We start from the raw sequence: 121,896 nt of genomic DNA on the forward strand, positions 1-121,896 counted from the left end.
GAATTTCAAAGGGTTTTAAATTTTAATACCTAACTGTAACCGCTAACCTTTGAGAGTGGGTGTGTGAATGGCTGTACGGGTCTGTGAGTGGTGTATGGGTTGGTGAGTGGTTGTCTGATTGGCTGTATTGGTTTGTTAGTAGATGTCTGATCAGCTGTATGGGTGTGTGAATGGTTTTGTGGGTGTGTTAGTGTCTGTATGGGCGTGTGAGTGGGTCAGAGAGTGGGTGTGTGAGTGGTGTTGTGGGTGTGTGAGTAGGTGTCTGAGTGGCTGTATGGGTGTGTGAATGGGTGTTTAAGTGTCTTTATGGATGTATGAGTGGGTGTGTGGAAACTCATGACACACTCAAAAACAAAACTCTCTACTGGCTATCTGATAACTGTAATTTTCCAGAGGTGGGAGCTAATCAGATTATACTAACACAAAGGGTGGGTTGGGTGGGCCCCCTCAGGAAAAAGTTCGAGGGGGACTGCATAATTATACATTTCTGATCCCCCCCATTTGGCAAAGAGTACTCTTGCCAATGCCCAACCTCCATCAGCCTGGGAGTTTAACATGACCCTCCTGCCTTTAGGATATTTTTACAGACATTTACTGGACCCCAAACATCATACCAGTAATAATATTATTACCAGTAGAACAACAGCACTATCTATGCCTCGTTCCTGCTACACAATTCCAACATTTAATAGATTCCAGGCATTCGATTCTTTAGAGGACAATGATTGACTTACACCGTCCAAAGGCATGATACAAGCAAAATCTCCCATATGGTTACAACAGAAAGATCTAGACGAATTAGGCAATGAGCCATCGGCTAACCACCTACAGCTAGACACAGTAGTAACAGAATTGTACAGATCCACTGACCACACTAAGAATAAGGACGAGCTATCCATCAAACCAAAGAAGTCACTAATCACCCTAACGCAAACAAATTCAGAAGTGCCTATAACCCCTTAGTTAGGAAAATCTGCTCTACCCCAAGGTGATCGAGTAATTGCTAATTCAGGGCCAGAACCGGGATATAGCCTAGTTACCTGGAATATAGCAGGCCTCAAAAGAAAGCTGGATACACCATTCTGGAGGGACTTTATTACTGCAGGTTATGACATCATTTGTCTCCAGGAGACATGGTGTACGGAGCCCATTTTTATAGAGGGTTATACCTTACACTGGTTAAATGCTGTTAATTCTGCAGCTGGAAGAGCAAAAGGTGGTCAACTCCTGCTAATATCTAATAAACTAGTTACCTGTAAAATTAGAAGCTATACCGCAGTAGACACAAATAGCCAGGTGTTACGACTAAAATTCAGCAAAGGTAAAAATGTAATATTGATGAACTATTATAATAATATTTTTGATATCAATAGAAGGAAAATTCTTTACCCAATAGAGAATTAAATTAATAAGGCTCTTGCAGTGTCTCGAAAACAGGCCATTATCCTCTAGGCAGGTGACTTTAACATCAAACCCTGCCCACTGGCCATGGGCAATTCATGTGGCCTTAGGAAGGAGACTGGTTATCGAGAGGTCGGTGACGACTTACATTTTCCACACTGCAAATATGGTACAGCCTTAAATAAATTATTAGCTAAGTTCAACCTGGATATGTTGAGCTGCACTAAGAATAAGGACAATATTAATTGCCCTACCTTTACAGGCAGGAATGCAAACACTAGCATTGATCATATCTTGCTCTCTTAGCAACACTGAATACTCCAACCTTTGGGTTATGGAGCAGCCTCTAAGCGACCATAATAGCATGTCCATATCATTATTGTGCTGGGGAAAGAAACAATCTAATAATAACAACTGTATTAACAATGTTGTAGCCTCCAGACCAAATGGCATGAGGATCAAATGGGCCGGCTTTGACCTTCAAAACAAGCATATGGAGGTGGTGAAGAAATGTCTCATAGAGATAGAGTATTGCCTTAGGGACAAAGTCAATTCTACCATTCTGTTTCATAGCTTTGTAAAGATAAATGAAATCATAGAAGGCATTTTCACTAAAAGAACTAGTGGGAAAAGGGCAGCGAACTCAGGTTGGTTTGACGAAAATTGTACCCGGGCTTTACAAGAATTAAAAGAAGCGTTGAGTACCAAACCCCGTAATAATGTAACTATTAAAATGTTACGCATTGATTATAAAATAACTATTTTTAATAGGAAAAGAGTTTTACAAGATGAGGCTTGAACTAATCTTAACCTAGCGGCAGACACAAATTATAGTAAACTTTATTGGGAGACTATAAACAGTCCTTTCCTAAAGAATGATAATGTGCCTGAAATAACTTCTTATGTAGAATGTAACGTATGGATTGAACATTTCACGAAGATTTTTAACCCAGATAGGTCTAATTTAGATTCAACTATTTGTAATGCTTCCATCTGGCATCCATTACCACTATCAATAAGTTTAGATGAGGTATATGAGGACTTAACCAATAGTAAAGGAGGCAAAGCACCGGGCCCGGACCGGGTCCCTGTAGATCTATATAAAACAGAAATGGACCTCTGGGCCCCCATTTTAGTAAGGTTTTTTAATGTGGCAGCGGAGGGCCTAAACCGATATTGTGGGGTCAATCTCTAATTATCCCCCTTTTTAAGAAAGGGTCTAAATCTGAGGCGTGTAATTATCACCCCATTTCTCTGCTAGACGCCTCTATCAAGATAATGAGCAGAATTATGTTAAAGAGCCTGGAAACATGGGCAGAAGAGAATGATATTTTATCTAAAGCAAAATATGGTTTCAGAAAAGTTTTAGGAACCTTAGAACAGTGTGTTAATCTCGACCTTTTGATTAATAAATACACTGTTGCTAAGGAAGGAAATTTGTTCCTCTGCTTCGCGAACTTGAGCAGCGCCTTTGATCTCGTAGATCATACCATGACCGTGATTATGGCAAACTTTACTTGACCTGGGTGCTCCCAAGGAAATAGTAAATGTTTTAGCGAGGCTCTATGAGAGGTTATCTTGAAAAGTACGCTATGGCTCAGCTGGTGAGTGTACCCCATTTTTCAAGGTTACAAGAGGCATACTCCAGGGTTGTGTCTTGGCACCGCTTTTATTTTCATTATTTATTAACCAAATAGACTCAACCCTAGGTCAGATCTCAGCAGATGCCCCGCTTATAGATGGGGAAGCGGTCCCAATCTTATTACATGCGGACGACGCTGTTTTAATATCGCACACCCAAATTGGACTACAGCCTCTCATAGATAACTTTACAACATTCATAAAGAGCAGGAAACTTAAAATTAACAAAACTAAGACTTTTGTCATGACATGCGGGAAGAAAACCAAGCCAGTTAGTTCATTTTTTATAGAAAAGGACAAGATGCAATCAGTTAAAACTTTCTGTTATATTGAAATAACATTTGCCGGTGATGGAAAATGGATAAATGAGCATGATAATATACGTCTGAAAATGAGCAGGAATACTAATAGCATATTCAGTTTTTCTAGCAAATTGGGGGCCAGAAGAATTAAAGACATGATAACCATTTACAACGCTAGATGTGTGTCATCTGCGTTATATGGGGAAGGAATATGGGGCCATCAATGTGGGAAATCGCTACAACATGATGAAAACAAGTTCCTTAAGAAATTGTTGTGCGTCCCTCCCTCAGCATCAACCAAACTTGTGCATGAGGAAGTAGGTATAAATTACCTCTCGGATTTAGCAGTATTACGCCCTTTGACACTCAATTTATATGGTCGAAAACTGAAACGCTATTTACACAAAAAATTATCAGAGACTGCTTGAGCCTCGATCACTTTTCCCATATCTTGTGGCTTAAATATATTCATTACTTGTACAACCTCTTATTCAATTGTAATATCCTTTCTGCACATGAGTTTGCAGCTTCAATCACTAAGAAGGAACTAAAAGAAAGGTTTTTATCATATAAGAAGGAGGTTAGAGAAAGGCAGTCCAGGAAGCTACCCACTGTTGTTTTTTATTTGGGACTATATTTAAACAAAGGCTTCCAGGCTTACCTATCCATAGTCACACGCAATTCTCATCGGTTTGTTTTAACTCGTCTCAGGCTAGGAATTGTGCATCATTTGGTGGCATGTCTGCACATGAAAGCTAGTACAAACTCTGTATGCCCTTGCGATCACACCTCAAGACAAAGCTGCTGTCACTTTTTACTGTTTTGTAAATGTTATCATTTTTTAAAGAAATATTGCCTAAAACCTATCTTTTTAAAACATAATGTTCATTCCACAAAATCAGCTATGAAATTAATGTTGTCCTTAGAAAGCCCAGACATTTGCTTCTTCGTTGCAACGTACATAATGAAATGTATAGCCGCAAGGAAATCTATAATTCTTTGATGTAACCATCTGGTTAATTACACAAAGTTATAAGTTGAGACCTATTTCATCTTGTCTGTACATGTACAAATACTGGAGAATCAAGCACTTTTTATACTGTTGCACTTTAATTAATTCTCGTAGAATTTGCATAGCATTTTTCTAACTATTAATTTATTGCTAAATTTGCACATGAGGGGCATGGTATGGTACATATGTATAGTATCAAGGAGGGATGTATAGCATATTAATGATAATTATTCCTTAGTACCTAGGTTGTTTTCTATCATGAGTTGTAATTGAGAATTTCTAACTTTGATGTTTTTTAACTCTATATTAATGTTTTGTTATGGATGTATGTTTTATTTTTCTGCTTATATGGTTGTGTTTTGACAAACCGAATAAAAGCATTTTGAACTGAACTGAGTGGGTGTGTGAGTAGTTTTGAGGGTGTGTGAGTGGCTGTGTGTGAGTAGCTATGTGGGTGTGTCAGTGGTTTTGTGAGTGCCTATGTGGGTGTGTGAGTGGGTTTGTGAGTGGCTGTATGGGTCTGTGAGTAGATGTGTGAGTGGTTTTGTGTACTTGTGAGAAGGTATGTGAGTGACTGTATGGGTGTGTGAGTGAATGTGTGAGTGGTTGTGTGGGTCTGTGAGTAGATGTGAATGTGGAAGAATGGGTGTCTGAGTATCTGTGTGGGTGTGTGAGTGGTTCTCTGGGTCTCTGAGTGGATGTATGAGTGACTACATAGGTGTATGAGTGTCCGTATGGGTCTGTGAGTAGTTATGTGGCTGTCTGGGTGGGTGTGTAAGTGGCTGTATGGGGTTCGTATGGGGGGGTGTGAGTGGTTTTGTGGGTGTATGAGTAGGTGTATGAGTGACTGTATGGATGTGCAAGTGAGTGTGTGAGTGGCTGTGTGTGTCTGTGAGTGTATGTGAGAGTGGCTGAATGGGTGTGTGAGTGGGTGTCTGAGTGTCAGTGTGGGTGTGTTAGTAGCTGTGTGAGTGAATGGGCCAGAACGGAACCTCACCTGCCACTTTATCCAACAAGAGTCCACAGTTTTGCTCAAAATGTCGACCCAACTGGAGAACTTTGTATTGGATAAGTAGTAAGTACTACCTCACTGGACAAATGTCTAGTGCATAATCTACACTACAGATGCAAAATGGATCACAAGGAAATGCCTCCAGTGAACTTGGGTTATGTAATTTCAAAAATGTGTTTGTTCCTCGAGGTCTTGATCCACAAACCTGTGATAACATGAATCCTTTCTAGAGAAGACGATGGGACTACAAAGAGGGAAATCTCCCTTAAACAAGGGTACTTCCTCTTAACTTTACAAAGTAAGTGCTTCTTTGTTTTGCAGAGATGTCCTCGTATTCCTCTGTATCAAGAACGTGTCACCAAAACCACCCGCAAACACACTCGAGGGCCTTTTGGTAAGCTGTCCATCAATGTGAAGGCGGCAAGACCTTTGCATACTACTAAGGAAAATAGGATGGGGCCAAATGAGTGAAGCTGGCAGATGATTTTAAGCATTTGCATACGCAATCAATCAATCAATCAATCAGAGTACTTGTAAAGCGCGCTACTTACCGGTGAGGGTCTCAAGGCGCTGAAGGGAGGGGGGTGCCGCTACTGTTTGAAGAGCCAGGTCTTGAGGAGTCTTCTGAAGGCGAGTAGGTCTTGGGTCTGTCGTAGGTGGGTAGGGAGGGAGTAATTAATAGTGAGAATCAATGTTCCCTCTAATTTTTAGGTCGAGCAGACCTACTCTCAATGCGTGAGCATTGAGAGTGTCTGCTTCAGACCTTTTGTGGCCCGTATTTAGGAATGTAGACAGCTACCAGACGCGCGCTTTGACGAGGTCAGATTTCACCTCGGGAGCGAGCGTCTGGTAGCTGCGCATGCGCGAATCAAATCCCTTGCTCACACACACACACAGGCAGCCCCCACCCCTCTGCATGCACGCACGCACACACACACAGGCACGCGCATGCACACGCAGGCATACGGCACACATACAGGCACCCATACAGGCACACTATCCCCTACCTCGCATTCTCTCTCAATCACACGGTCACGCATGCGCACACACATTCCCTCGCGCACACACGCACACACGCGCGCACACACTCCCCCCCCCCTCCCCATCCCCCCCCAGGCATACACACAGGCACGCACGCACGCACTTCACATCAGCCCTGGGCCCCACTCACCGACTGTGCTCTTCCGGCGGGGCTCCTCACGGCGCGGCGCGTCTCCTCATATAAATCGGGGCTCCCTCAGGTCAGAGGAGCCCCGCAACAGGCGCCACACTCCTCCTTCTCCCCGGCCCCCTCCTGAGGACCCGGGCTACCCCGCACGGCAGGGCGCTCCATGCGCCGGTAGCTCGCGGACCTCGGGAGGCGGGACTTCCGGCCGGCCGCGAGCGGATTGGCCGGCCGGCCAAGAGCTTCCGGGTCGCTGCGGGCAGCGCGGCGGCGCCCTGTAATTTGTTGCTGGCTTGTCCTTAAATGCTGTTTCACCAACTCCTGGGGCGTATACACCTATGTACTGTCAGCGCTAATGCACGCCCCCCTCCTGTGGCACAGTCCTGCTATGCTATTTGCATTTTTATTTTCTGGATGTCTGTATCCTTGCACCCTACTCCTCGGGTGCACTAAAATGCTCCACTGCCTACAGACACATATTGTTGCACAGGCTATCGGAATGTTTGATGGCCCCCCATGGCCGCTCCTCCCCCTTCTAGCAGGCTTCTTTAAGTTTCAGGACGTGCCTCTCCTCCCTAAATAGCTCGAGCTTGGCTTCTCGCGGCCGGGCTTCCTTCCCCCTGGACGTTCAGAAATCCCCTCCAGCGGGTTTCCGCTCTTACGCACATTTACAAAGAAACTCAGACAGAGGCACAAAGATTTCCCCAAACTGTGACCCACTCTGACATTCTCTCATACAACACTCCCTCTGCTGCGACCCTCTCGCACACACTCTGTCTCTCACATGCCCCCAATGTCGGAGCCCCATCCCTGTGAGTGCTGGCCCTACTAGCCCACGCCACGATGCCCGCTCCGCTGCACGTGCGGTGACCGCACAGGCTGCCTCATCCCCGCTGCCTTCTCGAGTTCCTCTGCGCCCGCCGGTCCCTCCCACCTACAGCCTCGTGTGTCTGGCTGTCAGTGCCGCGGGTACAGCGTTTCTTTCAACAACCGCTTCTAAAACTCCCACGTCACTTGTTGCCACTTTGTTGCACTTGCGGCACTTAAAGCACAAGCAGCCCGCGATGCTGTGGTGCCGACCCTGTGCCGGGAGGAGCCCCTGTTCGCATCTGAATCTCTCATCACCGCTGGAGGACCGCCTGTAGCGTCTGCTTGTGTTTCACGGAGGATTAAAATGTAGTTACGGGAGCTCCGGGTCCGTGTGTATCGCGTCTGCTGCTTCAGCTGCAGGGCGCAGCGGGCAGAGGGACTGGCAGAGGGGCTTTACTATTTTATTTTCCCGGACTCCTTCTGGGCTGGATCTGAGAGCACGGCATGGGAGGCTACTGCCCGCGACCCCACAGTTCTTTTTCACTCCCCCTTTTATGCCCGTGAATGCAGCAGGTGAGGGGAGCGCGGTGCCTTCTGCAGCCTGGGGTCAAAGGTCACCTGTTGCTTGCAGGGGTGACCAGATCGGGATACTGTGAACGCATGAACTGCCCTGTCGGTGGGCGTGGCGGAGGCACAGGGGTGGACGGCGGCCGGCTGCCGGCGAAGACGAAATTCTACCCCTGGTGTTAAATATTTCTGCTGATGGACCGGCAGGGCGGGGTGGAACCCCGTTTTAAGATGCTGTGGCTGAAGTTATGATCTTTTTGTGACTTTTCGGATCCCCAAGTGGCAGCAGGTGAGTGGAGCTTTCTTAAAAGTGAAAATAATGTTAATAACTCATTGAATTAGATCGTAAACAGGGTTCAATCGCCATGACTGGGCCAAGTATGGTCCCCCCCCCATTTTTTAAAAAAAATTTTTTCACCTCCACTGTTACGCAGCTTAATCCATTACCCCCTTGCTTTGGTGCTCGCTGCTGCCGCAGCTCCACGCACTAGACACCCTTTGCTACTGGTGAACTGGAACTTTAATGCTTAAAACTGCAAGTCCCACAGTGCAACTAACGTGAGCTAATCACACCTGATGTGGGGCGTCTCGGTATTTCTGGCAATGTAATTCCAGCTGTAAAAAGCAACAGAGAAGTAATACAACACATATTGCATTACCAATGCTATAGGTGTCACATTTGCGAAAGTTAAAAGTACTGTCTTTGTAAATGACAAAGCTATTAATTTCGCTATTTTCAAAACCAACACATAAATAAAAATTTGTCATTTACAATACCAACAGCTCAAACTTTCCTAATGCGAGACCTATTGCATTGCAAATGCTTGTTTTCCTCTGTGTGCGGCAGTGGAGGGTCTCTGTGCGCTGCAACCATGGCTTTGTGCGCCAGGAACCAAACCTCGCTTGTCTGCGGCGCCAAATGCCACTCATTTATGGTGCTCTCCTGCCCTCTGTCCCACTCCTTTTTGGTGCCCTCCTGCCCTCTGTCCCACTCGTTTTTGGTGCCCTTCTGCCCTCTGTCCCACTCGTTTTTTGTGCCCTAATGCCCTCTGTCCCACTCGTTTTTTGTGCCCTTCTGCCCTCTGTCCCATCGTTTTTGGTGCCCTTCTGCTCTCTGCCCCACTCGTTTTTAGTGCCCTTCTGACCTCTGTCCCACTCGTTTTTGGTGCCCTTCTGCCCTCTGTCCCACTCGTTGTTGTGCCTTTATGCCCTCTTGCCCTCTGTCCTATCGTTTTTGGTGCCCTTCTGCCCTCTGCCCCACTCGTTTTTGGTGCCTTTCTGCTCCCTGCTCCCTGGTGTCCGTCCCTCCTCCCTGGTGTCCGTCCCTGCTCCACTGTGTCTGTCCCTGCTCCACGGTGTCTGTCCCTTCTCCACGGTGTCCGTCCCTGCTCCCCGGTGTCTGTCCCTGCTCCCTGATGTCTGTCCCTGCTCCCCGGTGTCTGTCCCTGCTCGCCGTTGTCTGTTCCTGCTCCCTGATGTCTGTCCCTGCTCCCTGATGTCTGTCCCTGCTCCACGGTGTCTGTCCCTGCTCCCTGGTGTCCGTCCCTCCTTCCTGGTGTCCGTCCCTGCTCCACTGTGTTAGTCCCTGCTCCCCGGTGTATGTATGTCCCTGCTCGCTGGTGTCTGTCCCTGCTCCCCAGTGTCTGTCCCTGCTCGCTGGTGTCTGTCCCTGCTCCACAGTGTCTGTCCCTGCTCCCCGGTGTCTGTCCCTGCTCCCTGGTGTCCGTCCCTGATGTCTGTCCCTGCTCCCCGGTGTCTGTCCCTGCTCCCCGGTGTGTGTCCCTGCTCCACGGTGTCTGTCCCTGCTCCCCGGTGTCCGTCCCTGCTCCCCGGTGTCTGTCCCTGCTCCCTGATGTCTGTCCCTGCTCCCTGATGTCTGTCCCTGCTCCCCGGTGTCTGTCCCTGCTCCCCGTTGTCTGTTCCTGCTCCCTGATGTCTGACCCTGCTCCCTGATGTCTGACCCTGCTCCACGGTGTCTGTCCCTGCTCCCTGGTGTCCGTCCCTCCTCCCTGGTGTCCGTCCCTGCTCCACTGTGTCTGTCCTTGCTCCCCGGTGTATGTATGTCCCTGCTCGCTGGTGTCTGTCCCTGCTCCCCGGTGCCTGTCCCTGCTCGCTGGTGTCCGTCCCTGCTCCACTGTGTCTGTCCCTGGTCCCCGGTGTATGTATGTCCCTGCTCGCTGGTGTCTGTCCCTGCTCCCCGGTGTCTGTCCCTGCTCCCCGGTGTATGTATGTCCCTGCTCGCTGGTGTCTGTCCCTGCTCCCCGGTGTCTGTCCCTGCTCGCTGGTGTCCGTCCCTGCTCCACTGTGTCTGTCCCTGCTCCCCGGTGTATGTATGTCCCTGCTCGCTGGTGTCTGTCCCTGCTCCCCGGTGTCTGTCCCTGCTCGCTGGTGTCTGTCCCTGCTCCACAGTGTCTGTCCCTGCTCCCCGGTGTCTGTCCCTGCTCCCTGGTGTCCGTCCCTGATGACTGTCCCTGCTCCCCGGTGTCTGTCCCTGCTCCCCGGTGTCTGTCCCTGCTCCACGGTGTCTGTCCCTGCTCACCGGTGTCCGTCCCTGCTCCCCGGTGTCTGTCCCTGCTCCCTGATGCCTGTCCCTGCTCGCTGGTGTCCGTCTCTGCTCCACTGTGTCTGTCCCTGGTCCCCGGTGTATGTATGTCCCTGCTCGCTGGTGTCTGTCCCTGCTCCCCGGTGTCTGTCCCTGCTCCCCGGTGTATGTATGTCCCTGCTCGCTGGTGTCTGTCCCTGCTCCCCGGTGTCTGTCCCTGCTCGCTGGTGTCCGTCCCTGCTCCACTGTGTCTGTCCCTGCTCCCCGGTGTATGTATGTCCCTGCTCGCTGGTGTCTGTCCCTGCTCCCCGGTGTCTGTCCCTGCTCGCTGGTGTCGGTCCCTGCTCCACAGTGTCTGTCCCTGCTCCCCGGTGTCTGTCCCTGCTCCCTGGTGTCCGTCCCTGATGTCTGTCCCTGCTCCCCGGTGTCTGTCCCTGCTCCCCGGTGTCTGTCCCTGCTCCCCGGTGTCTGTCCCTGCTCCCTGGTGTCTGTCCCTGCTCCCTGATATCTGTTCCTGCTCCCTGATGTCTGTTCCTGCCCTGGTGTCTGTCCCTGCTCCCTGTTGTCCGTCCCTGGTGTCTGTCCCTACTCCCCGGTGTCTGTCCCTGCTCCCCGGTGTCCGTCCCTGGTGTCTGTCCCTACTCCCTGTTGTCTGTCCCTGCTCCCTGGTGTCTGTCCCTGTCCCTGGTGTCTGTCCCTGCTCCCTGGTATCTGTTCCTGTCCTGGGTGTGTGTCCCTGATCCCTGGTGTCTGTCCCTGCTCCCCGGTGTCTGTCCCTGCTCCCCGGTGTCTGTCCCTGCTCCCTGGTGTCTGTCCCTGCTCCCTGGTGTCTGTTCCTGCTCCCTGATTTCTGTCCCCGCCCTGGTGTCTGTCCCTGCTCCCTGGTGTCCATCCCTGGTGTCCGTCCCTGCTCCCTGGTGTCTGTCCCTGCTCCCTGATGTCTGTCCCTACTCCCTGGTTTCTGTCCCTGCTCCCTGGTGTCTGTCCCTGCTCCCGGGTGTCTGTCCCTGCTCCACTGTGTCTGTCCCTCCTCCCTGGTGTCCGTCCCTGCTCCACTGTGTCTGTCCCTGCTTCCTGGTGTCTGTCCCTGCTCCCTGGTGTCTGTCCCTGCTCCCTGGTGTCTGTCCCTGCTCCCTGGTGTCTGTCCCTGCTCGCTGGTGTCTGTCCCTGCTCCCCGGTGTCTGTCCCTGCTCCACAGTGTCTGTCCCTGCTCCCCGGTGTCTGTCCCTGCTCCCTGGTGTCCGTCCCTGATGTCTGTCCCTGCTCCCCGGTGTCTGTCCCTGCTCCCCGGTGTCTGTCCCTGCTCCCTGGTGTCTGTCCCTGCTCCCTGATATCTGTTTCTGCTCCCTGATGTCTGTTCCCGCCCTGGTGTCTGTCCCTGCTCCCCGGTGTCCGTCCCTGGTGTCTGTCCCTACTCCCTGGTGTCTGTCCCTGCTCCCCGGTGTCCGTCCCTGGTGTCTGTCCCTACTCCCTGTTGTCTGTCCCTGCTCCCTGGTGTCTGTCCCTGTCCCTGGTGTCTGTCCCTGCTCCCTGGTGTCTGTTCCTGTCCTTGGTGTCTGTCCCTGATCCCTGGTGTCTGTCCCTGATCCCTGGTGTCTGTCCCTGCTCCCCGGTGTCTGTCCCTGCTCCCTGGTGTCTGTCCCTGCTCCCTGGTGTCTCTTCCTGCTCCCTGATTTCTGTCCCCGCCCTGGTGTCTGTCCCTGCTCCCTGGTGTCCGTCCCTGGTGTCCGTCCCTGCTCCCTGGTGTCTGTCCCTGCTCCCTGATGTCTGTCCCTGCTCCCTGGTTTCTGTCCCTGCTCCCTGGTGTCTGTCCCTGCTCCCGGGTGTCTGTCCCTGCTCCACGGTGTCTGTCCCTCCTCCCTGGTGTCTGTCCCTGCTCCCCGGTGTCTGTCCCTGATCGCTGGTGTCTGTCCCTGCTCCACAGTGTCTGTCCCTGCTCCCCGGTGTCTGTCCCTGCTCGCTGGTGTCTGTCCCTGCTCCACAGTGTCTGTCCCTGCTCCCCGGTGTCTGTCCCTGCTCCCCGGTGTCTGTCCCTGCTCCCCGGTGTCTGTCCCTGCTCCCTGGTGTCTGTCCCTGCTCCCTGATATCTGTTCCTGCTCCCGCTCCCTGATGTCTGTTCCCACCCTGGTGTCTGTCCCTGCTCCCCGGTGTCCGTCCCTGGTGTCTGTCCCTACTCCCCGGTGTCTGTCCCTGCTCCCCGGTGTCCGTCCCTGGTATCTGTCCCTACTCCCTGTTGTCTGTCCTTGCTCCCTGGTGTCTGTCCCTGTCCCTGGTGTCTGTCCCTGATCCCTGGTGTCTGTCCCTGATCCCTGGTGTCTGTCCTGCTCCTCGGTGTCTGTCCCTGCTCCCTGGTGTCTGTCCCTGCTCCCTGGTGTCTGTCCCTGGTTTTAGTTCGGTTGTTAACCGAGGCCTTTCCATTTTTACTAAAATTATATATATATATATATATATACTATTTTTATAAGGACTTTCAACCTGCTCTCTTCACAATGGCCTGTTATGTTTGTCATTCGCATTTTATTACGCACACTATCGTATAAAACATGGATCAATGTGGGTCAGCACGTTTTACCATTTCAAAAATATTTTTGAAGGCCCAGGTGTTTCTCCAGCAATAACTTTTTGAAAAATCTTGTTAATTTTTTCTGTCCGTGTGAGCTACATTCAGTCGTCTGTGTTAAGTCTATACTAATGGTCTTGATGATCGTTCGTCTTTCCCTTACAGGACAGGAGAGCTGGAGGAAGGCAACGCAACACAAAGGATCACAAACAGCCCCTCAGTAGTGCACAATGACGATTCTTACAGGGCACAGATGCGGGGCTGATTGTAGGTCCTTTGAATTAGTATTCGTGTTAATTGCAGCGCACCGGGGGGGGGGGGGGGCTACAATTAACATGAAGACTAAAGGTTCACAATCAGCCCCGCAGCTGTGCGGTGTAAGAAAAGGAATTCAGAGTGTCAAACACAGCGTGTGCTAAAGCACACGCTGTGTTTGAGACTGCTTTTTTTCTCAATCTCCCGCAACGAGGAAATGGCACTTTTTCGCGCCGCTCGCATTTTAAAAGCGGCGGCGCGAATGGTGTTGCTGGAGTGCGCGCTAAATTCAGCAACCTGCGCGCATAGGGTGACTTCTCTGCGCGCGCGCTCACCCGCGCAGCTTGTTGGGAACAGTGGTGAGAATCCATTGACTGCTTTCGCCAGGAGACGACAAGAAAGAACCAACTTGTCACAGTCACCACAGATCAGATTGTGCTTGAATAGATCAACGATGCATTCACCTCTGTTAAGGATTTGAAGTTGAGGGGCCGGGCAGCCCCATCTTTGTGCCAATTTTGGCCATGGGGACCCCACCCCGGGTCCCGGTCTCTTGATGCTGGGTGCCCTGGAGCCCACCCAGAGTGCAGCACTGAGGACCCAGGGAGGAGCCTCAATGCCCCCTGGTTCCTGCCGGCTCCCTGTCTCCAGCAGGAGTCAGAATTGTTCCCGCATGCAGGGATCAGCCAAAAACGCTGCTCCATGCATGTGGAAGCAATTTTTTATCTGTTTTCCTGTTTGATTGACAGGGAGCAGGAAGACAGATGAAAACTCAGCTCCCAGTAAGCGGGAGCAGTGTTCCGGCTCTTACCCACTGGGAGCTGAGTTACTGTTTGTTCTCCCTTGGTGGAAGCTGATGAAGCTCCCGCCAAGCAAAAACAAACTGCTATCTTCTGAGGGTGGACACCTCAGGAGATGGGAAGCCGGCCCTGGGGTGTGACGGTCCCCAGGGCCATAAATGGCTCCACAGAGGGGGCAGCATGGCACCCCTCCTTCATTGTGCACACAGCCAACCCTGGGGAGAATGTGGTCCCTGGGCCAAAAGCGGTCCAGGAGGGAGGCTGTGCAGCACCCCCTCCCACTTTTATATCGCCCAAGGTGGAGGTGGTAGTCCCCGGGGATAAATATCACCCAGGAGGGGGCCACGCGGTCCCCTCCACCTTTCTTAAAGTATTGTGCCCTAGGGAGGTGGAATTCCATGGGGCAATCTCAAAATCAGGAGGGGTGTGTGGAGTTCTGCATTATAGAATGTACACTTGTTGCTAGATTAGAATGTTATTAGAATGTTAGTGTGGAAGTAGCCAGAGACAGAGCTGTGAAGCTGGTGGAGGAAGGAGCTGGAGGTACCTGCTGTTAACTTCTCTTCTCATTTGGAGTGGATCTGCATCTTTACACTGGCGACAAGGTGAACCCAATCTGCACAGGGGGCAGACAACAAGTGTACCTCCACCCCTGGATTATATATATATATATATTTACACAAGATGACTTCCTCATCGTGAGTACACTAGACTGCTTATTTAAAACTCCAGTACGTTACAATTTCGTACCTTATATTGGATTTGTTGGCTGCGATCTTGTGCTGGAGGGAGAACGTGTCTTATGTGGAGATATACAAAGAACGTGCTGATGGGCTGTTGATGAACGTGTACTACACTGGGTCAAAGAAAGTGAGAGGCTCATTCTGTGCTACATGGCCATTTACCTCTTCTTGATCAATGGACTTATTTACTACAGTATTCATCAGGTTGAGGTGACTGAGAAGCTCATTCTACATTGCGCGATATATACCGGATCAAGGAATCTCAGAGTGGCCTACTGACAGAACTGTGAGTAAATACAAAGATTAATAGCCAAGCGATTCCCTTTTCTTTGATGAAAGTGAGCTGCAGAAAGTTTGATGGATTAGCAAGTGGCACTGGTTTTCGATTCGATTCGGAGAAAAAATTGCTTAATTTGTAATTACAAACCGTTCAACTCAAAAATAAACCTTTAGTCAACGTATGATTCGGAACCTTACCACTATTTGAGAGACGCGCTGCCCTGTCTCCTAACTCTGATCTCTTCGCGTCATATTAACTTCTACTTCCTTTAGAAAACTGCTGTTGACGACGGGACGTGGTGGCCATTTTCAAGAGTTGGGAAAATCTTCATAGGAAAACACTGAATTCACGACGTTCTTTATTAAAGAGTACCACAAAGGAGGATTTTCTTTCATAAACTCTGAATCCATGATGTTCTTTACTACGAAGGAGAATTTTCTTCATCCACGTTATATTAACACTTACTGTGAATGAAGCGCTGCTGAAGGGAAACGTTCTCACAAGGTTTTCATTTTAATTTCATTTTTTAGATTGTTTTATATGACTAACATTATTTTTATTGCAGAGGTGGACTGTAATATATGAAAGAGAGTCGTTCATTAATGTTGTAATTGGAAGCCATACAATTGTCTCTTCATTTGAAATTCCACAAAGTACTTTAGTGCTTATACCTCAAGTATTGTTTAATGGCTGATCAAGGTTTGAGTGCACCTCCTTCTTTCCTTCCAACCCCTGGGGAGCCTGTTATTCCATGGAAAGAATGGAAAAAATAGTTTCTAACATATATTTGAGCTACAGGTGCAGACAAATATGGGCCGGTGTGCAAACCAGCCATTTTACTCCATAATTTGTGAGTGGAGGGGCGTCGCTTATATGAGAATCTTCCCGAAGTTTCACTTGGGGTAGGTGATGGTCAGCCTAGCAATGTGTATGATATGAGCATGCAAATGTTGGATTCAAGATTCACTACTAAGGTAAATGTAGTTCTTGAGAGACATAAATTCTTCTGTAGAACCCAGAGAGTAGATGAAACATTGCAACTTTTGTTGCTTCTTTGAGAGGACTATCCCTAACTTGCCAGTTTGAAAAATTTGCGGATTCTCTCATACAAGATCAAATAGTAAGATGTACTAAAAACAAGAGGGGTCGTGAGAAATTACTCATAAAAGATTCGACCTTAGAGGAAGCTATACAAATAGCTAAAGGACTTGAGCATACTGATTTGTGGATAAAAGAGATGGACAAGTGCACCAACTCGATTATAGCTAAATACTCTGAGTCTAAAGCAACGTTGTCTAAGGGATCTGAGATTCAAGCATGTATTGGTGAAACCAAAACCACAAAACCAGTTGGTAAATCACAATCTAAACCCCTTAACAAAAACCCTGATAAAGGGAATGAATCTTCTCACACCACTAATCCGGTCCCTAATTTTGGAGCATGTGCTATTAGATGTTATTGTTGTAGTGCACCAGGTCACATTACTTCTAGCACTAAATGTATGGGTAGAAATGCAATCTGTAGAGTGTGTGGGAAGAGAGGCCATCTTGTAAACGCATGCAGGACAAAAATGACTCTTGTACAATAAGTTGATGATTGTTGTGAAAGCATTCATGAATTAATACCATGTGTTGATAAAATTGATGATTCTCAAATAGATTGTTGCAACATTATGGGAAATAGCGACATCATCGCAGAAAGTACTGATAACCTCATTGTGTCATCATTAATCTGGATTTAATTGGGGTAAGAATGTTAATTGATTCAGGAAGTCTATACACGTTACTTTCAAAGGAAATGTATCTAAAAACATGGGGAGGGATGAGTAATATAGAATCTTGGGATTTTCCTGATATTAAGGCTGTGGGATATGGAGGCAAGACAATTGACATTTTAGGCCTTTAATGGATGGTAATTGGCTTTGAAGGTAAAAAGGTTTACGGGCGTGTATATCTAACAAAACAAGGGTCCAACATATTGGGATGGCGCCACCAGAAAGACCTAGGTATCACATTGAATCCCAATGTCACTGAACCTGTGAAATCAATTATCGTGAATAATGTTAACAGTTATGTTTCAGAAACAATGGAGAAATATTCAGATGTTTTCTCCAATGAATTGGGAAAGCTCAAGAATTTTTCTCACAAAATTATACTTAAGAGCAATGCGACACCAGTTGTACATAAAGTAAGGTGTGTACCGCATCTGATGAATGAAAAGTTGTTGAAGTTGAAAATAATTGAGCCTATTGAGGCTTCAGAGTGGTTGGCGCCCATTGTTGTCACACCAAAGGATGGTGGGAAGAAGATTTGTTTGTGTGTAGATTTGCTAAATAGAAATATATGGGTTGACCGTCAACCTCTATCCAACATTTCTGAAATGTTGACTGCTATGGGTGGTAGGGCTGTGTTCAGGGTAATTGATATGTCTGCAGTCTACCATCAGATTGATCTCAGTGAAGAATCAAGACACCTTACCTCATTTGTAATGCCGCTGGGTGCATTTCACTACCGTAGGATGCCATTTGGACTAGCATCTGCCTCAGCTGTGTTTCAAAGAGTTATGCAAAAGGTACTCCTTGGAATAAAGAATGTTCTGTGTTTTCAGGATGATGTGTTGATTGTAGGGAAGGACCATGAACACCATGACAGGGTAATGAATGAGGTATTGACTCGTATGCAAGAACATGGATTGACCATAAAGAAAGAGAAGTGTCAGTTAAGGAAAGATTGTGTCAATTATCTGGGTCACAAGATATCTAAAGAAAGGGATTAGACCAAAGAAAATAATTGTGTCTGCTATCAGAAATGCCCCTACCCCCATGAATAAAGCTCAGCTGAACTCATTCTTGGGGCTGGCAGAGTACTGCTCCAAATTTGTGAAAGGTTTTACTGAAATTGTGGAACCGTTACGTACATTGATGAAAGGTGGTGTGAATTTTGAGTGGAGTGAAGTATGTGACAAGGCATTTGATAGAGTAAAGGAGGATATTTTGCATGCACCCTCGCTTGGGCATTTTGATGTCAAAGCTATAACTTTCGTTACAAAGGATGCTAGTGCTGTAGGAATTGGTGCTGTTTTGACGAAAGTTCTAGCTTTGACATCAAAGCACCCACGCTTGGGCATTTTGATGTCAAAGCTAGAACTTTCGTTACAACAGATGCTAGTGCTGAAGGAATTGGTGCTGTTCTGACGCAAGTGAATGGTGGTGAAGAGAAGATCAAAGGATTTACATCCAGGAGACTCCAGGGTGCAGAGACATCGTATTTTGTGATAGAAAAGTAGGCTCTAGCGTGCGACTGGGGGATTAAGCACTTTAAATATTTTGTTTGGGGTTTGCCATTTAAGCTTCGAACTGATCACAAGCCTCTTGTCCATCTATTTAAAGGAGGCAGGGGGCTCGAAGGGAGTGTACCTCCAAGGATTTCAAGATGGATTTGGTCTGTGCTAGAATATAATTTTGAAGTCGCATACATGAAGGGGCTAAAGAATGTGCTAGCAGACAGTTTGTCCAGGATGCCTATAATGATTAGTGGAGCGGAATCAGAAATTGAGGTTGATGCAATTAGATATATTAAGGAACAAGCTTTTGTCAAGGAGGAATGGGACACTGCCATGTTTAAATGATGATGTATTACAGAGGGTCATGCATGGTGTATCTGACGGACGGGGCGGAGATCTTGTGCATGATGTGCGTTTTAAAGGATATGACCATGGTGAGTCGGAGTTGAGTGTGAGAGAGAAGAAATAATGGAGAAGAAACAAGTTAGTACCACCAGAAGCACTTAGAACAAAGATTGTCAACATTGCCCATGAAGTTCATTTGGGCAGGAACATGACAAAAAGACGAGTTCGTCAGTCATTCTGGTGACCTGGGATGGATAGAAATATTGAAGAAGTTGTCAAGGAATGTTATGCGTGTGCGACAAGTGATAAGACCAAGATTGTGCGACAACCCACTCTTGCTTGTGTGAAATTCCCTTTGCGTCCTTGGGAAAAGGTAGCGATTGATTTTCTTGGTCCTATTCTAGACTTGGTTCGCGTTGCAAGTTTGTGATGTCCTGATAGATTACCATTCCAAGTGGTTTGTTGTTGTTAACTGAGAAAGTGATTAGTTTTCTGGAGAAGGTTTTTATGAAAGAGGTAATTCCTAAGGTACTTGTATCAGACAATGGAATTCAGTTAGTGTCAAGAAAAATGCAAGAATTTCTTTGCAAGATGGGGGTGAAGCATGAAAGAGTTGCCATGTTCAGGCCTCAGGCAAATGGTCTGGTGGAAAGGACCATCCGGTTGATCATGGAAAATATACAAATTTCGATTTCCAATGGGTTGTCATGGTCAGACGAGCTTAAAAAATGTATGTGGTCTTATAGAGTGACGCCATATTCTGTGACTGGAGTGTCTCCCTTCGTTTCACTTAAAAGGCGTGAACCAGGAGTAAAAGAAGTTCCTGGATGGTTAAAAGACAGGGATTGTATGTGGGTTGATCGAGAGAAGATTGAGCAGGATGTCACCGAACAGCAAACCGCTGCTGCAAGTCATTACAATTGTAAGAAAGGAGTCAAATTTCCTCACATAAAAGGTGGTGACTGGGTGGTGGTAAAGAGCGGTGGAATTGATGCTAAAGGTGACAGTAAATACTCTAAACCCATCCAGGTGAGGAGTGTAAAGAAGAACGTTGTCATATTGATTGATGGATCAATCCGGAGCTTTGGTAATATTTCTAAATGTTGTGCTCCTCAGTCATTACTGAATGATTCATTTTTTGTGATTGTCCTCATATCATAATTTTGAATTGTTATATATTTTTTAATATTATTGTATGTAAAGAGGGAGATGTGTGGAGTTCTACATTATAGAATGTACACTTGTTGCTAGGTTAGAATGTTATTAGAATGTTAGTGCTGAGGTAGCCAGAGACAGAGCTGTGAAGCTGGTGGAGGAAGGAGCTGGAGGTACCTGCTGTTAACTTATAATTAAGAACGTTTCTTCTCATTTGGAGTGGATATGCATCTTTACAGGGGGTCCATGTGGCCCCCCTCCTATTAGCAGGGCAAGCCCCGTGGAGGTGGTGGCCCCTGGGGCCTTTAAAGGCCTGCAGAGGAGGGCCGCCTGGCCCCTCTACTCACAATATTAGTAACAAAGCCCCGAGGGGAGGTGGCAGTCCCTGGGGCACAAACAAGGCCTTAGGAAGTTGGGCCACATGTGCACCCCCATCTGTTTGATATTTAATTATGCCCCAGGACCTGGCCCACCCGGGGGCTGAAAAAGATACAAGCGCGGGAGACTGCGCTTGTTTATTTTATTTTTTTGCAGTGAATTTGCGGACCCACCTGCTATTTTGCAGCACATTTTTTAATACAAATTCTTTTTGCCCTTGGTGGGGTCCCTTGAGGGCCCCAGCACCAGGTCTAGGGGGTCAGAGTATTCCTACCCTGCCCCCTTTTCTTTATTTTTAACTCCCACTGCTGCTGAAGATGCCAGGAGACAACACAACAAAACAAGCAGACACTCCTGCATGATGTATGTATATATATATATCTCTATAGGGTATGTAGATATATTCACATACATACAAAGACAGTTTTAAACGGTACACAGACAAAATATCGATTTTTAAATATCAATATGCAAAAATATCGAAGTTTAAATATCGATATACAAAAATATCGAAGGTAAGTAATATCGACAGTCTAAATATCGATATTGGTATGATATCAGTAATATCGAAGTTGTAAATATCAATGTTAATAATATCGAAATTAATAACTTTGATGTTACTAATATCAATTTTTAAATAAATTTAGTGTATATTATATTGTATTTATTATGTTTTATTATTTATTTTTAATGTTATTTTATTAAATATTGTCTTTTACTACTGTAGCGGGTTGTGGGTTTATAGGGGAATAGGGTGGGAAGTAATTTAATTATGTTAAATTAATTATTAATTATTAGGAATTATTAATTAATTGAGAATTAATTTTAAATTATTTTTAATTAATGTATTAATTGATAAATATGTTCTGTAGCGGGTTATGGGTTTATAGGGGAATAGGGTGGGAAGTAATTTAATAATAATTAATTAATTGATATATGTTTGTACATATTTTAATTAATAATTAATTGGTAATTAATTTCTATTAATTACTTAATTAATTATTATAATTGTTTTCATATTTATAATGATTAATTAGTTGGTAATTAATTATTATTAATTATGTAATAAATTAATTATAGTAATTTTTATATATAATTTATTGTTATTCTTAATTAATTAATTGTGCAAAATAATATTAATTTTTAAATTAAATTAATTACAGCAAATGTGCTAATATATTTACTTTATTGTTATTGTTAATTAATAATTAATTGGTAATTAAATAATATTAATTAATTTTGGGTACAGGGGTATTTTTAGGGTTCAGGGTCAGTTTTCAGTTCATGGGTACAGGGGTATTTTTAGGGTTCAGGGTCAGTTTTCAGTTCATGGGTAAAGGGGTATTTTTAGGGTTCAGGGTCAGTTTTCAGTTCATGAGTAAAGGGGTATTTTTAGGGTTCAGGGTCAGTTTTCAGTTTTTGGGTAAAAGGGTATTTTTAGGGTTCAGGGTCAGTTTTCAGTTCATGGGTACAGGGGTATTTTTAGGGTTCAGGGTCAGTTTTCAGTTCATGGGTAAAGGGGTATTTTTAGGGTTCAGGGTCAGTTTTCAGTTCATGGGTAAAGGGGTATTTTTAGGGTTCAGGGTCAGTTTTCAGTTTTTGGGTAAAGGGGTATTTTTAGGGTTCAGGGTCAGTTTTCAGTTTTTGGCTAAAGGGGTATTTTTAGGGTTCAGGGTCAGTTTTCAGTTTTTGGGTAAAGGGGTATTTTTAGGGTTCAGGGTCAGTTTTCAGTTTTCGGGTAAAGGGGTATTTTTAGGGTTCTGGGTCAGTTTTGGGTTTTTGGGGTACAGTCGTACAGGGTAAAAATTAAATAAATTTAAATTAAATCAATTAAATGAAATTACAAAATATAAAATTACATTAAATTATTACGTTTTTAATTTATTTTAAATGTATATGTATTAGTTTTAATTTTTTAATTATGTTTTAATATTTGTATTTAATATTTGTAACATTATATGTATTTTATAATTATTTTAACATTATTATTAATACATTTAAAAAACCGATATTTTTAATTTCGATATTTTTGTACTACGATATTATTTTTTCGATATTTTTGTACTTACCTTATTAGGGATAGGATTCCGATATTTTTGACTTCGATATTTTTGTCCCGATATTTTTGTATGTCGATATTTTTGATTTCGATATTTAGTCAGACATTCGTTTTAAACATTTTAAGCAAGCAACACTGCTTTGAAGTGACAAGCAGTTAGACAAATGACATCATGTGGCAAAGTGTACTGTGTTTGTTTTTCTGTGCCAGAGTCAACACTGTCACCTGCAGGCAGGCACTGAGTCCTCCCAGATCCAGTTGCGGAAGTGGTCACCCGAGGCTGTGAGAACAGGCAGCTATGGAATTTCACAGGCAGCCACAAGTGGCACGCAGCCAGTTTTCCTGGGGTTTACAGGCATGCCAGGCACACTCTGTGGGGGAAGGCACTGATGGAGAAGAACTAGATTCCCACCAACACTGTAGATAAGGTGCATGTAACGACTGCTGGTGTGCATACGTGGAATCCAGAGAGACTGTGAGTAGCTCATCCTTTGAAGCGACACCTGCTGCAGTTTGTACCCCTGGGGGCTTTGAGTGACATGGCCTATCCACCAAAAAGAGTTGGATTTCTCTTGTGGCCCTGGCTCCTTCACATGCAGGGTGTCTTTCTGCCCAGGACAGGCCCCTCACTGATCGCTCACAGCCCGGATGGCCCAGACCTGGGCATGGGAGAGCCTAGGTGGTAAGGCCCATGGGAGGCCCAGCCAGGGTAGTCACTGTGATTCATTTCCCAGGTTTGTGCTGGGTGAGCATGGGTTTCATCCTCAGTGGGCTTTCTTTCACTTCAGGCTTGCAGGCCAGGGTTCCCAGTCACACGCCTCTGCCAGCAGACAGCTCCGCCGAGCTTGCCTAGGTGGTCCTGGAACAAGAGCCTTGGTCCATGCATGTGCCCCTGCCCGTCACATGTTCATTGGGTCCTCATGGTAGGGAAGCCAGCGCCCCCGCCAGTCCTCACCAAGCACCCTGCAGCCGTGAACTATGGGGAAGATAGTGCATGAGAGGAGGGCTTTGGTTTTGTCTGGGAATCTTCTGAGGTTTGGCCTGGTGCAGTCAGTTTATAAGGATGCTCCAGTATTAATGATCCATTCATCTACAAATATTGTTATGACTTTTACTTCCTCTAGCTAGTGAAGTTTGATTGTCTTCTCTGCAGACCACCAAGGCCAAGCCGACCCCATCAGGGCCGATCCTCAGACCTCACAAAACCATCGTCAACGACAGCCCGTGTTTACAAAGGGCAGGGACACAATCAATGCAACGTATGACCCACACTTACAAAGAATTCCGTGTTCATAGGAAATAATTGCAATCCCTATCACAAATGGGATTAAGACAGTTACGTACATCTCTCAGTGAAGGACAGACGCACACATTTAGTGTAGCGTTTGTGCAGCCCCAGACATCTAAGTGCATAACAGATATGTTAGGGATCAATCCTGTGTAAAGAAATGTCACTTGTCCTTCTAATGAGTTCAAAGTGGACCACTTGGGGTCACGAAACTAGTAAGCATGGAAAAGTCTTATGCATTATCAGTATGAACTTAATACCTCGCTCAACAAACAGCCATGCACCACCACCTACAAAATCAAGAAAGAGCCATCAATCTGCCAATCCTTTCTGTGTCCGGGCTGGGTGATGTTTCCTGTGCAGAGTCAAATTAGGCTGCAGGATCCACGCCTGGTGGTTCCCATCCACCGATTCCTTTACCTTTCAGCTTTGCAACAATGCTCCCTTCTGAACCCAAAGACTTTGGTTTCCTGCAAGCTGCTCAGTAGGTCATGGAAAAGATGCTGCTGGATCTCATATGGTTATCTGTTTCTGATCGTCTTCGAACCTCCAACTCTCATTCTTTTTTTTAAAACTTCTTTTTATTGAACAAGTGTCAGCTTGCGTATACATTTGCGTAAACACAGATCATAATTTAGGTTTCTCATCAACATTCAGATTTTACGGCTTATACACATATAGGGCCAGCTGTAACCCCTTTGAGCTCTACCTGTATGACCTCAACCACCCACCATTCCCTCCCCTCCTATCTATCGGATGCCCCCCAATCCCCATAAAAACTTCCCAGTGGTGCCATACTTTCTCCCATTTTTTGGGGCAGCCCCGGCTCTCATAAATTGTCTTTTCTGCCTCACAGCACCAGTCCACATCTTTCTTCCATTTGGACACTGTTGTCGGTTGACTCACCCTCCACGCCCGGCCACATTTTTCTTAGCCACTATAGCAGCCACATGGAGCCAGTCCAACTCTCAATCTCGATTAATGAGAACACTGTTGGCAAATGCTTTCAGTCTGGTTCATTTTACACCAGTCCAATAATTTTACCTTCAGCAGCACAATACGAATACCCACAACCATTCCTGTTAATCACTGCCTAAGTTCTGAAAACCTTCCATGGATGTGCCAGCCATCTCTCAGGCTCACCATGGTCAACCTGGTAGACAGCAAAAGTTGATAGTGCGGACATTGAGTGTATGGTCAGTGTCACAGGGCATGCAATCAGCCTGAAGGTCTCTAGAATCACCACAGAGGCATGACCCGGATTGGTCTTTATCCGATAAATGTGTATATCCCGGGAGGTCAGCGCTTGTTGGTTTATATTATTTCTAGAAGTATCAGTTATCCAAATAACAGACAGTGAAATCAAAGGACCCATAACTGATTTAATTAGTACATCAAAGTTTCACTGTAGCGGCTGTGTCCATGCATAGCTTAAGCTTTTAATCAAGCATATTGTGAGGAGGAGATGGATGTACAGTCAGGTACACCTACATTGGACACGTTGGAACATTTTCCCCATTACCTCTCCCCGTCTTCTCTCATGTTCTTTCAGAGCTGGACCGGGGACCACTGGCCCTTTAAGGAGTCTGGCTTTCCGGAGGAGGCGTACAGGTCACGTGAGGCGGAGTCCTTCAAATGGGGTGCCGCTGAAAGAGGAAGTCGTTCGGCAGGACCAACGGTCGAAGTACGCCAGGAAAGAACGCTTGCCAGGACCTACTCGGTGTTGCCTCAGGACAGCGCGGGAAGTTTACACTCGGAAGAAGCAGATGCAGAAGAAGACGACAGCCGGAGCGGTAAAAGACCCGAGGACAGAAGAGACGGGCAGCCAGACCCTAACTGGCAACGCGACAACTCGAGCCACGGCCCTGGAGGGACGTGGCTCCACAAGGTACGAGGGCGCATTTCCTCTGTTTGGGGTCGAGGGTTGGAGGGAGCGAAGGGAGGGGAAGCTTCAGTATAACAGGCCAGTCTTTAGTAGCACACGCGTGACTCACTGGTGACGGTTAAGGGTGAAAGCTCCCCACACTTCCCTCATCCCGTATTAAACCCTATGGTCTCTGAACAAACCCCTTACAGATTTCTTTTGTGTTTCTTTCCTTTTTGGTATCGGTGACTGACGGCCATCCACCCTGACACAAGACACCTGAAGTAAAGAGGAGGTTGAAACCGACTACAAGTCCCAGAAGGCTTTGCACCGGGAAATGCTTTATCTTGTTTGAAAAGACTGTAAAGACTTTACAACCATCCTGTTTTCTCCCAGAAAGCTTGTCTTATAATAAACCCACTAAACTAGACACCTTGACTCCTAGTCTACTTTTCCACCACTCCACACATATACTACTGGCAGCATCAACCAGGTTGCCTCACCTGCTGGAAATGGAGGAGGAACTGCATGTCCATCCCAGACCAACTTTTGCACCCCTTGTGCACCCCGCAGGGCCTCTGCTGCCTGGAGGGGCAATTAGAGGGGAACCATACAGGCAACGGTCTGTTCTGTGTCAATAGAAGGGAGAGGCAGGCCGAGGCACAACCTGAGTGAGACATAGGAGTTCTGGCCTCAACATCAATGTGGGTGGTGGGGACATTCCACCAAACAGTTGTTCTGAGCTGCTGTGAAAATGCACTGGGTGAAGAAGGGCAACAACATGGCATACAAGACTCAGACTGCTATGCAGCATTCAGGGGCTGGCACCCCCGATCCCATCTCCTCTAGTAAGACCACTAGGGGGCAGGCTGCCAGGCAGCTCACCTCTTACTCTGCTGGGTGGGAAGACCCCAAAAGGCAAACGCCATTGAGTAGCCCAGGCAGGAGGGAAGCTTTTTGCTTGAAACAGCAGCCCAGGCTGGCTAAACAATCTCTTCACTAAATGGACCACATACACCCAATCATTCAGAGTATGATGCTAACGAGACATTCACCAAGGAGGCTAGTCTGCCCAGGATATCTTCTTCACCTCCCTGACTGCTCTCGGGGAAGGCAGGCTCACAGAAGGGCCTCTGCAACAGGGCTGGGAGGTGGCCGAGTACCTGGAGACCTTGGAGCCTGGAGTGGGTTCGTCGTGCCCACCAGCTTTTTTTGTACTCTGCACATATTGGGTGACAGGGAGGAACATTCAAGCAGATGTGTATGACCTTGTGGAGCCCAAACTGGCATTGAAGCTTCAAGTGAACTCTCATCTAGGCTTTCCAGGGAAGCGTTGCAATATCGTTGCACCATGCATTTCTATGGCTCTGGGGGATCAGCTTGCTGCACTCGGAAGATGGCCATTTAAGGGCCCCAGCTAGACATGGAGGCCTCCCTTTACTCTGACCTAGGGCTGGGTCAGAGCTTTCCAGCCCTGGAACATAGGAAGGCCCTCGCATGGCCTGCGGAACCCCATCGTGGCCACTTTCTGACACGGTAGCCAGGCAGACAGATGGAGCCAAGACCCATGTGGCCCGGCGCTTCATGACTGCTGGAGTCCATGCCCTTGGGTACCATGCCCCTTGCCTGGCTTGAGCTCTGACCAGGACGCAGTGAGAGCTTTCCACCAAGGCAAAGCAGGGAAGCCCTCCGGGGGCCTAGAGAATTCTGTTCTGGGCATTTATGACACAGTGTCATGGGTGGGAGGCCCAGGCCCAGGGACTGCACCGCTGCCTGAGCAGTGGAGATCTGTCTCAAGTCCCATTCAGAACGTTCTGCACCCGACAAGCGGGAGATCCCTCCAAGGGTCTGTGGACCCTCTCCTGGGCACTTTGCAACAGGGAGGCCCAGCAGCTGAAGCCCAAGCATGGACTGTACCCCATGCATGCTGGAGTTCCCAATCAGAGCTTTCCACGTTGATGAAGCAGAGAGACTCGCCCAGCACCATTGGAATTCCATCTTGTGAACTTTATGAGATGGCGGCCCAGTAGGTGGGATCCATGGGACCCATACCACCCGATCCAGAATCACAGACTGACCATCTGGTTGCTTGCACAGGCTTTTTAATGCTCTTGCATTGTCGAGGGAGAACTGCCAGGTGAAAAGCATGCTCTGTCCCTACTAATCCGGAGGAAGGACGCTAGCCTTTATTGTAATCTGTGTACACTGGAAGGCAGAGGGTGCCATTCATGCTAATGTACGGGCCTTTGAGGATTTTTGGCTGGGCTTGAATCTTCAAATGAGCTCATTCTTGGAGAATGGCTATCTAGGGCCATTGGTCAGGCATAGTACCAATGCTTGCTCTGATCAGGGGCCCATAGGAGCTTTCACCTCACAGAAGCAAAGAAGCTTATCAGGGCGTTATGTGCCTGGGTTAGGCACATGTAGAAAAGTGGCTCATTTCTTAGATTGTCCTATTTTTCACAATAACATTTCTGCCGTGACATTATGCACATATTTGCGTGAGCAGAAATGTTGGATTTGTTTCTCTGAAACTTCTTCATTTACACATCTGGCTTTGCACAACTTTCTCAGGATGCCTCGAACATCTTGTATAGAGCCCTTCAATGCAATATGTACAAATGTTGTTCTATCTTCATCCACGGGGCGACAGAGCTATCTACTTATCCATAGCATCGCTAATCTATATGCACATTGCAAGGCTGATTTCAATCATAAATAATGAGCAGCCCAAAAGATTAGCAGAGGAGGTACTGCAGCAGACACCAAGGGTCCCTGTGTGCTGAAAATTCACCATGCAGTGGTCTGACATCTCGTGAGGGGTGTCCAGTTAACCGCTTCCGTGCGGCACCGATTCCGCCCCTGTGCTGGACATTCCAGAACAGGGTGCGGTCGTGACTGAACCGTTCCGTCATTAGCACAGCTCAGCCGTGACTGATGACGGAACGGTTCCGTCACAAGCATCGAAGGAGTTAATGAGCAAGACGGGCTCCTACATTCTCTCCCACCAGGTAATGGGTTTGGATTGTCTCGTAGGGGGATTCTGCTGTCACACCTACACACACTCTAGGTACACTCAGAGTAGGGTTTGCATAGTAGGAGAATTCCTAATTACTGCCTTGCTGATATGCCTGCATATATGCACTGTTTAGCACCATGGTAGAACTGCATCTACTATGTACGCTTTGGTGCTTATAATCACTTTAATCTACTTCTGTTTACTTATTATCGCAGCACATGTGTTCTATACAATAACAATGTTCGTTCAATAAATATATTGAAAATGTCCCACTGTGTACTCTGTATATTTCTCTGAGCACAAGTAAGCATGAGTGACTGAGTGAAAGGTTCTGATCTGTTTTTACAGTCCGTGGGGGGTCAGGGTTATCATGTTCACTGGTTCTCAGAAACCATTTGCTCCCTGGTTAGATTAGGAGGGCTTATGGTGGCACTGTGAGCTAGCTGGTCTCTGGGCCAACATATCCTGTGGGGGTGCCCGGAATCAGTCTAGGCACCTCACCCAAAGTTTATGTTGTCTGACAAACGCAGCAAAACCCTATGGATTAGTGAGAACTACACAACATGGCGCCGCCAACGTTGGTTGGGTTCTTATTTAACGGTCCATATGAGTAGTTCAGTTGTGTTTTTCTCAGAAACCCCTACTCCCCTCCAAATCGGAGACGTCCATTGTGGAAAGGGAAATCAACCTTAACTCGGTAGGTCTTACCTATGTATAGGGTGTGGGTTATTCAGGCTTGTAGGATAAATATTTTTCCCAAATTGTATAAACCTTATCTCCATACATTCATTTACTTAACTCCTTTTTCCATTTAACAATGACTGAACAAGGTGAGGACACTAAAGAACAAGCAGTTATACTAAATATTACAGAAAATTGCAGACATGCAGGCACTATGAACGTATTACATCACGGCCTTCCAGCAACGGGTGGAGACGGTACCTCCGTGGTCAAGGCACACGATGCGTTCAGAACAGAGGTATTCTATTCTTCGATTAAGTTACCGGCTGCAGATGCACGTACACATTGAACATGAAACTAGAGGAATACTTTCCATATGTGGACACAGAAATTGTGTTAACTTACCAAGAACACATAAATTGGTTTAAAGGCACACTCCCCCATACAGCAGAAAATGTGAGACTCTGCCTGCACAGTCAAGAAGGAGCGACTTGGCCGGTCCCAACTGCTTATACACCACATTCTAATATTGATGATGTAGATACAGCAGAAATAACAACCCTATACAAAGATCTACTAAAATTTTACATAAACCTCAAGCAATACATTATGGGAACACTCACAGCTAACCCTGCGCGGACAGCTCATGTTACACAACCACAACTGGCTGCTACGGGTATCAGCCCTCTAACGCGGAATGCCGTTATGGGAAAGGTTCCCACCAGTTGGGAGCAAATTCCATTCTGGATAGCACAGAAAACAAACCAGCTGTTTGTCCCCAGACAGGACTGCAGGACAAACACAGAATATTAACAATTTGCTTGCCAATGGGGATGCTCCCCCGGTGGAAGATTGTGTCACTTGGAGTACAGTCTCCTCTGCAGTTTCAATCCTGTAGACAGGGTGCTTGGCTATAAGTGTATGGGTGCCCCTGCATGAGCAGGACACCCCTATAAACCCTGTAGTTGATTCTCTAGGATTTTTAAGTGCGGTAAGCCATTTTTATAGATATAGTGGCCATGCAACATTACGTGATGGCTAACTATATAGGGCCTGTGCCGAACCTGGGCATGTTTGGTATCAAACATGTTGAAATCAACCCAAAAAAAACTTCTGACGATTAGCTTCTAAGAAATTAAACAGTTACCAGTATTGGAGGTATGATTCCATGCACTGGGGGGCCCCTCCGGGAAGCCCCCAGTACTTCTTGTAGCAGCCTTCCAGGGTCTGCCAACAAACTAGGTCTGCTGCCGACCAAAGACACAGTCTTTCCTCCTGCTGCTGAGCTGAGCTCGAGCAGGGGAAAGGCAGAACAATAGGTTTCCTGTCACAGGGAGGTTTGACCACCTCCGAGACAGGACTTAGTGTATTGGACTGGGGTGGGGGCACTTGCCAGTGCCACTAGACTGCTTTGAAGTGCACATTTGGTGCCCTCTTTGCATGCTCCAGGGGCGTAACAAACGCCCCCGCAGACCCCGCAGTGCGGGGGGGGGGGGGGCTCACTCTCTACAGTTAATGAAGGGGGCCCGCCCCCTCAGCTCTTCTGAGGGCTGTGAGAGAGGCCTGCGCTGAAGCAAGCCTCTCTCCCTCTGTGTCTGAAGTAGGTGCAGCCTGCTCCGTTCCCCTCACCCCCTCCCTCTGACTAAAGAGAAACAAAGTATCAACATTGTTTCTCTTCAGTCAGAGCTGGAGGCAGGCCCGGGACAAGGACGGGCCCCAGAGACAGCAGTCCACTGCTCCTCTGAGGCAGCACAGAGCCCGGCCCCCTACTCTCTCCTCTCAATAAGCAAAGCCCACCCCACAAGAGAAGAGGCAGGGACACGGAGGGGGTGGGGGCCCCACCCCACAAGAGAAGAGAAGAGACAAGGACAAGGATTGGGTGGGGGCCCGGCCCAGCCCACAAGAGAAGAGAAGAGACAGGGACAAGATGGGGTGGGTGCCCCATCCCACAAGAGAAGAGACAGGGACAGGCCCCCACCGAGAAGAGACAGGGACAAGGATTGGGTGGGGGCCCCACCCCACAAGAGAAGAGAAGAGACAGGGACAAGGATGGGGTGGGGGCCCCATCTCACAAGAGAAGAGACAGGGACAGGCCCCCACCGAGTAGAGACAGGGACAAGGATTGGGTGGGGGCCCCACCCCACAAGAGAAGAGAAGAGACAGGGACAAGGATGGGGTGGGTGCCCCATCCCACAAGAGAAGAGACAGGGACAGGCCCCACCCGAGAAGAGACAGGGACAAGGATTGGGTGGGGGCCCCATCCCACAAGAGAAGAGACAGGGACAGGCCCCACCCGAGAAGAGACAGGGACAAGGATTGGGTGGGGGCCCCATCCCACAAGAGAAGAGACAGGGACAGGCCCCACCCGAGAAGAGACAGGGACAAGGATGGGCTGGGGACCCCATCCCACAAGAGAAGAGAAGAGACAGGGACAAGGATGGGGTGGGGTGGGGGCCCCAGAGACAGCACTCTCCACTTCCCCCCTGAGGCAGCTCAGAGCCCGGCCCCAACGCTCTCCTCTCCATAAGCAAAGCCCACCCCACAAGAGAAGAGAAGAGACAGGGACAAGGATGGGGTGGGGGCCTCAGAGAGCAAGAGCAGGAGACAGCACAGTGCTCGGGACTCTGACAAGGGTGGGAGTGGGGGCCCCCAGAGAGAGCATTCTCCAGGGCAAAGCTCACATGAGAAGGGACAAGGCAGCAAAATGGTGCCCTCAGGTAAGCCCTCTTGTTAGAACACACCATGGGCATCCGCAGGAGGGGAGGAGGGGGGCCGAGAAGGGTGCAAGGCAGAGGAGGAAAAGGGTGCAAGGCAGAGGGGGAGAGGGATGCAAGGTAGAGAAGGGTGCAAGGCGGAGGGGAGAAGGGTGTAAGGCAGAGGGCAGAGGGGAGAAGGGTGCAAGGTGGAGGGGAGAAGGGTGCAAGGCAGAGGGGTGAAGTGTGCAAGGCAGAGAAGAGAAGGGTGCAAGGCAAAGAGGAGAAGGGTGCAAGGAAGAGAGGAGAAGGGTGCAAGGTAGAGAAGGGTGCAAGGCGGAGGGGGAGAAGGGTGCAGGGTAGAGGGGAGAAGGGTGCAAGGCAGAGAAGAGAAGGGTGCAAGGCGGAGGGGAGAAGGGTGCAAGGCGGAGGGGAGAAGGGTGCAAGGCAGAGGGGAGAAGGGTGCAAGGCAGAGAGGAGAAGGGTGCAAGCAAGAGAGGAGAAGGGTGCAAGGTAGAGAAGGGTGCAAGGCGGAGGGGGAGACGGGTGCAAGGCAGAGGGGAGACGGGTGCAAGGCAGAGGGGAGAAGGGTGCAAGGCAAAGGGGAGAAGGGTGCAAGGCAAAGGGGAGAAGGGTGCAAGGCAAAGGGGAGAAGGGTGCAAGGCAAAGGGGAAAAGGGTGCAAGACAGAGGGGAGAAGGGTGCAAGGCAGAGAGGAGAAGGGTGCAAGGCAGAGAGGAGAAGGGTGCAAGGCGGAGGGGGAGAAGGGTGCAAGGCAGAGAGGAAAAGGATGCAAGGTAGAGAAGGGTGCAAGGCGGAGGGGGAGAAGGGTGCAAGGTGGAGGGGGAGAAGGGTGCAAGGCAGAGGGGAGAAGGGTGCAAGGCAGAGGGGAGAAGGGTGCAAGGCAGAGAGGAGAAGGGTGCAAGGAAGAGAGGAGAAGGGTGCAAGGTAGAGAAGGGTGCAAGGCGGAGGGGGAGAAGAGTGCATGGCAGAGGGGAGAAGGGTGCAAGGCAGAGGGGAGAAGGGTGCAAGGAAGAGAGGAGAAGGGTGCAAGGTAGAGAAGGGTGCAAGGCGGAGGGGGAGACGGGTGCAAGGCAGAGGGGAGACGGGTGCAAGGCAGAGGGGAGAAGGGTGCAAGGCAAAGGGGAGAAGGGTGCAAGGCAAAGGGGAGAAGGGTGCAAGACAGAGGGGAGAAGGGTGCAAGGCAGAGAGGAGAAGGGTGCAAGGCGGAGGGGGAGAAGGGTGCAAGGCAGAGAGGAAAAGGATGCAAGGTAGAGAAGGGTGCAAGGCGGAGGGGGAGAAGGGTGCAAGGTGGAGGGGGAGAAGGATGCAAGGCAGAGGGGAGAAGGGTGCAAGGCAGAGGGAGAATGGTGCAAGGTAGAAAAGGGTTCAAGGTGGAGGTGGACTAGGGTACAAGGGGAGGGGGAGAAGGATACAAGGGGGAGGGGGAAAAGGTGCAAGAGGGAGGGCAAGAAGGGTGCAAGGCAGAGGAGAGAAGGGTGCAAGGGGGATGGTGATGAAGTTAAAAATGTGCCCCCCCTGGAAACATTTCTGCGGACACCCATGGAACGCACACTACTTTGTGAGGGAGAGTGGGAGAGAGTGGAGAGAGAGAGAGTGGAGAGAAACAGTGGAGAGAAACAGTGGAGAGAGAGAGTGGCTAGAGAGAGAGAGAGAGTGGAGATAGACAGTGGAGAGAGAGTAGACAGTGGAGAGAGAGTGGAGATAGACAGTGGAGAGAAAGAGAGTGGAGAGAGCATGGAGAGACACTGGAGAGAGTGGAGAAAGAGAGTAGAGAGAGAGAGAGAGTGGAGAGAGAGAGAGAGTGGAGAGAGAGAGTGGAGAGAGAGAGTGGAGAGAGAGAGTGGAGAGAGAGAGAGTGGAGAGAAAGATAGAGTGGAGAGAAACATAGAGTGGAGAGAAACATAGAGTGGAGAGAGAGAGAGTGGAGAGAGAGACAGTGGAGAGAGAGACAGTGGAGAGAGCGAGTGGAGAGAGAGACAGTGGAGAGAGCGAGTGGAGAGAGCGAGTGGAGGGAGCGAGTGGAGAGAGCGAGTGGAGAGAGCGAGTGGAGAGAGCGAGTGGAGAGAGAGAGAGAGTGGAGAGAGAGAGAGAGAGTGGAGAGAGAGAGTGGAAAGAGAGAGTGGGAGCGAGAGAGTGGAGAGAAAGATAGAGTGGAGAGAAACATAGAGTGGAGAGAAACATAGAGTGGAGAGAGAGAGAGTGGAGAGAGAGACAGTGGAGAGAGCGAGTGGAGAGAGCGAGTGGAGAGAGCGAGTGGAGAGAGCGAGTGGAGAGAGAGAGAGAGGGGGGAGAGAGAGAGTGGAGAGAGATAGAGTGGAGAGTGGAGAGAGAGAGAGAGAGAGAGAGTGGAGAGAGAGAGAGAGTGGAGAGTGGAGAGAGAGAGAGAGTGGAGAGTGGAGAGAGAGAGAGTGGAGAGAGAGAGAGTGGAGAGAGAGAGTGTGGAGAGAGAGAGTGTGGAGAGAGAGAGTGTGGAGAGAGAGAGTGTGGAGAGAGAGAGAGAGTGTGGAGAGAGAGAGAGAGTGTGGAGAGAGAGATAGTGGAGAGAGAGAGAGAGTGGAGAGAGAGAGAGAGTGGAGAGAGAGACAGAGAGTGGAGAGAGAGTGGAGAGTAGAGAGAGACAGTGGAGAGAGAGAGACAGTGGAGAGAGAGACAGTGGAACGAGAGACAGTGGAGGGAGACAGCAGAGAGAGAGTGAGTGGAGAGAGAGTGAGTGGAGAGAGAGTGAGTGGAGAGAGAGTGAGTGGAGAGAGAGTGAGTGGAGAGAGAGTGAGTGGAGAGAGTGAGTGGAGAGAGTGAGTGGAGAGAGAGAGTAGAGAGAGAGAAGGGGGAGAGGGTGGAGAGAGAGGGAGTAGAGGGAGACAGTGGAAGGAGACAGTGGAGGGAGACAGTGGAGAGAGAGATAGTGAGAGAGTGGAGAGAGAAAGTGGAGAGAGACACAGAGGAGAGACCGTGGAGAGAGAGACAGTAGAGATAGAGTGGACAGAGTTGAGAGAGAGAATGGAGAGAGAGTAGAGACTGACTGACTGAGAAACTGACTGAGTGAGAGAGTCTGACTGACAGAGACTGACTGACAGAGCGAGAGAGAGACTGACTGACTGGGGTAAAGAGAGAGACTGACTGGGAGAGAGAGAGACTGGCTGACTGAGAGAGAGATTGACTGACAGAGAGGGAGACTGACTGACAAAGACTGACAGAGAGAGAAAGAGACGAGAGACTGACAGAGAAAGAGAGACTGACTAACAGAGAGAGAGAGAGACTGACTGACAGAGAGAGAGAGACTGACTGACAGAGAGAGAGACTGACTAAGAGAGAGAAAATGACAGACTGAGAGAGACTGATTGAGAGAGACTGACTGAGAGAGAGAGACTGACTGACAGAGAGAGAGACTGAGACTGACAGAGAGAGAGAGAGACTGACTGGCAGAGAGAGAGACTGACTAAGAGAGACCGACTGAGAGAGACTGACTGAGAGAGACTGACAGAGAGAGACTGACAGAGAGAGACTGACAGAGAGAGACTGACTGACAGACAGATAGAGAGCGAGAGACTGACTGACTGACTGAGAGAGACTGACTGAGAGAGACTGAATGACAGAGAGTGATAGACTGACTGACAGAGAGTGATAGACTGACTGACAGAGAGAGAGACTGACTGACAGAGAGGGACTGACTGTGATGGAATTGGGGTCAAAGTGTGTATGAAGCTATGCAATGCCTCTTAAGATTGCTATTGTCTAATAAAAATAAAAATGTATTATCAAAATGTGCTCTTTGTAGTTATATCTGCTTTTGAAATACTGCATTGTCGCATTGTCCAATGTTTTAAAACGGAAACGGGAAGGAGCAGTGAATGCACTTTTGTCAAAACTAAACGGTGAGTGGGCCCGATGTTGTATATCATGACAGGAGTCTGCATCAGGAAACCCACCTAAAATTGGGCAAACTTCCCCGGCCTACTGATGGCAGGGACCCTGTAATGAATGGACCACCACCTATGACAGCCTGCTGGCAGACTAAGCCCAACCTTTAACTCCACCATCCAGTGTTACTATTAACGGCTGCATTGGTGACAGTGGCGTAACAATCACCCGCATTCCCTGCAGTATGGCGGGTCGCTGGCCTGAGAGCTCTAGACAGGCATGGAGGATGGGAGGGGGGCCCCCTCCATGTAGTTTGCAGGGGGGCCCCCTGATGTTTCGTTACGCCACTGGCATGCTCCAGATAGAACCAGTTCTGGGAGCCCTTGGCTATCGCTCTGGCATGAAGCTGGGCAAAGGACATGGGTATCCTCCTCTGGGAGGGACCACTGAGTCGTCCTGACCCCTTTCTTAGGGTATAAAAGGGCTTACCTGTGGGTGGGTCCTCAGATTTATTGTGGGAAGAGACTCAAGCCTGAAACCACGTCACTCTTTAACCATCTGGATACTTGGACTTCACCTGGAACCAAGAATGCATCACGGAAGACTTCTGCTGCTCCGGGTCTCGCTGTTCTGCAAGTGTTCTAAGTCGTCTGTGGCTGTGCTTCTTCCAAGATCTTCAACAGACCTGTGGGCATCAAGGGCACCCAAAGCAATCTCCCTTGGAGTGAAGGAGTCACTTCCCTGCATCTGCAGTCACTGCAACAAAGCTGACTGGTCTGCTGCTCTTGACGTCCCACGGACTTCCCCATGCTCAGCAACACAGATGGTGGTTCTGCAACTCCATAGAGGCCTGACATATCCTCTCTGCAATTTTGAAGCCAGTATCCCTCGTTGGAACCACTAGGACCGAACCGTGTGCACCTCGTCAACTTGCCATTGCCAAGGCTTGTGGGCTCTGTACTCCAGACATCTTTAGGCTACAAGAAGCTCCAGCCTACAGCATCTATTCATGCCAAGATCTTCGTCCTCACTGCATTCTCTGCACCGTGGGCCTTCTTCTTTGGGGAGCTGCTCGATGTCCTCCTGAGACTCCTGTGCCTTCAGTCTGTGGGTCCTCAATGGGGTCTTCTCTTGCTTCAGTGAGTCCCTCTGCTCGCTTGGGGCCTGCTCTGACTCTCCTACACTTTGTGAGTCCCTTGGACCGTGCTGGTCACAACATGGCTCCTTCATCGTTTATCACGTCTGTTGCTTCTGCCAAGGTTTGTTGGTGCTCCTGCTGGATACCGGCCCCCCCTGGTTCTCGACTTCTGATGTGGGACAGCTCATGCAGCTTCTGGTCTTCCTCAGCATCGCCTGGTCCTCACAGCTGTAGCAACAAGGTTACCATCATCACTCTTTCATCTTCCCTCATCTTCAGTCATTACTCTTCCGTGTCTCCTGGTCACCTCCGAATGGCATCTGTCGACTTTGCTGGCAGGTACTTCCCTTCAAGAATCCATCCTTGGATTCCACCGGACTCTTGCACAGTCTTCGCCAGAGGCATCGTCACTGAAGTACTCCATTGTGATCTATGGCGGTTTCCAATGTCACTTCGCACCTATGCACCTGGGTTCCCTGGTGTAGGTATCCTGGTTCCTGGGGTATCCACGGGTGGGGTGACTCCCCTACCTTAAGTCTTCCACAGGGTTTCTTCAGGATCCTCTGGGAAGAGTCCTCCTTCTTCAAAACTGCACCCGCGACTTTCCCATTGACTTCTATTGCGTAAGCAGCTATGCTCCCACTCTGCACACGGCCTCCGTGGGGTTCCTGGGTACTTACCTCGGTGAGTTCCTTGTGTCCCCAGCTCTTCTGAGTCTCCTGGTCCAAGTGGCGACTTCAGTCGCAGTCGCATTCCACTTCTTTAGTATATGGTTTGGTCTCCCCCTGGAGACCACTGTGTATTGTACTTACTTACCTGTTTGCAATTGAAGTATTGTGTGTATTTGTGTTTATATCTCTGGGTGGGAGGTATACCAACGTGTTAGTGAGTGTGGTTATTTTTCGTTTAACCTGCACTATATGATGAGATCTGGTAAAACAAGCTGCTTAACACTCCTTCGGGACTAAGTCTGAAGACTGCTCTCCACAGCTACCACCTAGAGAGCTTTCTAAGGTTCTCTAAGAGCACTCGAATCACCAGAAGGGTTGCCTGGATTATTGCAAGGTGCTTCACTTACATAGGTGAGCACCATATACTAAGCCAGCCTCCTACAGTACTGAGCTGCGGGCCGCCGCCTCGGTGCTCTTCTGCTCATTTTAACTCCTGACAGTCCATTCACAGGACCCCAGACTCCCCTATGCCAATCCAGATGCTGCTCTCATGCTGGTAATACTATTACCCAGCAAGAGAGAAGCGCCGGGATTGGTCTGAGCGGGCTGGTTTGATGCTCAGCCAGGGCCTGGGAGCAGGGGCGGCTCCTCCACAAAGGCAGAGGAGCGTCGCCCCACTGCCTTGAAGCAGTAAAAAAAGGAAAAAAAAAACAATAATAACTGTGTTATTCTCATTTTATTTTGTCCTCCTGCTGCGGCAGCGTTGTGTGTGTGGGGTAGGGGTCAGCGCTGTAGAGCAGGGGAGGAGCGCACAATGACTGTTGGCCGGCCCGCTCGGGCTGCCCAAAACTGTCATGCGCACATTCCTTGTGCTCCATGCAGGCTGCTTTACTGCGTGCATGGAGAACAAGCCCAGGCCCCCGGTCCCTGTCTGAGAACTGAACAATGGCACTCAGACCAATCGCAACGCTGCATTGAAGCATTGTGATTGGTCAGGGGAGCCTGGCTGTTTCTTGGAGACCGAGACAGAGGCGAGCAGAGACGCGGGACCCAGAGGCAAGGTAAGTGTATATATTTTTTTAATTTAACAATATGCCCCACGCGCCCCTGCCCTGCTGCTCCCCCCATTTGCCCGCCTCGCCACCCGTGACCCGTGCCGGCCGCCACTGCCTGGGAGCCTGGGCCTGTTCTCCACTCAGCTGCGCACAGAGCTCGGGTTGGAGAAATCTTACTGCGCATGTCAGTTTGGTGGTTCTAAGACAGACCCCCGAACCGACATGCGCACTTGCAGTGCTCACCACTGCTCCGCCCTGCTGCAACTGCTGTCCATCAGGGTGGCCCCGCCCCACCCTACACTCAACTCATTGAAGCCAAAGAAAATAATTATAACATTGCTTCATTAACATTTTATTTGTCATGTTTGCACTGCTGAGAGAGCAGTGAGGCGATGCTTCCCCGCCTTAACGGAGGAGCCGCCACTGTGAGTCATGTGTATTGTTCATTTATTTTTCTGGTTGTTTGTTTTTTTCCATAAAAAAGTCACCAGTGAAAGTAGTGTGACAAATTATGCACACTCCTGGGCGTGATAAATGTCACACAGGCATGTATTTGTAGTCGAACAGGCGTTATATTACAACCCTACTAGTCAAACACACAGCAAGATACGAAGTAGTTTTCAACAAAGTGTGACAAGAATTAAATAAATATAGAGTGAAAAACGAGTTAGAATTTTTGAGAGTATGTACACTCTTTGAAGGTGTGCACAATAATTAGCGCTCCCCTAAATGGATCTGGTTTTCAAGACATTGAAGTTACGCCTGGGCAGGGCTTTAAGTGGGCCGGGTCCTACCGGTGCTCAGCACCTGCAGTTCTTAAAAGCCGGTGTTGAGACGGGTCCCTATCGGGCTCTCCATTTTCGCCCTCCCCTCAGGGTGAAAAATAAATCTAACCTCTGCAGCAGCGCCCCCCTTCACTGCCTCTGTTGTAACTTCACAGAGACTCGGTACAGTTCTTTCCGTCTCATCGTGTGAGAACTGAAGCATTGTCAACGTTATATACAAAGAAGCCACGGTTGTTGCTTATTTATCTGAGATAACAACCATTGACAAAGACAATAGTCCTGGCTTGTTGCAGGTGTAATGTTACTTGTTTTATGTATCTGGATGCAATAAACAGAAGCATCACAAGACCAGTCGGGAGGCACACAATGCTAAGCAGATATAGATTGTTAGCCTACATGTTTTTAAGCCACGCCCATACTTACATCGGCGCGCACTTAAAGCCCTGCACCTACTCTGGGGATGGCTCATGGCTGCACAGAGGAGCCTTGAGGGCAAAGGTCACATCAAACTTAGTTCAGATTCCTCCTGGGTTCGGCTCTGTGCTGAAGTTTCCAAGGGGGGCCACTGGGGACCCTCATCACACCTGGGCAGCAAATGCTGCACTCGAGGCAATGGGACCTTCCTGTACAGGGCAGGGAAGTGAGCGCTCCATAAATACATTCACAATGACACATGCACGCTGCAAGGGCTGACAAGACTCCCTGGAAGTCACCAGGGTGACGTCAATGGTAAACAGTACACTTCCCATCATGCCCCGGGCGCGGGCCGGGCAGATGTTATTAGTCAGCAGAGCCGAGAGTTTCACTTTCAGGGCCGGATACTCACTCAGCGCTGCTGCTCCCATCAACCCGGGGCCCCCTGTGGCACCCCCGCTCACCGAGGCCTGGAGGCAAGAGGAGCCCAAGAGCACACGGAGTCAGGTACAGGCGCACCCCGGGGGCGGGGGGGGGGGGGGGGGGGGGAGGGGTGACGTGATTAGGACGGGGCGTGGGAGGGGGGGGGGGTGACGTGATTAGGACACCGTGTTTGGCATTACCACGTGTCTCAATACCACGTCATTGAGCAGGTGCATTCTGGGACTCGCAGTCTTACTTTGGTTCGCTTGTGATGGCGCTAAAGATTGCAATAATAATGTATAAAGGGGCAGATCACTCCTGGGGCCACGTGCCCCTATGACGTCACCGGTGCGCCTACTTATGGCTTTAGGACCGACTAACTTAGATTAACTTTTTCGTTTTACTGCTTGCAGCGCAGTTTGTTGCCCCATGATGAACCAAGACTACATCTCCCAGAATGCACCAGTTTGTTGAATAAAAGCTGAAGGCTAGTGTTCCCATCCCAGATCTATTCAGTACTGAATCTCTTGTAATCTGGCAGCTCCCGAAGAACTAACAACGTTTTAACTGCCCCCACAGCAGTCTCCCAGACTGGTTAGGAGTCTCCGGAAGGAGATTACTTGTGATCAAATCACTGTAACCATTACATCCTATTTACACTTAATATTACACCAGAGCATGAGGTAATATTATACCAGAATATGATGTAATCTAACACCCCAGAGTAAACCCCACCCCACCCCCCGCAGGTGGGGAGTGGCCGTTCTGATGGAGGGGGCAGAGCTGGTTGTGCACACTCACAAACACGAGTCTGTGGTTTTCAGGCGTGCACGAGAAAGGTTTTCAGAATTAAAAAATAAATAAATCCGCAAATAGGATGATGCCTGCAGGTGTCGACTTACGGTTGTTTTTAATTTTGTGAATCGGCCGGTTGCATACACAGGTAGGACTGAATAAAGGTGTCGCGTGTCATGGGGCCCTGGCAGCTCTGCAGAGAGCGCCAGGTGCAGTGTCCCAGAGGGTTCATGCCTGGCAGCAGAGAATGAAGCATTTCCTTCTCCGCCTGGCTCCCTCCATCTTTTAAAGAGGCAGCAGCAGAGCAGGATGGCAGCTGAGCAGGCTCTGACACCAACAGGGTCCCGAGAGTCCAAGGGGAGGGGCTCTGGGGTGGCACTATGCACCTTAACCAGTGGCCAGTTTTGGGTCTGGCCTAGAGACCGGTTTATCTGTTTCACTAGCTTCATGTAATACATATTTATATAATGTGTATTTATGATCTACACACGCACACACTTTGGGTCAGCCCTGTTCTTCCACTGGCCTGTTCAGCTGTCATTCCATTTGGCTCCCGCCCCCACTGCATACAGCATGAGTTCACTGGGTTTTGAATGCACGTGCACCAGGCGCTGTGCAATCCTTGGCTCGGTGCTGGGTTTTGAATGCACGTGCACCAGGGGCTGTAACATCTCAGGCTCTGTGCTGGGTTTTGACTGCACGTGCACCAGGCACTGTGTCACTCCAGGCTTGGGCTTAGTTTTGCATGCACGTGCACCAGGCGCTGTGCAATCCTTGGCTCGGTGCTGGGTTTTGAATGCACGTGCACCAGGCGCTGTAACATCTCAGGCTCGGCCTGGGTTTGGAATGCACGTGCACCAGGCGCTGTAACATCTCAGGCTCTGTGCTGGGTTTTGACTGCACGTGCACCAGGCACTGTGTCACTCCAGGCTTGGGCTTAGTTTTGCATGCACGTGCACCAGGCGCTGTGCAATCCTTGGCTCGGTGCTGGGTTTTGAATGCACGTGCACCAGGCGCTGTAACATCTCAGGTTCGGCCTGGGTTTGGAATGCACGTGCACCAGGCGCTGTAACATCTCGGTCTTGGTTTTGACTGCACGTGCACCAGGCACTGTGTCACCCCAGGCTCGGGCTTAGTTTTGCATGCACGTGCACCAGGCGCTGTGCAATCCTTGGCTCGGTGCTGGGTTTTGAATGCACGTGCACCAGGGGCTGTAACATCTCAGGCTCTGTGCTGGGTTTTGACTGCACGTGCACCAGGCACTGTCACTCCAGGCTCGGGCTTAGTTTTGCATGCACGTGCACCAGGCGCTGTGCAATCCTTTGCTCGGTGCTGGGTTTTGAATGCACGTGCACCAGGCGCTGTAACATCTCAGGCTTGGCCTGGGTTTTGAATGCATGTGCACCAGGTGCTGTAACATCTCAGGCTCGGGCTGGGTTTTGACTGCACGTGCACCACTCAGGCACTGTCACCCCAGGCTCTGGCTTAGTTTTGCATGCACGTGCACCAGGTGCTGTGCAATCCTTGGCTCGGTGCTGGGTTTTGAATGTACGTGCACCAGGGGCTGTAACATCCCAGTCTCAGTGCTGAGTTTTGAATGCACGTGCACCAAGCGCTGTAACATCTCAGGCTCGGGCTGGGTTTTGAATGCACATGCACCAGTGGCTGTGAAATCCCAGGCTCCGTGCCTGGTTTTGAATGCACGTGCACCAGGCACCATGCAATCCCTGGCTCAGTGCTGGGGTTTGAATGCATGTGGACCAGGTGCTGTACCGTCCCCGGCTCGGTGCTGGGTTTCGAATGCACAGGCACCAGGCACCATGCAATCCCTGGCTCGGTGCTGGGTTTTGAATGCACGTGCACCAGGCACCATGCAACCCCCGGCTCGGTGCTGGGTTTTAAATGCACATGCACCAGGCACCATGCAACCCCCGGCTCGGTGCTGGGTTTTAAATGCACATGCACCAGGCGCTGTGCAATCCTTGGCTCGGTGCTGGGTTTTGAATGCACGTGCACCAGGTGCTGTGCAACCCCTGGCTCGGTGCTGGGTTTTCAATGCACTGTTGTATAGCATTTTAGGACCTTAGTGTAATTTTCCCGATTCATGCCCTTATATAGGTATAAAGTACTTGTTAGACGGACCGGGAGGGTCGGCCGAGACTACGGGGAGAGGTCTCCGGGGAGAGCCGTCTCCAACGACTGTACAGACAAGTAACTTCCCCCCCACAGACGGACACCACACAAGGTTGAAGGTTAACGAGACTTTATATGCAATTCTTAGGTTACGATGATATGATACAAGGAGGTCTGGACTCAAGGGTCCCCTCGATTCTAGTCTCTGGTTTGGGAAAAGGGTAGCGGGACAGTCTTGTTACCAATGAGTGGAAAATAGCTCTCAATCCTCGAGCTCGGCGTTCTAGATGATCGGGCCGCGGCGGAGCCAGGCAGGTCCCGAGATGGACGAAGGAAAACGACGGTCCGCGGCGGAGCCTGCAGGTCCCGGTGAAGATGATGGTTACAACGGTCCGCGGCCACGCCAGCAGGTCCCGACGACGATGAAGGTGATGAAGGTTGCGGAGGTTGTGGCAGCGCCAACAGGCAAGACGATGGTGCACAAGACAGGGCTACGGCAGCGCCAGTAGTCCGTCTAGGATGAGTTCCTCTTTACGTCTCTCGACTCCAAGATACAACTGCCTTCCTGCTCTGGAGCTGCCCCAGTTATAGGGCTGGTGTGCTTTGATGTCCGGACCCTCGCACTTGGAGGTCGGGAGGTCCGGGATGAGGGAGTCCAGACACCCAGCAGGGGGGTGGAGCCAGTGCCCGGGGAGGCGATGGGCGAGCGGCACTTGGCGGGGGAGAACCATCGGCACCTCTTTCTCCCATTGACTTGCCAAGTAGCCCGCTCACCTCCTGGGTGGATGGTGGTGCCGGGATGTCTGAGGCCTGGCCAGGCCCAGGGTTGAGGTCGGCCGGGGGCCAGGCGGCCACGTGGTGGAGTGTCCAAGATGGCGCCCCAGGATGGGCGCGTAGGCCGGCAGTGGATCGGGCCCACGAGGTTGACATGCTCGAGGGCAGGGGTCCCTGAGGGGACGGAGGACGTGCAAGGGTGGTGTGTGGTACCTGTATGACCGGCTCAGGCCGGGTCGGGCCGGGGGAGAGCGGCCTTTCATGTGGCCTGTCCAACATGCGTCCCCCCCAGCTGAAGGCGGGGAGAGTTACCCATCCTCTTGGGGACTCTCCTCGTCGAGGCGGAAGAACCGGGACAGGCCATCCGCGTTGGCGTGATCTGGCCCAGGCCGGTGTTCGACTGTGAAGTCCATACCTTGTAGGGAGATGGACCAGCGTAGTAACTTCGGGTTTTCCCCCCGCATCTGCATCAGCCACTGCAGGGGTCGGTGATCGGTCTGTACCCGAAAGTGTGTGCCAAAAAGGTAGGGCCGGAGCTTCTTGAGGGCCCATACCACAGCGAAGGCCTCTCGCTCTATGGTGCTCCAGCGCTGTTCTCGTGGTAGGAGTCGTCTGCTAGTGAAGGCCACCGGTTGATCAAGGCCTTCGGTGTTCACTTGAGACAGGACTGCCCCAATGCCATGGTCGGAGGCATCCGTCTGGACGACGAACTCCCGGCTGTAGTCGGGGGCCTGGAGCACAGGGGCGGAACACATGGCGGCTTTCAATTGTTCAAAGGCAGCTTGACACTCTGGGGTCCAGTTGACTTTCTTGGGCTGGTTTTTCGACGTGAGTTCTGTGAGGGGTCCCACTATAGTACCATAGTCTTTCACGAACCTTCGGTAGTAGCCGGTGAGGCCCAGAAAGGCTCGTACCTCGGTCTGTGTGATGGGGGACTGCCAGGACTGGATGGCGGCAATTTTCAGCTGCAGGGGGGCCACCAGGCCGCTTCCCACCTGGTGCCCGAGGTAGGTTACAGACCCTTGTCCAATTTGGCATTTGCTGGCCTTGATCGTGAGGCCAGCCCGCTGTAGGGCTTGCAGCACTGCTCGGAGGTGGTGGAGGTGCTCGGACCAATGGTGGCTGTATACAGCGATGTCGTCTAGGTAGGCGGCGCTGAATCCTTCGAGCCCCGCCAGGACCTGATTGACGAGACGTTGGAATGTCGCTGGGGCGTTCTTCATGCCGAAGGGCATGACTGTGAAATGGTAATGGCCATCGGGTGTGGAAAAGGCAGAACGTTCTTGCGCCCGGGGTGTGAGGCCGATCTGCCAGTAGCCCGCCGTCAGGTCGAAGATACTGAGGTAGCGGGCAGCTCCCATGCGGTCGATCAGTTCATCTGCCCGGGGGATGGGATGCGCGTCTGTTCGGGTGACCGCGTTCAAGCCCCGGTAGTCGACGCAGAACCGAAGTTCTGCGGTGGTGCCGGGGGCAGCTGCTTTGGGGACCAGTACTACAGGGCTGGCCCAGGGGCTGTCTGAAGTCTCGATGACCCCGAGGGTGAGCATCTTGGCTACTTCTTCCTGGATGCAGGCCCGTACCCGATCTGGCACGCGGTAGGCCCGGTGGCGGATAGGGGGGCTGTCCCCCGTGTCTACATCGTGCACACACCAGGAAGTGACACCTGGGGTGAGGGAGAACAGGCTGGCGAACTGGGATAGGAGAGCTTGACATTCCTGACGTTGCTCTCCGGTGAGGGTCTCCGAGAGTCGGACCCCATCCACGGAGCCGTCTTGCTCCCGAGTCCGTAGGAGGTCAGGGAGGGGCTCGGAGTCTTCTTCAGCCCCAGTGTCTGTGGCCATCAGGAGGCTGAGTTCTGTACGCACAAAGTGGGGCTTTAGTCTGTTAGCGTGGAGGACCCGGAGTGGGTTCCGGGAGGATTCCAGGTCGATGAGATAGGTGGCCGGGCCCTTGCGCTCGATTACTTTGAAGGGCCCGTCCATTTGTCTTGTAGGGCGCATGGCTCAGTGGGGGACATCACCCATACCTGTTGTCCAGGTTCAAATTCAATGGATGAGGCATTCCGGTCATACCACTTTTTCATGTCTTCTTGACTGGCCTCTAGGTTGGCTTTTGCTAGTTCCCGGAACCGCCGGGTCTGGTTGCGGAGGGTTAAGAGATACCGGAAGACATCTGGAGGGTTCTTTAACGGAGGCATCTCCCAGCCTTCTTTGACTAGGCTGAGCGGCCCTCGCACTGGGTGTCCATATAGCAGTTCAAATGGGCTGAAGCCCAGGGATTTCTGGGGGACCTCTCGATAAGCGAAGAGGAGGCACGGCAGCAGCACATCCCACTGGCGACGGAGGGGCTCTTCCAACCCCCCGATCATCCCCTTGAGCGTGCGGTTGAACCGCTCAACGAGTCGGTTCCCTTGAGGGTGATAGGGGGTCGTGAATCGGTAGGTGACCCCGCACTGTTGCCAGAGGGATTTCATGTATTTAGAAATAAAGTTCGTGCCTCTGTCGCTGACGACTTCTCGGGGGAAGCCCACACGGGAGAAGATCCCCATCAGAGCCCGGCCGACTACCGGGGCGGTCACAGTCCGCAGAGGGACAGCCTCAGGGTAGCGGGTGGCGTGGTCCACCAGCACCAAGATGAATCGATGGCCTTGTTTTGTGCGCGGGTCCAGGGGCCCCACAATGTCTATTCCGACCCTCTCAAACGGGGTAGTGACCACGGGAAAGGGTTGTAGGGGAGCTTTTAGCTTGCGGCCGCTCTTTCCACTGGCTTGGCACGTGGGGCAAGATCGGCAGTGCTGGTGCACATCGTTCCTCATTTTGGGCCAGAAGAAGTGGGTCACTAGGCGACTGTAGGTTTTATCTTGTCCCAGGTGTCCTGCCAGGGGGACATCGTGGGCCAGGTTTAACAGAAAGTCTCTAAAACGGAGGGGCACCACTAATACTCGGTTGCTCCCCAGCTCGGCGATTCTTTGCTCGCTGTACAGCAGATCATTGTCCCAGTAGACCCAATGAGTTCCGGAGGTATCCCCTGCGCTTTGGGCGAGCGCTTGCTGGCGGAGTCCCTCGAGGGAGGGACAGGTCTTCTGTTCTTGGCGAAATTGTTCTTGCGTGGGCCCCCCCTCTTGAGGCCACCGGTCGAGGTTAGCGAGGTCGGAAGGTTGAGCTGGTTCGGGGGGGATGTCACGGTCGGTGTTTTCGGCTGGGGCGACCGGAGGCGGTGGCGCCGGCCATTCGGGTTCTTCTGGGCGGTGGTTGGCACGGGCGGCCATGGACCGGGTGGTGACGCACGCCCAGTCCGGGACGCCTAACATCCCCAGGTGTTCTCTTCGCTCCACGGTTGCCCACGGAGAGCTTTCAAGGTCATTCCCCAGGAGGCAGTCTACGGGGGCATCGTCTCGGACCGTTACTTTCAACATGCCGGAGACCCCTCCCCATTCGAAAGGGACGCAGGCCATCCGACACAGACTTTCCGAGTTATCGGCTGATCGTACAGGGCAGAGAATGTTCGGTAGATACTGTTCTGGGGTCACCAGGTGACAGCGGACGGCTGTTATACTGGCCCCGGTGTCACGAAGGGCTTCGGCCCGGCGTCCATTGATGCTCACCCATTGGCTGTACTTCTGGGTGTTAGCGGGTAGGGGGACCCGCGGGACCATGTCTTTCCCCCCTAAGCATGCTAGAGCCATGGCGGCTGGCTCCCACTCCTGATGCTCTTGTTCGTATTCTTCCTGCTCCTCGGAGATCTGTTCTTCCCCTAGGGCTGCAGCGGCCATTTGGCGGGGTCTTGGGCTCTGGTACTGCGGGCAGTTTGGGTCGTTTGCATAGTGGCCGACTCGTTGACATCGGTGACACGTGACGTTGGCTCTGTACCCCGGTCGCGCCGGGGTGTTGCCCCGGTTGGCCGGGGGGGTGGTGCTGGTAGCGGGGGCGACCGGAGCGTTGTCTCTTCCTCGTCCTTGGCCCCCTCCTCCTCCTCTGGGTCGGTGCTGACCATTGTTGTTCCGGTTCTGTTCGTAGGACCCATTCCGGCCCACTCTGGTGATTTCCCACCGGTCAGCCTCGGCTGCGAGCTGCCGGGGATCCGTTAATTTGCTGTCGAGGAGGTGCTGGCGGAGTTCAATGAAGCAATTGTTCGACAGGTGCTCCCATACCATCAGATTGAACAGTTGTTCGTAGGTCGTGACGTTGCTTCCTCTGATCCAGCCCTCGAAGGCTCGGCTAAAGTATGTTACATAGTCCACCCAAGTTGTACCCGGGATGCGGGTGCAGTCTCGGAACCTCTGACGGTACATCTCGGGTGTGAGGCCATAGCGGGTGAGGAGTGCCGCTTTCATATGGTCATAGGAGGTCATCTGGTGGTCCGGGAGCTGTAGCAGGGTGTCGCGGCCCTCATTGAGGAATCTCCCCCATAGACCGGCTCCCCAGTCGCTTCTATCGATCCGGTGTGCAGTCATAGCGATTTCATAGGCCTTAAACCATTGCTGGATGTCGTCCTCTCGGAAATATTCTCGTACAACATCCTTGGGGATGTGTACCTTTTTCTCTGTGGCCCCTGAGGTGTGGGGTCGCTCGGGCACCCCTGCTTCTTTATTCTGTTTGCGCAGGTTGATCTCGGCTAGGTTCCGTTCGTGTTCGTACGCCAGTTTTTTTTCCTCGAGCTCCCTCTGTCTTTGTTTCTCCTCTCTTTCTTCTCGGAGACGCAGGTGCTCTAAGTTGATTTTTTGTTCGGCCAACTTAAGTTCAACGTCCATTTTGAGTCGGGCCATTTCCAGCTCGTGTAGTCGGGTTTTTTCTCTTTCCTGGATCTCGTCTTGCGAGAGACCCGTTCTTCGCTCTTCAGGGGCCGTGGTGGTTTTTTCTGCGGTGCTTTGATCGGGGGTTCCGGCAGCCCCGGTCTCTGCCCAAGATTCTAGGGCATGCTTAAAATCGTCCTTGGTGCTTAGTCCGGTGGTAGCGATACCCAGTTCGATGCAGAATTGTTTCAGTTCACGATGGCTGTACTCCTCCAATTTCTCCATTTGGAATTTCTCGGTTGATCCGCTTTCTTTGGTTGTCATTGTGATTTCGTCGTGGGGTGAGCTACTCTCTGTACGTTATGCGGTGATTCGGATCGCGCCGCTGGCCACCAATGTTAGACGGACCGGGAGGGTCGGCCGAGACTACGGGGAGAGGTCTCCGGGGAGAGCCGTCTCCAACGACTGTACAGACAAGTAACTTCCCCCCCACAGACGGACACCACACAAGGTTGAAGGTTAACGAGACTTTATATGCAATTCTTAGGTTACGATGATATGATACAAGGAGGTCTGGACTCAAGGGTCCTCTCGATTCTAGTCTCTGGTTTGGGAAAAGGGTAGCGGGACAGTCTTGTTACCAATGAGTGGAAAATAGCTCTCAATCCTCGAGCTCGGCGTTCTAGATGATCGGGCCGCGGCGGAGCCAGGCAGGTCCCGAGATGGACGAAGGAAAACGACGGTCCGCGGCGGAGCCTGCAGGTCCCGGTGAAGATGATGGTTACAACGGTCCGCGGCCACGCCAGCAGGTCCCGACGACGATGAAGGTGATGAAGGTTGCGGAGGTTGTGGCAGCGCCAACAGGCAGGACGATGGTGCACAAGACAGGGCTACGGCAGCGCCAGTAGTCCGTCTAGGATGAGTTCCTCTTTACGTCTCTCGACTCCAAGATACAACTGCCTTCCTGCTCTGGAGCTGCCCCAGTTATAGGGCTGGTGTGCTTTGATGTCCGGACCCTCGCACTTGGAGGTCGGGAGGTCCGGGATGAGGGAGTCCAGACACCCAGCAGGGGGGTGGAGCCAGTGCCCGGGGAGGCGATGGGCGAGCGGCACTTGGCGGGGGAGAACCATCGGCACCTCTTTCTCCCATTGACTTGCCAAGTAGCCCGCTCACCTCCTGGGTGGATGGTGGTGCCGGGATGTCTGAGGCCTGGCCAGGCCCAGGGTTGAGGTCGGCCGGGGGCCAGGCGGCCACGTGGTGGAGTGTCCAAGATGGCGCCCCAGGATGGGCGCGTAGGCCGGCAGTGGATCGGGCCCACGAGGTTGACATGCTCGAGGGCAGGGGTCCCTGAGGGGACGGAGGACGTGCAAGGGTGGTGTGTGGTACCTGTATGACCGGCTCAGGCCGGGTCGGGCCGGGGGAGAGCGGCCTTTCATGTGGCCTGTCCAACAGTACTGTATCCTTATATAGGCATAGAAATCATAACCATATTAAGATATAGCTCATGCAGTCCTAATACGGCATGGCTACTTCCACTAGTTCCGAAAATCTACAACGATTTCTTGGAAAAACCCGCCTTCAGCAGTCAGGGACCTCCCCTTGCTTGAATATTGATATGTCCAAGAACTCGTGGAGTTTTCAAAGAACTGAGATCCTTTGATGACGTTATTATGTCCACCTTTACGTCAAACTCAGCACCTTCAAGGTATAAATATGCCCACACTTGCCCTAGCAAACACACAGTGGTTTGGAGCAGTTCGACTATCTACTTGCCCGACGCATCTCACTGCGGCAAGGGCCGAAGGAAGCCGACCCTCCAGCAGACACACTGAGAGAGACGCTGTCTTTTCTCCGGCCGAGAAATCCAGCTCCAGTGTTTCCAAGCTACCCTTGAAGGTTGTTGGGAAATCGAGTCTTGAGAGAGAGATACCAGACCTCCTTCATTCTAAAACCAAGGTACGGAGCTGATTAGACCCTAAGATAAATTTTGGATAGATTCTTGGCATAGAATACTAAACTTATGCTACACCACACTTACTTCTTCCCTCGTACTAGACTTAAGTTAGGTACATCAGGGTAGGCCTATTCTAGAAGCACCAGTTGAGTACTATTAGTATTTATTATTTATGTATGTATTCTATGTATTTTATGGCTTAGAAACCATATCATGCTTTTACAGTATTCTTTTATAATACTCTTCATACTGTACGCATTGTACTTTGCAACCAGTATTACGATTGTAGCAGTTCATTTCTTCAGTATGAGAAAGAAGACTGTTCAATAAATACCTTTTATTGAAAACCCCCGTCTTTCTATTTCTCTTGCACCTCTGGTGAAACGAAGCATGCACAAATGACTGAGTAAAATATCTATCTATTGTTTCCGCGACTCTAGAGATACATTTCTTATTCTTGGTAACAAAGTTGTCATGTTTTATGCGGTTCTCAGAAACTAATCCCTTCTTGTTTATTCAAGAGTTTCTAGTGACCTCTGAGCTAGCTGGCACTCACAATTAAGTCTAATTTATTCGATAGAGACCTAGTCGACTTAAGTCCTACATCACATCTATAGGATATGTTATTCCAATGCGCAGAGCCTATTGGGGATATAGGAACTACACTACAGCACGTGCACCATGCGCTGTGCATTCCTTGGCTCGGTGCTGAGTTTTGAATACACGTTCACCAGGCGCTGAAACATCCCAGGCTCGGGCTGGGTTTCGAATGCACGTGCACCAGGTACTGTACCATCCCAGGTTAGGGCTGAGTTTTGAATACACGTTCACCAGGTGCTGAAACATCCCAGGCTCGGTGCTGGGTTTTGAATGCACGTGCACCAGGCGCTCTACAATCTCCGACTCGGTGCTGGGTTTTGAATGCACGTGCACCAGGCGCTGTACCAGCCCCGTCCCAGTGCTGAGTTTTGAATGCACGTGCACCAGTCGTTGTACCATCCCCAGCTCGGTGCTGAGTTTTAAATGGACGTGCACCAGGCGCGGTACCATCCCTGGCTCGCACTGGGTTTTGAATGCACATGCACCAGGCGCTGTGCAATCCCCGGCTCGGTGCTGGGTTTTGAATGCACGTGCACCAGGCGTTGTACCATCCCCGGCTTGGTACTGAATTTTGAATGCATGTGAAACAGGCGCTGTACCATCCCCGGCTCGGTGCTGAGTTTGAATGCATGTGAACCAGGCGCTGTCCCATCCCCAGCTCGGTGCTGAGTTTTTAATTGGACGTGCACCAGGTGCGGTACCATCCCTGGCTCGCACTGGGTTGTGAATGCACGTGCACCAGGCGCTCTACAATCTCCGACTCTGTGCTGGGTTTTGAATGCCGTGCACCAGGCGCTGTACCAGCCCCGTCCCAGTGCTGAGTTTTGAATGGACGTGCACCAGGCGCAGTACCATCCCTGGCTCGCACTGGGTTTTGAATGCACATGCACCAGGCGCTGTGCAATCCCCGGCTCGGTGCTGGGTTTTGAATGCACGTGCACCAGGCGTTGTACCATCCCCGGCTTGGTACTGAATTTTGAATGCATGTGAAACAGGCGCTGTACCATCCCCGGCTCGGTGCTGAGTTTTGAATGCATGTGAACCAGGCGCTGTCCCATCCCCAGCTCGGTGCTGAGTTTTGAATGGACGTGCACCAGGTGCGGTACCATCCCTGGCTCGCACTGGGTTTTGAATGCACATGCACCAGGTGCTGTGCAATCCCCGGCTCGGTGCTGGGTTTTGAATGCACGTGCACCAGGCGTTGTACCATCCCCAGCTCGGTGCTGAGTTTTGAATGGACGTGCACCAGGCGCTGTACCATCCCTGGCTCGTACTGGGTTTTGAATGCACATGCACCAGGCGCTGTGCAATCCCCGGCTCGATGCTGGGTTTTGAATGCAAGTGCACCAGGCGTTGTACCATCCCCGGCTTGGTACTGAATTTTGAATGCATGTGAAACAGGCGCTGTACCATCCCCGGCTCGGTGCTGAGTTTTGAATGCATGTGAACCAGGGACTGTCCCATCCCCAGCTCGTTGCTGGATTTTGAATGCATGTGAACCAGGCGCTGTCCCATCCCCGGCTCGGTGCTGAGTTTTGAATGCATGTGAACCAGGCGCTGTCCCATCGCCAGCTCAGTGCTGAGTTTTGAATGGACGTGCACCAGGCGCTGTACCATCCCTGGCTCGCACTGGGTTTTGAATGCACATGCACCAGGCGCTGTGCAATCCCCGGCTCGGTGCTGGCTTTTGAATGCACGTGCACCAGGCGTTGTACCGTCCCCCGCTCGGTGCTGGGTCTTGAATGCTTGTGCACCAGGCACTGTGTCATCCCAGGCTCGGCCTGGGTTTTGAATGCAGGTGCACCAGGCTCTGTGAAGTCTCTGTCTCGGTGCTGGGTTTGAATGCACGTGCACCAGGCATTGTACCATCGCCGGCTCAGTGCTGAGTTTTGAATGCATGTGAACCAGGCGCTGTACCATCCCCAGCTCGGTGCTGAGGTTTGAATGCACATGCACCAGGCACTGTCATCCCAGGCACGACCTGGTTTTTAAATGTACGTGAACCAGGTGCTGTACCATCCCTGACTCAGTGCTGAGTTTTGAATGCAGGTGAACCAGGCGCTGTACCATCCCGGCTTGGTGCTGGGTTTTGAATGCACGTGCACCAGGCGCTGTCCCATCTCCGGCTCAGTGCCGGGTTTTGGATGCACGTGCACCAGGCGCAATACCATCCCCGGCTCGGTGCTGGGTTTTGCATGCACATGCACCAGGTTCTGTACCATCCCGGCTTGGTGCTGGCTTTTGAATGCACGTGCACCAGGCGCTGTAGAATCCCTGTCTCAGTGCTGGGTTTTGGATGCACGTGCACTAGGCGCTGTACCATCCCCGGCTCGGTGCTGAGTTTTGAATGCACGTGCACCAGGTGCTGTGCAATCCACGGCTCGGTGCTCGGTTTGGAATGCACGTGCACCAGGCGTTGACCCATCCCCGGCTCGGTGCTGAGTTTTGAATGCAAGTGAACCAGGTGCTGTACCATCCCCGGCTCGGTGCTGGGTTTTGAATTCACATGTACCAGGCACTGTGTCATCCCAGTCTCGGCCTGGATTTTGAACGCACGTGCACCAGGCGCTGTCCAATCCCCGGCTCGGTGCTGGGTTTTGAATGCAAGTGAACCAGGCGCTGTACCATCCCCGGCTCGGTGCTGGGTTTTGAATGCATGTGAACCAGGCGCTGTACCATCCCCGGCTCGGTGCTGGGGTTTGAATGCACGTGCACCAGGCATTGTACCATCCCCGGCTCGGTGCTGGGTTTTCTAAATGCCACACTAAAGGTAGGGCTAATAGATTCCTGGAAGTCATCGATATTGGTCCCGATTTATAAGAAAGGGGACCGAAATACCCCGTCCTGTTACAGGCCTATCTCGCTTTTGGACTCGCTTGGGAAGATGGCTGGGCGGATCCTTCTCAATCGACTCCAGGAGCGGGCAACCGACCAAGGAGTAATATCAGACATACAATATGGCTTTCGTGAAGGCTTAGGAACAGTGGACCCAGCACTTAATCTCTCCCTCCTAGCGGGTAAATACATGGAGGCTAAGGGGTCCACACTTTACATGGTCTACGTCGGCTTGTCAGCGGCGTTTGATTGTGTCGCACACTCGGCATTATGGAATATAGTGCTGAAAATGGGTGTTGACCCCGCGATTGTTGATTTCCTCCGTGAAATGTATACAGGAACCACAGGTAGGGTAAGATTCGGGGCCAAAGGGGAACTTACTGGAAGTTTCAGGGTGGAAAAGGGGTTCAGACAGGGTTGTGTGCTGGCACCCTGTCTATTCACTGTCTATACTAATGGCTTGGAGGCAGCTATGCTTCGAGGCAGTAAAGATCTACCTACAATAGCTCGTCTGCAAATACCTGCATTGCTATATGCCGACGATGCCGTTATTTTAGCAAGAACCCCAAATGAGCTCCAGTGTGCATTAGACAGATATTGTGCTTTTATGGCCACTCTGAACCTGAAACTAAACGCTAAGAAAACTTACACCATGCAAGCCGGGAAGGGGATCGGGAAACATCGAAGGTTGTTTGTTAAAGGTGAACCATTAGATAGAACAACAACCTACCCATACCTGGGGGTAGTAATAGATGAGAAGTTCAAGTGGAACCCAGCGGTCAATGCCAGGAAACTTACTTTTCTGAGGGAAATTGTCTCACTAAAAGCATTCTCACAAAGGCTGGGCCAACGTCCAATACAAGAAATGATAAAAATATACAACACAAAATGCATATCTACGGCAATATATGGGGCGGGACTATGGGGTTTTGTAAACGTGGATGCTATTCAAAAGATTGAAAATTCCTTTTTAAGTTACCTACTCGCGGTCCCAAGGAGTAGCTCCACATACGCATGTCACACAGAACTGGGATTAGACTATATAACAGACATTATAAAACTACAGCCAGTAAAGTTGTGGCGTAGAATATGGGTCACCGATCAATGCCATTTAACGAGATCCATTATTGAAGACATTCTGAGCCTTGACCAATGTAAAAAAATCAAATGGCTAGCCTTTGTCAAAGCAACACTTGAGGACCTGGGCTATAAGAAATACTTTGACTATCCTTCTAGGATAAATGAAATTTCTAAGGTGGACCTAAAAAAGGAATGTCTTGCACACCTGAGACAGCTACGTTTAGTAACAGAGATCCACAAACAATCTGTACAACAAGCCATACTAGTGCAGACTGTCTTTGCATCGGAACCCTATTTGTCTTTTAGTTTAACCCAATACGAAAAAATGCTGTTAACTCGCTTAAGGTTTGACATGTTCCATTTGTTAGTCTCCTTCCCAATCCAGAATGACTGGGCGTCAACACGGTCACGATGTCCGTGTGATTTGGTATCTACACAATCAACCATACATACTATTCTATTTTGCAAATTCTTTGTAGAACCCCGTAGACGTTGGTTACTCCCCATTCTAAAATTTTGGGGGCTTCGCCAATGCCGCCCTGCATTTTTGGCACTCCAATATTTAGAAAATGACAAATACGCCAAAGCAACTGTACGTTTTCTTAAATTTTGTATTCCACATCGTCGCAACCTATGAATTGTCTTGACCATGAGCGACATTAAGAAGGCGCACAAAACCTCAGGTTCTCAGACGAATGATAAATTGTATGTCACATTTTGCTGTTTTTTAACTGAGTTGTCTTTTTAAACGAATTCTTTTTTAAATTGTTTTTAGTATTTTAAAATTGTGATTTTATTACATGATTAACTTTGTAAACTGTATTTCATGAACTTTTATGGTGTTCCTATCAAACGAACTACCGAATAAAGTATTTTTGATTTGAATGCACGTGCACTAGGCGCTGTGCAATCCCAGGCTCGGTCTGGGTTTTGAATGCACGTGCACCAGGCGCTATGCAATCCCCGGCTCGGTGCTGGGTTTTGAATGCAAGTGAACCAGGCGCTGTATCATCCCCGGCTCGGTGCTGGGTTTTGAATGCACGTGCACCAGGCGCTGTGCAATCCACGGCTCGGGGTTCGGTTTTGAATGCACGTGCACCAGGCGCTGTACCATCCCCGGCTCGGTGCTGAGTTTTGAATGCACATGCACCAGGCGCTGTGCAATCCACGGCTCGGGGTTCGGTTTTGAATGCACGTGCACCAGGCGCTGTACCATCCCCGGCTCGGTGCTGGGTTTTGAATGCACGTGCACCAGGCGCTGTGCAATCCACGGCTCGGGGTTCGGTTTTGAATGCACGTGCACCAGGCGCTGTACCATCCCCGGCTCGGTGCTGGGTTTTGAATGCACGTGCACCAGGCGCTGTGCAATCCACGGCTCGGGGTTCGGTTTTGAATGCACGTGTACCAGGCGCTGTACCATCCCCGGCTCGGTGCTGGGTTTTGAATGCACGTGCACCAGGCGCTGTGCAATCCACGGCTCGGGGTTCGGCTTTGAATGCACGTGCACCAGGCGCTGTGTCATCCCCGGCTCGATGCTGAGCTTTGAATGCACGTGCACCAGGCACTGTAACATCCCAGGCTCGGGCTGAGTTTTGAATGGGCGTGAACCTGGCCAGGGCCTGTCCTAGCCATGGGCGGTATGGGCAGCTGCCCAGGGCCTCGCGCTTAGGGGGGCCCAGCCGCCGGCCCCGCAGTTGCGAGCAGCGGGAATAAATAAATTATAATCATCATGGGAGAAAAGCGCTGCGCAGTGCGCACAGCACTCTCATCGCGCTCACTACCTGATGGTGCACATTGTTTTGTGTCATTACCTGTAAATGTCCTTCAGCTACTTATCTGACAATCTATCAGTTTCATAGTAGCTCAAAGGTGATATTTTTTTCCATAGGAAGGTCAAAGAACAGAGTAGACTGATAATTAACAAAAGTCAACACTGGGCAACAGAGCTTGTCGATTGGTGATTTCGATGGGAGTGTCTGGCTAATTGTTTGTAGTCACGGAAACCAGGACAAACGTGCAATCACACACCAGACCCAACTGTGACTATATAAACGTTTTTCTGAACTGTATTCATGTTATATTTTCTACGCAGATTAACTGCTTTCTATTTCCTCTTGCTGATGTTCTCGTTTTATGTAGTAAAATGTCTATTATTCTGAACATGACAGCCATTAAATAGCCCTAGTGTTGCTGAATGGCATGAATAAATAACTGACTGTCACAAATTCAGGATCATCCTCACTTCCAACTCAGGCTGTAACTCGCACTCTGCCTACCAGGATGGGGCCCCACACAATGGCAACACCCCACCAGTCCTTGTGTACCCCTGCCGATCAAAGTGAAAGAAATACGTCTCTTTACAATTGTGCTCATGGAAGTGTGCCCCCCTCCTGGAGCCTCTAAGCGATGGCGTGGGAAGGCCTAGGGGAGGGAGACACCTCTTGGGCTGCCCGTTCAGAGACTCCGCAGGGTGCCCATTGTCTGCACTTTAACCCATATCGGTTTAACTCAGCCCCCAAGCAATTCTCACACCTTCAGTCCGAAATGGGCTGTACAAGAGGTGTTTGGGGTGACTTAGAGGAGGAGCTGGGGCCCAGTTGGAGTCTGCACAAAGCAGCTTCCCGAGATCAGAAGGTGTCACTTATGTAAATTTCAGGGGCCTCGCACATTCCCTTTTGCCCAGGGCCCCGAAAATCCTAGGACCGGCCCTGAACCTGGCGCTGTGCAATCCCCCGGCTTGGTGTTGGGTTATGATGAATGCACGTGCAACAGCCAATGTGTCATCCCAGGGGCCAGGCTCACCCTGGATTTTGAATGAAAGTGCACCAGGCTCTGTGCAATCCCGGCTCGGTGCTGGGTTTTGAATGCATGTGCACCAGGCGCTGTGTCGTCTCTAGCTCGTCCCTCGCGTGTTGAAGCATCGAGGGCCACAAGCGGTTGTAGGGAAGGGACTGTTTGTTTCCGCTCTGTAACCAGGAAGGACGTGAGGCGCCACGCGCTCTCAGGGGCGTATCTCCTCTACAAAGAGGGTGCTTCTGAACCCCAAAGTAGAAGAGAGCAGAGGTCTGCAGAGAGGCCAAGGAGGGGGCAGGGAGAGAGTGCGAGAGAGGGGGGGAAGAGTGTGAGGGGGGGGGAGAGAAGGGAGGAGAGAGAGAGAGAGAGGGGAGACAAAGGGGGGAGAGAGAGAGGGGGGCGAGAGAGAGGGGGCAGGAAGAGCGAGCGAGAGTCGAGGGGGTAGAGAAGGGAGGAGAGAGAGAGGGAGGAGACAAAGGGGGGAGAGAGAGAGAGAAGGAAGAGAGAGAGGGGGGCGAGAGAGAGAGAGGGGGCAGGAAGAGAGAGAGAGAGCAGGAAGAGAGATAGAGAGAGCAGGGAGAGAGGGGGCTGCAGCGCTCCCGAAGCAAGCAGCGAGGACGGGTCTCCGGAGCAGGTGCCTGAACCCTCTGCTCTATCCAGGTACTCATTCTGGGGGTGGGGGCTGGAATATATATTTGATATAAATCGTTGTTTCTCTGAGACCCGCACAGCTGCAGAGAGTTTGCTGTTAAAGTTCCATGGTTGTCAGTGTGCTTATGTGTGACGTGTCAATGCACTATGTGTTAGACTTTCACGACTTATAGCGAATGGAAGAGGTTTGTGATTATCTACAGTTTCTTAAAAAGAAAAAAAACATTTAAAAGAAGTTTCTAGCCCGCCCCTTGCGTGCCATTGGCTGGCTTCGCTGTCACTCTAGTTTTCTTCCTGTACATTAGTGAGCGCGTGTCAGCACAAGTCCCTTCCCTTGCTCTCTGTGTGTTTGTTTCTTCCCTGCTGCATATTTTTTTTTAAACCACCAGAGTTCAAGCGGACACTTCAGGGTATTTCCAAGAGCTGAAAACAAACCACTCGCAATAACGAAACTTTGCTGCATGTGACAACTGTTTCCAAAACATAATCATCCGCCTTTTGCTCGACGGAGCTGTACACGTACACACTGAACGTTTTACAGCTGTTTCCGGACAGTGTCTGTTTTTTTCTGATTTTACGTTTCCAGCTGTGTTACATTTACTCATTTGTCGGTTACCTCTTTTATAACTTAGAGAATGTTGTATTCATCAACATGCGGTGTTTTCAAAAGGGTTGTGTCACCCTTACCTCTACCCACCCTGAACCCGAAATACAACCATACCTCCCTTTTCTAACTTCCGAACCCTAAAATCACTCTTACCTCCTTTACTTCTACCCACCCCTGAACGCTAAATTCACTCTTACTTCCCTTTATTTTCACTCACCCATGAACCCTTAATTCACCTTTACCTCTACCCACCACCAAACACAAAATTCGCCCTTACCTCTACCCAACCCTAATATTACCTTTACATCCCCTTACTTCTACCCACTCCAATCCCTAAAGGTACCCCTACTTCCCTTTACATCTACCCTCCCACGAGCGCTAAAATCACTTTACATCCCTCTACACATGCCCACTGAGCCCTAAAGTCACCCTGACTTCCCGTTACCTCTACATCCCCAAATCCTAACATCGCCCTTCCTTCCCTTTACCTCTGCCCACCTCTAAACACTAAAATCACTTTTTATTTTAAATAACATAAAAAATCTTATTTTAGAGAAAAAAAAACGACCTGTGCTTTAAAGGAATGTGTGGTATTATTATTATTATTATTATATTTATTTTTGTAGAGCGCAACAGCTACCCTAAGGTTTCCCGGCGCTAAATTGAAACTGAAACAAGTAACAAGGAGGGATAGTGAGTTAGTGAAAATCGAGTTATTGGTTAAACAACCATGTTTTCAAATTCTTACGGAATTGCAAATAGCAGTCGTTTGTGCGAAGATGAATTGGAAGGGAGTTCCACAATGTGGGGGCCAGATAGGAGAAGGAACGACCTCCCTGCCTGACTCGATTGATCCTAGGCACCTAGGTAGAAATGCTTATCTGTGTAGAACCTAAGCTTGTGTGGTATAGGCTGCTGGCGTACAGGCTCTTTACCCTCAGGTAGGACACATTCCTGCCCCCTCCCTAAACCTTCTCTGAACTTCACTCTACTGCCCCTAAATGTTTTAGGTTGTTTAGTGTAAACAAGGGAACCCGCGAGGTAGGAAGGACCCTGGGTATCAACTAGTTGTGAAAAACAATTGGTCCTACAGACATTTTAGTTCAATTAACAGTAAATATAGACCGGAATCAGTACTATATTGTATTAATGATGTCCAGCCGGACACTTTGATTTGATGGATCAAAGCAAGTAGTAGTGTTCAAACACAAAGTAATCGAGTGGGACACAGTCCTGTATCCTACAGAAACAAAACAAAAAACACTTACAAATTAACAAACATTTTTCAGGCAAAACAAGGAAAGGCTTTTTGCCGATACAAATAATCTGAGCAAGCTTTTTGAGTAAACAGTGGTGGCACTTGTTTTAACAAATCAGTTTAACGTACAAGCGGTTTAAAAAGTTGACGACGTTTCGATCCATAACTAGATACTTGGATCATCATCTGGACAGAGAAATATGCAGGCCTGAGGTAATACGCCGCCTGGACCGGAAGCGTGGAGGCTCAGTAAGAGTAGGGGAGCGAAAATTGCATCCTCATGGTGTAGGAGACGCTACAGTGAGCGGTCTAGGTGAAAAGCCGAAGGTGGCTTTTAAGGAACCCTTATAACAGAAATCCAGGCAGCCTTGTATTGATGGCCGAAGGGCGTCCAAATTAGTTCGACTCTGTACAGGCGCTGGCTGGGTGATTGCACGTGCGCTTAGCCTTGCAGGACATTTTGTTTACTTACAGCAGGCTTAGAGCCCGCCTATTGCTTACCATTGGTTGGCTTCGTCACTCTCATTGTATGCACAAAAAGAAGGGGGTACCCCTGACTAGAGTTCCTAATTCGGGATATACAAATGAGTTTGAAAAAACAGGTAATTAGGAACAATATTTAGTAGATGGACAAAACCTGACATCAGACAGCAATAAATTTGATTAAACACCATGCATGGTACAAAAATATAAATTTTTTATTATTTTGTTTAAAGATTTCTTTATAGTTAAAAGGCACACAATTTGATGTCTCCTCTATATATGTGACAATTGATCTACATATATCATATGCTAAACTGTTTGGTTCATTTCTAATTTTCAATACAGTTTGGCATTTCACAATTTGGAGACTATAGTGGTGGTGCTGATCATTTGCAATCTAAAAACATGGCTAGATGTTACAACAACTACGCGCGTTTCGGCTGAGAGCCTTCATCAGGAAGCCATGAAATTCCTCAAGTGAACCTATGCAAACAGAAAGATACATTACATGTCAGTGTCAGTGTTGTCCTATTCATACAAGTGCTCAAAAAAACATACAGTGTAATTTATTTTACAAATTTGTGGTTAAAATCACGAACAGAAAAGTCCTGAAATAACTGAAGCTTGTCCTGCTATATACAAATCCACATACATCCTAACTGGTTGTGCATACATGTGGACATATAGATAAACATCCTAACATCCTGTATTATACAAGAGAATATCTACATAGGTATATACATCATACTGCACGATCTTTCTATCCATGTTGGATATATACAACAATATGTACGTCCTAGCTGTTTTTGCATAATTATGGGCATACATATTGATCGACTTGATGGATTATTTATGCGGAGAAAGTGTGGCATCTAAGAATGTACAGTAAACATATGCAGAAAGTAGTGTACATCCTGGCTGTCTTTCCATTAACGAATACCATATTATCAGGAAGTTATTAAGACAGATTGGAAGTGGGAACAGAGACTAGGAAGCCCTATGGGGATGTATACTTTCCAGGCACTAAGATATGAATGAAAAATGTGTGAAACACGAATGGATGGCAGGTAGAAATGCCCATTGGGGGGGGGGGGGGGAGGGGGGGTTGCTACTGCTAATAAACATGTTAGATGAAAAACAAACAAGCAAACAGGGTCCCAAGACTATTCATGTACCTTTGTTTGATCGGATTCAAAAGTTGAAGAGACCTCTGGTTACGGCGGTCCAAGAAGGACTGATAGAAATAATAGAAATTCTAATGCAAAAAGGGAAAGGGAAATCTTTAAACAAAATAATAAAAAATATATATTTTTGTACCATGCATGGTGTTTAATCAAATTTATTGCTGTCTGATGTCAGGTTTTGTCCATCTACTAAATATTGTTCCTAATTACCTGCTTCGTCACTCTCATTTCCTTGCTTCTCTTTGATCAACGAGTGCCGGCTTCACTTCCTCTTCGTGCGTTTGTCCCTACACTGGAGCAGTGCCCTAGTACTGCTTCCGTTGCCTAGTTTCTCTCCAGTGCTCGCCGCTTTCAGAAGTATTTATTTTTTACTTTTATTGCACTCCCTTCCTCACTCCCCCTCCCACATTGTTGCTTGCCCTGCCCCACCCCTCCTGCGTTGCTGCTCGTCTAGTCCTCCCCCACCCCGCTTGTTTTTACTCCACCTCATCCCTCCTCCCCCTTGGTTGCTTGACCCCTTTTGTTACGCCAGAAAAAAGCATCCAAAAGTCACTACAGTGGGTTTCAAGATGCTACAAAAATGCAAATGGCGCTGCTCTCCCTGCAAATCCTGAACAATGGGGCCGTCCTCTTTTAAGGCCGCCTCCCGGTGTCCCAGTGGTTGTAAACGTATGTCCCCCAGTCTCTGCACTCAGGGAGAGGAGCACCTAGCACCTGATTTGCACAGCAAGTGGGGACGTAACAGACATCCTCGCTTCCCTGTCCAGGGCCGGTCCTAGCCATGGGCGGTAGGGGCAGCTGCCCAGGGCATCGCGCTCAGGGGGCCCGCCGCGGCACCAGCCCCGCTGTTGCGGGAATGAATGGGAAAAGTGCTGCGCACAGCACTCTCGCGCAGGGCCGCAGGCAGTGAGAGGCAGGGAAGAAGGGAACTAGTCCGTCACTGTCTGAGCACGCACTGTGACGCATGCACCCCACCACCTAGCTTGGTGGTGGTGCCTTAGTGGTGGTGACGTGCGCAGTACGCGGGTGGCAGGCGGCCGGCCTTGCTAATTCATGATGCGGGTGACAGACAGTGGGTCCAAGGGCCGTCAATCTGGTAGCACGCGAAAGCGCTACCAATGACGGCCCTGGACATGATTTTATGGCCAGCCCCCGCTCTGCAATGGGAGTGTGACGCAGCATGCACGCCATACGTGAGGAGCAGGGTGGAGTCACTACTTGGATCGGGCCGCGTGGGCAAGGCAGGAGTCGGTTCGGGCCTCCTCGTTGGGTCGTAATGACTGAGTACGTTAAGGTAAGAGACCTGCTCCGCTCCTGCTAGTATATATTATAATAAATACATCCAATATAAAATATGTATTACATCTGTATGTGTGTGTCTGGGTGTCCTCTGGAGAGTTGAGCTGTACGTCACTCATACACCCCCTTACTTATTTCTCCCGCAGTTTTCAAAAGTTAACAAAACTAAGGGACTGTTTGTAATTATTCATTTAGCTATCTCACTATGCAGAACCTTGGAACAGCAGACATTACTCATTAGATTTAAGGCAGCGTGGTGGGCGTGTTTTAGGAGCGAGGGGACCTAATTTTGACCTGCGTCGAGTCAATAACTATCAACGTTTGGTAAGCTCAAAAAAGAAATTGGAAAGATTGCAGCTGACTAAGGTTTATTTTAAGGCAAGTGGAGATTAAGTGATCTGCCTAGAATCACAGGATGTTGAGCGGACGCTGGGACTCGAACCTGGTTCCTCAGTTTCAAAGGCGGCAGTTCAGGCCATTACACCACATATCCTCACATTCTATGAAAGAGCATTTCTGAAAACCCACAAAGATTTCTGTCAGGCCAGGTGATCTTTCGGCTCTCAGGGCATCAAGCAGCCAAAAATACCTCTCTGGATGGCCGTCTGTCAAGTTTAAAGCAGTCCAGGCTCTGAAATCAGCTAGGCTGCTAAAGCCTGGCCGCTCCCAGTCCCACCAGGCATGGTGACTTCGGAGAAGGCCCCTGTGATGAGAGCCTCTTCAATACAATGGCCTGCCTGCAGAGGCCTAGCATCAGGAGACCCTCTGGGAGTCTGTTTTACCTCAAGTGCCCCCGCGCGGACTTGGACACCTTGAAAATCTCAGAAGATTAAGTGTCTGACCACACAAGAAAAGGGGTAAAAGAAAGGCAAAATATTCAAAATGTCCGCAATCGTTCAAAAAAAATGCCTGAGTAGGCTGGTAAAAAAAAAATAAAAGGCAGCCAAATTACGGTCTAGACGACATTCAGAGATAAGGGATGCTGGGTCCAAGTCACATGGGTTTTACACAAATATGTGGCGCTTCAGAGCGCTAAACAGGCAATACCAGTTCAAAAATCCACGTTGTGACTCAAAGAATCATCATAAATTATTGCACTTAATGTGAGAAGTTGGCCTGGTATATAATGCTCACTAATTCTAGTGATCACTCTGTACCATGCCAAGCAACCCTTATGATGATTGGTTGTAAGTCAACCTTATAGACCAGTTATCCTAGTGGTAACGTGGACAAAGCAGTCTTAGGCTAAACTCTGAAAGGCATGTGAAGCCAGCTGTTATACCATACACAACCCCCTTGAATACCAAATGAAAGGGACACCACACAGATATATATTGAAAATATATATTGATTTATTAACTATAAAATCCCCTGGACTCTTTATGAGCACAAGCGTTAAATCACAAGACAGTTTAAAATACACAAAAGTTGCACAAATATGGATGAGCCCTAGGGGCCACCTAAACCATATACTAAGAAAGTGGTATAAGAGATACCAATAGGAAAGGGAACAGGCCTAGGGCCTTGGGAATCGCTGGAGCTATTCGAGACTAGCAGTGACTAAGTCGGGAAAGGCCCGCGGGACTCGGGTGCAGTGTTCAAAGTGCACGCACTTTCCAATGTAAAGTCTATGGTGCGTAAAAAGTACAAAGTTAGAAAGTTAGGAACCTTCCGAGTGACCTATGGAGCTGAAACTTAAGATACAGGCCCTTGAGATGTGTACCAGTGCAGGAGCACTGGCGGAGCTGAGTTACCTCACCCACAGGAAGCGGGTGCACAGGGTCGAAGTAGTGTCGGGTTTCGTCACGCTGGTCGATGGTGCTTGGAGCTGAAGATGCTGCAGGCGGCTCGATGTGAAGAGTTCCGGTGGATCCAAGGGTGGATCTGAAGATGTTAAGACCTGAAAGCAGAGGGGACAATGTTCAAAGTCACTAGCCAGTGACTACCGTGGAACCAGATTGGAACCAGGCGTTGTCGGGTAGCTTCTCTCTGCAGCCACATGGACACCGGGGGTCGAGGACGTCCAGGAGTCGGTCACGAGCTGTCCCACGCAGGCTTCTCGCTGTTGGCGGTGTCGGCTACTTGATCGGAGCAAACAGGCCTTGGCTAATGCAAGCCACGCAGGAATCGAAAGATGCTTAACACTCGGACCAGCAAGGTCAGAGCGAGTGCTCCTCTTCACAGGAGCTTGGGTAGGTCTGGAGCAACCAGACCTGCTGTGTAAATCGTCGGTTTCGTCGCCAAGATGGCCGCTGACCACGTGGCTAGTGGCCGGGATGGCGCGTCGAGTGGCACAATGCAAAAGGGCCCCACGCAGATCGTGGAGATGCTGGAGGGCTGATCTTCGGTGCAAGGGCTGCTCGGTGGTGGGGGTTCTCAGTCCCCAAAGCACAACATCGAGGATACCTCAGAAGCTGCGCAGTCAGCTTTTCGAGTGTCTTCCAAGAGGTCCGGTCCCACGTCACTCGGTGCCTCCACGGGTCCCTTCTTTGCAGGGACTGTGGATCGGGCTCTGAGAGGTCTGGGAGTCTGGTTCTTGTCGGGCTCTGGGCTCGGGCTCCGGCGGGAGGCGGCGGCAAAGCAGACGTTGAGTTGCTGGTTGGTGCCTGTGTTCACAGGGTGGCCACTCCTAGGCCACAAGGGAGATTCTCTTCAGTCTTCTGAGCAGCAGAATGTCGAAGTCCAGTCGTCTTCTTAGTTTCAAGTTGATTCAGGATGATCTGAAGTGCTCTTTCACTGCTCCCACTCTTATTCCCAATCTGAGGGGGAGGATCACCTACTAGGTCCCTCCTCTGGGTGGAACCAGGAAGGGGGGCAGTTACACCCCCTTTCCTTTGTCCAGCTCCTCACCAGGCCTGGGTCTGGAAAGTCCCAGGACCGGTTTGGACTGGCTTATGCACGGGGACACCTTGTGAGCCCCGGGCATGTCTCAATCTATTCAGCCCTGTCCTACCCAATACACAAAACCCTGTCTGGGGTGGTGCTCGCACCTCCCAAGGCAGGAAACCCTTTGTCCAAGCCTCCCTCGCTGGAAGGACTCCCAGCAGCAGGGGGCCAGACTTGTGTCTGTGGTGGCAGCATCCATTTTGTGATGCTGAGGCTCTGGTTAACTTTAACCGGGGTTAAGGCTACACACATGTCGTGTCCCTCTAGAAGGGTGGAATGCTATCCCCGTCAACAGAACTGTCGAGGGGATAGTATTCCAATTCGTATGACACCTTACTCGACATGTTTTGATAAAGCCAAACCAAAGATAGCATATAACCGCGAGGATTATAATGCACTTAAGAGTATATGGTATGGCAATATCCCGGAACAGCTTAGGGAGTGGTTCCCGACAGCTGCAGACAGGCTCAGCTCATGCTAGAGCACCATCTCACATATTTCCAAGCACTCTGCCTCCAGGATTGATGAGGCCTTCCATAGGAGTGGCTGATAGGAACATATGTGTCCAGTTTAAGGTTAGATATAGGGATACTATATCTAAGTAAGAGGTGATTACACCAACTTACCCCAGCTGAGTGATCAGCCAGTTGTGTCAATTATGGAGGCCAGGCCAGGGGTGGCACAATACATGCTGCAGCCCCTGGTAGGCCTTGGATGCACCTATGCCCTGGGTACCTATGGTACACTGTTACAGGGGCCAATAAGGTGAACCAATTCCAATTGTGTATGCACCTAAGGTACATGGAGTCCATTTTAAGGAGAGAGCAATCAGCCTGGGGCCCTGAATAGCAGGATCCCAGGCCAACTAAGTCAAAAACCAGCTAAACACCAGGCAAAACGTTTGGGGGTAACCATAGTCAGATATCCACCTTCCTACACTTAAGATGCAGGGAATGTTAGAGGTTTATCGACAGGTAGAAAAAAGGAATAAATGTACAAATGCACATTACTAAATGAGCCAAGTTGTTGAAGTGTGTACATCCACTTTAGTTCTGTCACTCTTCTGTGAACAGGAAAGATTATGTCCCTGAAAGTGTGTGATCCTCGTCATTTAGACAAATGTGAGGCCAGCCCTTGAAATGGTGATTCACTAAACAGACTAAATGAAATAATATGAAAGTGAGACTTATAGAGCGTACTAATACCCTGAGGTGTCTAGGCGCTGGACTCTGAGCAAACAGGTAGCCATCTAAATTGGTAAGCAGTGAAGAAAGGAAGCTACTGATTGAAAATCCAAGTGTTAAGGCTTTTCTGAATTCTAACAGATTTGTTATCCGTTCAGGTGAAAGTGGAAGGGAGTTCCAGAGTCGTGATGTTCTGCCTACAAAGTTTCTTACACCCCATTGAGATTTTTTAAATTCAGGGACTACCAGATTGTGTGCTGCAGCCGAGCAGAGTGATCTTGGCGGGAATTTGGGGGCATGTCCAACTAATCATTCAAGGAGACGGCAAGTGTTACACTCATGGATATTTGCTCACCTGTTTTTCATTCCCTCTACTTTTTGTCCATGTTACTGATATCCACATTAGTTTGCTCCAGTGATCCAAAATAACTAAGATCAAAAGTCCTGCGAAGTCACTTTCTGTGATGTCACTTCTTGCGACGCAATATGAAATTAGAGGGGCCTCACAACTTCCCTTTTCCCTGGGGCCTCAGAAGGCCTAGGACCGGCTCTGTCCCTGTCCCCTGCCTCCCAATCCTGAAAGGGGTCCCTCAGGGCATGTATGAATTTAATATCACATCCTGAAAGTAGCTGCTGTGTTCAGCATGTTCCCAGACTACTAAGAGAAATGCTAAGTTATTTTCTCTTTCGGTTGGGCGGTTTATAGAGTAGATGGGAAATTTGACTGATCATCATTTCATACAAGCCTGGCGTTTCATTTTTTAGATCATTTTTATTACTTAATTATTTAAAATCTTACAATACATAAAAACAATAATTCATAATGTAATAAATATAATAAGACTAACATCTGGCTTAATGATAATAAAAACATTTATTAATAAATTTATCAATATCATCAATACAGTAAGACATCTCAACACTTAATATTGCAGACCTGATAATACAAATATAGTTAACATACACCCTATGTTATCTTATAGATCAATGTTGCGGGTCTAATTTCTTTCTTATTAATAAAAACTTTACAAAAGCTGAATTCAGTGCTATATCATCTGATTGTGGACGTCTTATGAGGGCTTATCTACAGGTTTGTATTCCACAGGAATTCAAATGCCACTTGAGTAAAGTTCTTCTTTCAGCGTAAAATTTTGGGCATATACAGACTAAATGAATAATGTTCTTGTCTCCTGTTTTACATGAGCGACAAGGTATCAATCCCATTATTCGAAGCAAAGGCATTCCATGACATAAACCCAGGAAAAGGCCAAAACGGGCTTTTAGAAAAATGTTTTTTTGCTTTAGAGACCAAGGAGTTTCTAAATATGATTGAACTTTAATTTTTGTATACCTGTTCATTAGTGACCATGCATCCGTTCTTTTCACAAATGAGGCTTTATCTTTATACAACGATAAATGCTTTATAGTTTTAATCTCAACTTTAAAAAAAAAAAGAGATGTGATCTTTTAAGACTGTGTTATTTTATCCTTGGTTACGTGTTCTACTAAAACTCCCCGCGAAGGATTCAAGAGGGGTTCGTAAGAGGACAATTGCATTTTTCCTTTTTTCTTTCTTTTTCTTTTTCCTTCTCTAGCTCACCCCCCTTTTTTCCTGAAAAAAATGTAAAATGCTACTTTGTTTTAAGGTGTATAACTTTTCATTATTGGTTTCAATTTTTGAAATTATTTATTTATCATTGGTAGTAATCTTAAGTTGTTCATTCCTCTACAATGTATGTTCTGTTTGTTGCTTTTTCCTGCTATTTTTGTTATAACGTTGTACCTTATTTCTATTTGCTTCAATAAAGCTCTTTAAACTAAAATAAAAAGAGGACAATTGCATATATATATTTTTTTATGAATGCTTTGCACATTATATTCGATTTTCAGTTTGAATATATGTATTGCTAAGAGTATGGAACAACAACCTATTGATGGAGTATTCATTTTTTGGGTGTGGGGGGATTCTACAGAATTTACGTGGAAACTATATTCATCTTCCACAAGAGTGTATAGGTACAAAGCTTGAGGTAGTTGTCCAAAACATGGGGAGAGGTGTTGGTGCACATGCATTTCTGAGATACTTAGTAGGTTTCGTCTGCACTGCGCTTGTGAAGTCTATTGTTTTTAATATAAACTTAAAAGGGGCTTAACTCCTGCCTCCTCTCTCTCCTGGCTTTTCATTGGTTCCTATGGTTGCCACTTCTCTACCATTTGTATTGGCTGTAGCATATATACCTGCATTTACCAATGCTTATTTCTAGTTTACTTCTCTTATCAGTTTCACGTAGCTAAAATACTGTTAACATACGCATTGGTAGAAGTATTTTTCATAAAGTTTGCCTCTACTTTTTCGTCTTGCAGCCTGTTAGAAATGGGCATCTCTCGTTTGCAATGGTTTGCATCTTTGTCCAAATAGGGACCCTTCCTTTTAGCCAGGGCAAGGGGGATACACTTCTAATATAACTTCTGCTCGCCCCCTTGGAAACTTGGCACAAGCAGTCAGGCTTATCTCAGAGGCAATGCGTAAAGCATTTGCACATAACACACAGCAATACAGTGAAAACAATACAAAAGGACACCACACCAGTTTTAGAAAAATAACCAATATTTACTTGTGCAAACAAGACAAAAACGATAAAAGACCAACATACAGTAATAAAAAATGCTCACTTTGCAAGAATGACTTTAAAATGCAGCTCCTTGAAGTTAGTAACTCCTTCTGGGGCTACCGCAGTGCTGGAAACAGAATTCAACAGTTCCAGCCAACTGCGTTAGTGCAGGCCGGTCACGGCAAGGGTTGCGGTTGCAATGTGAAGCGTGGCAGTGCGGTCCCCTCTAGTCACAGAGCAGGCAGCAGCTCGATGACGGTTGTGTTGTGGCGTCGCTGGACTGTAGAGCGTAGTGGGGCAGTGCTCGTTGCAGTGCTGACAGGTCACGGTACAAGTGGCAGTGCCAGTTGAAAGGAGCTGGCGTCATTTGCCCAAACTGTGGTGTGGTACGGGACAGTGCGTTATGTGTCTTACGAGCAGTGCCTCCAATCCACTGTGCAGAAAAGGGTGTCTAAGTCAGCAGGCAGCGAAGTTGTCATTGAGACCAGAGCGGCGGAGTGGAGCGAGGAGGTGCGGCGTGCAGTGCCCATCGGTCCCGGTGCAAGCAGCGGCTCGGTGGCAGTAGTCGGTGAGATCAGGGTTGCAATTCGAGGTGCATCACTACCCTCCGTGGTGCCTTCTCGACACAGAGCCAGTAGCATTGTCGACGACGTCTGTTTTCCTCCTCTGTGGCAACTGAAATCCATGGTTCCAGAGGCAGTACTCGGAGTTAAGTGAAGTCTTTGCTGTTCCTGATATTTCGTGGACAGGGAGACCAACTCTATTTCAAACCCTTGGAGATACTCAGCGAAACGTGAAGAAATTTCTGTCCAGTCCTTCCACTGCCCAAGGCAGAAGAAGCAGCTGCAGGCCTACACAACAAAGCAACAACATAGCAAAGGGACAGTACTCCTCCTGGCAGCTCTTCCAGCACTTCTTGGCATGTTCCTTGAACCAAGTGAGTTCTGGGCCCCAATATTTATACTCCGTTTCTCTCTGTTCTCTTGGGCAGAGTGTCTGTGCTCAGTCTAAACCAGTTTGGTCCTCTCTGGCCCAACTTCCTGGCAGGAGGTGGAGACCGCATGGTCCAAGGCAGACCAAGCCCATTCAGGTGCAAGGAAATCTCCTCCCACTACTCTAAATGCAGCCCAGCCCTGACTTGTCCAGGAAAGGTAGGACACACCTCGACCCCCGCCTCCTCTCCCCCCCCCAGAGGCTGTCAGAAGAGAATGCAGAACCCCATCCCCTCTGAATTCAAAGCCAGACAGTCAATTTACTGGACGCTCAACTAGGATGCAAAAGCTATCTACAGAGCTGCCATTAAGAAATTCCACAAATTAATTTGGTCCATAATGAAAGAATTTTATATTGAAAAAGTCCCCTCCGTTAATAATTCCTCCAAAACGCTGTTTATCATAGTGAAAGTATTCTCTAATCCAGTCGTACTATCCAGTTCGATCTCCCCCAGCCAAGTACTCTGTGATGGTTTATCCAATTTGTTTCATGATAAAATACTAGACATTTTCTCGAAGTGTAATCAGTCCGCAGACTCTCCAGCTCCAGTCTTAAGGGCAACCAAGAAGGAGGCTTTCAGTTCCTTTAAGGCTGTCTCCGCGGATACTTTTATTCAAATAATGTTGACCTGCAAATGGGGCTCTCCTCTTGGCACCATGTCCGGCACAATTGTTCAACACTCTCGCTCCTCTCATCAAGGTCCGCTGAATCTGATCTGGAATACTTCCTTAGAAACTGGCTATTATCCCGTATCCTGGAAACAGGCCTTGCTTATCCCCATCTTAAAAAAAACCTGAAGCCGATCCGTCCGTATTTAGTAATTATAGACCCATTTCCCTCCTGCCTAAACCATCCAAAATCCTGGTGAGGTTGTGCAGCAACAACTCTCCAACTGTATTGAGTCCTGCCAACTTCTCCACGACTCACAGTCTGGTTTCAGATCCGGCTACAGTACCAAATCTGCACTTCTGGAAGTATCAGAGACCATTCGCGAATGCGTGGATGCAGATGAGGCAGCAATGTTAGTGCTGCTCGACCTGTCTGTGGGATTCGATGCGGTCTCTCATGATATATTGATTGAGAGACTGTATTACATCGGGATTCAGGGCACCCCTTTGGCTTGGATTCAATCTTCTTTTTTATGTGATCATACCCAACAGGTCCTCCTCCAACCTTTTGTCTCTGAGAAGAAACCGCTTAGTTGTGGGGTTCCTCAGGGCTCTGCCCTTAGCCCTCTGTTTTTCAATGTCTATGTCTTTCCACTGGCTGCAGTGGCGGAATCTTGTGGGGTCAGAGTGATCTCTTACACTGATGACACACAATTATTGTTCTCATTTTGAGATCACTCTGACGCCAGTTTTCTGAACGTCCGCCGCTGTCTCAGTAACATCTCAGCCTGGATGTCACTCAACACCTTCAGGCTTAACTCAGATAAAACTGAGGTGTTGTTTTTTAATCAATCCCCCCCCCCTTTACCTACTTGGTGTCCCACTGAATTGAATCCTGCTCCGGTGGCTTTGGCCAGGAATTTGGGATTCATATTCGATAATGAGCTATCCTGTAAGGCTCAAATAAATAAGGTCACATTGGCGTGTTTTGGAACACTCCTCATGATCCGAAAAATTCTTCCTTTTCTTCCTGTGGATGCTCGACGTACCATCATCCAGGTTCTTCGGGACACTAAGACGGCTACACGTTACTACTGCGGTATGCTTCACTACTTTTGGCTCTGTCCGCCACACGCTTAGGCTTCCATCTGATTCTTCCCCGTATTTGTATATATTTTTCTCGAATATTTTTCTCGAATACCACACGTCCAGAGTACACCATTTGTTCACACCACGTACCTGACTAGCGCACACAGAAAGGACCATGATGTTAGTTTCTTTTCACGTATAATGTCGTATTGTTGCTTGAAAATGTTTAATGTTTAATAGTTTAGATGTACAGTCAAAGCATTGATACAACAGTCATTTATTTGATCGGTCACTATGACCTCATGGCTCTCGTACCTGAAAGTTAAGGTCTTGTATGTTTTCATTTTAGGCCCCTGATGAAGGGTTACACCCACTAACCCGAAATGCATTGGGCAAGCATCAAGTAATGTGAAGATTTATTTATGTTGGATACATTTCAAGAATAATTTGTTGAATGACTTTCCTATTGGAATGAAATAAATTCGCAATCAAGAATTGAAGCAAGTTTTGTTTGCATTCTTTTGAATAGCACAGTAACTTTCGAAGAAACCCACCAGTTTCATGTGAAAATGCGCGCCTTACAGTGATTCCCACATCACATCTTGTTTGTATGATATAAGGCACTACCTGGCATAGTGCGACAAGGAAACGCGCCCAAACCAATTGAGTCGGAATAACCTAGTGAGTGCACGGAGATACTATAACCAAATTTCAAATAAATAAGGTCACATTGGCGTGCTTTGGAACACTCCGCATGATCCGAAAAATTCTTCCTTTTCTTCCTGTGGATGCTCGACGTACCATCATCCAGGCACTCATAACATCTCATCTGGATTACGCAAACAGCCTGTATGCCGGAGCCCTTGCCTATCTGATCAAACAGCTACAGATCGTGCAGAATATGGCGGCAAGAATGATTTGTAACATTCCATACCGTCACTCAATTTCACCACACCTAAAAAAAATTACACTGGTTGCCTGTGACTAGCCGCATTCGGTTTAAATCCCTGGTATTGGCATATAGAGCATTGCAGGGTCAGGGGCCGGCCTACCTTAGAGCCAGACTGAAGCGTGCTCAGACGTCCTGCTCCCTTAGATCCAACCATCTTTTCCTCATTCGTACTCCCCGTTTTCATCGCTCAAGAATGGGGGGGAAGAGCATTTGCGGTTATCACGTCCCAAGCTTGGAACATCCTGCAACTGTCTCTCCATCTGACAGAATCGGAATGCATTTTTTGACGCAATCTAAAAACCTGGCTGTTTATCTTCCTTTAGTTGCTTAGTGAAACTTATGAATTTCTGCTGCTCGCAGCGCCGGGACACCCCCGTTGGGGGTAGCTGTGTGCTGTATAAGATTCTAAATAAATCTACAACCCAGCAGAGGCACACAGGATGGCTAAGCAAGAAAATACCTACTTTCTAAAAGTGACATTTTCAAACGCAGAATATAAAATCCTCTTTACTAAAAGAGGCATTTCTGCATTCTGAGTTCAGGCATGCTAAACTCCATTTCTCCATCTTGTCTCAATGGGAAGATATACTTTTAAAATGGGACCCAGTACTTCCCATTCTATCCTATGGGACAGATAGCCTTTCAATAGTGAACAAACAAAATATACTGTATTTCACTATCGGGACATGTCACACACATCAGTAATTGTCCACCACACCCTGCCCATAGGGGTACCTTGGGCCCACCTTAGGCTAAACTCGCATTTAATAAAAAGGGATGGTTAGGGCCTGGCAAGTGGGCTCACTTGCCAAGTCGACATAGCAGTAAAAACTGCACGCAGACACTGCAATGGCAAGTCTGAGAACCCTTTGAAAGGCTGCTTGTGTGGGTGGCACAATCCGTTCTGCAGACCCACTAGCGGCATTGGATTTACAGGCCCTGCCAATCTCAGTGTTTTTTACTAGGGACTTAACAGTAAATCAAATATGCCAATCATGGAAATGCCAATCCATAATACAATTTACAATAGGAGCCATTGCACTTAAACACTGGATAACAGTGAGAGTGTGCAGAGACACTAAATCAGCAAAAACAGAGTCAAAACCAGGAGATCAGAAAGCAAAAAGGCTGGGTAAACACGCCAGAAGATGCCAGGTCTAACACAGCAGATTTATATAGCGCAATTTGGGAGAGATGAGGTGATTTGCCCAAAATCACAGGATGTTGCTGTGCCGAGATTTAACCTGGGATGAGCCGCTCTGGCTGCTGTGCCACATCCTCTCCACTCCAGTTATTAAATTTCCAACAGGACTCTACAAGCCCTTCTACAAGATGAATTTCCTGGGAGAATTTTTTTTTCCTATAGTGTTGATTTTTCAATCGACTAACATTTTATGTGCACGTCGGCTGTATTTGCTTTCGTGTGCAAAGTGAAAGCGTGACTTGTGACCCGCACGGGACAGTTCTCTGGAGCCGGTTAGCTAAATGGCTGCAGGAAATGTTTGTAGGACATGGTCTTCTTCCAAGTCGATCGTTGTCCACACCACGAGACTTGAAAGGCGATTGGTTAACCTGAGCCACTTGTCTGTTGTCGGTGCCGGGTTTGTTTCCTGTTTTTGTAGTGGTGCAGTCACCAGGTACACTGTGCTTTGTTAGTGCTACAGGCTGACATTATACTGGTTTCAGGTAAGTATGCCTGTGCTGTGCGTTGTAGTGAGTGTTGGCCTGCATTGCCTGGCTTTGGTGCTACACCCTGTTCTGGGTCGCCATGGGCCTCTCATGTTTTCAAGAGCGTGAAGCTGTGGTGGCACTGGACGTAGTTGTAACGTGGGCCTTCCTCTGCGCCAGTGGCTGGTATAACACACACTGTGCATTATCTGTGGTTATATATTACATGCAGCTGCCTCTCTGAACATAGGCTCCCCCTCGCTGTTTTCCTTGGAGCTGATGCCGGGTGATGCTGTCCAGGTCTGCCTGCCTCCTCTGGGCATCAGACGGTTGCCATGGTGACACAGGAGCATCTCTCCTGTGAGCGCGTCATCTTCATCCCCATGGATGCAGGTCACGAACAGCCGGACGGGTTCAGGATTGGGCGCCTTTCACGACACCGGACAATGATTAGAGAAGGCGGCTTGTGGAGGGTCGTGTATTGTGATTGGCCGTCGGTTGGCTGCGTGCGCTTTGATTGGTCAACTGGGGGTAACGTGGGTGAGTTGAATGGGCCTGCTAGTCTTAAGTCTTTTTCTGATACACCCCCTCCCTCCCCGCTCTAGAATGTTATCTTTGGGAGGGCCGTCAAGGAGAATGGGCGGGCCATGAAGGTGAGTGAGTACTGGCTAAAAAAAGAACAAAGTATTTAATCTATTTGACCTTGTAGGTATTGGCATCTGTCTGCATTTGACATTCTTATCGCAATAATGAGAACACAAAGAAATACATACTTTGCTTTCCTTGATGTGCTTCCGGCTTTGGGGGAGGGGAGGGATACCGCTTGAGAAATGTTTACATGCAGAACTTTCAGGCTGCAGCAGGCTCCTGGTCATGTGCAGCAGCAGAGATGTTTCAGCTGCCTTACAGAGCCACTTTACAACTTTTCATGTTTTTAAAAAACGTTGGCAGTTTTTTACTGTCAAACCATTGAAGTTTAAAAATACGATGCCATAAGCCCAGAAACGTAATTCAGTTTTCAGGATATCTGTGCTGGTCATTTGTGCCCCGTAACAGCTAATAAATTCTGCTGAGTGACTTCACACCTCGCTCCAGGCTGCTTGCCCCTGGGAAACATTAAGGTGAAAAAGGTTTGTTTTTCAGTTCTGAATGGCCTAGGGTGGGCTGGGGTGTTCCTGGGGTGGGCCTGGCCCACCCTCTAGAACCAGGCACGCTCCCATCCCAGTGTTATGTAGTAACTTGTGGTTGAGTGTACCATGGAGCTCTAATGAGGAGCGGGCAAGTAGTTTTTTCTCTTTTTAGGTCTCGCCTGTCGATGCGCATGCGCATCGAGCAAGGCGAGAGTATTGCGAGTTATCCACTCTTTATCCACACTGCAAGGAATCGTGGCGATTCCTTGCAGTGCCCGTGACTTTTAAGGTCAATGCGCATGCGCATTAAGCTTATGCGCATGCGCATTGACCTTAAAAGTCACGGGCGCGTGCATGTCCGTCTTTGTTTACCCGCTCCGCCCCCTCCCGCCGTGTCGCCTTGCCTACTCTCTTCCACAGCCTCCCCCAGCTCCGCCCCCTCACTACTTGATTGCACGGCCGCTAGGCCGTGCCTCCCCTACTCTCCTCCCCCCTCCTCCTCTCCTCCCCTGCCATGCCCCTGATCTAGATGGTCCCCGTGTCCCTCTCCGCCCCCTCACTACTTGATTGCACAGCCGCTAGGCCGTGCCTCCCCTACTCTCCTCCTCTCCTCCCCTGCCATGCCCCTGATCTACATTGTCCCCGTGTCCCTCTAGCCCTCCTCTGTCGCACCGTGTGCCCCTCGGCAGCGGCCTGGTGTCTCCGCCGCCAGCTCTCCCGCCACAATCCGAGCCCAGAGCTTCGCAGGAAGCTGCGGCGGCACCGACTGCTCCGTTAAAATATCCGCTTGTTTCCTGCTTCTTTTTTTTGTGCCTCTCGTGACACCGTCAGACTGCCAGCTGCATTCGAAGCGCTGCGACTGGCCAGGTTTGCCTGTGGAAATGTACAGCGTGTTCTCAAGACAGCAACCCCCCCGGACTTAGCCGATGCCTCCGCCTCCGACGATGGAAATTTACCGCTGCCTGCTTGGTGCAGAGCAGACTCGTCATCCGAGCTGTGAGCCATTGTCGGGGACTCGGGGGGGCCGTGGGGGGATGATGAAATGTTAATGTCGCAGCGCCCTGAAGAGTTTGATCTATCACTTTTTTTTTGTTTGCCTAAAGCAGTGTCTATTTTTTCCAACTGCGGCCGCCAGTCATCAGCACTACTGTTTGCTGAAATTATGCTACTTCCGCAAATCAAACTATGGGCCCCAACTTAGATTATAGCCTCTAATTTTGAACTCCTTCACGTTTACACAGCATAAACAAAATGTATTTTAAGTTTTGCCTTTTTAATGTGTATATACGTTACTAATCTGCTAATATTTAACTTTCTGTGCAGTTGCGGACACGAGTAGTCTTTTTTTTTCTCCACGTGTGACTGATTTATGACGCTCAGCAGACTTTGCAGTCCAATAGGGCAGATGTGTGTCCGACACCCTGGGGTTGTGACATAACTATGACATAAGTAGAGCGTGATCACAGTATATAAGTTGTCTTGTCCCACAGGTCTGACCATTCCTTCAAAAACAGTTTTCTGCTACAAAAAAGCATGTTTATTCCCCTTGTTGCCACTGTAAATCTCCACCCGGATTGTACAGCGCACTGAAACCCGTGGGGTGAGGCTCACCCCCCAAATAGTGGACCCATTATACTGAGATAATTTGATACATGTATTTCTGGACCCTGAGGAGAGCTAGGGTAGCATAGTCTCAAAGTGTTTTTGGAAAGTCTGTAAATCGCTAGTAGTCTGTTATATGTTTATCCCACTATACCATGACACAATTCGGATGTACTTTCTGCACCAGCAACATAATTAATTGCTTTGCATTTAAAATGAAGGTCAACAGTTTGCTGCAACGACAAGATTGCAGAGTTGGAACTATTTGGAAAGCTTGTTGTTTGTACGCAAGTTACAAACTTAATCTAGGGGTACATTAAATGCAGACTACTAGTTTGTATTCCTACAGGGCCAACTCAGCGTTTCATGCTTGATAAAATGACTGCCATTGATGTGGGTAATTGGAATAACAGGTTGTATATGCAGCGCTTCATACTATAGTTCTGCAGATTCTAAGGAAGGTAAATGACATGTTTTATTATTATACATTTAAATATTAATTTCCCGACCTTGGAAGGATGGAAGTCCACTCACCCTCACTCACACTCACACTCACCCACCCTCACTCACCCTCACCCTCACTCACCCTCACTCACCCTCACTCACCCTCAACCCCTCGCCCTCACTCACCCTCAACCCCTCACCCACCCTCAACCCCTCACCCTCACTCACCCTCAACCCCTCACCCTCACTCACCCTCAACCCCTCACCCTCAACCCCTCACTCACCCTCACCCTCAACCCCTCAGCCTCACCCTCACTCACCCTCAACCCCTCACCCTCACTCACCCTCAACCTCATGCTAAAGATTTACAAAAAAACCCATAAACAATTCTAAAAGCACTAACTCTAATGCTGCGAGACCTATTGCATTTCTAATGCTTGTTTTTTTCTTTCTTTGGAAGTTGTACGCTTCTAACTAAACAAGCATTTACAATGCAATGGTCTCGGCATCATTAAAGGTAGAGCTATTGGCATTGCTTATGACATTTCTTTTTTTTCCTTTAAATCATAAATAAATGGCATTGTGATTTACATTGCCAATACACAGCACTCTGCACTCAACAGCACGCAGCACTCTGCACTCAACAGCACGCAGCACTCTGCACTCAACAGCACGCAGCACTCTGCACTCAACAGCATGCAGCACTCTGCACTCAACAGCATGCAGCACTCTGCACTCAACAGCACACAGCACTCTGCACTCAACAGCACGCAGCACTCTGCACTCAACAGCACGCAGCACTCTGCACTCAACAGCACGCATCACTCTGCACTCAACAGCACACAGCACTCTGCACTCAACAGCACACAGCACTCTGCACTCAACAGCACACAGTACTCTGCACTCACTACTCTGCACTCACTACTCTGCACTCACTACTCTGCACTCACTACTCTGCACTCACCACTCTGCACTCACCATTCTGCAGTCACCACTCTGCACTCACCACTCTGCACTCACTACTCTGCACTCACTACTCTGCACTTACTACTCTGCACTCACCACTCTGCACTCACTACTCACCACTCTGCACTCACTACTCTGCACTCTGCACTCACTACTCTGCACTCACTACTCTGCACTCACTACTCTGCACTCACTACTCTGCACTCACTACTCTGCACTCACTACTCTGCACTCACTACTCTACACTCTGCACTCACTACTCTGCACTCTGCACTCACTGTGATGGAATTGTTGGATGAGTAAAAGGGTGGCTGGATGGACTGCAGGAAAGGGTGGGAGGAAGGACGTAAGAATGGATGTGTTGAAGGATTGATGGATGAGTGAAGCGGCAGATGGACAGATAGATGGATTGATGGATAGAATGAATGGGTGGATGGATGGACTGAGTGAAAGGGTGGATGATTGAAAGTATCGATCGATGGATGGATGATTAAAAGGATTAGTGTAAAGATAGATCAGTGAAAGAATGGCTGTAAGAATGGATGAGTGAGAGTCGATGGATGAATGAAAGGGAGGATGTATGGATGAAAGGCGGGATTTATTGACAAGTGAAAGAATGGATGGGTGAATGAAAGGATGGGTGAATGAGTGAAAGGGTGTTCGGAGGAATGGAAGAGTGAAAGGATGGAAGGCTGGGTGAAGGGTGGATGGATGAATGAGTGAAAGGGGTGATGTTTGGAGTCAAAGTTTGGATGGGTGGACGGATGGATGGATGAGTGAAATGGTGGATAGAGGGATGAAAGTGAAAGGATGGATGTAGGGATGGAAGAAAGGATGGATGGGCTTATGGATAGGTTTGGAGATAGATGGATAGGTTTGGAGATGAATGGGCGTACAGACAGAATGGTGAGAGACTGACTAATAGATGAAAGAATGAATGGATGGCAGAATGTAAAGGTGAAATTATGGATATCAGTGGGTGAATGATGAAAGGATGAAAGGATAGATGCTTGGGTGGAAGAGACAATAGAGATCCTATGGGGAGGATCACAGTGACTTGCTTCGTGCCTTAAGAGCTTTGGTTCAAAGTGAGGGATGTTTCAATTCTCTGGCTTCTCCCTTGCTCGCAAATCAATACACTTGTTAATGCAAGTTCAATTTAATTGTTAAACTATCTTCGTGAACCTTGCGGGCCCCACTGTGTTATTCCTTGCAAATCACGTGCACGCAGAGTGTCCGGCAATTATCATGTGCATGTTTAATTATCGTGCAGAAATCGCCTTTGTGTATGTGCACAGCATAGTTTTATCATTCCAAAAACTTTACTTGGCTTTACGCCTTTAAAAATATTTTCTCACACACGTATTTTTGCGTGAATAAATCTTCCATAAGGCGTTCGTTGAGTGTCCCGTGGCTAGCATGTCCTGCTACGCTCCTGTTTTGGGGTTTTCATAAGTGTTTTCTCAGCTCATTCTCCTTTTGGAGATTGTTACAGATTTACTTCTGGCGACAGCAGACGTAAATCCATTTCCATAGTTTAAATGGTCAAGGAATACCTCCAAAATTGGTGAGGGTGTAGGTGATGTTAAAAAAAAAAAAAATCTATGATTGACTCATTCAAGATATTTTTGCATGCGTAGCTGTACAATGTTTATAGATTTCCTTCCCAAACTCCCTTCGAGACTGAGGAAGTTTGAATTCACAAGGCTTTTTTCAGGAGAACTCCTGGAATCATTTATGAGTTTAAAAAATGAGTAAATATAAGCCCAAACCTAGGAGTAAACCTACTACAGATGTACATTTATATATTTTTAATAATCCATGCCATTGTTGGCTATTGCAACCGTTTAAGAACAATATTAGGTAATATATATATGAAGCCCTGAGTGACAATGGTCTGTTTCCATGACATTACGGCTTAATAATATCCGACCCATGGGGTGGCTTTGATTTTATTGGTACCCTGCTGGCTTCTGTCCCCAATTAATAGCACACAGAGTCCTGTCCTCTCTGAAACCAGAGAGGCATTCACAACCCAAACCGGCAGGGTTGGCCTGAGAGCCCGACAGATCATATTTCCGCCCATAATTACACAACTTCGTCTGCAGGGCCTGGGATCGCACCAAAAATAGCCCCTAATTAGAAGTTAGCAATTTTCTCCCGAAGAGAGGGCGCTATTAACTCTTGCTAATGGGTATATTAATATATTCGATAGATGTGGTACTACTCGCATCATCTGTCATTTACAGCGCTTAGAAACTGTAGAAGTTGAAGCTGAAGCGCTATGCAGTAAAGTCGCAGTCACACAGCAGCTCTGCTACCGGCACATGAACTCACTGAGCTATCTTGATGCTGTGTCCTACCTCCGTGAGCATCCGGATAAACAAGATGGGAACACTTTGAATGATGCTGGAACACCGAGACAAAAACATTCAACAAAAACACTCTGGTTTTATGGGAACTTTGGTGGGAGTTCAGCCTATCGGGTTTCAAGGACCCATGAGCAGATCAAAGGCCGTGGCTCCTCTGTTCTGTATTTGACGAGTCTTCAAAGCGAGTGTGTCACGGGAGCCGGTGGGACAGGGGAGGGGGTGGGGGCAGATGGGGGCGGGGTGCCACCCAGGCTCTAGGCTGGTACAGTCATGGTCTGAAGACATCAGAGGGCGATGCTCTGAAAAAAGCCCCCCCCCCACCTCAGGCAGGGTCATGAAAACAGGAGCCACCGTCGCTTCTGGAGGTAGAGGCCAGCTTTAAATTACAACCGAGGGGGACTGCCGCGGGCTGCAGTGTCCATGCAGCAAGATGATGGTAGGATAGCTCAGGGGGTTAACGTGCTTCCAGCATAGCTCTGTGTCATCTGTAGGGCAGATTTCAAGCCCAGTAGGGACAACTTAGCTATTTGTTGTTGGAGAATAGACAATGTGACTACCATTGACTCGAAAAATAAATATATGGGGCCTCATTAAACCTTTAAAGTAAATGATGTAAAAGGAAACACAGGACAATATATTCATGTAGTGGCTGAGCTGAACAACGTGAAACAAGACAAGTCCACCCCGAGTCAGTTTCACCCCTTTTAGCAGGCGGGTGGAGGGAGGGGGGCGAGCGGGACGGAGGAGAGCTGCGGGCGGAGGGAGGGGGGGAGCGGGACGGAGGAGAGCTGCGGGCGGAGGGAGGGGGGAGCGGGACGGAGGAGAGCTGCGGGTGGAGGGAGGGGGGGGAGCCAGACAGAGGAGAGCTGCGGGCGGAGGGGGGGAGCGGGACAGAGGAGAGCTGCGGAGGGAGGGGGGACGAGCAGAGCAGCTCTGGAAACCACCACCGTCTTTCTCCGAGGCAAAGCAGAAATGCCTCGGAGATAGCATGGTAATTTTCGCATTCGGGGGCGTGTGTTTTGTTGTTCTGAGTGACTGGTGACGTCACTGGCGAAAGAACCGCAAAATGTACGCCCCCAAATCCGAAAAAGACGGAGCCTATTCGGAGGGACGCTCTCTCCTCCAATGGCTGGCCTCCGTTTAGGAAGCCAGCCAATGGAGGGAGAGCCAAAAAGAGGGAGGGATAAAGCAGCCCTCTTACTGACAATAAATCTCGGACTTCCGGTCTGCCTTCGGCAGACCTGATATTACCTCGACCTAAAAAGGGGATAGGCGAGAGAGTGGCCCTTGGGGTGGGTGCAGGGTAATTGATGCTCAGGGGTGGGAGGGGACCTGGTGTAAGTGTATGATCAAGGGGTGGTTTGCGAGAAACTGTGATGCATGGGTGCGTGTCCAGGGAAACGTACATAAGGTGTCCAAGCAAAAGGAAATTAAGTTTGGGGAGAGGAGTTGGCCTAACCGCTAGGGCGGTCAACCTCGAATCTGGGGAAGTGGTTTTGAGTCTCGGCAATGACGCTGGACATCCTGTGATTTTGGGCACATCACTTAATCTCCCCGTGCCTCACAAAATTGAATGTGTCCTCATGTAACCAGTGCTTTAAATGGGGGGAAAATAGTGCAGGTACTCATTTAAATAGCGCGAGTGGGCGGGGCTTAGCGTGGGGCTTATGGCAAGATATGCCGATACTTTTTGACTTCGATACTACTTGCAGCACATACCAAAATGCACGCAAAATTTCTTTCAATAAAGAAAACAGATTTGTTTACTCATTACACACAACGAAAGCCAAACGCGGCGATATTTTCACATTTCCTTGTTTTGTAATATATGCAACAGCAATACTGTTAATTGCTGTTGCTTGGCACAATTCTATAAATTCTCGAGTGACACAGAAAGAAACAAGCAGACGTGCATACAAAGCATTCCACACATTTCATTTAATAAATCTTCCAAGAGTGTTTCTATTCTCCCCCCACCCTTTCTCTTGTTGTTGTCTCACACAAAAACAATCATAGGCAAGCACACAGGCAAACAGACGAACATAAACGGACAGTTCACAAAAGAATTAGGTGGTAGTAAAGCCTTTCGAACCTGGTTACCTCCCACAGCTTTCTTAATTATGCTCTCACCACTGGGCTGCCTTGATGTCTGTGTTTGCAACACGGCATGATGGTGAACTCCCGGACAGTATGCAAATGAGCTCATGCTGAATTACTCAGCTGGGCTCGCCCCGGTCTACAGAAGTGCCTTGGCTATCAATGAAGGGTCTCCTGCACCAGTGTTTCATGAGTAACAATACTCTCCCCGGCACTAGGGAAGTGCCAGTACTCAGAGGGATAAATGTTAGAAGTGCCGGTACTCCGCACCAGTGAATACCGGCCCATTTAAAGCACTGCATGTAACGCAACCGTTGCTCTGTAAAGCGCTCTGATACCTGATTTGGGTCAAGTTCGCGCTATATAAAACTCTTAAAAAAGAACAGGTATCCACTTGCCTCTACTCGTTTTTGGCAGTTTTATTGGCATGCACTTTTCCCGGGAGACTATTAGACGTCATGTCTTTAATATATTTTTATATTGTCTTATTAAAGGAATGCTTCCGGGTTCTTAAAATGGCACTTTTGAGCCTTTCAGAATACAACCTAAACTAAGCGTACAGAAAACGAGAAGTTCTGTAGCTTGTTTCCTCTGTGCAAACGTTTACTGCTGAAGTGTTCCGGAACAGGGGTTAGCACAATTATCAGACTGGAGTTTGTTGGTGCGTTTACGCTTTTATTTTCGGAGTTGGATAATAAACCATCTGTTTTGCTGGAGTGAGTATCTAGCAGCGTGCTTACATACCTTTCACCTACTCTCAGACACCGCTCACCCTGCACACTCACCCACCATTGACTCCGCGCAGTCACCCTGACAGTGCGCCAGCAGTCATGTACTGCTCATCCACCTCTCACACAGTGCTGACTGCACTCACACGCCATTGACCTACCTATCGCCCAACACTCACATTCCTTTCTCCCTCCACCCACACCTCTCACCCTGAACTCAAACCGCTCATCCCGCACTTATAATATTGACATCCCGCTCACCCTACACTCTCACATCTCTTACCTTGTACAGGATAACATCTTTCACCCTGTACACTCACACAATTCTCATTCTGTACTGAACCCACATCCCTCACCAATGCATTGAGGCACTTTCACCCTGGACTCAGACACGTATCAACCTTCATTCATGCACTACTCACCCTCCACAGAGGGCTCTTGCACTATTCTCCATGCACTCATATACTGCTCACACACCTCTTAACTTATTATTTATTAATCTTATAGGTGAAACCTAATGCATTTACCAATGCTTGTTTTACATGTTTAGTGTTGACAAATTCCTAGTTCGAAAATAAAATACAGAGAGGAGGTTATACAGATGTATTTCTAAGGTGCATCAATTCATAATTACAGCAGAACCTTAGTATTCTAATGCAAGTTTCTCAGGATGTCCTTCTTCTGTATCATGGTGCGCGACAACTGCAGACTTCCTTGACGCCATAAGCGATGTGGCAGTGTTTGGAGTCCTTTGTCTGTTTTCTTCCTTATTCCATTCCTCGCTTATACCACTGGCCCCATGTCCCTGTGTATGTGACCAATGGTAGGAGAGGTGAGAGACAAAAAAGAACATCACTTCCGGTCGATCCTGTGCACGAGGTTAGTGCAGCCTGACATCCTTGGCACCAGTAGCCACACCCCACACTTAAAACCAGTTACAAGAGGCAACTAGAATTGAATGGGCTTTTCTCCTGAAACTTCGGTAGATGACTGAACAATAATATGCTAGCAATAATATCCAGTATGACCTCTTGTAATTGGTGCAATGGATTGTCCACCAGGACTGGCTCCTGAAATATCCCTCGGTCTGTGCCAAAATCTGCCTCTTCAGTCCTTCCAAACACAGTAGCCAGAGCTCTCGAGTTGTTGTATAGCAGCAAATAGTATTTAATCAACATCTTCTTTACTCTGTGCGTTCTTTTGTGTGCAGCTATGCATTGATAATGAAAGCAAAAAAAAATGACAAATACCAGAATGCAAAGCGAAAGCAAGGACTGGTTGGTCCACACAGTCTGACATAGGACCACTTGATACATCTGTCATGCTGAAGCTTTTCGACAGCATACTACTGATGAACAGAGCCATGCTCCTTCCACGTTTACTCTTTCATGTTCATGGTAGCCTGTTGGCCACTAGTCGTGTGTGCTACTTTAAGTCACCTTTGGCTTTGTTACCAACAGCGCATTGTATTCTGGAACTTGTAGTCTATCAGTTAACATTGTAAGTCTGGGCTCAAAAATCCAAGCATGGAAGCCACTGTTTATTAAAAAGCCAGAACTTAAAAGAGGTGTCACACATGACATAGAGCCACGTGGCAGCGGTGATGAATTAGATGTGTAATAGATAGTTATTGTATGTTCGAGGCATATGGGCTGCAGATGGTACATTTATGAATAGATCGCCATCTGGTGTTGGGCTCGGATGATTGCACTTGTTTTTCTCTTGGAGAAGTTTTTGTCCTCACGAGACTGATGACTCCTCCTTTGGTTGCTAGTGCGCATGGGCATCGGCTCCATCCTTAGATAGTTTTTTTCCCCCCATCGGGTTCGGATGAGGATCGAAGCGCTCCGGATCGACTTCGGGGAAAAAAGTGATATTTCGGCGCGTATTCCCTTTCCAATTCGACGGTATTGTTATCAAACGCGAGTTTACTGCCATCTCGACGCGTTTCGACGTCAAACAACAAAAGTTACAACTTCTACGTCGACGAGACCGGGAGGCCTATCTCGACGTAGTCTGGCCTGGAGTCCATGGAAAGAATTCCATTCAAAAATGTCCAACGTGTGGTGCTAAGTTCCCACACAAGGACTTACACGAGGTGTGTAATCTTTGCCTATCACCGGAACACGAATCCAGGGACTGTGAAGCCTGCGCAGCATTCTCCTCCAAGTCGACGATTAGAAACCGTCGAGCCCGAAGACACGAAGTGTCGAGAATGCAATCAGAGGCAATCCCGGAGTTTGAGGCCCAGCACCCCGAAGAAGAAGAAGAAGAAGAAGAAGAAGAAGAAGAAAATGAGGAGGAGTCGGGATCGGATGTGGACGAGTCTGATGTTGAAGAAATCGACGATCATCAAACCGTGAGTGACGGCGTCCCTTTACCGAAAAACCGACCCCGTTTGGTGTCGACCCCGCCTTCGAGCCCGGTCAGACTACCGAAAAAAGTTTCCTCACACTCTGCCAGCTATTCCTCCACCTTCTACTCCAGGACCATCTACACATCAAACAGATGTAGAAAGTGATACAGGGGAGGGAGAGCTTCATGGGGATGACGACACTGCCCCAGATGAAGCAGACCCATGGGAGGATTATAATGCAGGGTCAGATAACGATAACGACCCCAAACTATATCCCTCAAAACCCTCACCACCTGATGATAATACAGGTTTTGTACAGTTAATTAATAGGGCAGCAAAATACCACAAGGAACCTCAAATAGAGGATTTCCTTCTAGAAACACTACCTGTTGCACAAAGAACATCAGGAACACTACCTATGCTTAAGGGTCTTCTCAATCACACAGCAGACCTATTCAAAGACCCTGTGAGGGCTAGGGTATTAAACCCAAGAATTGATAAATATTGGGTCCTTTGGGGCTGCCTTATATTTTTTATCAGGGGACAGGTACCTCTCGACTCGCAAACGCTCGTAAGAGAGCAAACTCATTAACTACAGGAGAGGCTCCTCCTCCTGATAAAGAGTCCAAGTTAATAGATGCCTCTGGCAAAAGGGTAGCATCCCAAGCAGCAAACAGCTGGCGCATAGCTAATACACAAGCGCTACTTGTACGCTATGATAGAGCTCATTATGATGAGTTAGAAAACCTCATTACACATCTCCCTAAGGAACATCAAAAAAGGGCAGATCAGCTTATACAGGAAGGGAAGATAATAACTAACACTTCCATTAAATGTGCTTTAGACGCAGCAGACACTGCAGCAAGGTCCATCAACGCCAGTATCATGTTAAGACATGCATGGCTCAGTCTCAGGGTTCAAACAAGAAGTACAAACATCATTATTGAACCAGCCTTTTGATGAGAAGACACTTTTTGGCTCACGTACAGATGAGACGTTAGAAAAAATGAAAAAAGACACGGAAACGGCTAAATCAATGGGAGCATTGCAACAGCCAAGTCAAAGGGGTTCCTTTCGTAGGTCCACCTATAGAGGCGGGTCAAAGAATACAGGCACAAGCCAACAATCTACCTCTTTTACACCAACATCACCCAGAGGTAATTCAAGAGGCAGTTACAGAGGTAACAACAACAAGGGTAGAGGTCGCGAAAATAACAACAACCGCAACTCCCCAACACCAAAACAGTGACTTCATACAACTCCCCCCACACCATATAACACCGGTCGGGGGACGTCTATCACAGTTCCTACCTGTCTGGGAAAACATCACATCAGACAGGTGGGTGAGACAAATTATCCAACATGGTTATTGCCTAGAACTCACAGCTACCCCACCAAACATCCCCCCCAAACAACGTCAAATGAGTCAAGATCATCTAACATTGTTAAAACAGGAAGTACTATCACTGCTACAAAAGCATGCTATAGAGAAGGTTCCAAAACATCAACAAGGAACAGGGGTATACTCGCTATACTTACGTCTTTTTTTGGGAATTAGGGTCTCTAAGGCCAATACTAGACCACAGACCTCTCAATGCATACATAAATTCGGAACATTTCCACATGGTCACGCTCCAACAAGTACTTCCTTTACTGAAGAAAGGGGACTTTCTTTCTACATTGGATCTAAAAGACGCTTACTTTCACATCCCAATTCACAAAGCCCACAGAAAATACCTCAGGTTTGTAGTAGAAGGATAACATTATCAGTTCAAAGTCCTTCTGTTTGGAGTCACAACAGCACCAAGGGTGTTCACAAAATGCCTAGCAGTGGTTGCAGCACACCTAAAAAGACAACAGATACATGTCTTCCCTTACTTGGACGATTGGCTAATAAAGGCCAAGTCACAGGAAGAATGTCTTCAAAACACACAAAAGACCATTTAATTGCTGCACCACCTAGGGTTTACGGTGAACTACACAAAATCCCACCTGCAACCAAACAAAATTCAACCATATCTAGGGGCTACTATAGACACAGAAAGAGCCAAAGTATACCCCAATCCAATCAGGATACAAACAATGCTCACGTTGATCCAAAGATTTCAGCCGCAACACTCACTAACAGCTCGAGTGTTCATGCAGTTATTAGGGATGATGTCCTCTTGCATACTGCTAATACCATATGCCAGACTACATATGCGCCCGCTGCAAGAATGCCTAGCAACACAGTGGAATCAGGCTCAAGGTCAGATTACAGATCTGGTGTTGGTAGACGACCGCACACATCGCTCTCTGAAGTGGTGGAATACAACAAACATTTCCAAGTGGCGGTCGTTCCTAGAACAGATTCCACAAGTGATACTAACAGCGGATGCATCGCTCGCCGGATGGGGAGCGCATATGGACAAATATACAGTGCAGGGAAGATGGGAGTGTACAGCAAAAAAGGCTGCACATCAATTATCTACAACTGCTAGCAGTGTTTCTAGCATTAAAAGCTTTTCAAATGCACATTCTCAACAAAGCAGTCCTGGTCAGAACAGACAACATGACAGCAATGTATTATATTCAAAAACAGGGGGGGGCACACTCTCTCCAACTATCCAGACTAGCGCAGGACATTTGGAGATAAGCCATTCCTCAAAAGATCTATCTGTTAGCCGAACACCTACCAGGAGTTCAAAATCAGATAGCAGACACCTTAAGCAGAGAGTCAGAACAAATACACGAATAGAAACTGCACGACCAAATACTGCAGCCATTCTTCCAAAGATGGGGACAGCCAGAGATGGATCTATTTGCCACTCATCAGAACGCAAAATGCCAAAACTTCGCATCCAGGTACCCACACCACCTGTCCCAGGGCAATGCGTTATGGATAAATTGGTCCAACAAATTTGCATACGCTTTTCCCCCTCTCCCACTAATTCCATTAGTGGTTCGTAAACTGCAACAACATTCAATGACAATGATACTAGTAGCACCCACGTGGGCACGACAGCCGTGGTTCACCACGCTACTGCAACTCTCACAGGTGCCACATCAAAAGTTACAAATATTACCCATGCACCTTACACAGAACCATGGAGAAATAATGCACCCAGATTCCAAACAATTGAACCTGGCGATCTGGCTCCTGAGGTCATAGAATTTGGATACTTAAATTTACCTCTAAACTGTATGGAAATCATTAAGCAAGCAAGACGTCCTACCACCAGAGCATGCTATGCAGCAAAGTGGAAGAGGTTTGCTGTATACTGTAACAGTAACAACATCAACCCTCTGGACGCATCCACTAAAGAGATTATTTGCTATTTACTACACTTACAGCAATGTAACATTGCTTACACATCTATTAGAGTACATCTTGCAGCTATAGCAGCGTACCTACAAAACAGGCAACATCTATCCCTGTTTAACACCTTGGCTGCTATGGGGGTTTCCCCTCCTGTGCTGCATTTGCAGGATCCCCATTGTTCATGACAAGGTCAGCTCGTCAAACGCACAGCGCAGGTAACACCCATGACGAGCTGACCTTGTCATGAGCATGGAAGGGGTTAAAGTGCCAGCAATAAAAGCTTTCATGGAAGGCCTCAAAAGAGTCATTCCACCAAGGCTACCGCCTTCCCCGGTCTGGAATCTCAACATAGTACTCACCAGACTAATGGGACCACCTTTCGAACCTATGCATAGGTGTGAAATACAATTCCTTACATGGAAGGTGGCCTTTCTTATAGCTATTAATTCACTCAGAAGAGTAAGTGAAATACAGGCATTTACAATACAAGAACCATTCCTACAGTTACACCAAAATAAAGTGGTTCTTAGAACAAACCCAAAATTCTTGCCTAAAGTAATTTCAGCATTCCACATCAATCAACCAGTAGAACTACCAGTCTTCTTTCCAAAACCACAGACGGTAGCAGAAAGGGCCCTACATTCATTAGATGTCAGAAGGGCAATATTGTACTACATAGAAAGAACACAAACTTTCAGAAAAATCAAACTATTATTTGTAGCGTTTTCTCCAACACATAAGGGCAATCCTATCTCTAAAGCAGGCTTTGCCAGGTGGATTGTAAAATGTATACAAATATGTTACGTAAAAGCAAAGAGGACATTAACTGTTCCTCCTAGAGCTTACTCTACACGTAAACTAGGAGCATCTATGGCATTCTTAGGAAACATTCCTCTAGATGACATATGCAAAGCAGCTACCTGGGTTACACTGCATACCTTCACAAAACACTACTGTGTAGATGTGCAGGCGACACAACAGGCTGGAGTGGGCCAAACTGTACTAAAAACATTATTTCAAACTGTTGCAACAGACACTGGTGACCACCGCTAGGGAGGTAACTGCTGTATAGCCTATTCATAAATGTACCATCTGCAGCCCATATGCCTCGAACGGAATATGCTACTTACCAGTATGCATCTGTTCTTGGCATAGAGGGCTGCAGAGTGGTACATGCCCTCCCAGCCTCCCCGGACACCTGTGTCTGTTCCAACGCTATCTTATTTAGATACACTTACATGGGCATTTCTATCTGTATTCTATCATACTACTCCATCTAACTGTACTATGGCAAAACAATCTAAGGATGGAGTCGATGCCCATGAGCACTAGCAACCAACGGAGGAGTCACCAAGCTACAAAAGACTCTCCAAGAGAAAAACAAGTGCAATCATCCGAGCCCAACACCACATGGCGATCTATTCATAAATGTACCACTATGCAGCCCTCTATGCCAAGAACAGATGCATACTGGTAAGTAGTATATTCCTTATATTGCGCTTAATACCCATGACGAGGCGTTGAAGCACTTTTCGCGAGTAGCGCGCTACTCCGGTGCCCAAAAGAATTGAGTGGTCAATTGGTATAGGGAAATTAAAGTTAGTTTGAGCGGTGGACATGGAAATCTGTTAGTTGAATTGAAACGGATAATGGAGGAATAGAAGAGGGAAGAGCATAGAATGTATCTATTTGGAGATCAAAGTAGTGGGAGGAAGTTTACGATGAGTAAAGAAGAGATGGAGGGCACGACTCCTTGACACGGTTTCTCATACCATCCTTCAAAATGAAGGTATGTCTCCAAGCTCATATATATTTTGCTTTATATAAGAGCTCCCATTACACCTTGGGTTGAGTCCGCCCGGGCAGTACCATCTTACCCGGGTGTGGATAGACGCCTATGATGAAGCATGTCACGACAAGTGAGTGAGGCGTCTAATCTAATATCTTTGGATACCTGGTTACCCTGAGGTGCGATAAGGGACAAATAAAAATTACTTAAGGCCCGGGCACATCATCTTGCCTGCTTTCAGGGAATGCTTGAGACCTGGTAAGGAGCTCCAGTGACAGTAGTTGCTCATTTGTGATAAAAAATGTCTCCAAGCTCACCAGCAGACACCACCGTGCCCTATTCCTTCTGTGTCCACTGATGCATGGTTCTCGAAAGACGCATTATAATTCATCCCTAACAAAACTCCTGTTATTCACATTTAGCAACAATTCTACCCTTGCACCCAACCTGCTTGTGGGCTCAAAACCTCTAGGTACTAGACCTGTTTTTGTAAACCAATCAAAATCCATAGAATTTATTCTGGACAGCAAACCCTACATGCAAGATCAGCTAAGATGCACAGCTTACACTGCACACTTTATGGAGCTTGAAGTACTTGGTGGAACAGCACGCTTGGATCCTAGTACAATCTCAAATTCTGTCCCATCTGGACTACAGAATGTATCTGCTCACGGTCTCCCCCCAAATCAAACGTTCTACTACTGAAAGGTGTGCTAAATGCTGCGGCCGTGCTAGTGCCAATCTCGAAGAGGACGGATCACATCTCCCCTGTTGTTCGATCATAAATGGCTTCCAATAGAGAAGATGTAAGTCCCTTCTTATTGCATCAGTGTATCTAGGATCACATGCAGTGGCGGCTGATACAAGTAATAAGTGGTGAGGAAGGGGATGTGGGGGGTGGGGTTAATACTAAATAAAAATAGTCTTACCTTTCGCTGCCTGCCGCTTCGGTGCTCCTCTGCTCCCGGCACAGGCTCCCAGAGTCCCCACCCAATCACAACACTGATCTCATGCCCTGTATACCAAGCATGAGAGCAGCATGGGGATTGGCCTGAGTGGGCTGCTTTAACGCTCGGTCAGGTACAGGGCGTCTTGGCCTTTTCTCCACCCTGCCATGCAACACAGCCCGGGTGGAGAATCCGAAGTGCGGATGTCACTTTGGCCGCCCCAAGTAACATGCACACTTAAGTGCACCTACCATTCCTTCTCCCTGGCCCTCCCTGCTCTATGCTCGCTTTGGCTGACAGACTGCAAAAAATTCAATGATAATAAAATAATTTTATCATTTTGTTTTCGTTTTCTGGCTTTTTGCATGGTGGGGTGAGTTTTATAAAATTGGTGTGGATCTCCTTCGTGAGTTGTGTGTCTGTTATTGGTCAGTGTTGTGCAATAAGTTTCTTACACTCCTCTGTGTTAGGCCTAAGGCTGCTCGCCCGCACTACGACTAACAGAGCACTTTGGGCTTTACATTGAGCCTTGTATACTTTTGGGGACCCCTGGACTCTGTGCACGGTATAACCACCTAGTAGTGACACCAAATAGAGAACCAGCTTCCTACAGCCACGTTCTGAGCTTTGAACCCCTCCACTTCTCGGAGTAGGCCTTGGACTCGGGCCTAGAATGACCATACCGGTCATCAGGCGTTTCCCCAGTGCGCTGGCAGGGACGGGGCTGGTTTTGTTGCTGAGGGCCAGGCTGACCGGGTTTCCTGCACGATGCCCTTCATCCCTTTACAAACAATGCAAAACAAATGGTTTGGTCAGACCATGCGCGCTTCAAAAAATTTATTTTTGCATTTGGTCGGTTCCTTTTCCTGCAGAGTCGCTACAAGCAGCCGCGTGGATATTGACAATTCAGATACTACAAAATTCAAAGCAGCGCATTTCTTTATGCACCCATTTCAGTGTAATATGTTAAATTCTACATGATGCTATCAAAGCACATGTTGAACGGGAAATCTTTATCTTACATCCTTGTCCACTTCTGTTGACTAGGTATCTTGATAGCCAGAAGAAACGTTATCACGGAGTTTAATCTTGTCTGTATGCGTATCTTTGATGCAGACGCCTAAGATACTTCTTAGAACCAAAAAAGTGTTGGGATATTTGGCAAATTGGTTATCAGCAAATTATAAGTAGATGTTAAGATGAAATTTAATATCTCTCTTTTCACATACTTTTAACTTTATACATAAACTTAGGATAATAAGAGCCCACCCACTTTGACTAAGAGTTCTTCTTTTCCTTGTATCCATGGAGAGCAGATAGTTGGGTTCTTTGTTCTTGAGATGATTAATCTTCTACCTCCCTCTCTCCTTCTTGCCCACAGCGTCTTCCTTCTGCCACCGGATCGAGCACTCCTGGGACTTTGAGCTGCCGGAAAACACCTCCTGTGAGCCCTGCTGGAGAGCCGAGAGATGGAGGATAAGGTACTCCTGGTATTTATAGCAGTGGGATAGAGGGGTGGAGGGAAGAACACATGCTGGCAGAAAGGAGGAAAGACAAAGTGAAGGGAGGCCAATCCAACCAGTTACTGCACAGCTGCAGCGCTTAACCACACTGATTGGACACTTGCTCCTTGTGAGGCCATACTGCCCCGCCGCCACGCCATGCGCGCCTACGCAATGCAGGGTGCAGAATTCTGTGCAGCCGTAGCCGGCAGCACCGTATTTGTCTACGCAACGTCCAGGATCCTGTGCAACCATACTGCTCAGCCACCAGCACCATGCACTCCTTTGCACCATACAGGATCCTCTGCAGCCATACTGCTCAATCTCCAATGCCTTGTGCGTCTATGCAGCGCAGGGTCCTGTGCAGCCATACTGCTCAGCCACCAGCACCATGCACGCCTATGCACCGTACAGGATCCTCTGCAGTCATACTGCTCAATCTCCAATGCCTTGTGCGTCTATGCAGCGCAGGGTCCTGTGCAGCCATACTGCTCAGCCACCAGCACCATGCACGCCTATGCACCGTACAAGATCCTCTGCAGCCATACTGCTCAATCTCCAATGCCTTGTGCGTCTATGCAGCGCAGGGTCCTTTGCAGCCATACTGCTCAGCCACCAGCACCATGCACGCCTATGCACCGTACAGGATCCTCTGCAGCCATACTGCTCAATCTCCAATGCCTTGTGCGTCTATGCAGCGCAGGGTCCTGTGCAGTCATACCCCTCAGCCACCAGCACCATGCACGCCTATGCACCGTACAGGATCCTCTGCAGCCATACTACTCAATCTTTAATGCCTTGTGCGTCTATGCAGCGCAGGGTCCTGTGCAGCCATACTGCTCAGCCACCAGCACCATGCACGCCTATGCACCGTACAGGATCCTCTGCAGCCATACTGCTCAATCTCCAATGCCTTGTGCGTCTATGCAGCGCAGGGTCCTGTGCAGCCATACTGCTCAGCCACCAGCACCATGCACGCCTATGCACTGTACAGGATCCTCTGCAGCCATACTGCTCAATCTCCAATGCCTTGTGCGTCTATGCAGCGCAGGGTCCTGTGCAGCCATACTGCTCAGCCACCAGCACCATGCACACCTATGCACCGTACAGGATCCTCTGCAGCCATACTGCTCAATCTCCAATCCCTTGTGCGTCTATGCAGCGCAGGGTCCTGTGCAGCCATACTGCTCAGCCACCAGCACTTTGCACATCTACGCACCGTCCAGGATCCTCTGCAGCCATACTGCTTAGTCTCCAGTGTCCTGTGCATCTAGGCAATTCCTGAACCAGGAACATGTGTCCTCGGTACCAGCTTTCTGTGCATCCCACTGCTGAGCCACCAACCTCATATTTATCTGTCTCCCAAAGCATAGGCATTGCTCAACCACAGGATTCCACGTGCATTTGCTTAGCTCAGCCAGTGGCTGCCCGATTCATCAATGGGATTCGTCACGCAGCTGAAGAGCCCAATCACCAGCTTCCGTGCGCAGGAGCATTGCTCAACCACCAGCTTCAGTGTGCAGGACATTTCTCCACCACCAGCTTCGGTGTGCGGGATATTTCTCCACCACCAGCTTGGGTGTGCGGGACATTGCTCCGCCACCAGCTTGGGTGTGCGGGATATTGCTCCGCCACCAGCTTGGGTGTGCGGGACATTGCTCCGCCACCAGCTTCGCTGTGCGGGACATTGCTCCGCCACCAGCTTCGGTGTGCGGGACATTGCTCCGCCACCAGCTTGGGTGTGCGGGACATTGCTCCGCCACCAGCTTGGGTGTGCGGGACATTGCTCCGCCACCAGCTTCGCTGTGCGGGACATTGCTCCGCCACCAGCTTCGGTGTGCGGGACATTGCTCCGCCACCAGCTTGGGTGTGCGGGACATTGCTCCGCCACCAGCTTGGGTGTGCGGGACATTGCTCCGCCACCAGCTTCGGTGTGCGGGACATTGCTCCGCCACCAGCTTCGGTGTGCGGGACATTGCTCCGCCACCAGCTTGGGTGTGCGGGACATTGCTCCGCCACCAGCTTGGGTGTGCGGGACATTGCTCCGCCACCAGCTTGGGTGTGCGGGACATTGCTCCGCCACCAGCTTCGGTGTGCGGGACATTGCTCCGCCACCAGCTTGGGTGTGCGGGACATTGCTCCGCCACCAGCTTGGGTGTGCGGGACATTGCTCCGCCACCAGCTTGGGTGTGCGGGACATTGCTCCGCCACCAGCTTGGGTGTGCGGGACATTGCTCAGCCACCAGCTTGGGTGTGCAGGACATTGCTCCGCCACCAGCTTGGGTGTGCGGGACATTGCTCCGCCACCAGCTTGGGTGTGCGGGACATTGCTCCGCCACCAGCTTGGGTGTGCGGGACATTGCTCCGACCTCCGCTTGGGTGCTCACTCAAGCTCTCCGTGCTGCAGCGGCTGTGCTCTGCCACCAGCTCTCCATGCTGCAGCGGCTGTGCTCTGCCACCAGCTCTCCATGCTGCAGCGGCTCTGCTCTGCCACCAGCTCTCCATGCTGCAGCGGCTGTGCTCTGCCTCGAGCTCTCCATGCTGCAGCGGCTCTGCTCTGCCTCTCCATGCTGCAGGGGCTGTGCTCTGCCACCAGCTCTCCATGCTGCAGTGTCTCTGCTCTGCCACCAGCTCTCCATGCTGCAGCGGCTGTGCTCTGCCTCCAGCTCTCCATGCAGCAGCGGCTGTGCTCTGCCTCCAGCTCTCCATGCTGCAGCGGCTCTGCTCTGCCACCAGCTCTCCATGCTGCAGCGGCTCTGCTCTGCCACCAGCTCTCCATGCTGCAGCGGCTCTGCTCTGCCACCAGCTCTCCATGCTGCAGCGGCTCTGCTCTGCCACCAGCTCTCCATGCTGCAGCGGCTCTGCTCTGCCTCGAGCTCTCCATGCTGCAGCGGCTCTGCTCTGCCACCAGCTCTCCATGCTGCAGCGGCTCTGCTCTGCCTCCAGCTCTCCATGCTGCAGCGGCTCTGCTCTGCCTCGAGCTCTCCATGCTGCAGCGGCTCTGCTCTGCCACCAGCTCTCCATGCTGCAGCGGCTCTGCTCTGCCTCCAGCTCTCCATGCTGCAGCGGCTCTGCTCTGCCTCCAGCTCTCCATGCTGCAGCGGCTCTGCTCTGCCACCAGCTCTCCATGCTGCAGCGGCTCTGCTCTGCCTCCAGCTCTCCATGCTGCAGCACCTGTGCTCTGCCTCGAGCTCTCCATGCTGCAGCGGCTGTGCTCTGCCACCAGCTCTCCATGCTGCAGCGGCTCTGCTCTGCCTCGAGCTCTCCATGCTGCAGCGGCTCTGCTCTGCCACCAGCTCTCCATGCTGCAGCGGCTCTGCTCTGCCTCCAGCTCTCCATGCTGCAGCGGCTCTGCTCTGCCTCCAGCTCTCCATGCTGCAGCGGCTCTGCTCTGCCACCAGCTCTCCATGCTGCAGCAGCTCTGCTCTGCCTCCAGCTCTCCATGCTGCAGGGGCTGTGCTCTGCCTCCAGCTCTCCATGCTGCAGGGGCTTTGCTCTGCCTCCAGCTCTCCATGCTGCAGCGGCTGCGCTCTGCCACCAGCTCTCCGTGCTGCCGGGGCTCTGCTCTGCCACCAGCTCTCCATGCTGCAGCGGCTGTGCTCTGCCTCCAGCTCTCCATGCTGCAGGGGCTTTGCTCTGCCTCCAGCTCTCCGTGCTGCAGCGGCTGTGCTCTGCCACCAGCTCTCCATGCTGCAGTGGCTGTGCTCTGACTCGAGCTCTCCATGCTGCAGCGGCTCTACTCTGCCACCAGCTCTCCATGCTGCAGCGGCTCTGCTCTGCCCCCAGCTCTCCATGCTGCAGTGTCTCTGCTCTGCCACCAGCTCTCCATGCTGCAGCGGCTGTGCTCTGCCTCCAGCTCTCCATGCTGCAGGGGCTTTGCTCTGCCTCCAGCTCTCCACGCTGCAGTGGCTGCGCTCTGCCACCAGCTCTCCATGCTGCAGCGGCTCTGCTCTGCCACCAGCTCTCCATGCTGCAGTGTCTCTGCTCTGCCACCAGCTCTCCATGCTGCAGTGGCTGTGCTCTGCCTCGAGCTCTCAATGCTGCAGCGGCTCTGCTCTGCCTCGAGCTCTCCATGCTGCAGCGGCTCTGCTCTGCCACCAGCTCTCCATGCTGCAGCGGCTCTGCTCTGCCACCAGCTCTCCATGCTGCAGCGTCTCTGCTCTGCCACCAGCTCTCCATGCTGCAGCGGCTCTGCTCTGCCACCAGCTCTCCATGCTGCAGCGGCTCTGCTCTTCCTCCAGCTCTCCATGCTGCAGCGGCTCTGCTCTGCCTCGAGCTCTCCATGCTGCAGCGGCTCTGCTCTGCCTCGAGCTCCCCATGCTGCAGCGGCTCTGCTCTGCCACCAGCTCCCCATGCTGCAGCGGCTCTGCTCTGCCACCAGCTCTCCATGCTGCAGCGGCTGTGCTCTGCCTCCAGCTCTCCATGCTGCAGCGGCTGTGCTCTGCCTCGAGGTCTCCATGCTGCAGCGGCTCTGCTCTGCCACCAGCTCTCCATGCTGCAGCGGCTCTGCTCTGCCACCAGCTCTCCATGCTGCAGCGGCTGTGCTCTGCCTCCAGCTCTCCATGCTGCAGCGGCTCTGCTCTGCCACCAGCTCTCCATGCTACAGCGGCTGTGCTCTGCCACCAGCTCTCCATGCTGCAGCGGCTCTGCTCTACCACCAGCTCTCCATGCTGCAGCGGCTCTGCTCTGCCACCAGCTCTCCATGCTGCAGCGGCTGTGCTCTGCCACCAGCTCTCCATGCTGCAGCGGCTCTGCTCTACCACCAGCTCTCCATGCTGCAGCGGCTCTGCTCTGCCACCAGCTCTCCGTGCTGCAGCGGCTCTGCTCTGCCACCAGCTCTCCGTGCTGCCGGGGCTCTGCTCTGCCACCAGCTCTCCGTGCTGCCGGGGCTCTGCTCTGCCTCCAGCTCTCCATGCTGCAGCGGCTCTGCTCTGCCTCCAGCTCTCCATGCTGCAGCGGCTCTGCTCTGCCACCAGCTCTCCATGCTGCAGGGGCTGTGCTCTACCTCCAGCTCTCCATGCTGCAGGGGCTCTGCTCTGCCTCCAGCTCTCCATGCTGCAGGGGCTTTGCTCTGCCTCAAGCTCTCCGTGCTGCAGCGGCTCTGCTCTGCCAAAAGCTCTCCGTGCTTCAGCGGCTCTGCTCTGCCACCAGCTCTCTATGCTGCAGCGGCTCTGCTCTGCCACCAGCTCTCCATGCTGCAGCAGCTCTGCTCTGCCACCAGCTCTCCATGCTGCAGCGGCTCTGCTCTGCCTCGAGGTCTCCATGCTGCAGTGGCTGTGCTCTGCCTCCAGCTCTCCATGCTGCAGGGGCTGTGCTCTGCCACCAGCTCTCCATGCTGCAGCGGCTGTGCTCTGCCACCAGCTCTCCATGCTGCAGGGGCTGTGCTCTGCCTCCAGCTCTCCATGCTGCAGGGGCTGTGCTCTGCCTCCAGCTCTCCATGCTGCAGCACCTGTGCTCTGCCTCCAGCTCTCCATGCTGCAGGGGCTTTGCTCTGCCACCAGCTCTCCATGCTGCAGTGGCTGTGCTCTGCCTCCAGCTCTCCATGCTGCAGCGGCTCTGCTCTGCCTCGAGCTCTCCATGCTGCAGCGGCTCTGCTCTGCCTCCAGCTCTCCATGCTGCAGTGGCTGTGCTCTGCCTCCAGCTCTCCATGCTGCAGCGGCTCTGCTCTGCCACCAGCTCTCCATGCTACAGCGGCTGTGCTCTGCCATCAGCTCTCCGTGCTGCAGGGGCTCTGCTCTGCTACCAGCTTTCCATGCTACAGGGGCTGTGCTCTGCCATCAGCTCTCCATGCTGCAGCGGCTGTGCTCTGCCACCAGCTCTCCATGCTACAGCGGCTGTGCTCTGCCATCAGCTCTCCATGCTGCAGGGGCTGTGCTCTGCCTCCAGCTCTCCATGCTGCAGGGGCTGTGCTCTGCCTCCAGCTCTCCATGCTGCAGGGGCTGTGCTCTGCCTCGAGCTCTCCATGCTGCAGCGGCTGCGCTCTGCCACCAGCTCTCCATGCTGCAGCGGCTGCGCTCTGCCACCAGCTCTCCATGCTGCAGGGGCTGTGCTCTGCCTCCAGCTCTCCATGCTGCAGCGGCTCTGCTCTGCCTCCAGCTCTCTGTGCTACAGCGGCTGTGCTGTGCCTCCAGCTCTCCATGCTGCAGCGGATCTGCTCTGCCACCAGCTCTCCATGCTGCAGCGGCTCTGCTCTGCCACCAGCTCTCCATGCTACAGCGGCTGTGCTCTGCCTCGAGGTCTCCATGCTGCAGCGGCTCCTCTCTGCCTCGAGCTCTCCATGCTGCAGCGGCTCTGCTCTGCCACCAGCTCTCCGTGCTGCAGCGGCTGTGCTCTGCCTCCAGCTCTCCATGCTGCAGCGGCTGTGCTCTGCCTCGAGCTCTCCATGCTGCAGCGGCTGTGCTCTGCCTCGAGCTCTCCATGCTGCAGCGGCTGTGCTCTGCCTCGAGCTCTCCATGCTGCAGCGGCTGTGCTCTGCCTCCAGCTCTCCATGCTGCAGCGGCTCTGCTCTGCCACCAGCTCTCCATGCTACAGCGGCTGTGCTCTGCCTCGAGGTCTCCATGCTGCAGCGGCTCCTCTCTGCCTCGAGCTCTCCATGCTGCAGCGGCTCTGCTCTGCCACCAGCTCTCCGTGCTGCAGCGGCTGTGCTCTGCCTCCAGCTCTCCATGCTGCAGCGGCTGTGCTCTGCCTCGAGCTCTCCATGCTGCAGTGGCTGTGCTCTGCCTCCAGCTCTCCATGCTGCAGCGGCTCTGCTCTGCCTCGAGCTCTCCATGCTGCAGCGGCTCTGCTCTGCTACCAGCTCTCCATGCTGCAGTGGCTGTGCTCTGCCTCCAGCTCTCCATGCTGCAGCGGCTCTGCTCTGCCACCAGCTCTCCATGCTACAGCGGCTGTGCTCTGCCATCAGCTCTCCGTGCTGCAGGGGCTCTGCTCTGCTACCAGCTCTCCATGCTACAGGGGCTGTGCTCTGCCATCAGCTCTCCATGCTGCAGCGGCTGTGCTCTGCCACCAGCTCTCCATGCTACAGCGGCTGTGCTCTGCCATCAGCTCGCCATGCTGCAGGGGCTGTGCTCTGCCTCCAGCTCTCCATGCTGCAGGGGCTGTGCTCTGCCTCCAGCTCTCCATGCTGCAGGGGCTGTGCTCTGCCTCGAGCTCTCCATGCTGCAGCGGCTGCGCTCTGCCACCAGCTCTCCATGCTGCAGTGGCTGTGCTCTGCCACCAGCTCTCCATGCTGCAGGGGCTGTGCTCTGCCTCCAGCTCTCCATGCTGCAGCGGCTCTGCTCTGCCTCCAGCTCTCTGTGCTACAGCGGCTGTGCTGTGCCTCCAGCTCTCCATGCTGCAGCGGATCTGCTCTGCCACCAGCTCTCCATGCTGCAGCGGCTCTGCTCTGCCACCAGCTCTCCATGCTGCAGCGGCTCCGCTCTGCCACCAGCTCTCCATGCTACAGCGGCTGTGCTCTGCCTCGAGGTCTCCATGCTGCAGCGGCTCCTCTCTGCCTCGAGCTCTCCATGCTGCAGCGGCTCTGCTCTGCCACCAGCTCTCCGTGCTGCAGCGGCTGTGCTCTGCCTCCAGCTCTCCATGCTGCAGCGGCTGTGCTCTGCCTCGAGCTCTCCATGCTGCAGCGGCTCTGCTCTGCCACCAGCTCTCCATGCTACAGGGGTTGTGCTCTGCCATCAGCTCTCCATGCTGCAGCGGCTGTGCTCTGCCTCCAGCTCTCCATGCTGCAGCGGCTCTGCTCTGCCACCAGCTCTCCATGCTGCAGGGGCTCTGCTCTGCTACCAGCTCTCCATGCTACAGGGGTTGTGCTCTGCCATCAGCTCTCCATGCTGCAGCGGCTGTGCTCTGCCTCGAGCTCTCCATGCTGCAGCGGCTTTGCTCTGCCTCCAGCTCTCCATGCTGCAGAGGCTTTGCTCTGCCACCAGCTCTCCGTGCTGCAGCGGCTGTGCTCTGCCTCCAGCTCTCCGTGCTGCAGCGGCTGTGCTCAGCCTCCAGCTCTCCGTGCTGCAGCGGCTCTGCTCTGCCACCAGCTCTCCATGCTGCAGCGGCTCTGCTCTTCCTCCAGCTCTCCATGCTGCAGCGGCTCTGCTCTGCCTCAAGCTCTCCATGCTGCAGCGGCTCTGCTCTGCCTCGAGCTCCCCATGCTGCAGCGGCTCTGCTCTGCCACCAGCTCCCCATGCTGCAGCGGCTCTGCTCTGCCACCAGCTCTCCATGCTGCAGCGGCTGTGCTCTGCCTCCAGCTCTCCATGCTGCAGCGGCTGTGCTCTGCCTCGAGGTCTCCATGCTGCAGCGGCTGTGCTCTGCCACCAGCTCTCCATGCTGCAGCGGCTGTGCTCTGCCTCCAGCTCTCCATGCTGCAGGGGCTGTGCTCTGCCTCCAGCTCTCCATGCTGCAGCGGCTCTGCTCTGCCTCGAGGTCTCCATGCTGCAGCGGCTGTGCTCTGCCACCAGCTCTCCATGCTGCAGCGGCTGTGCTCTGCCACCAGCTCTCCATGCTGCAGCGGCTCTGCTCTGCCTCCAGCTCTCCATGCTGCAGCGGCTGTGCTCTGCCACCAGCTCTCCATGCTGCAGCGGCTCTGCTCTGCCACCAGCTCTCCATGCTGCAGCGGCTCTGCTCTGCCTCGAGCTCTCCATGCTGCAGCGGCTGTGCTCTGCCTCCAGCTCTCCATGCTGCAGCGGCTCTGCTCTGCCACCAGCTCTCCATGCTGCAGCGGCTCTGCTCTGCCTCCAGCTCTCCATGCTGCAGCGGCTCTGCTCTGCCACCAGCTCCCCATGCTGCAGCGGCTCTGCTCTGCCTCGAGCTCTCCATGCTGCAGCGGCTCTGCTCTGCCTCGAGCTCTCCATGCTGCAGCGGCTCTGCTCTGCCTCCAGCTCTCCATGCTGCAGCGGCTCTGCTCTGCCACCAGCTCTCCATGCTGCAGCGGCTCTGCTCTGCCACCAGCTCTCCATGCTGCAGCGGCTCTGCTCTGCCTCGAGCTCTCCATGCTGCAGCGGCTCTGCTCTGCCACCAGCTCTCCGTGCTGCCGGGGCTCTGCTCTTCCACCAGCTCTCCGTGCTGCCGGGGCTCTGCTCTGCCTCCAGCTCTCCGTGCTGCCGGGGCTCTGCTCTGCCACCAGCTCTCCGTGCTGCCGGGGCTCTGCTCTGCCTCCAGCTCTCCATGCTGCAGTGGCTGTGCTCTGCCTCGAGCTCTCCATGCTGCAGCGGCTCTGCTCTGCCTCTAGCTCTCCATGCTGCAGGGGCTGTGCTCTGCCACCAGCTCTCCATGCTGCAGCGGCTCTGCTCTGCCTCGAGCTCCCCATGCTGCAGCGGCTCTGCTCTGCCACCAGCTCTCCATGCTGCAGCAGCTCTGCTCTGCCACCAGCTCTCCATGCTGCAGCGGCTGTGCTCTGCCACCAGCTCTCCATGCTGCAGTGTCTCTGCTCTGCCACCAGCTCTCCATGCTGCAGCAGCTCTGCTCTGCCACCAGCTCTCCATGCTGCAGCGGCTCTGCTCTGCCACCAGCTCTCCATGCTGCAGCGGCTCCTCTCTGCCACCAGCTCTCCATGCTGCAGCGGCTCTGTTCTGCCACCAGCTCTCCATGCTGCAGCAGCTCTGTTCTGCCACCAGCTCTCCATGCTGCAGCGGCTCTGCTCTGCCACCAGCTCTCCATGCTGCAGCGGCTCTGCTCTGCCACCAGCTCTCCATGCTGCAGCGGCTGTGCTCTGCCTCCAGCTCTCCATGCTGCAGTGGCTGTGCTCTGCCACCAGCTCTCCATGCTGCAGGGGCTGTGCTCTACCACCAGCTCTCCATGCTGCAGCACCTGTGCTCTGCCTCCAGCTCTCCATGCTGCAGCGGCTCTGCTCTGCCACCAGCTCTCCATGCTGCAGCGGCTGTGCTCTGCCTCGAGCTCTCCATGCTGCAGTGGCTGTGCTCTGCCTCGAGCTCTCCATGCTGCAGTGGCTGTGCTCTGCCTCGAGCTCTCCATGCTGCAGCGGCTCTGCTCTGCCTCCAGCTCTCCATGCTGCAGCGGCTCTGCTCTGCCACCAGCTCTCCATGCTGCAGCGGCTCTGCTCTGCCTCGAGCTCTCCATGCTGCAGCGGCTCTGCTCTGCCTCGAGCTCTCCATGCTGCAGCGGCTCTGCTCTGCCACCAGCTCTCCATGCTGCAGCGGCTGTGCTCTGCCTCGAGCTCTCCATGCTGCAGTGGCTGTGCTCTGCCTCGAGCTCTCCATGCTGCAGCGGCTCTGCTCTGCCTCCAGCTCTCCATGCTGCAGCGGCTGTGCTCTGCCACCAGCTCTCCATGCTGCAGCGGCTGTGCTCTGCCACCAGCTCTCCATGCTGCAGCGGCTCTGCTCTGCCACCAGCTCTCCATGCTGCAGGGGCTGTGCTCTGCCTCAAGCTGTGGTTGTTAGAAGGAGGAGTAATTTTGCAGGTGATGGGGTTAAGGTGGTAGTCTGTGGATGTGCTGAGGAGGGTGTCCGTGTGTGAGGAGATAGTTTTTCAAATGAGTGAGATATCATTTCTAAGAGAGAAGAGTTCTAAGATGAGGGACAGAAGGATAAGTTCAATGGTAGGGGAAGCCAGGGAATGAGTTGACGGGTACGGTGGGTCTGTGTTTATTGGACTATTCGTCAAATTAAGGTTATGTAGTGGGGGAATAAAGAGTGGATGAAGAGGTGGAAAGCCAGGAGGGGGTTGGAGGGAGTTTTGAGTGTTTTTGGAAAGGGAGGAGATCAGGGGGTAAGAGGGGAAAGTAGGAGGTATTGTTGTTAGGATGTGGAAGTGATTGGAAGTGGGAGAGGAAGGGGAGGAATCAGAATGAAACTGGAGGGTGGAGAGAGGAATGAGGGGAGAAGCAGGCATTTTAAGTTGGGATTGGGACGAGGATGTGATGGGGGGGTGATGTAACTAGGGGTAGAAGACTGCTAATTTGTTGTTTATTGGGTACCAGAGAAGGAAGTGGTAAGTCAGGAGGGAGCGATAGGGGGGAGGGAGAAATGAGGGGGGATGAATGCAATAGAAGTTGGGGACGGTCAGAGGAACAGGGAAAGAGGGAGTGGGATGGAATGGGGGTTTGGGGTGTAGTGCCAAGGTGATTTTCATTGGGAGTAGGAGGGGAAGGGGTAGAATTGTGAGGGGGAGATGGGGGGGAGAGAGGAATGAAGGCAGACTAGGGCGTTGGTTGGGGTGGGTCCGATAGGTGAGGTAAGATGGAAGAGGATGAAATGGGGGGTGGTGAATCAAGGGCTAGCTGGGGTGAGGGGGTAGTGTTAGGGGATTGAATGGTGGTAAGGGATGAGGTGCTAATATGTAGATCATTGGAAGTGGGAGAGGAAGGGAGGGAATCAGAATAAGATGAGAGGGGGAGAAGGGAATGAGGGGAGAAACAGGCACTAGAAGTTGGGATTGGTCGGAGAGACAAGATATTGGTGATGGGGAGGAGAGGGGGGGAGGTGCGTCAAGGGGAGGAGGGTTATAGTGGGCTGGATTCGGGGGTACTCTGAGGGTTTGTGATAAGGTGTTAAAGTGTTGTTCAAAGATATCGAGGTGTTTTTCAGATGCTTGGATAAGGATGGTACCCGATTTGAAGATGGAGATGTCAATTTTGCCAGGAAAGGAAGAAGATTGTGTGGAGGAGAGTTTAAAACCATAGGGGATGTTGCGTGAATTAGAGATCAAGAAGTGACTTAGGAATATGCTTTTCCATTTAGAAGGGCGTTTAGTGAAAAAGATGAAGTTGGTGACCAGTGAAGAGTTAAGGCTGTTATGGTGATCAGCGAATAAGGTTTCAGGGTGGAGACAGATAAGTTTGTGTTTGAGTTTTTTTTTACCATGTTTAGAGAGGCGGGGTGGGTAGATAATAGACCAAGAGTTAGGGCCAAATTTGGAGATGTGAGGTGTTGAGATTGAAGGTGTAGGAGTGAGTGGAGGCATGGTTTAGAGACAAGAAAAGAGGGGGGAAGAGCAGGGACACTAGAGCAAGTACAACTGGTCTTCTAAGGGGGAGTGGAGGATAGTGCAAAGGGAAGAGGGGGTAAAATAAGTGAGATCAAAGCTGGTTCATCTAGAAAGTTGAGTGTGTGAAATTTGACTAATCACAAAAGGTGAGGGAATAATGTAGTCGTACGAGATAACATATTCAGCAAGTGAGGATAAGGTCAGTGCGTGAGGTATTGACGTAAGTATATAAATAACAGTTTAAAGGTGAAGGAGGGGCAGCCCAAAGAAATTAGTATATATGGTTGCATAGAAGGAGGAGGAGTTGGACAGTATCCTGAACCAAATATACGGTTAGGGTATAAGTGTGATCTAACCCTAGTAACTTAAGTAAACAACATAGAGAAAAGAAGGTAAAGTGATAAAAGGATTAAGGATTAAACATTGAGAGCATTCAGTAGAGTATCGTGAGAACCCTGCCTGCTACCGCGCCACCCCGAGGCGCACCCACGGACCCTTCGCCTGCAGAGCCTGCCGATTCACCTGCTACCGGACCTGTACCACCCCCACCAAGTCCAACACCAACAGCAACCACCTGAAATGCATCCTGCTCAACACCCGCTCCGTCCACAGGCACGCCGTGGAACTCTGGGACCTGCTCGACGTGACAGCACCTGACGTCGCCTTCCTCACAGAAACCTGGATGAACGCCTCCTCAGCGCCCGACATCGCCATAGGCATCCCGGATGGCTACAAGATCACCCGGAGGGACCGCATCAACCAGACGGGAGGAGGCGTTGCCATCGTACACAAGAACACCATCCGCATCTCGACTAACTCAGACGAAACCTTCACCGCCGCCGAACACCTGCACTTCCAGATACTCACTGACCCCAAGACCACCCTCAGAGGCACCCTCATCTACAGACCACCGGGACCACGCACACAATTCAGCGAAGACATCGCAGACTTCATCAGCCCACACGCCCTTCCCTCCGTCGACTACAATCTCCTAGGGGACCTCAACTTTCACCGGGAGAACAACAACAACAGAAACACCACCGCCCTGCTGGACAACCTCGCCAACCTCGGACTCAAGCAACTGGTGAACACCCCCACCCACTACGCCGGCCACACACTTGACCCCGTCTTCTCATCCAGCAAGCATATCTCCTTCAGCCACGCCACCGGACTCCACAGGACTGACCACAGCTGCGTCCACTTCAGCTTCAGAAGAACTACGACCCACCACCACCCGCAATAGGTCCCCCGCCGAAGCTGGAGCAAGATCACCTCCGAGCAGCTTACCGCCTCCCTCAACCAGAACACTCCGACCAGCACAACGAACCCCAACGAAGCAGCCAGCAACCTCACCAAGTGGCTGACCGCCTGCGCCGATGACCTCGCACCACTAAAGAACCCTCCCAGCAGACCCGGCAGCAAGAAAACCCCCTGGTTCACCGACTAACTCAAGGAATCCAAGAAGTACTGCCGCACCCTCGAGAAAGCCTGGCGGCTCGACCACACCACAGACAACAGGACCGCCCTCAAGCACGCCATCCGCAAACACCATCATCTGATCCACGCCAACAAGAAGACGGCACTCAAAGAACGACTGGACAACAACACCCACGACAGCAAGGAACTCTTTAGCATCGTCAAAGAGTTCGCCAACCCCAGCGCCGGAAACAACGACATCACTCCCTCGCAAGACCTCTGCAACTCACTTGCCTTGTTCTTCCACCGCAAGATCGCCGACATACACAACAGCTTCGACGCACAGACCACGCACCCTACCACCGAACCAGAGCCCGCCACCACCACCCTCTGCAACTGGACCCCGATCAGCACCGAAGACACCACCCGCACGATGAACACCATCCACTCCGGATCACCAACCGACCCGTGCCCACAACACGTCTTCAACAAAGCCGACGCCACCATCGCACCCCATCTCAGAGACACCAACAACTCCTCCTTCCACACCGCCACCTTCCCGGAGAGCTGGAAGCACGCCGAGCTGGCCGCCCTCCTGAAGAAACCAACGGCGGACCCCACCGACCTCAAGAACTACCGTCCCATCTCACTCCTTCCTTTTCCGGCCAAAGTCATTGAGAAGACCGTCAACAAACAGCTTGCTGCCTTCCTCGAGACGAACGGATCCCTCGACCCCTCGCAGTCTGGGTTTCGGGCCAACCACAGCACCGAGACCGCCCTGATCGCCGCCACTGACGACATCAGAACCCTGATCGACAATGGGGAAACGGCGGCCCTCATCCTCCTGGACCTCTCTGCAGCATTCGACACCGTCTGCCACCGCACCCTAGTGAAGCCCCTCAGCAACGTCGGAATCCGAGAGAAAGCGCTGGAGTGGATCATCTTGTTCCTCACCGGAAGAACCCAGAGAGTCTGCCTCCCTCCGTTCAGATCCGAGGCCACCAAAGTCATCTGCGGCGTACCACAAGGATCTTCACTCAGCCCAACCCTCTTCAACGTCTACATGAGCCCCCTCTCTGCCATCGCACGCCAGCACAACCTCAACATCATCTCCTACGCCGACGACACCCAGCTCATCCTCTCCCTCACCAACGACCCCACCACTGCCAGAGCCAACCTACACGAAGGGATGAAAGAAGTCGCCGACTGGATGAGAAACAGCCGCCTTAAACTGAACTTAGACAAGACGGAAGTCCTCATCATGGGATCATCACCCTCCGCCTGGGACGACTCCTGGTGGCCCCCGGCCCTAGGCACCGCTCCCAAACCAACGGACCACGCACGAAACCAGGGCTTCATCCTGGACTCCTCCCTGTCAATGACCAGACAAGTCAACGCTGTCTCATCCTCGTGCTTCAACACCCTGCGCATGCTCCGCAAGATCTTCAGATGGATCCCCACGGAAACCAGGAAGACCATCACCCAAGCACTCGCCACCAGCCGACTAGACTACGGGAACACTCTCTACACCGGAACCACCGCCAAACTCCAAAAAAGACTCCAACGCATCCAGAACGCCTCCGCACGACTCATCCTCGACATCCCCCGACACAGCCACATCACCGGACACCTGAGAGACCTGCACTGGCTCCCCGTCAGCAAGAGAATCATGTTCAGACTCCTCACCCACGCACACAAGGCTCTCCACAACCTGGGCCCCAAGTACCTCAACGACCGCATGACCTTCTAAACGCCCACCCGCCAGCTACGATCGACCAGCCACGCACTCGCCACCGTACCATGCATCCGCAAAGTCACCGCCGGAGGAAGATCCTTCTCCTACCTGGCAGCCAAGACTTGGAACTCCCTCCCCACCCACCTTCGGCGAACCCAAGACCATCTCTCCTTCAGGAAGCAGCTCAAGACCTCGCTATTCGAGCAGTGACCTACCCCTCCCCCAGCGCCTTGAGACCCTCCCGGGTGAGTAGCGCGCTATACAAATGCCTTGATTGATTGATTGACATATTACAATGATTGGCAGTGGGGTGGATTAAGCAGAGGAGAATAAAATACAATATAACAGAGTATATAACAAGAAGAGGATATAACATAATGAACATTCCTGATTACATTGAAATAAGATAGAAGGCGTCACAGTAAAAAGCATAATCAAACGATATAAGAGAAGTGCAAATATAAAACATTGTAAACTGTATGTGAACAAAAAGCTGTTAGCCCGGAGGGAGCTGGAGAGTAGAAGAAAATAAAAAATAATGAAGATAAATAGTATAGAAGGGGAATAGGTAGTAGGGTAGTTCAAAAAGGAGAGTCAGTGGGATGGGTGATAAAAATAGAGGGAGGTGGTAAAGGTAGAGTAATGAAAATACGTAGTGTAATTGAGTGGGAAGAAGAATAGTTAAAAGGCGGAATAAAAGAGGGAAAGAAGAGAAAGGGAAGTAAGTGGAAAGAGGGAGTTATAATTATAGATAGCAGGGGGTAATGAATGCTAAGATAGAGTATATGGGAGAGAGGAACATATCATCTAGAAACAGTTGTTTAAATATAGAGAATTTAGATTGAAAGGAATGACATATAAATTAAGAGAACATAATCAAAATACAATATTTAAATGGAGGAAGTACTAATGATAATAAGCAGTAATAAGAATGATAGAATTAAAGGCGAAAAAAGATATGCAGTGTAGAATCGAGAAGGATCAACAGTGAAAATAATACATTTAAACATAGTAACATCAAACATAAATTAATAAAGTGCCCAAAGTGAACAGCAGTGAAATAACAATCCAAACATACATTTGTAAAGTGCACAAAGTAATAAGGTAGAGAGTACTGTGCATATCATAGTGCAATGTAGTAGGGGGTGGAGATAAAATCACAGATAAATAGGTGTAACATATAGTGTGAACACTAGTGGAAAGGGGGATATAGTAAAATGAGAAATGGGGTGAGGAGTGGTAACGGGAGGAAAAAAATGGGTATAGGGGAGAGGGGCTGCATTCAAAGATGTGCAGGGTTGTGGGGTGGCAGATTAAGTGATAAAGAGATGTCAGGGCTACTTTCAAGATGGCTGCCGAATTGCAGCATCAGTGCTGTCTTCATCTCCTTGTGCAGCATCAGTGCTGTCTTCAGCTCCTTGTGCAGCATCAGTGCTGTCTTCAGCTCCTTGTGCAGCATCAGTGCTGTCTTCAGCTCCTTGTGCAGCATCAGTGCTGTCTTCAGCTCCTTGTGCAGCATCAGTGCTGTCTTCAGCTCCTTGTGCAGCATCAGTGCTGTCTTCTTCAGTTCCTTGTGCAGCATCAGTGCTGTCTTCAGCTCCTTGTGCAGCAGCAGTGTTTTGCCACCAGGTCCTTGTGCAACAGCAGTGCTGTCTTCAGCTCCTTATGCAGCATGCAGCAGCAGTGCTGTGCGCCCAGCTCCTTATGCAGCAGCAGTGCTGTGCGCCCAGCTCCTTATGCAGCAGCAGTGCTGTGCGCCCAGCTCCTTATGCAGCAGCAGTGCTGTGCGCCCAGATCCTTATGCAGCAGCAGCGCTATGCGCCCAGCTCCATAATGCAGCAGCAGCGCTATGCGCCCAGCTCCATAATGCAGCAGCAGCGCTATGCGCCCAGCTCCATAATGCAGCAGCAGTGCTGTGCGCCCAGCTCCTTATGCAGCAGCAGTGCTGTGCGCCCAGCTCCTTATGCAGCAGCAGTGCTGTGCGCCCAGCTCCTTATGCAGCAGCAGTGCTCCGCGCCCAGCTCCTTATGCAGCAGCAGTGCTCCGCGCCCAGCTCCTTATGCAGCAGCAGTGCTCCGCGCCCAGCTCCTTATGCAGCAGCAGTGCTGTGCGCCCAGCTCCTTATGCAGCAGCAGTGCTGTGCGCCCAGCTCCTTATGCAGCAGCAGTGCTGTGCGCCCAGCTCCTTATGCAGCAGCAATGCTGTGCGCCCAGCTCCTTATGCAGCAGCAGTGCTGTGCGCCCAGCTCCTTATGCAGCAGCAGCGCTGTGCGCCCAGCTCCATAATGCAGCAGCAGCGCTATGCGCCCAGCTCCATAATGCAGCAGCAGCGCTATGCGCCCAGCTCCATAATGCAGCAGCAGCGCTATGCGCCCAGCTCCATAATGCAGCAGCAGCGCTATGCGCCCAGCTCCATAATGCAGCAGCAGCGCTCTGCGCCCAGCTCCTTATGCAGCAGCAGTGCTGTGCGCCCAGCTCCTTATGCAGCAGCAGTGCTGTGCGCCCAGCTCCTTATGCAGCAGCAGTGCTGTGCGCCCAGCTCCTTATGCAGCAGCAGTGCTGCGCGCCCAGCTCCTTATGCAGCAGCAGTGCTCCGCGCCCAGCTCCTTATGCAGCAGCAGTGCTGTGCCCCCAGCTCCTTATGCAGCAGCAGTGCTGTGCGCCCAGCTCCTTATGCAGCAGCAGTGCTGTGCGCCCAGCTCCTTATGCAGCAGCAGTGCTGTGCGCCCAGCTCCTTATGCAGCAGCAGTGCTGTGCGCCCAGCTCCTTATGCAGCAGCAGTGCTGTGCGCCCAGCTCCTTATGCAGCAGCAGTGCTCCGCGCCCAGCTCCTTATGCAGCAGCAGTGCAGCAGCAGTGCTCCGTGCCCAGCTCCTTATGCAGCAGCAGTGCTCCGCGCCCAGCTCCTTATGCAGCAGCTGTGCTCCGCGCCCAGCTCCTTATGCAGCAGCTGTGCTCCGCGCCCAGCTCCTTATGCAGCAGCTGTGCTCCGCGCCCAGCTCCTTATGCAGCAGCTGTGCTCCGCGCCCAGCTCCTTATGCAGCAGCTGTGCTCCGCGCCCAGCTCCTTATGCAGCAGCTGTGCTCAGTGCCCAGCTCCTTGTTCAGCAGCAGCAGTGTTCAGCCACCAGCTCCTTGTGCAGCAGCAGTGCAAGGTTTCCATCTCCTTGTGCAGCAAAGACCTGTATCTGACCCCACGATTCTTTCCAACTTGCGTCCTATTTCACTGCTGCCTGTGTTGTTTAAATTGACTGAATCTTTTGTCAACAGTCAACTCACAACATTCTTGGAAGATAACAACATCCTGCATACTAATCAGTCTGGCTTCAGGTCCAAGCACTCGACCGAAACTGCCCTCCTGTTCTCTGCTGATTCCCTGCGTACCGCCATGGACCAAGGGAAGAAGGCCGTCTTGATATTACTCGATCTATTGGCGGCCTTTGATACGGTCTCCCACACCATCTTGATTGACCGTCTACTCAGCTCAGGGATAGGAGGTGTAGTGCTGGACTGGTTTAAAAACGTCCTTAGCCTAAGTCACGGTGTTGGGCGAATTCAGCTCCAAAGAAAAATCCATCAGCACAGGGGTAGCTCAGGGCTCTAGCTTGAGCCCTGTACTTTTCAATCTTTATATGGTACCCCTGATTGAGCTCATTTCCTCGTATCAGATCAGTACTATATCCTACGCTGACGATACGCAGCTTATCCTGGTACTTGACAGGGAGCTGCCAGGAGCTGAAGAAAACCTTAAAAAATGCCTGACTGCCACATTTGAATGGATGAAGACCAACCATCTCAAATGCAATTCTGGGAAAACAGAAATCTTACCGTTTGGCCCTCCAAATCTGTTCTCCCCTAAGCAGTGGTGGCCTGAAGATGCTGAAGTCCCCGAAATACCATCTCCTCTGCCCGCAATCTGGGTGTCAAGTTTGATGACGCATTGTCATTCAAGCAACAAGCAACTGGTGTGGCTGGCACATGCTTCTATATCATCAGAATGCTCAGAAAATTCTTCGACCTCCTCCCACTGTCAACTAGGAAAACGGTAGCGGTGGCACTTATTACATCAAGACTGGACTACTGCAACAGTCTGTAAGCGGGAGCCAATCCGTCCGTGCTCCACAGGCTGCAGATGGTCCAGCATGCCACCGCCCGCCTGGTCCTGGGCTGGCCCAGGAAATCATCCGCTTCAGCTGAACTACATGCCCTTCACTGGCTTCCCATTCATAAACACATCCTATTTAAAATCTTGATAATCACTTTTAGAGCCTGTCACTCACAAGGGCCCAGGTATCTATCAAAAAATGTCAAACGTCACCTCCCCATTCGGAGTCTGAGATCCTCTAACCTGAATCTGTTAGTTGTCCCAAAATTCAGACTAGCCACCAAAAGTGGAAACTCCATTGCGGTGCTGGGTTCCAGCGCATGGAATAAACTGCCTCCCTTGCTCCGGCAAATTTCATCAGAATCCCTCTTCAGGAAAGCCTTGAAGACTTGGGTCTTTACGCTTACCGATGCTGCCTGTAGAGCTTTAGTGTAAAGGATTTAGTTCTTGGGAATTGCTCCAGCTAACCACCTTTTCCATTCTGGGCTGGTATTAAGCGCCAAGATGCTCCTTGAGTGATAGAATGCGCTATAAAAAAGCTGTTTTACAGTACATTACATCAATACTCAGCCACGAGTTCTTATGCAGCAGCAGTGCTGTCTTCAGGTCCATGTGCAGCAGCAGTGCTCAACGCACAGCTCCTTGTGCAGCATCAGTGCTGTCTTCAGCTCCTTATGCAGCAGCAGTGCTCAGCACCCAACTCCTTGTGCAGCATCAGTGCTGTCTTCAGCTCCTTGTGCAGCATCAGTACTGTCTTCTGCTCCTTGTGCAGCATCAGTGCTGTCTTCTGCTCCTTGTGCAGCAGCAGTGTCCAGCGCCCAGCTCCTTGTGCAGCAGCAGTGCGCCCAGCTCCTTGTGCAGCAGCAGTGCGCCCAGCTCTTTGTGCAGCAGCAGTGCTGTGCGCCCAGCTCCTTGTGCAGCAGCAGTGCTGTGCGCCCAGCTCCTTGTGCAGCAGCAGTGCTCTGCGCCCAGCTCCTTATGCAGCAGCAGTGCTCAGCGCCCAGCTCCTTATGCATCAGCAGTGCTCAGCGCCCAGCTCCTTGTGCAGCAGCAGTGCTCTGTGCCCAGCTCCTTGTGCAGCAGCAGTGCTGTGCGCCCAGCTCCTTGTGCAGCAGCAGTGCTCTGCGCCCAGCTCCTTATCCAGCAGCAGTGCTCTGCGCCCAGCTCCTTATGCAGCAGCAGTGCTCAGCGCCCAGCTCCTTGTGCAGCAGCAGTGCTCAGCGCCCAGCTCCTTGTGCAGCAGCAGTGTCCAGCGCCCAGCTCCTTGTGCAGCAGCAGTGTCCAGTGCCCAGCTCCTTGTGCAGCAGCAGTGTCCAGCGCCCAGCTCCTTGTGCAGCAGCAGTGTCCAGCGCCCAGCTCCTTGTGCAGCAGCAGTGGTCAGCGCCCAGCTCCTTATGCAGCAGCAGTGGTCAGCGCCCAGCTCCTTATGCAGCAGCAGTGCTCAGCGCCCGGCGCCTTATGCTGCAGCAGTGCTCAGCGCCCAGCTCCTTATGCTGCAGCAGTGCTCAGCGCCCAGCTCCTTATGCAGCAGCAGTGCTCAGCGCCCAGCTCCTTATGCAGCAGCAGTGCTCAGCGCCCAGCTCCTTATGCAGCAGCAGTGCTCAGCGCCCAGCTCCTTATGCAGCAGCAGTGCTCAGCGCCCAGCTCCTTATGCAGCAGCAGTGCTCAGCGCCCAGCTCCTTATGCAGCAGCAGTGCTCAGCGCCCAGCTCCTTCTTCAGCAGCAGCAGTGCTCCATCACCAGCTCCTTGTGCAGCAGCTGTGCAAGGTTTCCAACTCCTTGTGCGGCATCAATGCTCAGCCACAAGTTCTTATGCAGCAGCAGTGCTCAGCCACAAGCTCCCTGAGTAGGTGATACAACTCACTTGAGAAGGTGCTGTGACAGGGAGATGGGGACCCAGAGTAGTGGAGGATTTTACCAATACACCAGTGATCTTTTCACCCTCATTGTGCACCCATTTGATCACTAACCCAGTCTGTGCCTTTCTGTTCTCTGTGTGCAGGATGTGCTCCTCGAGTGGTCCTATGCAGGTGATGACGAGGGACTGGAGCCCCCAGATTATGAAGCATCGCTGGAAAGTGGTTATGAAGTATCACTGGAAAGTGGTGAGTACCTGGTTCATAAATCTGTCACGTCTTCAATATAGATGCCTTTATTATGGCCTCTGCTCGTGCGCTGTTCCTACTTCTTTATCTGTCACCCTACTTAAAGAGCACAGTGAAGAGGCCATTAAGTGTTTGGTCACACTGCCTCTCCATTGAAAGTGTCGAGACTGAACCCCAATACTTTAGGTCAGTGTTGAGGCTGGTTCTCGAAGTTGGAATTACTTATTGTTGCAAACTTCCAAAGAGACAGTTTTGGGGGTTATTTTAATTGCCTGTTTAGTGGCCAAGGGCGAGTGAGGTGACCGGTGCACCATCACTCACGTAACACATTTTCAGGGCGAGGAGGTTCACTGAGGGCTACTAGAAGGGTGGAGCGGGCTGCGGGCACAGAGTAGCATCACCTGCATAGAAGAGGACTGGAACAACTTCAGTCATAGGTTTCGACTCACCAAAATGCCAGGGGAAGCGGAAGTGACATCACATGTCCCCTCCCCCCCCCAGTGATATCACAGGAAGTGATGTCAAATGACAATTGACACTGTCACCCTCCCCTCAGCTGTTTGTGAACTGTCCAACATCTCTATTATCTGTGGCGTCTTTCTCTCCTGCTGCTATCTCTAGTTCACCCAACCTGTCTACATTAACTGTCATTCTCACTGATCTCCTTATATTACGTGTCTTCCCCTCTCTGTCCTAACTTTCTCACCTGTTCTGTCCCTTTGTCCACTCTGTTTCACCTTTCTCCCACCTCTTTTACTTCCTTATGTGTCCTTTCTCACCGGTCTCTGTCACAGTATTATTGTTGTCTCTTCCATCCCGCTTTGTCTCCCTTAAACCTACATCCTCCTGTGTTGATCTCTCACCCTTCTCTCCGTTGCATCTTCTTCTTCCTTTTGTTATTTTACCCTCATTTTGCCTCAAAGCCTTTTACCTTTACCTCCTCTCTCTCTTTCTCCTTCTCCTTCTCTCCTGTATTTCTTTCTTACTCCCTCCAGAATCTCTGGGGCAGCAGGAGGCATGGAGGTGATTCAAACCACTTGCAACAATAAATGATTATTTTCCGTTGAGACATCCACTCCACGTTACCTGGCTGACCAGCTTCAGACTCGTGGTGGGGCTCGGCCATCGTGGAATGCTGAAGCTCGGCAGCTAAACCCGCCCTTTTTAAATAAACCAGATGGCCCAATCCTGTCCTGGCAGTGACTCCGTTCCCTTGAACAATATACCACTGCCTCACAGTCTATCTTTAGATTCGCACTGAAAGCCCTTGTAAGGAAACTCATTTAAATAAATCCCTTGTTTCCATACACCACTGCCTTACCTTAGTTTTTGCACTATTTGTGGTTGAGGCTTCCCTTTGACCTCAGTATAATTTGGCACCTTTTGAAAAGGAGTGGGCGGAATATGCGTAGTCGCGCTACGCAAAGATCCGCGAAACGGTAAAAAATCTCAGCAAGCAGACAAGTTCCGCGGACATGTAGAATTGCTTGTTCCGCGTGTTCGCAATGCTTTTTTCCTGTTCGTGAAAGCTGTTTGCGTGCTCGGGGAGAAATATCTTGCGAACATGCATTTTGAAAGCGCGAATAAGCAAAAAATTCAGCGAAGCGGAACGGAATTTACTGCCAAGGCCTTCTTTTAAACCTGCCACCTGTTTACATCCTGGTACTCCACATTTATGATTGTTGTCATTTATACCCTGTTATAATCCTCTTTCTTTATTCCAAATGCTCAAATGCCTTTGGGTCGTGTAGTTTATGCGCTTTGTTTCAAAATCTAATTCTATTGTAAAGAGCTCTGATGCTTGATGCTTTTGGGTAATGTAAACTGAATAAATAAATACATGAGACCCTCCCTCCTCTCTAACCTGACTGTCTCTCTCTGTCTCTCTCTTTCTCTCTCTCTCTCTTTCTCTCTCTCTCTGTCTCTCTCTCTCTCTGTCTCTCTCTCTCTCTGTCTCTCTCTGTCTCTCTCTCTCTCTGTCTCTCTCTCTCTCTGTCTGTCTCTCTCTGTCTGTCTCTCTCTCTGTCTCTCTGTCTCTGTCTCTGTCTCTCTCTCTCTCTGTCTCTCTCTCTCTCTCTCTCTCTCTCTCTCTTCTAACAAATTAAAAAAAGGGTTTAGGGAGCGTGAGGGGATTGAAATCCCCTCATGCTCCCTGAAGCCTTTGTTCGCAGCCACAGCTGTGAAGAACAAGCATTGGAATGTTGGAGCTCCTGGCTTATACCTGTCATTATAAGCCTGGAACTACTCCATTGTTTTCAATGGAGCTTCCAACATTCCAATGTCCTAATCTTTCTTTAATCTGAATTTATCTATCTTCGTTCCAAGCCACGGGGCCATGACTTTGCCTTTATTCTCTCATATCTGCAGCAAAAAAAATATATATAAAAGCGTTTGTGCTGTCGTAGTCTAATTTTACTACTATGATCTCCCTAATTCATTTCTAGAGACTTGTGCCTCTTCCATCTCTCCTTTACTCATCCCATTCCGCCTCCTACTGCTAGGATCTCCCAATAAACACTTTCTAGACTCTTCCCTCTTCTATCCCTCCATTATCCTTTTCAATCTAACTAACAGACTCACATGTCCACCGCTCAAATGCCTTTTTCCCTATACTAACTCGCCAATAATACTTTTGGGTTCCGGAGTAGCGTGCTACTCGCCAAAAAATGCTTTGATGCCTCGTCAGAGGTAGTGATGGCTATATAAATACAATTACAAAATGTCTCCCTTTTTTCTAACATTGAACACATGATTCTGTTTTTCCCTCCATAGACATCAGAGAAGCGCTTTACATTACACTTCAGAGGATGAATATATTCCTGAAGCTTCTGGAGGCACATACCCCCTCCTTCGAGGCTACCATCAAAGAGCTGCGCCGCATAGCAGACGGCGTGGACCACTTCCACCATGGAGCTACTATTGCAAGCATCACCGGGGGCGCGGTGAGTGCTGCTGGTGGCATCACCACTGTCTTGGGACTGATCCTCGCCCCGTTCACCTTCGGGGCTTCACTGATTGTCACAGGTGTGGGTCTGGGTGTGGCGGCAGCCGGCGGGGTCACCAGTGCCACGGCCACCATCTCGGACACTGTGAATGAACGGGTGGAGCGTGGTAAGGTGGAAACTCTGATTCGTGAGTACGAGACAAACATGAATGAGATTGAAGAGTGCCTCAAGAGCATCCACTGCCAGCTGGAGAAGCTCAGCAGCCACCCAGACTTCTCCCGCATCACCAACCGGGCGTTTGAGGCAGTCGCCCTCAACGCTCTACCCAGGGCGGGCAGAGGGATCGCTAATGTGGTGGAGATCGTGAGGCTGGCACAGCTGGGGAAGGCGGCCGGAGGGCTGGCCAGGGGCATCCGCATCGCTGGCGTGGCCACTGGCATCTTGACTGGACTTTTCCTGGTCATGGATGCCATCTTCATCGCCAAAGACGCCAAGGATCTTCATAAGGGGGCGAAGACCGAGGCGGCAGCGAAGATCCGGGAGGCGTCGGATGAGCTGGAAAAGGGGCTTCACGAACTGATGGAAATTGCGTGCACCCTGAAGAAGACACAAACCTAAACAGAGCAGACCGCAGTCCAAGCAATCTCCTCTCCATGGCAGATCTGCTCACATCAGAAGGGATACGAATATGATTTAGATGGTGGATGGAAGTTGGTGTTATTTTTTCACTAGTCGTTACATACATATGGCCCCTGATGCTTGTTTAAGATGCATAATCATGGCTAGAATCGATCTGTACTAAAGGTCAGAGGTCACTTGTATCTGTGGATCATCCCTCTCACCTTCTAAAGCACATATTGGCCAAATCCCTGGTCCATGATCCCTGTGTTCTCGTCTGTCGCTTGAACTCACCGGATGGTCTTCCCTCTCAACCATGCTGCAAGTTTTGCGTAAACTACAGGGGATGGTTGTGTAATCGCTCCTTCTCCTTCCGCCAGTGCTCAGAGGCGGAATCCTTTTAAAGTGCATGCCTGCTCAAATCTCAAAATGTGGAAAAACCAATGCAAAGTCAACACTGTCACCACCCGGTAACACCGGGCTATGCAAATCAATATCTCCATTAAGGGGTCGGCACTTCGGTCGGGCACGAGCACCCATCTCAGTGGCCCACTTGTAGGCTCTTTATTAGAATAATTATTATAAGATTGGATCACTGAAAGATTCCTTCATATGTGCAATCTTAGTTCATCTATTCTTGCAGTTGTACCATTGATCGCCTCCAAGGGGTATAGTAGTGAAGAGCGCTATCCAAGTGTGAGAGCGCTCTATAAAAATACGATAGAGTTGTAATAACTAATAATAGCACAGAAATTGATGGAAAAATCTTTCAATTTTTTACAAATCACCAGAAGTTACCAAATCAAATTGATGACCATTAGAAGTTAGTCGAAAGATAATGTTTCTCTAAAGATTCTTAAAGATCTGCTGTACTCCATCAGTTCACCGCTGAATTCAATGCATTGGCCTCTAGGAACAGTCTGCCTGTATTACACTCTTTGAATACCAAGATCTGTACATACATTGAGGATGTCGGATGGCTGTCTAGGGCTTTCTTCATCAGTTTTCTTCAGATTGTTTGAGTGAAGGGTGGTTAATTATTTGCCATTGGTCAGAAGTCATAATGGGTGTCCTTGTTTGAAGTGGTTGTTCGTCGTCTGGATACCACATCAGATATTCTAAAAGATGAAGAGTGCCTCAAACACTGTTTTGCATTCCAGGTACCTGAAACGTGTGGGATGGTATGTTAGACGCTGAGCCTATATCATCAAATTGTATCAAGTAATATTGGAATTTGTCATGACTGATTATAATCCTGACGGTTTGTAACTGAGTTTACTGCGTACGGTGTATGTGATGGAAATATCCAATCATAGAAATATTGAAAGTTATTATGTGCCTTATTATTATAACTGTAAATTAATTTTCTTTAAAAGTATTAATCATTGTGGGTTATTGGGGAATAGTTTGCTTCAATAAGAAGTTACTTTTTGTAATTACCTAATTCTTCAATCAAGTTACTTTTTGTAATTAACTATTTGTTTCAGCAACAGAGCTTTTTAGTATACTGGTATATCTTGTGAAATTCTAACCAGAGGAAAATAAATGCATATAAATCTAATTTTTTACTTAATAAAATGGTGAGCAATAACTAATCTTTTTGTTTGTTGTTTTTGCTATGGACAAGTGTGCATGTGAATCAGTCCCTGCTTGTGAAAACACCTTGCGCCGTCTGCAGACACTCTGTGAAAACTCCTTGCGCTGTCTGCAGACACTCTGTGAAAACTCCTTGCGCTGTCTGCAGAACTCTGAGAAAACCCCTTGTGCTGTCTGCAGACACTCTGTGAAAACTCCTTGCGCTGTCTGCAGACACTCTGTGAAACTCCTTGCGCTGTCTGCAGACACTGTGAAAACTCCTTGCGCTGTCTGCAGAACTCTGCGAAACTCCTTGCGCTGTCTGCAGAACTCTGCGAAACTCCTTGCGCTGTCTGCAGAACTCTGCGAAACTCCTTGCTCTGTCTGCAGACACTCTGTGAAAACTCCTTGCGCTGTCTGCAGACACTCTGTGAAAACTCCTTGCGCTGTCTGCAGACACTCTGTGAAACTCCTTGCGCTGTCTGCAGACACTGTGAAAACTCCTTGCGCTGTCTGCAGAACTCTGCGAAACTCCTTGCGCTGTCTGCAGAACTCTGCGAAACTCCTTGCGCTGTCTGCAGACACTCTGTGAAACTCCTTGCGCTGTCTGCAGACACTGTGAAAACTCCTTGCGCTGTCTGCAGAACTCTGCGAAACTCCTTGCGCTGTCTGCAGAACTCTGCGAAACTCCTTGCGCTGTCTGCAGAACTCTGCGAAACTCCTTGCGCTGTCTGCAGAACTCTGCGAAACTCCTTGCTCTGTCTGCAGACACTCTGTGAAAACTCCTTGCGCTGTCTGCAGAACTCTGCGAAACTCCTTGCGCTGTCTGCAGACACTCTGTGAAAAATCC

At 50.1% G+C, this 121,896-nt stretch overlaps 1 protein-coding gene across 3 annotated transcripts; it reads left to right on the forward strand.

The window, feature by feature from the left end:
- Positions 1–40,119: 40,119 nt before the first annotated feature.
- Positions 40,120–121,066, forward strand: LOC147736538 (apolipoprotein L3-like). 3 transcript variants are annotated; one of them, XM_086953275.1, is made up of 4 exons: positions 40,120–40,305; positions 94,505–94,604; positions 115,806–115,908; positions 118,681–121,066. In XM_086953275.1, the coding sequence occupies exons 2-4, from the start codon at positions 94,593–94,595 to the stop codon at positions 119,469–119,471; spliced, it is 906 nt and encodes a 301-aa protein (XP_086809401.1). In that variant the 5' UTR covers positions 40,120–40,305; positions 94,505–94,592; the 3' UTR covers positions 119,472–121,066. The 3 variants fall into 3 exon arrangements, with proteins under 3 accessions (XP_086809401.1, XP_086809403.1, XP_086809402.1); XM_086953277.1 differs by having other exon boundaries at positions 40,179–40,305; positions 115,806–115,884; XM_086953276.1 differs by lacking the exon at positions 40,120–40,305 and adding an exon at positions 58,276–58,577.
- The last annotated feature ends 830 nt before the right edge of the window (positions 121,067–121,896 follow it).

Source organism: Lissotriton vulgaris, chromosome 1_2 (genome assembly GCF_964263255.1).
Source record: "Lissotriton vulgaris chromosome 1_2, aLisVul1.2, whole genome shotgun sequence".
Classification (NCBI taxonomy): Eukaryota; Metazoa; Chordata; class Amphibia; order Caudata; family Salamandridae; genus Lissotriton; species Lissotriton vulgaris.

What these genes read in the sequence shown, in the direction of transcription:
- LOC147736538 (XM_086953275.1), top strand. An exon ending in TGAAGTATCACTGGAAAGTG is followed by an intron (nt 115,909 to 118,680) that starts GTGAGTACCTGG and finishes TTCCCTCCATAG; the next exon opens with ACATCAGAGAAGCGCTTTAC.